Genomic DNA, 144,179 nt, shown 5'->3' on the forward strand with positions numbered 1-144,179 from the left:
CAACAGGTGCTATTTTAGGCTTGGTTGGTTAGAGTGGTGATTCTTCCAGAATCCAATTAGCGCTTCCGCACCATTACCAACTTGTTTAGCAGTTATTTACGGCAAGACTATATCCAGTCTGTGCGGTTTAAGAACCTTATTAGGCTGTTGACATCTAAGCCAGACATTATGTCTTTCCATAGGGCAGGGCATTCACAGAGGAAATGGAAGATTGTCTCCTCTTTCTCCGGTTATTTTGGAAGATTGTTCTCCGATAGACCAAAAGCCGGTTGACCGCCGTTAGTCTACAGGAGCCCGTCGTTTCATATTTATTAATGTCAACGATTGCTTGAGGTTGTAGGTGCGCCATAACGTTCTACTAATCTTGCATTTCGTCTGGTGTCTCCATCTACAATCCGCGATTCGGAGATATTTTAGGGAAATTTAATTCTTGACTGCATCTAATGGTGTGAATACCGATTCTGCAAGGCGTTATTCATGACAGGTCCACCCTTGCCAGTCCATCTGCTTTTTCGTTGCCTTCGATGTTCCGATGTCCCGGGGCCCAGATTAAGGTAACTTTAGTTGCCAGCTAAGTAAGTACTAGCATAACTAGAAGAGAAATAACAAAAATAATGAGACTACGGCTCGAACACAGAAGATTAACACACCAATATCGAATAAAAAAAGATGTGAATATCTGCAAGTACTGCAATACCTCAGTTCCAAACATCAAACACATCCTAGACGACTGTACACATTTTACAAATCACAGAAAATCACTAAACAACACAAAACCTACATATCTACTATTAAACGACTCTACAGACCACATTATCAAACTTATCAGCTATTTATAATATTATTGTACAATATTATATTATAGTATATTAGATTAAGGTCTCTGAAGCCATAGCTGCAGGCTTTTTGTAGGACTATGAATAAGTTCGTGCGGTTTTTTTTCGAAATTTGAAACTTTATTGACGTAAAATGGTTACAAATTTAATATTCAAAGTATTGTCCATCGCTTGCTACTACTTTTCCCCATCTTTCTGGCAATTCGCGGATTCCCTTTGTGAAAAATTCGGTCGGTTTTGCCGCAATCCACGAATCGATCCATTTTTTGACTTCATCGTAATTACGGAAGTGCTGGTCAGCCAGGCCATGTTGCATCGATCGGAAGAGATAGTAATCGGATGGCGCAAGGTCTGGACTATACGGCGGGTGGGGTAGGACATCCCATTTGAGCGTTTCTAAGTATGTTTTGACCACTTGTGCAACATGTGGCCGAGCATTGTCATGTTGCAAAATAACTTTGTCGTGTCTATCGGCGTATTGCGGCCGTTTTTCTCGCAGTGCTCGGCTCAAACGCATCAATTGTCGTCGGTAGACATCCCCCGTAATCGTTTCATTCGGTTTCAGTAGCTCATAATACACAACACCCAGCTGGTCCCACCAGATACACAGCATAACCTTCAGGCCATGAATATTCTGCGCCGACGTCGATGTTGAAGCATGGCCAGGGTATCCATACGTTGCCCGACGTTTTGGATTGTCGTAATGGACCCACTTTTCATCGCCAGTCACAATTCGATGCAAAAAACCCTTTCTTTTGTGCCGTTGAAGCAGTTGTTCGCATGCCATAAAACGGCGTTTAACGTCTCTTGGCTTCAATTCATACGGCACCCAATGGCCTACCTTTCGGATCATTCCCATGGCTTTTAAACGTTTGGAAATGGTTGATTGATCAACTCCCAAAGTTTTTGCAACCTCTTCTTGCGTTTGAGCCGGATCTTGATCGAGCAATTCCTCCAATTCGGTATCCATGAACTTTGGCGGCGCACCCTCGCGTTCTTCGTCTTCCAAGCCAAAATCACCACTTTTAAAGCGTGCAAACCACTTCTGGCACGTTCGCTCAGCTAGAGCATGCTCACCATAAACTTCCACCAAGATACGATGACTTTCGGCTGCTTTTTTCTTCATATTAAAAAATTCCCCGCAAAAATACATTATTTGGCACGAAATTCGACATTTTCAAGTGTGGTAAAAATATTGTTGTTTACGCTTCAAATAAAAAACTTATACTGACGTTTGTGCCTTACGACAGTAGCTCTCCAATGAATGTTTGGAAATGTGGATCGATGGAATAATAATGAAGTTACGCCATCTGTTGTAAAACCGCACGAACTTATTCATATTCCTATTATTAACTATTTACAATTTTCAATAAAAAAGTTAAAAAATACTTTAAACCACGAAAATGAAGCAACCTACAAGTATATTCAGGAAGCTGAGGTTGAAGTTGAGGACCTTGAATAAGAACAACTGAATTTTTAGGGGGGAAATCAAGACTCCCGTAGATGGACGTAGAGTAGGCCACCAAAGAAGAAAGATAAAACTATTGGTGGACATGGGAGCAACAAAAAATTACACCATACCAATAATTGAGCAAATAAACTTTATTCCGGTCTCTATGCCATTTGTAGTAAAGTCTTTGCATGGCAACAACCCTGTTAGAAAAAAATGTAGAGTTAGGATATTCTGCGTGAGTCCGAATTTTTTCATACTGCCAAATAGTACAACATTCGATGTCATAATGGGGCTTGATTTGCTTAATCAAATGAACGCTAAAATAGGCCCAAGTACAGGAACAATAGGGCATGATTTCGGAAATGAAAAACTATCAAAGATATCCCTTCTTCTGTTTTGTAAAATTAATAAAAATGGGGCGTTCGCTGACCCTAACCAGTCGCTACCCTTTAACACTAATATAACTGTTATAATTTGAACAAAAACGGATTAACCGGTTTACTCGAGACTCTACCCAAATATATTGAGCATAGCCCTCGTAAATCACGAGTAATGGGAGCATTACTGACATATTTAGTTTATAAGTTTTCCCAATAAAAAGGGTAGAGGTTCCCAAGAGATCGCTGCAGAACATTAAATTGAATCCAACAAGAAGAGACAACCAATGACTCCAGTAATAATATAATATTATGAGTAAAGTAAAGACACAGTATAAACCTACAACTTTCTAAGGACTTGTGACTTATAAGCATGAGACGACCAGAATATGATGGCATGGGATCAATAAAGTTCAGAGACCGAAGGACATATTTGAGAAAAAATGTTGCACACGCACTATTCCATTGGTAGTTGGTTGACTACATGATCTCCAACGGGCCTCTGACGAAGCCCAATATGGGGAAAAATTTAAAGTAGTATAATTTATATAGTTTTTAAAGGAAAATTTTTCATCACAGCCAACGACAAGGGCCTTAAACTTACTAATACACTGAAAGCCACAAGTCGAGATCCTGTTCTTAGTACACACAATATTACTGTTTCCGAGTAAGATATTTGACAGTGATTAATTGACTGTCTACCAGTTCACATCTTCTTACTGTGTCTCTATACTAGCAAAGCGATCAAATTTTGTGTTGTTGTATAGTGCTATTCTAATATTCACTCGTTTAATTGTACACCCAATACGTGAAACTTAACTATATAAGTAAACGCAGTGTGATTAAAAAAAAAAAGTATCCACCATGTCCTCAGAGCGAGGAGGGAGGGATCATAATTACTTTGCAATTCTCGGGGAAGAGCCCCCCCCTAAACGTAAAACCCTTAACCTTAACAATACACGTGACTTTCCTTACCTCAAGAAAAACAACAAACCATTAAACGTCAACCCAACAATTTGCCCAAAATTTATTATTGTGAAAAACAAAGACAACACGAAACCACTAAAAACATTTAATATATTTTTACTACAAAAGGCCCTAGAGTCAATCACTACAGAGCAGCCAAACTCAATTTCGTTTACCAGAGATGGAGATCTCCTCATATTAACAAAAAATAATCAACAAACCACAAAATTTCTTAAAGCTACTAAATATCAAATTTATGTGATATTTCAGTGAGCCTTCACCCCACACTCAATACTATAAAAGGTGTGATTTACTCTACTTTTCTATCCACCTTAACAGAAAATGAAATCGTTGAAGGTCTACAAAACCAAGGAGCCACAGAATGCAAAAAAATTACTAAATTTAAAGACGGAAAAGTCATAAACACTCCCTTGCATATTATTACTTTTAACGCATACGAACTTCCTGTCGAAGTCAATGTAGCTTGGCTGAAAGTAAAGGTGGAGCCCTACATCCCATCCCCAATGCAATGCAAAAATTGCTATACTTTAGGTCATACATTAAAATATTGTAAATCCGAAAATAAATGCAACGTGTGTTCCTCTACATTTCACGACCCCTCACCATGTATAAAAGTTGAGTGCATTAATTGTAAGCAACAGCATAGATCCAACAACATCAAATGTCCAACATTACAAAAGAGGAAAGATATACTTACCTACAAAACATTAAACAAGTGCTCTTTTCGCGATGCCACTGAAGCAGTTAATCATAATCAAAAAGAATATATTTCCCCACGGGAAAATCTAGAAGAAGCAATTCAAAAAAAGGTAACAAAACCAAAAGAACAGAAAACATATACTCAAAACAACAACAGCAATAATCTGCCGACTATACCTAACATACCAAATCTCTCCCATACTACTGAAAGCACAGAAACCACTCAAAGAGCCACTTTTAATCCATCCACTACTCAACTTGAAAACTCTATAATAGAAACACAGAATACAGTTAACCAAGATAACTCACCAAATCACTCTCCTTTACCCAACAATACTATTCCTCTCTCTAACAACTCAAACTACACAAATACTACAGAAAACCATTTAACTACTCAAAACCACATGCTTAGTTCATCCACAAGCCAACAAGCAATAAACTCAATAATAAATAGCAACTGAGTCGTCGACTATCACTCGCGCTGAACAGAGGTGTTGTTTTTCTTTTCTCTGGTGTTCTTTAGTGCTTTTCGCAATCACAAATTGACACGAGTTTACCTAGTCTATTTTTTCACTTAAATAAAACTAAGTTCGTGTTTTGATTCGGAGTGGTAAAATCCAAAAGTATACAGTGCTACACCTAAAACATTCGACATGGCCCCTGGGCCTCCCAATTTAGGCACTAATCGGTTTTCAATACTAGCCGATAGCACCACCATCAAAAAGAATAAAAAATCCAAAGACAAAAAGAATAAGTCTCTAACGACTAACTTGCAAGACCTTTTACCTGGCCTTCCTAGTGTTAAAAAATCTAACCCCAAGTTCGTAGTCCTCGAGGCAACTGACAAAAATAAGCCATTGAGTCACTATTCGTGCTTTGCAGTTGACAAATCCATACGTGCAGTAAGCAGAGAAATACAATCCATTTCTGAACTACGTGACGGCAACATCCTGTTATTAGTCAATAACAAGAGCGTGGCAGAAAGATTCCTTGGGTTAAAAGAGCTTCATGGCATATGCAACATAAAAGCAAAATACCATGAGAATCTTAACTTTAATAAGGGCACCGTGTTCGCGCCTTTTTTCCATTAATGTCAATGAAAGTGAAATCGTAAGTGAGCTAAGCGCACAAGGTGTAGTGGCGGCCTATAAGTTTCAAAAGAAGATTACCAATGATAAACTAGTTCCATCCGGGGTCGTTTTATTAACATTCGACCTATTTCACCTTCCTGACAAGATTGACATTGCTTGGAGAAACGTCCGCATAAGGCAATATATCCCCAACCCAATGCGCTGCAAGAACTGCCAGCTGCTGGGGCACACAGCAAAATTTTGCAAACGCTCACCAGCATGTGTTAATTGTAATTTTCCACCCCACCAGCCGGATAACTGCACTCGCATTCTTTGCGCTAACTGCTTAGCAGATCACCCATCTTCGTCGAACAAGTGTCCTAAATTTATTCAAGCAAAAGACGTACAAAAAATTAAAACCACCAATAAATGTACCATGAGGGAAGCTATTAAAATATACCAGAGCTCTACTCCCTCCCTCCCCGAAAACGCGCTTTCCTTTTCAACAGTTCTTTCTATGGAAAACTGTCAGCCAAATATTCCAGAAATAACACCTTCCAATCCACATCCACAATTAACTCAACATCAATTGTACAATAATGCAGAAAAAACTCTTCCCGCATCCGATTTAACTCTAAATAACTTAACCACTCCATTCATAGCCCCAGCATTCACTCATTCAACAGAAGATCTCCCAGTAAATATCTCTTCACTTTCGAATTTCGCTCAAACCCAAGAAACATCCATTATCAATTTTGCTAACACAGACTCTCATCCTATTAAATGAAACTCACCTTGCACACAACATCACTCCTCATTTCCCAAAAGCTTATGTTGGTCATTTTTATAATCATCCACACATTACGTCTATCAAACAGGGCATTGGCATCCTTGTCAAAAGAAACCTACCTCACCTATCCTCTCTCCCCCAATCCAATATTGCTTCTCTAGCCATTGAACTACAAACATCCAACAAAATCACAATAGTGTGCGGTTATTCCCCTCCGAATCAATCGATTTGCGCAACAGATTTTAACAATTTAATTCCTTCCTCTACCCACCCCTTTATTGTAGCGGGAGATTTTAATGCTTGAAGCCCTCTCTGGGGGTCCGTTTCCTCCAACTCAAAAGGTCGAGCAATTGAAGATTCCGTTCTAGTTTCTAACGTCGTTATCCTAAATGATGGATCTCCCACCCACTTTTCCACTCATTCATCCTTTACACATATTGACCTTACCCTTTGTTCTGCATCCCTCTCTTCCAAAGTATCATGGATTTGTATTGACGATCTTCATGGTAGTGATCATTTCCCTATCCTCTCCAAAATCCAATTATCCCGCCCCCAAACCCTTTTCAAACCCAGAATCTATTTCAAAACTAACCGAGCGGACTGGTCCAAATTTGAGTCTGCTTGCGAAACTCTCTCTTGTTCTTTCCCTATTTCATCTAACATCAACCAAGAAACTTCTAACATCCAAAAAATAATCCGTTCCTCAGCAAATGAATCCAACCCACTTTCTACAACAAAGCCGATCAAGACTGCTCCTTTGTGGTGGAACAGCGATCTTTCAACATTAAGAACTAAGAAGCAGAACGCCTGGCATGATTTCAAGCGCAGTCGGACCCAATCAAACCTTATCTTGTATAAAAAATGCAATGCCCTTTTTCGGCGCAGTGCCAAAAAGTCTAAGATCCACTGCTTCCAAAAATTTACCAGCAGTATTTCTTCTTCATCCGACTCAAAAAGGATATGGGCTGACACAAAAAAACTTACTGGTTTTTCCTCCCACTCTTCTATTACTTCCCTTAAATCATCCCAAGGCAATCTACTATATCCCCATGATATAGCCTTAGAGTTAGCCGTCCACTTCTCTAATGCCTCTTTTGATTCCAACTTTCCTCCCGAATTTTCCGCTTGCAAACTTTCCCAACTGCAATCTAATCGTCCCATTCCTTCAAGATTATCTTCTTCTTCTAAGCAGTTGGATGCTGATTTATCTCTACAGGAACTCCATTTCGCTCTCTTAGCTGTTAAAGGTAGAACCCCTGGATTTGATAAAATATCCTATCCCATTATAAAAAATCTCCCTTTGTCTCTCTTATTTCGCCTCCCCAATCATTACAACAACATCTTCTCAACCGGTAATTATCCCATCCTTTGGAAGACTAGTTCCGTCGTACCTATCCTAAAGCCTGGCAAACCACAATGCGAGGTAAACAGCTACCGTCCTATATCCCTTCTTCCCTGCTTAGGGAAATTAATGGAAAAAATCATTGCTACTAGACTATCATGGTATGTGCAGGCAAATAAGCTCATCCACCACAATCAAGTTGCCTTCAAGAAAGGACATGGTACGGTCGATGCTCTATTATATCTGGATCACTTCGTTTCCGAAGCTCTGTCAAGGAGAAATCATATTTCGCTCCTCTCATTGGATTTTGCCAAGGCTTTTGATCGCATAGGTATACAGGTCGTTTTAAGGCAGCTCGACAAGTGGAAAGTTGGGCCAAGAATCTACAATTTTATTAAATCTTTCCTATCCTCTCGTAAGCTTAGTGTTCTTATATCCAACGTCCGATCCCCTATCTTTCCCCTAGACAATGGCACCCCGCAAGGTTCACCCCTATCCGTTATCCTCTTCACTATAGCTTTTGATGAGCTTAGTACAATTTTTACCCATTTCCCTAACATTTCCCACCTAATGTATGCAGATGATGTGCTTATATTTTCTAAAATTCCTAACCTAAATATCGTTATGGCTTCCTTCACAGACATCCTATCCCGCATTTCCTCATGGTCCCTTTCTTCAGGCGTTTCAATCTCTCCAAATAAAACTAAACTACTACATATTTGTAAGAAACAAAACTGTAATATACCTACGTTTACATTTAACAATACAAATATTACTTGTACAGATAGTCATAAGTTTCTAGGTATAGTATTAGATTCTAAGTATTCCTTTAAACATCACTGTAAATACGTTAGAGATAAACTATTTCTTAAGTTAAACATTGTGAAATATTTATTCTGCAAACGCTCGCTTATCAACTCTGAATTGCTGGTCAACGTTACAAAGGCGCTCCTCTTATCCTCTATCAACTATGGCGTAGAAATATATGGCCAACATGCTAAAAATAACATCAAGCTCCTAGCGTCTCCTTACCATACTGCTGTCCGACGATCTTTACGTGCATTTCCTACTTCGCCAATAAAAAACATCTTGGCAGAATCAGGTCTACCATCACTAATTGACAATGTGGAGGACAATATAAGGAAACTTTATCCTAAGCTTGCTCTCACTTCTAATGCTTTGCTACAAAAATGCTTTCACTCGGCAGCCGTGCCTGCACGGACTCCTAAGATAGCTTCATCAATTTCCGAATGCGCCTCTTTTGCAAAAGACAATGGACTGCCCTTAAGACTATTATCGACGAGACATGGCCATCACCCGCCATGGGTGCTAAAAAAATCATCTTTTATAAACGACTTAAGCTACATGCAAAAATCTACTACGACATCGGCAGAGTATTGCGCACATTTTTTAGAAATTTCATCTCGCTTTAAAAGCACTAGTTGGCAGCTAATCTTCACCGATGGTTCCAAAGCGAATTACACTTCATTTGCTGTCGTGAAAGAGAATGGAGAGCCTATATCGTATGGACTACTACTTCCGTTTTGTTCAATTTTCACCGCTGAAGCAACAGCAGTTCTCTACGCCATGCAGTATTCGGCAAAATCGAAGGGGAAATATATTATATGCACAGACAGTATGCCCTGTTTTCAGGCCATAAAGAACTATAATAACTCCAACCACATTATTGGAACCATAAGAAATATCCTGATTTCTCACCCTCATAATACTAAAATCATGTGGGTACCAGGGCATTCATGCATCAACGGCAATACAATCGCTGATAATACTGCCAAGGATATGAGCATTACTCCTACGATCACATCAAATCTTTTATGTAAAAATGATGTTTATCGACTTATAAAGCAGCATAGGCAAACCAAACTAGTAGCTGACTGGTTTCACTATAGCCACCATTACTCCAGGATTATTATTATTATTAGAAGGCCATTACGCACTGCGACCAGAGTTGATCTATTGTGCAAGACCTATTTTGTAACCCTAGAGTTTAAGGCTTTTTATGAATTTTAGCACTATTGTGGGTTTGTTGTTCCAAAGATTACATGGAGATACTACGATACCACCAAGGTGGTGAAGTCTTTGTCTGCCCAGCGCAGGACATTCACAAAGCACATGTTCTGAGCTTTCTATATCCATTTCGCAAAAGCGGCAGACATTGGTCTCTGATAGACCAATGTTATTTAAATGATACCTCAGGCTGCAGTGACCTGTGAGGTATCCTGTTAGAAGACGCAGATCTACTCTGTTTAGTGAGAGTAGCTTGTCTGATATTCCTTTGTTGGGACTAAGAAATTGTCTGGCTTGACGCTGACCGGCACAATTTAGCCAGTGTGCAGCAAATTTCCTTTCTTCCTATTTCCTGAGGAGTTCATTAATGTGGCTTTTCGTGAGTCCACAGAAAGGCTCAGGACCAGTAAGTTGCATATTTGCTCCTTGTTTTGCGAGGTCATCAGCCATTTCATTCCCCTCATGCCCTTCATGTCCCGGAATCCAGACTAGATTTACTGTGTTGAGGTTTCCTAACATGTTGAGAAGGTTTAGGCAATCATTTACCAATTTAGAGGTGATAGTTGTTGATAGAAGGGCTTTTAGAGCCGCTTGACTATCAGAGAGTATGTAGATGTGAGTACCTCTCATTTTCCTGCGAAGGCATTCTCTCACACATATTTCAATGACATGTATTTCTGCCTGGAATATTGTTGGGTAGAGTCCCATCGGAATCGATTTTTTAAATTTAGGCCCATTGATTCCTGCCCCTGCTCTACCATCTTCCAGCTTGGACCCATCAGTGAACCATAATTGAGATCCAGGCTTGAAATTGATAGAATTAGTTCTCCAAGTTGTTCGTTCATTAATAATAATTCGGAAGTTTCTGTAGAGAATGGGTTTGGGAGATATTGTATCCACCCTGTGTAGTATAGGAGTGTGTCGAAAGTCTTCTAAGATCTTTAGATGTCCTCTCATATCTCCACTTTTAAGATCGGCGTTGCCTTTTAGTCTTAAGGCACTCAATCTTGCTTCTTTTTCAATTAAGATGGGAAGCGGTGGTATACCTAGGAGCACGCCCAAAGCGTCAGTTGGGCATGTTTTCATTGCTCCTGTTATACCGATGCAGATGAGGCGGTACAATTTGTTAAGATCGCTTGCCGCCTTTCGTTGCTTAACTTTGGGCCACCATGCTATGGAAGCATAAGTGACTATAGGCTTAACAACTGTAGTGAATGTCCAGTAGGTCATTCTGGGGCTGAGCCCCCATGTTTTACCAAAAAGCCTTGTGCAGGCATAGAATGCCCTTGTGGCTTTTACAGTAACTTTCTCAAGATGCGAGTTCCAGGTAAGCGCTTTGTCAAGGTTGATACCAAGGTAGTTCGCCTCTGTGGAGAGTTGTAGAGTCGATTCATTCAGGACAGGACATTTGATGTTGATATTCCTTTTCCTGGTGAACGGCACTAGCGCAGTTTTAGATGGGTTGATAGAGAGCCCTTTGTCAGTGCACCATTTGTTTATTATGTTGAGGGCTTGTTGCATGCGGTTAGAGATGGTCTCTTCATGCCAGCCCACTATATATACTACCAGGTCATTAGCATATCCCTGGGTGTGGAATCCTAGGTTGTTCAGTTTGTGGAGAAGTTCATCTATTACTAGTGTCCACTGAAGAGGAGAGAGTACTCCCCCTTGCGGGCAACCTCTTGTGGCCTTGATAGACTTTATTCTTCCTCCTAATTCTGTACTGATCGTTCTGGATTTCAGCATCGATATAGTCCATCGTCTGATGGGTTTAGGTACGTCCTTTTGAGATAGGGCATTGTTGATTGCCTCATAGGACGTATTATCGAAAGCTCCTGTTATGTCAATAAAAGCGCAAAGTGCGATTTGTTTTGACTCAATAGCTTTTTCAATAATGGTTACCAGACTGTGTATTGCAGTCTCAGTAGATTTACCTTGTTGGTAGGCAAATTGAAGTTGGTGCAGTGGGAAATTAACCAAGTTATTCTCCCGTATGTGCTGATCCAATATTTTTTCCATTGTTTTTAGGAAAAATGAGCTGAGGCTAATCGGTCTGTATGACTTAGGCAATTGTTCGGGTTTTTTCCCTACCTTTGGAATGAATACGACCTTTACCTCAGCCCATTTCGTAGGGATATAACCTAGCAATAGGCTTGCTTTATATAGTCTGGACAAAGTAGGGACAATGTATTGGCTTCCCTTTTGCAGAAGGCAAGGGAATATCCCATCAGGTCCAGGAGATTTGTATGGGCTAAATGTAGATATAGCCCATTGTACCCGATTTTCATGGAATAGCTTATTTGCCAGCTTTAGGTCCTCTCTGTCAGCATCAATGGTAGGTTCTACCAACATTGTGGACTCATGTAAAGCATGGCATCCCGGGAAATGGGTGTCCAGTAGAAGTTGGCTAGTTTCTTCTGGGTTTTTAGTGTAGCTACCATCTGGCTTTTTCAAGGTACATATGCCGTTTGAGTGATCCTTTGATAAGGCTTTCTGGAGGCGGATAGCATTAGGAAGATTTGAAATCTTATCACAGTGATCCCTCCAGGAAGCTCTCTTAGATTTCCTCAATTCTTTGTTAAAGTTGGTTAGAGCTCTTGAGTAGGAGACCCAGTCCCCTGTTTGTTTAGCTCTATTCCATAATACTCTGGTTTCATGGCGTAGTCTTGAAAGCGTACTATTCCACCAGGGGACATCCCTTCGTGGTTTTTTCACTTTTTCCTGACAGCTCTCATGAAATGCAGACGTAATGTTTGAGTGGAGTTCATTTGCCTCCATCTCAAGCTCTGATTTAAGCACCAGGTGATGCTTAGAGTAGTTAGCACTTTGTTCTAAGTTAAAGTGAAAGACATTCCAATTTATATTCTTTGGATTTCTGTAAATTGTTATGTGCGGTAAGGTAGCACCTAAGTCAAACCTGATAAGACTGTGGTCCGACATTGATGCTTCCCCGGACACATGCCAATTTGAGACTTCTGATAGTACATTTGGACTGCATAGGGTAAGATCAAGTACTTCCTCCCTTATTGCATTCCTAAATTTTGGTTCATTGCCTCGGTTTACTATTGATACATTATATCTAAGTAAGAATTCAAGAAGGCACTCACCTCTCGCATTGATGTTTGTGCTGCCCCATATCGTATGATGGGCATTCGCATCACATCCTATTATCCAGCGTAGGTGGTTCTCCTTGCAGTAGTTGACTAGGGCTACAAGTTCCCTTGTTGGAGCAGTTTCCTCATCTCCTGGAAGGTAGGCAGAGGCAATGATTACCTCGTGCTCGCCTTTGTCTGTTGGCACCTTGGTCCAGATCGCAACGAGATCGGTGGTAGTGAACTGCGAAATGGGAATGAAGGTTAAGTTATTGCTAATTAAGATTGCCGCTCTAGGGCGATCATTGTTGGCATAGATTAATTTACCATTAACATCTTGGAGTCCCTCAATGACTCTGTCACGTACCCACGGTTCTTGGATTAGAGCTATATCCAAGTTTTGTTTGTTAAACCTCCTTGCTAGTTCAGCCGAGGCAGCCTTTGCATGGTGGAGGTTTAATTGAAGGCATCCGAGTTGCCTTCTATTGTTGCTTGGGGTAGCGTGTGGCATTATCGCCTCTGTTTTTTGGCACTGGCTGCCTTTTTCTTGCCTCTGTTGCTACCCAGCAAGGCCGCTTCCTCAGCAGAGTGACGTTCGCCTTTTTTGGTCCTCTTTGGACCATCATTTTTCTTGTCGGCACGAAGCGGGGGTCGCATTCTTATGCCTTCCTCTACCCTTTGAGCACTTGACATTGGTGTAGGCTTGGTGGCGTGTGGCGCATCTTTAGAGCAACATGGCTGCTCATCAGTTTGCGTTACGCTCACTGCGGTTGCTGCGATCGCCGATGCCGAAGTGCAGGGTTGTTCCTCGGTCCGCTGCAATGCGGGAGGCTTGGGCGCTTCTGATTCAGCATCCTTCTCCGGGGTTTTGGCCTTAGTTCTAAGTTGAACTGTGCTAAACCCATAGTTCAACCAGGAGTTATTTTTTTTTATCACAATGGCGGAGATGGGGTCGATTGCGATGGTTAGCTCCGTCACCTTACCCTTTTGTACTCTACGTAGTACCCGCCATTCCTGAACGTTCAGGCCAGAGTTTTGCCCATCCAGGAGGCTGAGGATGTCCTCTGTGGATGTGCTGTCCAGTTCTGGAAAGAGGCATGTGAAGATCAAAGGCCTTGGTATGTCCTTTTCTAAAACGATCCTGATTTGCGCATCTTTCCATGGTTCAAGTTTAGGCATTGCTGCCTTTAACCAGTCGGTTGTTTCATCGTTGCCACATGAGACAACTATGTATCCTGCGCGGAAGGTGCAGCTGTTAAAGATTGGCTTGGCACCACCAGTCTGCTTTTTCCTTATGCTGTCCAGGATAACGTGTTGAATGGCCTTTAGTTTATCCGTAGGCCATATCGTTGCCGGATAATCAGGTGGTATGATACCCAGCTTGGTGCTACATGCAGCATCCTTGTAGGACATTTTAGCCGTCCCTTCTTTCACCTCCAGGTTAGGCACTGTTGCCTTTGCCCTTTCGGCTTCTGATGGGTCAGTTGTCCTTTCCACTAAGTTAGCTCTTTTGGGAGATCTTTGCTTAGGGGTGGTGCTGCTGGAGCGCTGACGCTTTAGGTTCATTGGCTGCTGTGCTAGTTGTCGCGCTTCTTCAATGGAGTGACCTTTACCCAGGTGGTACCTGAGTCGCTTTCTGGCGGCACCGCTGAGCCGCAGATTCACTCCCATTTCCGCTCCATTCTTAGCCGAACCTGTGGTTTTTGAGGGAGAAGTTAAGAGTTTCTCCTCTTCCTCTGGTGATAGAGCGGAAGTTTTCCCGATGGGCCCTAGGTCCATTTCGTCTACTTCCATCTCTAATTGCGCTATGGCAGAGGTCGGGCATTCGCTGCCTTTTGTTGCCTGCGGCAATTGTTGTTGTTCGACAGTGGCTGCCGAAAGGTCACTGCTGACCTGGTTTGTAGAAGGCATTGTTGCCTTTTCTTTGTTTTTGTTTTCATCGTTTGTTTCAGACATAAGTGAGTCCCACGAGTAAAGGGGAATGGAGGTCAAGCCGCAACAGTGCCCCGGTGTTGCGGTAAGGCTAATTACAACCAGAGGGCGCCCGGTATCTGGAGGGTTAATCCTAATCGTACTAAACCAACTTATCTATCATCACTCCCATCTAACTATACTACGCCATATACTCGCCTACGCATTGGTCACAGTGTAATCACCAATGCATATCTACTGCAAGGGAGGCAACCAAGCCTGTGTCCATTTTGTAATACTCCAGTCAGTATCCTGCACTTGTTAGCCTTTTGCGCTGGACTAGATAGACAAAGACAGCAGAATTTTGACGGTCATGATGCACTATCGCTATTAATTAACCCTTCCGATTCCAACATTTCGAAAATCTATAAATTTGTGAAGGGCTCTGATCTTCTACGACGTATATAAACCAGGAATTCTTCACCAGCCAGCTGAAAGCCTCCGTTGCTAGCGCTGCGTTATCTTTTTGTTTATTTAGCAATTCTATTGTTATTTAAACTTTTTAAAAAAAAAAAAAAAAAAAAAAAAAAAAATAGCAACTCTATGAACCTCTCTTTATCAGACAGCAACAATCTCACTATTCCCAATGTACAAACATTATTGTCTCAAATAATTAATAGCACGCCACAACTACACAATACTGATAACATAACGCTTCCCAACAATTACTCATATTCCTCTCTAACTCCCAATCTCTATGGCTCTAATTCACCTGCCGACATGGAACAATAAAAAGAACTCTTACTACCGAAAACCAGTTTTTCGCTAGTAGAGATTCTAAACTTCACTCAGTTTGCTTATCATGGTACTTAAGATTCTGCAATGGAATCTTCATGGTTATCTGAATAATTATAATGAGCTCACTTTACTCATAAAAGAAAATAAATACGATATAATCGCTCTGCAAGAAACCCACCTTCGCTCAAACCCACCATCAAACAGAATACCAAAAAATTTCTCTATCTACACAAACAACGATATAGAACCAAACTCTGTAGCAAAAAGAGGAGTTGCTCTGCTTATAAATAACACATTAGAACACACTGTAATAAACACGAACACCAATATTTTATCGATCTCAGTTAAAATTAAATCTAATATCCATTTCACAGTAATTAGTACTTACATATCGCCTACAGATAGCTTCACAGAAATTGATTTACAGCATCTCTTTCCAAGCTCAAATACCCCATTCTTGCCTTTGGGCGATTTAAACGCCTGGAGTCCGCTTTGGGGCTCCCCGAACTTTAACAAAAAAGGCAGAATAATCACTAACTTCATTCAAAACAGTAATTTGATTTTACTTAACGACAAATCCCCAACACATTTTTCAACAAGATCCCCTCAACATCGCTGCTGCATGGAAAATCTTTGATGAGCCTTACGGCAGCGACCACTACCCAATTTCACTGAGCTTATTTAATCACTAGCAAACCCGGCCCCCTTCGCTGGGCACACTAAAATAGAATAGATATGGTTTAGAACAGAAAATATATGATTTTCATATTATTTATTTCTTTATTCTTTATTCAAGCGCTTTGGCATAAACAATATTTTTTGTTTTTCTATTTGTTTTTGAGTAAATATAAAATATAAATTGAAAATCAGGAAAAAAGAAGATTGTTTTTAAATTTCAAATCAACGCATATGAATAAACAATCGTCTTTTTTCCTGATCATCCATGAATTTTTCGTTTCAATTTATATGTTTTATTAAGCATTGGAGCTTTTTTAACCATTATCCATTTATATTTAAAAAAAAAAAAAAACGAAAAAAATTGTTTTTTCCACGAACACATAATTTCATTCGGATTTCACATTAAATTCTCAAATTTCGTAAGAAATTATTCACTGTTCCAAAATCCACTCCAAAAAAATTCACAAACAATTTTTACATGTTGCACTTACGTTTTTTCCTTATGGCATCCAAATCAGAAAGAAATATTGACACATTGTAACTAACACTGTCAATTTGACAGTTCAGTTCCGCCCCAAGCGTTAAAAAAGTAAGCGACATTATGGCTGGCTCAAAAGAACGCTGTACCCGTTGCCAGTGCTCCGAATTACAACCAAACTTTACGAAACCCATTTTCAATACTTACTTAACAATGTGCATAAGTTTGGTTTAATTCGGTGCAAAGACACGGCGGGTCCACGTTTTGGCATATATTTCGAGACCCTAGTCATCAATAGGTATGAGAATTACCCCGTATTAAAGCACTTATCAACAGCTTTCATTTGATACCTATATTGTACATACACAACCAAAGGTTACCCGGGTCCACGTTTTGACCTATATCTCGAGACCCCAGTCACGTAGCGGCATGAAAAATACTCTGTACTAAGGCATTCACCAACAGCTTCAATTTGATATCCATATTGTACAAACACATTCTAGGCTCCACGTTTTGGTCTCTATCTCGAGATCCTAGTCACGGAGCGGCATGAAAAATACTTTGAACTAAAGCATTCACCAACAGCTTCCATTTGATACCCATATTGTACATACACGTCCGAAGGTTACCCGGGTCCACGTTTTGACCTATATCTCGAGACCCTAGCCATCAATAGGTATGAAAATTACCCCGTATTAAAGCACTTATCAACAGCATTCATTTGATACCCATATTGTACAAATACATTCTAGGGTCCACGATTTGGTCTCTATCTCGAGACCCTACTCACGGAGCGGATGGAAATACTCTGAACTAAAGCATTCACCAAGAGCTTCCATTTGATACCCATATTTTACATACACATCCTAGGGTTACCCGGGTCCACGTTTTGACCTATATCTGGAGACCCTATGTACCAATAGGTATCCAAACTATACCGAAACCATCTTCAATACCTCCTTAAAAATGTGTGTAAGTTTGGTTTAATTCGGTGCAAAGACACGGCGGGTCCACGTTTTGGCATATATTTCCAGACCCTAGTCATCAATAGGTGTGAAAATTACCCCGTATTGAAGCACTTATCAACAGCTTCCATTTGATACCCATATTGTACATACACGTCCGAAGGTTACCAGGGTCCACGTTTTGACCTATATCTCGAGACCCTAGTCATCAATAGGTTTGAAAATTACCCCGTATTGAAGCCCTTATCAACAGCTTCCATTTGATACCCATATTGTACATACACGTCCGAAGGTTACCCGGGTCCACGTTTTGACCTATATCTCGAGACCCTAGTCATCAATAGGTATGAAAATTACCCCGTATTAAAGCACTTATCAACAGCTTTCATTTGATATCCATATTGTACAAATACATTCTAGGGTCCACGTAGTGGTCTCTATCTCGAGACCCTAGTCACGGAGCGGATGCAAATACTCTGAACTAAAGCATTCACCAACAGCTTCCATTTGATACCCATATTGTACATACACATCCGAAGGTTACCCGGGTCCGCGTTTTGACCTATATCTCGAGACCCTATCTACCAATAGGTATCCAAACTATACGAAAACCATCTTCAATGCCTCCTTAACAATGTGTGTAAGTTTGGTTTAATTCGGTGCAAAGACACGGCGGGTCCACGTTTTGGCATATATTTCCAGACCCTAGTCATCAATAGGTATGAAAATTACACCGTATTGAAGCACTTATCAACAGCTTCCATTTGATACCCATATTGTACATACACGTCCGAAGGTTACCAGGGTCCACGTTTTGACCTATATCTCGAGACTCTAGTCATCAATAGGTATGAAAATTACCCCGTACTAAAGCACTTATCAATAGCTTTCATTCGATATCCGTATTGTACAAACACATTCTAGGGTCCACGTTTTGGTCTCTATCTCGAGACCCTGGTCACGGAGCGGATGGAAATACTCTGAACTAAAGCATTCACCAACAGCTTCCATTTGATACCCATATTGTACATACACGTCCGAAGGTTACCAGGGTCCACGTTTTGACCTATATCTCGAGACCCTAGTCATCAATAGGTATGAAAATTACCCCGTATTAAAGCACTTATCAACAGCTTTCATTTGATACCCATATTGTACATACACAACCAAAGGTTACCCAGGTCCACGTTCTGACTTATATCTCGAGACCCCAGTCACGGAGCGGCATGAAAAATACTCTGTACTAAAGCATTCACCGACAGCTTCAATGTGATATCCATATTGTACAAACACATTCTAGGGTCCACGTTTTGGTCTCTATCTCGAGACCCTAGTCACGGAGCGGCATCAAGAATACTCTGATCTAAAGCATTCACCAACAGCTTCCATTTGATACCCATATTGTGCATACACATCCGAAGGTTACCCGGGTCCACGTTTTGACCTATATCTCGAGACCCTAGTCATCAATAGGTATGAAAATTACCCCGTATTAAAGCACTTATCAACAGCTTTCATTTGATACCCATATTGTACATACACAACCAAAGGTTACCCAGGTCCACGTTCTGACTTATATCTCGAGACCCCAGTCACGGAGCGGCATGAAAAATACTCTGAACTAAAGCATTCACCAACAGCTTCCATTTGATACCCATATTGTACATACACATCCGAAGGTTACCCGGGTCCACGTTTCGACCTATATCTCGAGACCCCAGTCACGGAGCGGCATGAAAAATACTCTGTACTAAAGCATTCACCAACAGCTTCCATTTGATACCCATATTGTACATACACATTCTAGGGTCCACGTTTTGGTCTCTATCTCGAGACCCTAGTCACGGAGCGGCATGAAAAATACTCTGAACTAAAGCATTCACCAACAGCTTCCATTTGATACCCATATTGTACATACACATCCGAAGGTTACCCGGGTCCACGTTTTGACCTATATCTCGAGCCCTATCCACCAATAGATATCCAAACTATACGGAAACCATCTTCAATACCTTCTTAACTATGTGTGTAAGTTTGGTTTAATTCGGTGCAGACACGGCCGGTTAGCGAACACACACAAAAAGTTGACTTTATTTTATATATAAGATTTTTTTCAGTTTGTGTCCGAAAAATCCAAATATCTTACGGAACCCTAATTTTTTCCAAAATAAAATGTAATCCATGTTACTCCTGGATAATGTAGTTTTTGAATGGTGAAAGAATTTTTAAAATCGGTCCAGTAGTTTTTGAGCCTATTCGTTACAAACAAACAAACAAACAAACAAACAAAGTTTTCCTCTTTATAATATTAGTATAGACAACACTCTGCCACACACAGATAATACCAAACGCTACAACTTAGAGCTAGCAGATTGGACCTCCTACCAGACCCTCATAGATTATCACTTTGACAATCTTACACTAAACAGAAACAACAGCAACCAATCAACAGCAATCCTAACAAGGAAAATTAAACTTTGCGCGAACGCATCAATTCCCACTCGTACACCAAACCATCACAGTCGGGTTACTTACTGGTGGAATGAAAATTTATCCTCTCTCAGACGCGAAAAAGTTTATCTCTGGAAAACTGCAAAACGCAACCCCACAAAAGAAAATATTTTAGAATACAAAAAGGCAAATGCCAAATTCAAAAGAGAAGCCAAAATTTCGAAAAGGGAACGCTTCGTAGAATTTACCAGAGATATAAATAACCAAACCCCACCAAGTACTCTTTGGAAGAAGGTTAATATCCTACACGGTAGCTTCCCTTCGAACAGAATACATGTCATACAAACATCCGAAAACTCCTCCGCATCCTCTAATGAAGAAATCGGACGTTTCTTAGCAAAACGTGGTCAGAACTTTCTAAAAACCGAACTTTCTCCAACGAATTTGTCTACAAAAAAAATCTTTATACCAACCCCGTCAACACTGGCTATATAACTGATAAGATAGCAATGCAATTAGAAGCCCCTTTTTCTCCACTGGAACTCAATGCTTGCATTTCGACACTTAAAGGCAAAACCCCAGGCTTAGATAACATCTCTTACCCTCCCATCAAAAACTTACCGCTTATAGGAAAATCTAAACTATGCAGCCTTTACAATATAATTTTCACAACGAGCATAATCCCTCAACAATGGAAAACCAGTTTAATTATTCCAATCTCTAAGCCTAACAAGCCAAAAAATACCATTGAGGGATACCGCCCCATATCACTTATACCTTGTTTATCAAAAGTCATGGAGAAAATGATAGCACGAAGACTAATGTGGTTTGCAACAACAAAAAAACTATTTTCAAACCATCAAACCGCCTTCAAACCAGGATGTGGCACAATAGATGCTTTACTAGCACTCGACGAACAGATATCTAACTCCATCTCCTGCAAGAATCATTTTTCAATACTTTCGTTAGATTTGGAAAAGGTCTTCGATCGTGTTGGCTTACATACGATAATAGAACAGCTAATAAACTGGAAAGTCGGCCCAAAAATTATTAACTATATACGCCACTACTTACAAAATCGAAAAATTTGTGTCAAAGTCGGCAATAAGATATCTGAGCAGTGGCCAATCGAAAATGGCATCCCCCAGGGGTCACCCCTTTCTGTAGTCCTATTTCTCATAGCATTCGACCGACTAAGCTGTCTTATAAAAGAACACAAGTTTTTCAACCACGTCATTTACGCGGATGACCTTTACGTGTTTACTACTGTTCGGAATACCGATAATTTCTTATTCCAAACAAACTCTTTACTCCAAAAAATTTATAATTGGTGTAATGCCAGCGGAACAATTATATCTGCTAATAAATCTAAACATCTACACATTTGCTACAAACAAAATTGTCAAGACATAAACATATGTATAAATAATAACAATATTACTAATGTAAATAGTCTTAAAATACTAGGCTTAGTGTTTAATAATAAGTACACCTGGAATGATCACATCACATATCTTTATAACTCACTTCAAAGCAGATTGAATGTTATAAAATCTTTAAGCAATATAAAATTGGAGAGCAATTCCAACACACTTGTGCGAATTATAAAAGCGACAATATTAGCTAAAATAGATTACGGCCTTCCAACATTTCCCTAACTTCAAAAAGAAATTTATCATAATTATCATCAATCTACCATACAGCAGCAAGACTGGCCATTGGAGCATTTCGTACCACCCCCATCATAAATATATTAACAGAAGCTGGACTCCCAACACTAAAGGTCGAATAGTTTACATCAATACAGGGATGATTTTTAAATTGGCATATAACGAAGGATCCCCAGTTCAAGCTATTTTGAAAAAAAGATTAAAAAGAAAACGTAATACGAGGAGAACTTCTACCCTGCAGAAACTTATAGAATTGATAAAAGAGGAAGATATATCACTTACCCCATTACCAACACTCCCACTTCGTGCACCTCCTTGGACTCTGGAAAAAAACTCTATCCTGCTCGACCTAACGAAATACAAAAAAGAAACTATACCTATATCAGTATACTTACAATCCTTTTTAAATATACGCAACTCACATATAAACTGGACAGCCCTATATACAGACGGATCCAAAAACAGTAATATCATTGGGTGTAGCGTAGTGGACGATACCTCAACAATTCTATCTGCAGTACTACCATGGTACTCATCAGTCTTTTCAGCAGAAGCAACAGCAATCCTCTTTGCCTGCCGATATGCCGCAAAACATAAACACCGATACCTTATATGCAGCGACTCCTTAGGAGCAATCCAAGCAATCTTAAATGCTAATTTTGCCGACCCAACAATATCACAGATAAGAGACATTCTTATTGAATACACCGAAAAAATCAAACTATTATGGGTTCCAGGCCACATCGGAATACAAGGCAATACACTTGCCGACTCTGCTGCCAAATTAGCCACGAAATCCCCAGTTAAACTCATCAATACCATCAACAAAAAGGACATTAAAAAACTGGCTTACAAAAACTGTCTAAGAAATGAAATTACCCAATGGTCTGAATATACTCATTACTACAAAGAGATAAACCCAACTCGTCAGCCAACAACACTACCAACAAATATAACAAGAAGACAACAGATTATTTACACCCGCTTCCGTCTAGGACACACCAGGCTAACCCAACAACATCTCTTCCAAAACGTCCAACCACCACTCTGCTATTTTTGCTACGATGCGAACTTAACAATACCACATATAATCGAAGGATGCCTAGCGCTTGAAACAATACGCCAATCTATGGCCAACCCCAATATGAGGGAATTGCTCTCAAATGTAACACACACCAACATAAAAGAATTTATAAGATTTATAACTAAACTAAACATTTATTTTGAAGTGTGATATATACAGGGTTGGCCATATTAAACTGACCTATGTGATTATTAAAAAAATATGGAAAAAGAAACATTTTTTTGTGTTTCATTGTGAAAAACATTTAATTTAGTTCAAGGAGATTCGTTTACATCACTTTTTGAATATGATATCGCGCAAGTGGTCGCCCTTAGCACGTATTTGGATATGTACAGGGTTGGCCATATTAAACTGACCCATGTGATTATTAAAAAAATATGGAAAAAGAAACATTTTTTTGTGTTTCATTGTGAAAAACATTTAATTTAGTTCAAGGAAATTCGTTTACATCACTTTTTGAATATGATATCGCGAAAGTGGTCGCCCTTAGCTCGTATAGCGTAATGTGCCCGTTTTTCGGCGTTTTCCATAGTTTTGGCCAGCGTCTCGGCCGATATGGCGGCTATTTCCCGTCGGATATTGGCCTTAAGTGCGCCTAGTGTCTTTGGCTTGTTGACGTAAACCTTAGATTTCAAATTACAGTAAAAAGTTATAGGGTTACTCAATGGGTCAGTTTAATATGGCCAACCCTGTATATACATAAGTCTTATTTGTACACATAGTAGAAATAAATTAATTTTAAGAAGCTGATGGCCTTAGTTGCTAACGCTTTTTTTAGATTGTTAAGGCATAATTATATTATCCTTTTTCAATAATAATAAATAAATAAATAAGATATTTGAAAGCACATGGATAAGTTCAGTGGTAGACACGAATTCTGGCACCACAAGTAAAGCCTACCCATAACCGGCTTGACGATTAATGACGTCCCCTTGGGTCTTCATCGCCTTCAAGTCATCAGCACATAGCAAAAATTTAGCAAATGAGAAACAACTTTTAATGTCATTAATACAAAAGACAAATAAGAGCGGAACACCAGTGATGGCAGCAAAGGGAGTGCATGAAATACCATCAATTGTTACAACAAAACATGTATTGCACAAATAAGAGTTTAACCATAGCAGAAAAGCAGAATGAAATCAAAAACAAGCAAATTTTTTAATTAAGATTCTAACAGAAACTTTGTCGAAGGCTTTCGAAAAGTCAGTGTAAATGCAGTCGACCTGGAAACCAGTCGAGAAAGAATCAATGCAGTATTCACTAAAAACAGGTGGCAACAAATCCAGGCTAATTTAGGCAAATTGGGCAGATTTAACCACAAAGCTCAGTTTTGCATTGACCGCGTGCTCACAAATTTTGGAAATAGTCGATAGGTTTGAAATGGGCCCATAACTTCTAAAGTCATTTCTATTGCCAATCTTAAAGAAGGGCGTAATGGAAGAGAGGTTTCGGGGGTCAATGAAACTCCCCGACGATACAGATTTGTTGAACATAACTTTTAGGGAATATATCAAGACCGGAGAATTTTTTATCAAAACTGCTGAAAGTCCATCAACATCAGCTTGAGAGGAAGATTTCAGTTTGCGTACAGCATTACTAATGTCTTCAGGAGAAAGACAAAAAGCTCGAAAGTTCAAAGCATAATCTATGTCAGAAAAAAATTCGCAGGGAAGAACAAGTTCTTCCTCAACAAAATTAGATTTAAAATCCTCAGGAAATGAATTTGCAGTTTTACTTCAGATTCTTCTTCTTGATCGGTGCGAAAACCGCTTACGCGACTTTGCCCGTCTTTTCCAAAGTGCGAGAAACGTATTTTATAGTGCTAATCGGCGCCAGAAATACCAAGTTAAGCCAAGTCCTTCTCCACCTGATCTTTCCAACTCAGAGGAGGCCTTCCTCTTTTTCTGCTACCATCAACTGGTACCGCATGAAATACTTTCAAAGCCGGAGCATTTGTATCCATTCGGACGACATGACCCAGCCAAGAAGCCGCTGGATCTTTATTCGCTGGGCTATGTATATGTCATCGTAAAGCTCATACAGCTCATCGTTCCATCGCCTGCGATATTCGCCGTTGCCAACGTGCAAAAGTCCAAAAATCTTCTACAGCATCTTTCTCTCAAAAACTGCAAGAGACGCCTCATCGGATGTAATCGTCCAAGCTTCTGCGCTATGCGATAGGACGGGCATAATGAGAGCCTAGCAGAGTAGGGATTTTCTAATTCTCTGTGACATGCGCAGCTATAACTGCTTAACAAGTTCGAGAAGCATTCCCTCCATAATTTAAGCAAGCTCCGGGTGGCAGTCAGTCTGCATATCCCTCGCCGTCTTTGTTCTTACAGAAAATCGCCCGGTCTTGAAACCTTCTGTTAGCCGCCAAACTTTCTTATAGAATTTTCGGGTGTTTTTCCTACATAGCTCGTGTTGCGCCCGATCGCAACATCCTTTCTTTCTGCGGTAGCACGACATTTCTCGTCGTACCAATTTTTTCGGGCTAGCCGAAATCCGAGTTCTGCTTCGGAGGCGGTACTAAAGAACGAGGAATGTTGTTCAATTGCTCATGCATGCCGGATTGTTCGGTAGTGCTCTCCAAGAGCACGAGTTAGAGTCGAGTGCCGAATGGCTGTCTCTTCCGATTAGAGCTTTCCGATGAGGAACATTCTTTAGTTAGAGGTCCGTTTTTTGCTACACAAAGGCGTGTGCGTATTTTCGCTCCAACAAGGTAATGGTCCGAGTCGATGCTGGAACCTTGCAAGAATGATAGAAAGAAGATTGCGCCCATCAGAGCGTACGTGACGTCACGTATGCTGAGTTGTGCAGTATTGCCAACCATTTGCTCTTCGCAATAAATTTAGTGCTTTCTTGTGGTACTCAAATACCACAAAATACGACTGTGAAGTATCTTGGTGTACATCTTGACAGAAGGTTGACCTGGAGATCACATATAAACTCTAAAGTGAAGCAACTTAACCAAAAAACAAAAAAGATGTATTGGCTTTTTAGTAAAAAATCGCAGCTAAGCCTGGAAAATAAAGTAAGAATCTATAAAGCAATCTTAAAACCGATTTGGACTTACGCTTTACAACTCTGGGGAACAGCAAGTCACTCCAATGTGGAAATAGTCCAACGTTACCAGTCAAAAACTCTAAGACTAATAACAGGTGCTCCTTGGTTTGTGAAAAATTAGGAGATACATAAAGACCTCAATATTCCTTATGTTAAAGAAGAGATAAAAAAATATAGCAAAAAGTATATTAATCGACTCGACAATCATTGTAATACCCTAGCTATAAATCTGTTAGATAATAGTCAAAGTATACGACGACTAAAACGATTCCATATACTAGATTTATCAAATAAATAATATAAAATATCCTAACATAAAATGGCATATAATGGTTAGTCTCAGTGGAGACTAAACCATTTCTGTTACGTACCTAGGTTAAGATTACAAAAATTATAACATTTGCTTATTGTCGTCAAGATAGATTGCAAATAAAAGTATACATACAAAAAAAAAAAAACAAACGTCTTAGATCAGGAGACAGCCTAATAGCCCGATGATGCCGCCAAACCAAAAACCGCACCAAACAGTGACTCGTTGTGGATGCATTTGCTTCTCTACAGTAAAGTATGGATTTTCTGAGCCCCAAATCCGACAATTTTGCTTATTGACGTAGCCACCGATGTGAAAATCAGAGAAGAAGAAGAAGTCTCACCACTTTAGAAATAGGTTTTCAGTATTTCCCAATTTTGTTCAAGCGTATAGCGTCCCATTTCGTAAATGTCAAACCTTTAAGTAAATTATGAACACATTTGGCATGCCATTTGTGTTACCATTCTCAAAAAAATAGGTGGTTCAAAAAGCAAACGCTATATGGCCCACCCTGAACGTTTTTTAGCAAATTATGTTTTTTACACACATCTGCACCAAACAACGGTAATATATAGAGAAGTATCTATGACGAGAACGCATGTAATTTCGAGGAGTACTAGTTTTGTGCATGAAAAATATGTTTCACCAAATGTTAACAGAAATGTACTCAACTGGTCACATTAAACAGCAGTTAAGAGAATTCGTTTGTAAGTAGGAAGAAAGAATGTTAACGCTGTAGACTAGCTACAGGCACTTTGTCATAAAAAACAAATAAAAGTTGTCAAAAAAGTCTTGCGGTATTTTTATTGAATTTTCAATTGGTTATAATAATGCGACTTAAGTCAAATATGCGCCGTTTTGTTCGATGACGAGTTCCCAACGAGATGCCAACTTCATAATGCTCCTCTTATAGAAGCTCGCTTCCCTATTGTCAAAAAACTCGGAGAGCCAATTTTCATAGGACTCTCTTGTGGACAACTTCCGACAACCAAGCTCGTTCGCCATGGACAGAAATAGGTGGTAATCACTTGGTGCGAGATCCGGACTATGCGGTGGATGCAAAAGAACCTCCCATCCGAGCTCCCGGAGCTTCTGGCGCGTCACCAAAGATGTGTGTGGCCTGGCGTTGTCCTGATGGAAGACAATTCGGCCTCTGTTGATCAAAGATGGCCTCTTCTGCATGAGTGCTGCATTCAAGCGGTCCAGTTGTTGGCAGTACAGGTCCGAATTGAGCGTTTGGCCATAGTGGATGATTCCCTGCCAATCCCACCAAACACACAGGAGAACCTTCCTGGCCGTCAATCCAGGCTTGGCCACCGTCTGGGCAGCTTCACCGCTTTTCGACCACGACCGTTTGCGCTTCACGTTGTCGTAAGTGACCCACTTATCATCGCCAGTCACCATCCGCTTCAAAAACGGGTCGATTTTGTTGCGATTCAGAAGCGATTCGCATGCATCCATACGGGCAAAAATGTTTTTTTGCGTCAAGTCGTGTGGCACCCAATCGATCTTGGCCGATGCTACGGCTGCTACTATGCCGGTCTCTTTCGATCAATTCAGCGATTTTATCGCAATTTTAGACGACAGGCCTTCCGGACCGTGGCGCATCTTCGATCACCTCTGCACCAGAACGAAAACGTTGAAACCATCGTTGTGCGGTGAAAATGGAAACTGTATCGGGTCCATAAACTGCACAAATTTTATTGGCAGCATGAGATGCATTTTTGCCTTTATCGTAGTAGTACTGTAAAATATGCCGTATTTTCTCTTTATTTTGCTCCATGTTTGCGACGCTATAACTCACGAACGACTAAAAGCAAACAACAATTAATCAAACACGTGTTAGCACGTGAAAAGAGCTTTCCAAAAAGCTCTAGCGTGAACCGATGCGACGAATACAACTAGAACTACGCGCTTGCAAAGACAAGCTTGCGGAAATACCGCAAGACTTTTTTGACAACCTATATGCTAAGTTCAATAGTGGCTTAGAAAGTGTGAATAATCCAAAAATATATACATATATTATGTCTGTCTAAAGCACCTCTATTAAAACTTTATTGTTCCTTCAACCAAATCAAATTCTTCATAGAGAATTGCTTCATTACCAGGCACATAGGAAGATGGCATATGCAAATTCAAATATGAGAATTCATATACTCGTACATATATGTATGGGTTATTCAATAGGTGCGCTTCAACTTTTTTCCGATAGGGAGGGCGAACGACGCAATATTTTTTATTTTTTGCTTGTCATTTGTAAACTTCATTAGTATACATTTCATCATGGAACGCTACACACTTGAGCAACGATTGCAAATCGTGCTACTTTAAGAGCATTACGGCCATTTTACGGTCCATTTAACAAGCCGTCCCGTTTTGGGGTTATGTGAAGTCATTGGTCTACAGTAAAAAGCCGGCGACGATTTGTGAGCTCAGAGCCAATATTGAACGCGAAATTGCTGGAATTTCGGCCGATTTATGCAAAAGAGTGGTCGAAAATTGGGTTCAACGATTGGACTTCGTAAAACGTGCACGCGGTGGCCATGCAAAAGAAATCGAATTTCATACTTAAATGTATATGTTCAAACTCAATAACTCGTTTGTGTTTTATTCAAAAAAGTTCAAAAGTTGAAGCGCTCTTACTGAAAAACCCTATATATACAAAAAACGTCCAAGGAATCCAGCACACATTCATAGGCACAGCACTGAGCCAAGCATTATGAATTATGAAGCGTCAACAAAATTGCTTCATAATTTATTTAAATCACTTTTTAGGTCTTTACAATGAAGGAGTACATTATTATTCGTTGTGTGCTTCTTAATGTTCAAGAAGAAAAGTATGTAATAATCTTTAGAAATAAAAAGTGCATATCAACTGAAAAATATTAGTTCAACAATTTGCGGCGTTAGGCCCTGTTGTTCTAAACAGCGCTGCACATCTCACAAGAACTTCAATATTAAATATTTGACAATTCGGGCTTCATACGAAGGCTGAAAGTATGTACAGGTACAGTACCCTCCAAATATACCGCACTCTGATTTCAGTGTAAGTTTCTAACTTTGCAGATATATTCATATGTTTATGTGCACTTTTTATCAGAACCACATACGTAAAGTAACATACTAATTAATTATTTACCTACTATCAGAGAGCATAAAATAATTGTTTCGAAATTATCTCCTAGTATCGGAATGTCCGGGACGCGACTTCTTTATAATCTACTTGTTGCTGTCTTCTACATCTTACTGTACGCTCATGCGCGCAGTAGACGCACAGCAGCTGTGGCTGCCGGGAATTTAGAAGACACATTTACATATTCCTGTGGGCAAAAAGTAAGGTGAATTTGGCTGTAAAATGAAAAATCTTTATTTATTCTTGTAAATCAATTTCATACCCTTCAAAATTATCCCCTCTCGATGAAATACACTTATGCCAACGATTTTTCCAATCCCCGAAACATGCCAAATAGTCCATTTCCGGTATAGCCATCAGCACCTTCTTCGATTCAGCTTTTATCTCCTCAATCGACTCGAAACGCGTTCCCCGGAGTGGTCTCTTGAGTTTCGGGAATAGCAAGAAGTCACACAGAGCCAAATGAGGCGAATAAGGTGGTTGCGGAACTATATGCGTGGAATTTTTGGCGGAATGGTCACGAAGAACGAGTGCAGTGTGAGACGGTGCATTATTGTGATGCAAAAACCAAGAGTTGTTGGCCCATAATTCTGGTCTTTTTAGACGAATTGCTTCACGTAAACGACGCATAACGCTCAAATAATATTCCTTATTAACAGTTTGGCCAGGTGGAAGGAATTCATAGTGCAGCACACCACGAAAATCGAAAAAAACTATCATCATGACCTTTATTTTTGAACGACTTTGACGCGCTCTTTTCGGTCTGGCCTCGCCTTTAGCACGATATTCGCTTGATTGGTCGGTGGTTTCTGGGTCGTTAGCATAAATCCAAGTCTCATCTCCCGTAATGATGCATTTGAGCTTGTCCTGATAGTCTGAAAACGATTTTTTTCCAAGAAATTGAGAGTTTTCGGTACCAAACGAGATTTGACTTTTCGTAGGCTTTCAAAATAGTCTTTCAAAATGGTTTTCACAGATCCTTCTGATATTCCGATCATATCAGTAAGGTATTTAACAGTCAACCGAGGATTTTTAAGCACTAACTTTATTGACGTGTTGGTCATCTGTTGACGTCGAGGTCGTCCGGAGCGCTCCAAGTCATCAACACCTTCTCGACCCTCTTTGAAGTCTTTGTACCACTTATAAACATTTTTCTGCGACATGGTCGAATCACCAAATGCCTTTTGCAACATGCTAAATGTTTCCGCAGCCGAAATTTCATTCCGCATACAAAATTTGATGGCACTTCTCTGCTCAATCAAATCAGACATTGTAAAAATCGAAAAATGCACTCTTGGTCGTTTGGTAAACACAAGCGTAAATATATTACTGATAATGACATTCACATGAAAGTTGGCCCAGATGTTATTAACAGTGCTGCCAACTCATGAAAAAAATAGCTAGAGCGAAATTTTAATCCCGCGAAGTTTGACAAATAAATTCACCTTACCTTTTGCCCAGAGTTACTTACTGCTTATATAAGGAGCCCTGACCATTCGACATGACGAAAATTCACGATTCAACAAATATTGGCAAATACTTCTGTAGGAAATATTACAGTATTGACTATTTTGATTTGATTTCTTCTATCTTAGATTTAAATTTTTGTCATTGTTGAGAAATTGGGCGACTCGTTTTATGAATGAAAGTATTTTGCTCCTAGAAATATAAGCTCGAACTTATCCATGCATTTGTTTTTGTTGTGCAGTAAAATAGTTGAAACTGTTCATCGCCACCGCTGTATATTGTAATTTTTTAGCATACATACTATGTTAGGCAGGAATTCGATCATTCGGGTGTTTACTCCCCAATTATTGTATGTAGATATGATAAGGCGATGCGTTGTGGGTAGGTCATGGTTGTTTCAGTACATATGCACACATGTAACATTACAAGAGTTCAAGATGCAATTGAACTTTGTACAAACATAACTAACATAATATATATACACTTGTACGCTCTATACATTCTCGTCTAAAATTACAACACAAAAATATAGTAAAAATTTCCATCAAATTATATAAAGTTTTAAATTTAATAAAACGCACGCACCAAGTTGTAAGGTCATTTTACAACGTATTTTGTTTCTGTTGTATTCTTCTTTTTTTCATAAAAACAGAGAACATTGAAGTTAGTTTGATTTTAAATTTTGGTGCTTATAATTCAAATATACACATTAGATTGTATGTATCTTTCAATGTACCTTTAAGTTTGTTTGAAAAAATAAATTCAATAACATTTCGTTTATCAAGAGAACATATAACTGCACAACCAAATGCCTTGCAAAATGTCGCCGGCCATTCGCCAATTTGATTTCCTACAGAAACCAAAAACTGTGCAGAGCCAATACACTAAAGAGATAATTCACTGCTCTGTTACAAGTTTCATCACACCACGGCGGCGGTTAGACTTCATTTTTGACAATTCACACTATTCGTAGCCCGTGAGACTTTATACATTAACGTTCGCTGTATGTATTTACATATTTGCATTTGTAGAACTTTCAGCCAAGAAAGGACGCACATTTATACATATATGCTGGACAAAATTAAGAATAAATTTAATTGCCGTAAGTCATCATCTAAAACGCCAATACTAAAATTGTGTTGTGCTAAGGTTATTAGCTTATGGCAGTTACTAACAAATTGTGTGGAATGAATTTCAATTCACAGTTTCGATTACATAAAAAAAAAATACTACCAATTTTGAAATGTGAAATTTGCAGTGCCAGAAATGACCGAATAAGAGAAACAACAAGCAAGGAACAAATATTTCTCTAAATCAAGAATAAGAAATGTGATTGGCTGCGTTGATGGAGCGCATATGCTCCTACTGCCCCTGCAAGACAAACAGCTGATGCTTTGTTGTAGGATGAATTATTGAATAAATTCAAAATCATTTACAGAAAACTCATTTTCGACCCTCGCTCGGCATTTTGTGGCAAATTCGCTGGGGATTCGCATTTCACAATTCGAGACTACTAAATTCGCCTATATTTTCATTCGCTTCGCAAGTAACACTACTAGCCTATATTTAATGAAATACAAATGATTCTTAGTGCATCTTAACTTCTTGAAGTATTTATTTTTAAGATTTTTCAGCTTTTTTAAATTCTTAGAACAATCCAAGCCGAGTTTAGACAAAATTGACTTTAAGGCAGAAAAACTATGAGATGTGTCAAGTTCAGCAATAAATTAATATCAAGTAATAAGTCATTGAAGTTGGCGAAATCGCATAATGAATAATAAAATGATAACCAGGCATCGCAAGGAACTTTAGCAAAACGGTACAAATCTATTGTAGTTTGACAACGAAAGTTAAATGATGTTTATCTTTGGGAGTTATGGGATTCAAAAATGCATTCATTTTGTAGCTTAAGTTATCATTTACAAATATGAGGTCCAAGATTCTATTCAAAGAATTAACAAAATTATTAATTTCAAATAAAGTAAGACTAAGATTATTATCAATAAACTATACTTCCTGATTTTCAGAAATACTATTTGGTGTAAGAGTAGAGTTATAGACACTAGTTATCTTTTATCTAATTTATCTTACTTAAGCTGAAATTACCCAATACACACAAATGATTGTCATTTAATACTTGACAAACAATGTTGTCAACATGCGCTTTGTACAACTCGAATCAACTATTAGGTGGCAAATATGAACGCCACCCCTACGCAAGCACCCTGTTTTTGCAGCATCCCTATCTTTGCGAAAAACATTAAATAACCCAACAGAATACCACGTTTGCTTATATACATGTGCCTAATAACTGTCCGTTGCTAATGACTGGCGATTTAAAAGCGAGGAAAAATTCTGCTTGAGAGTCTGCCACCGCCCGGCCTCGAATTGCTGATCAAGCCGGGAGTGAAATGGCAAATCTATCCTTGACCTCAGTTTTGCAGGAAGGAAGATAGCACGGCGGGCAAAGTGGTCTCTAAGCGATGCCTATACGCATATCGACCATAAGGCCATCCATATAAACATCACTGGTCAAAATTTGCCCAAACAAAGGTTCGATGAAACAATTTTCAACATCGTAAGGAACGAGACGGTAATATCGCAAACGTCAGCCAAACAAATGGCTACCCAGGTAACGGCAGCGATAGCTAATGCGTGCAAACAACAAGGAAGCCTACTTACAGGTGGAACGACAACACCGAGACAGCCAGAAAAGAGTGTACTAAATCGCTCAGAAAAGTAAAGAGAGCCCACCATTCACCAACGGTGGCGTCACTGAGGGTAGAACTCAGAAAGTGCAAATCAGCTTTCAAAGTGGCGGTGAAAGCTAGTAAACGGGAATGCTTTAAGAAGCTGAGGTACGGAGCAGAAGAGGGCCCCTGGGACTGGATAGAGTACCCAATGTTGCCCTCAAAACGGCTGTAAAAGCGAGGTCTAGCGTGTTTGCAACCTTATTTTACAATTGCCTCCTGGAAGGCGTATTCCCCGACGATTGGAAAAGCAGCGGGTAATGCTTTTGCTAAAGCCGGGAAAGCTACAAGAGCAGAGAAAGCTCATATCGCCCACTTTGTATGTTAGATACAATCTACAACATTTTTGAGCAAATAGTGTGCAACAGAATACAGGACTTCTTTGAAAAACCTGATGGGATCTTTCCCAACCAGTTTGGCTTTCGAAAAGCGCGCTCAATAGTGGATGCCATGAACATGGTAATGAGCATTGCACTAGAAACCTCAAGATGCTGGAGCTGGCCACTACTGTGTGATGCTAACACTAGACATAAAAAATGCATTGAATGCATAAAGCCAGATAATAGGTGCGCTCGCAGCAATTAAAGTTCCGGCGTACTTACATCGCATTATTGGCGGCTATTTTAATTATAGACTGCTGCTCTACGTTACGGAGGATGGCGTTAGACAATATGAGGTGACCGATGGTGTGCCGCAAGGCTCGGTACTTGGTCCAACGTTATGGAATGCAATGAACGACGCCATTCTTAAATTGATACAATTGAGCGATGCAGATAACGTCATTATATCGGTGGAGTCCTGCGGAAGGACGATATGGCTTGCCTCTTCTTATATGTCACACGTCGCGGAGCAACCACCTCCATCACCACTTATAAGAGGGGCAGTTGAGGAAGCATCGAGACATGGTATCCCATTCATACTGGGAGCAGATGCTAATGCACATCATAATGTCTGGGGCAGTTCAGACACAAACGCACGGGGTGAGTACATTTTTGAATTTATAATGTTATTACAATAGTAATATATGGCATATTACATTATTAATATAGGTGATACCCCTACTTTTATAACAACTACGAAAAGGGAAGTTCTAGACATCACGTGTGAAAATGAACGATTGGCGCAAATTTTAAAAGACTGGAGAGTGTTTAAAGACAACTCCTTCTCAGATCATAGGTACCTAATTTACAATATTTCATTACCAACTAAGCACGGCAAGCCGGTTACAAACCTCAGACGCACAAACTGTGTGAAACCACATTAGCCAGGAATACCTCTAGCTCTGAGCTACAGCTCGACTCAACGGTTGATGGGCTGACTTCAGCATTTCAACAAGCTACGGAAGCAGCATGTCCTCAGAGAAAAAAGGGGAAAACCGAAATCTCCACTGACGTGGCAAACCTTAGAAGGGGATGCAGTACTGTGTATAACGAAGTGAGGAGAACTAACTCGTGGGATGTATACAAAAAATGCCAGTAGACTCCGAAAAGTTTTATCTATGAACCCTAGCAACCCTAGATTTCTCATAAAAGGGAACGCCAATTGGACAAGTAGCAGTGAAGAAACACTAGAATTACTAATGCAGACACACTTTCCTGGTTGTATCTGTAACGAAGACAGCAGAATGACACCTCCACAACAGGAAACCTTAACAGATTTCATAACGAAGGGTAACATAAAATTTGCCATTGGCAGTCTTAAACCTTACAAACAGCCGGGCCAGATGGAATCGCCTTACTTTTTGAGGCCGCGATACGACATAATTATATCCCCCAAAAAATGGGCCGAAGCAAAAATGGTATTCATTCCCAATGGAGCGAAAACCACACATACGAAACCGAAGGACTTCACACCGATTAGTCTATCATCCTTTCTGTTAAAAACCTTCTAACCGTTACTAGATATGCATACCAAAGGAAAAATTAGCATCTCTCCCCTTCTGTGGAGCTTGACTGTTAAAAATCTTCTTCAAGGACTTGAAAAAATTGGAGGTAAGATAATTTCATATGCCGATGATATTGTAATAGCAATATCGGGAAAATACATTCCAAAATTATGTGATCTTCAACAAAGATTTCTCAACAGACTATCACTTTGGTGTAAAAATCGAGGACTAGAAGTAAGTCCGGAAAAAACGGATCTGATACTGGAGGAAACAGGAAACATAAAACACTTGCTTTTAAACAAATATTCCAAGGGGGAATAAAGGGACAACGGGCAAAATATTTATGACTTCTACTGGATACGAAGGTAAATTGGGGCTCACAGTAGCAGATAGAGTATGCAAAGCTATGATAGTGTTATACTTAAGGGGAAGGCTAATTGGAAAGAAATGGGGATTGGAATCGAGAATGATATACTGGCTGTACGCGGCAGAGGTTAGACCTATTTTCTACTATGGTATTGTAATATGGTGGAATACCCTTGAGAAAGATTTGACAAGGTTCAAAGACTAGCATCTGTTCTTATGGTGCGATGTCAACCGCACCATCGATAGCATTATATGCGACATTTAATTTTCTGGCGGCAAAATATAAGTAAGTGGTCAACCACGGATTACAGTCACCGTAAAATCCTGGCTGGCACCTTGGGGCTTTCCATATTGGTTGACTACACACTCCCGTCTATACTTGCCATTACAACGTCCACGACCCTCTTACTGTCAAGTGAAGAGTGGGAACAGGGCGATGTAAAACAGGGCGAGTCCATTCATGTATACCCAGATGGCTGAAAACTCGAGGGCAGGGTGGGCGGAGGTGTATACTCCGAACATCTGGGGATCTCCTTTAGTTTTCGCCTTCCCGACTACAGTAGTGTCGTTCAGGCTGAACTGATGGCAATAATGAAAGCCGCGACACTGGTACAGTACCATATGATGCGATATCTGGAAATGATATCTACATTTTCACTGACAGTCAGGCGGTGATAAAATCACTCACGAAACCGTTGACAACCTCCAAGGTAGCCATGGAATGGCGCACATCTCTTAACGAGATGGCTGAGTCATTTCACTTAAGGGTAGCATGGGTTCCTGGTCATCGCGACATTGAGGGTAACTGTAGGGCCGATGAACTAGCGAGACTCGGCATCAAATTGCATCAAATTAACCGATGAGTACATAGGCAATGACATAGGCATACCCTTATAAACATGTAAGCTACTTATCATTGAAGTAAGAACTGCGAACGAAAGATGGCGTAATGAAACCACTTGCAAACTCGCCCGTCAACTGTTGCCGACTTTCAATGCTAATCGCACAGAATCTCTGCTAAGCCAGAATAAGCAAAGTCTTAACACACTGATTTCAGTCAAAACGGGGCACCGCTTTATAAGTAGGCACGCCCAAAGGATGGGTGTATAAGCACATGACCCCTGTAGAAGTTGTCTAGGTAGACAATTTTTAACGAATCGGAAGTTCTGCTGAAATCAGGATAATTTAAAATTTTTGAAAAGCACACACTGGTTTTAGAAGAGATAAGGAAACCTCCCCACGCGCTATCACATTGGGTTATGAGCCTAAGTGTGTCCCACAGGATAACCTCAAATAACCTACACCCAAGCGTACTCGCAGCTTCCGTGAAAAAGCCTCCAATAGTGTAAATAAAAGGCCAAAACAACATTCCACCAAACAGCAACAACTAATATGCTGGCTGATCCGACCGCCAACTGAGAATAGGTTTGAAATACTTGTTCAAGAGAACGAGTTGGAAGCAGCTACCAACGAAGAACAACAAAGGCCGTAACTAGACCCAGGAACGGTGGATGAAAAGAAAGTACCAAAACCGCCGCACAATGTGCAATACTTAAGTACAATAATTAATCCTTTGAATGATAGCATTAAAGATAATTACGAGTTAAAAATACAGACAAAAGAATCAAAACCTTGCTCATCAATTATAAAACTACTAAAAAAAGGACATACACAATATTACATATTTCGTCCAAAGAAAGAATAAGAATTTAAAGTAATACCACGAAAGATGTATTACTATACAGATAAAGATGGAATTACATTTGAGGTCGCTGAATATGAACATATAGTTACTAACATACACAACATCTTTAAAAACGGGACAAAACAACATCTTTCTATTTTCTATGTGAAGCTTAAACTTAATGAAAATAACAAAGAAATACATTCTGTCAAAAAAGTAATAGGAATTGTTCAATAAAACGCAAACTAATAGTTTAATCATGTTGCTTTCAAAATAGGCTCCATTCGAATCATATGCCAACGATTAGTACAGCCATCAAAGCACATTTTAAACGCGTTTGAAGAGATATTCTTCAGCTTCTTCAGCGAATTCTCCTTAATGGCCTCTATCGACTCAAAGCGGCGTCCGCAGAGTGGCAATTTGAGTTTTGAGGAAAGTAAGAAGTCACAGGGGGCTAAATCTGGTGAATACGGTGGTTTTTCGGTGATATTTGTCGAGTTTTAGGTCGAAAAAGTGTTCACAATATGAGCCTTGTGAGACGGTGTGTTATCTTGGTGCAAGATCCATGGGTTTTCTTTCGACAAATTTGGTCGTTTCTAGAGCACACCTGCGGTTGACCGATATAATTAAATGCCAAAAACCAGCTAGTTGACAGATCACACTATAGAGCAGTGGTCGCCAACCTTTTCAATGTGTTGAGCTACTTTCAAGATTTTGAAATAAACAGCGAGCTACTTGCACAAGCCAACATAAATTAAATAATACACACACAGTCACCGACTAACATTCGTTGCGTACGGTCACTATCTCTTCCGCTGTGTAGTAGTTGTACTCTCTTTGCATTCATATTCGTTTACCTACGTAAACACATTAATAAATTCACTTAAATTGCCCGTGTACAGTTGCTTTCGCGAGTGATATCCGAGGGTTTAGTGTTAATATATAGGTGTGAAACAATGCCCCTTGGGGCATCCCCACCTAGGGAAAATAGGTTCGCCCTACTTTCCCCTGGTGTTCATAGCAAGCGTAAAAAACCCAACAAAACGCGAGAATCATACCCCGAACTACCTCCAATTGTTTTTGCGAAAACAGACGACCCTAAATTTATTGTGATAAAATCAAGTGAAGAAAGTTATTCCTGCTTTGCAGTGCACAAAGCTATATTAGCTATCAGCAAGGACATAATTTCCATTTCTGAGTTGCGTGATGGAAGCCTCTTAGTGCTTACTAAGAATAAAAAAATCGCTGAGAAATTCATGTCTTCAAAACTTCTTCCCGGTATATGTTTAATTAATGTAACTTATCAAACAAATCTAAACTGTGTAAAAGGCACCATATTTGCCCCTTTCCTAAACAACCTAACCGATTCAGAAATCGTTGATGGCTTAAAAATGCATGGTGTGATCGCTGCATACAAATTTCAAAAGAAATCACAAGACACTCTAATTCCAACTGGCGCAATACTTCTAACATTCGACAGCTACTCTCTGCCAGAAAAAATCGACGTCGCCTGGAGGAAAGTTTCTGTTCGTCCATATTATCCAAACCCAATGCGATGTAAGTCATGCCAATTACTTGGTCATACTTTAAAATACTGCAAAAATCCTTCCACCTGCGCCATATGCAGCCTACCACCCTATGTAGGGTCCGAATGTTCCAGAACAATGTGCGCAAACTGCGCTGGCGACCACCCATCATTTGCAAGCAACTGCCCAAAATTCGTACAAGCTAAAGAAATACTAAAAATTAAAACAATAAATAAATGCAGTATGCGCGAAGCAGCAAAAAAATATAATGCCTCCACCACCTCTAAACCCTCCGCCTCAACATTCTCTCAAATCATCGCAAGCACTTCTTCTTCTGCAAAAAGCACAATCATGCAAAGCAAAGAATTGACAACTACCAACAATTCGACAACAACCCAGTCTTCTCTTGCCATCGCCTCCACTAATTCCTCCTATCCCACATATTCTCAAATAACCGCAAACACAGCTCCCTCAACAAAAAATTCAATTATACAAACACCTAAAGAATCGATAGCAACACAAAATTCAATATCATCCCATTCCTCTACTTCTATAGCTTCTACTACCTCTTTCATTCCCTTAACACACCCTCCTCTAAAAACCAGCTTCTCAGCTGACTCTATCGCAAAAACAAGTACAAAGAACGATAACCCCCCTTTGTATTCATTTCCTAATTCGAACAATATAAATTCAACAGTTTTCAACATTCTTAATACGAGTACTAAACCAATTTATACTAACAACTATGATTCCGTTTCTCAGACACAGCTCACCTCAGATTGTGATGACGAAATGTCTACTGTCTCAGTTCTCACTAAGACAAATGACATTTCACCACGCGTCAGCTCAGATTAACCTTCACAGACGACTCGCTCAGCTCTGCCTCGCAGAACTTTGATACGTAATCAAGTCGAGCTTAATCTTTCTCTCTACTTATATCACTTTCCTTTCTTTCTATCCTTATGTTCTCAATTATACAATGGAATATCAATGGCTATTTCAACAACTATATTCACCTTGAAATCCTCATCAATTCTTACTCACCTGCAATTATTCTCTTAAGCGAAACTCACCTTCCTCACAATTACGCACCACATACACCAAGAAAATATATTGGTTACTTTCACAATTTGCCCAGTATTAATACAAATAAACAAGGCACGGCGATACTAATTAGGCGCAATATTCCACACAAACAAATATCAATCGTATCAAATGTATCTTCCATAGCGCTAGAAGTTGACTTGCCTAAAAAAATTGGTATTGTCGGCCTATATATCCACCCTACACAACGTATTGTTTCGAGTGATATCTTAGGAATCATAAAACAACTTCCTTCTGATTTAATTATGGGCGGGGATTTCAATGCTTGGAGTACAATTTGGGGTTCCGCGTATACCAACTCAAGAGGCGAATGTATCGAAGATGTTTTAATGTCCTCAAACCTTATATGTCTAAATGACGGGTCTGCAACACACTTCTCCACCCGGAATTCCTTCACTACTGTGGATCTAACTTTCTGTTCTGCTTCGATTGCACCACTATGCTCATGGCAAGTCTCTAACTCTCTTCACGGTAGCGATCATTATCCGATCACCATCCAACTAAATGACCAAACCCAATCCACATTTAAGTCAAACGCTAAGTTTATCCTAGAATCAGCCGATTGGGCGAAATTTAGCACTAAATGTATTAATTTGTGTGAAACTGTACGTGCTTCCAGCAACGTCAACCAAGAAGCAGCCAATATTTCAAAAATTATTCGAACAGCAGCACATCACGCTATACCACAAACTTCACCAAAAAGTAGTAAGAAAAGGATTCCTTGGTGGAACTGTCATTTATCCCAACTTCGTGAAAACAAACAGAATAAATGGCACGAATACAAACGCTTTCGCACTATTTCAAACTTGGTAAGCTACAAAAAGGCAAATGCTCTTTTTAAGCGCGCCGCCAAAAATGCCAAGCGTAAGAAGTTCGAAGAGTTAACGGCTAGCATAAATCCTAACACTAAGCCCCGAAAAATATGGCATGATATTAAAATGCTCACTGGTTCAGGTAAGCAAACTACTTTCGCCCACATTAACTCCACAAATGGCGTTATCAGTTCTCCACTCGAAATAGCCAATTATTTTGCCTCCTTCTACGCTTCTAACTCAAACGACGCCAGCTTTTCAAGCAACTTTTGCTCAGCAAAATACAACTGTCTAAACGACCAAGCAAACATTATAAACAATTTATCACCTGCTGCCAGGACAATTGAATCGAAAATCACTATTAATGAATTGGAGTTCGCGCTCTCTACCGTGAAAGGTAAAACTCCTGGGCTTGATCGAATCTCTTATCCTATGATTCAAAATTTACCCAGTTGCATGAAATGCAGACTAACTAGTCTGTATAACCAAATCCTAAATTACGGCTTTTACCCTCAAGCGTGGAAAACTTCCTATATCGTACCAATTTTGAAACCCAATAAACCTCCTACTTCTGTTGAAAGCTATAGGCCCATCTCTCTGTTATCATGCCTGGGTAAACTAATGGAAAAACTGGTTGCAAATAGGTTGATGTGGTATATTAAGAACAACAAAGTTATTAGTTCTAACCAGGTAGCATATAAAAAAGGCAGTGGCACAATTGATGCTCTTTTGCACCTTGACTATGTCGTCACAAACGCACTCTCGTCAAGAAACCATGTTTCACTTCTAGCAATCGATTTGGAGAAGGCTTTCGACCGAATTGGAGTGCATATCATTTTGAAACAATTAACCAAGTTGAAGGTTGGTTCCAAAATTATAAACTTTGTTAAAAGCTTTCTCACTAACAGAAAATGCAGAGTGAGAATAAATGGTTTTGCCTCAATTATTGTAAATCTAGAGAACGGAACGCCACAAGGGTCTCCACTCTCCGCGCTTCTTTTTATAATAGCGTTCGATGAAATTGCCAAGCTTTCAGCGAACTATCCCAGTATAGAATGTCAGCTCTACGCCGACGATGTTTTCTTTTTCACGAAAAATACTAATCTTCTTTCAGTCTCGCGTATTTTCGAAAGCATTCTCCGAGACATAATGACATGGTCCTCAACCTCAGGCACATCAATTTCTTTCGAAAAATCTAAAACTTTGCACATTTGCAAAAAATCTAGTTGCTCTGGGTTGCCAACACAATTTTTTGGCCATTCCATAATGCCAGTAAATGAAATAAAAATTCTAGGTGTAATTATAGACTCTAAGTATAAGTTTAAAAAACATTGTAAATACATAAAAGATTGTATTATGACACGGTTAAATATAATTATATACCTATCTTCTAAGAAATCTTTTGTACATCCGTCTTCACTTGTTCATGCATGCAGAGCACTCATCCTATCAAAAATCGATTACGGCCTTCCTATATACGGAAACGCAGATAAACGTTCAATTAGCCAAATATCATCGCCTTATCACTCTGCGATACGCAGGAGCATTAGAGCGTTCCCAACTACACCACTTCGAAACTTGTTTGCGGAAACCGGTTTGCCAAAGATTCCAGATCGGATCGAAGACAGTACTCATAAACTTTTACCAAAACTACTTTTCACATACAATGTCAATCTCATTAAAGATTTCAGAAACGCATCTTTAAGAAAGAGGCATCCTAAAATTTTGTCGGTTGTAGCCAAATGTTTGAGCTTGCAAAGGAGACTTGAACTGCCGGGTACCCTTCGCTACCGCACAGCTGAAACGCAACCTCCATGGACGATACGCAATATTCCATTTGCTATTAACACGCTGCAGCGACCAAAAGAACATACAGCGAAGGAAATTTACAAAGCACTGTTTACATCCGAAAAAGAAAAGTACTCCAAACAGGGATGGAATTTTATATTTACAGATGGATCAAAAACTCAAACCTCAACATCTTTTGCCGTCACAAAGGAAAACGGGGACACGATCAAACATGGTTTTTTGCACCCAATATGCTCTGCTTTTACAGCAGAAACAGCGGCATTGTTAGAAGCCTCCATTTATGCCAAACAAATTAAAGGCAAAATAATTATATGCACAGACAGCCAATCATGCATCAATGCAATCGGTTGTTCAACACACGATCAAACTCATATAAATACAATTAGAAATATTCTCATAAGCTATCCAAACAAAATTAAGCTAATGTGGGTTCCAGGACATTCGGGGATTACCGGCAATGAAAACGCTGATGCCGCAGCTAGAAGCGTTTCTAATCTACCGTCAATGCTTCATAAATACTACTCTAAAAGTGACATCCTCCTAGAGATCACAAAACAACGGCGCATTTATCTGTTAGATAACTGGAAAAACTACCAACACCACTACGCTTTCTTAAATCCATCTAGATCAAAGATATCACTTCCTTCCGACCTGCCATTAAAAGTTCTCAAACCGTACTCGCGCCTACGCCTGGGCCACACTATTCTCACACATGCACACCTCCTACAACGTACGCTGCCAGCCGATTGCCCCTTCTGTGAAGAAACCGTAACCTTAGATCATATTCTACAATCTTGTCGAAATCTACACACCTCCAGACAACAATTCTTTGGATCCTCTCCTGCACTGAATTTTCTTAAAGAGCCATCTGCAAGTAATATACTGACTGTCTACAAATTTCTAAAAGCCAACGACTTGTTAAGACGGATCTAACATTTCCCTTTGTTTATTTTATTTAGTTATAAGCATTTAAATATTATATGATAATTACTTAACGTTAGACCTAATTTAAAGTACATTTACATTTTTTGTTATCTGACAGCCGATGGCCTATGCTGCTAGTGCTGCTGCTTTCTTATATTTGTATAACTTGTTATTATACAAATTTAATAATAATAATAATAATAATAATAAAATAATACACAGTTATATTCGACATACAATACATGTATTTATTTTACTAATATACGTTCTATATATAATAAACTTATGACTTATAGTGCTTATACCTATGCATAACTACATCCATGTTCACACCTATCAATCGTAACAAAATTTTTTGCAGTCATAATGGCAAATCACAAGCGACTTAAAAAAACAACAAAACAGTAATAGTACATTATTATATAAATAAAATATGGGCAGATAAAAAGAGCATATTAAATGAGAAGGTTGACATTCTGACTCATCGATAATTTTTTTAATATTTGCAGTATAATTTGATACAGTCATTCGAATACAGTTATCCAAATGTATATGTGTAAACCGATTGCGGTATTTATTTTTAATAAATTTCATATTGGAAAAAAAAGATTCATACAAATAAGTTGAACTGAGTAACGCTTTCACTTTCAACGCAACACCACATAAAACTGAATACTTATCTTTACTTACTAAAGTCCATATACATTTTGTATTTGAACCTAAAGATTTTAAAGTCAAGTCACTTTGAAAAGCAATCAGTTCCATTTCTGTCACAGCAATGTCTTCGCCAAAGTTGTTCATAACACAAGTTGCAAACTGTTGTATATCAATGTCCATGAAGGGTGAAACAACAAATTGCGTCACTAAAGCAATTTTGGTGAAATCCTTGAAACGATTTTTGAAGTTTTCCTTCAAGTTAGAAACTATTTCCATATGATATTTACTGTCATAGGGCTCTAATAGATTTTTGGATATCTTTTCGGAAAGAATAGGAAAATGCTTAGTATCGCGGTTTTTAGGTTTTGTTCCCCAAATGCATTTATATCAGAAATCATTTCCGCTAATTCTTTATCCCTGCCTTGAAGCTGCAAGTTGAGCCCATTTAATTTCTCTGTAATGTCCACAAGAAAACCAAAATCTCTGAGCCAAGTCGAATTTTCCAGTTCAGGAATCGGTTCATCGCGTTCTTTGAAAAATTGGAGTATAGCAGGCAGGACATCACTGAAACGTTTGAGCACTCGTCCTCTGCTTAACCATCGCACTTCAGAGTGAAGAAGTAGCTCTCCGTATTGACGGTCAATTTCATCAGCCAAGGTTTTAAATAATCTTCTGTGTAACGCTAGAGCTCTAATCTTGTTCACAATTTTCACCACCAGTTTCATAACGTTGTTCAAGTTTAGAAAATTTCCACATAATGCTTGCTGATGTATAATACAGTGGTAACTAAGAAATTGTGGAAATCTTTCATCCTTATGACATATCGCCACGAGCCCCTTATCACAACTCACCAATGCTGGAGCAACGTCAGTTGTCAGGCCTACCATTTTTGATATTGGAATTTTCTCAGAAGAGATGAGATTTTTTAAACTTCAAAAGATCTTCTTTAATTGTAAAATCACTAAAAGCCATCCTGACAAATATGGCCATCTGTGAGGTGTCAACTACATCTATTGATTCATCCAGTTGCAGTGAAAAATAAATACAGTTATCTAAGTCACTTCTTAACTGTAAAAAAATATCATTGCTCATTACTTCTACTCGCCTCATCACTGTATTAGCAGAAAGTTGCATAGATTTTATAGCAGACACTATTTCGTCTTTATTTCTAAAGTTGGCGAATAAAGAATCTGCAGCTTCCAAAAATGCTTGTTTTATGATTTCCCCGTCTTCATAATGTTTTTTCTTTTGTGCAATTATCTGGGAAACACGATAAGATGCTTCAGTTGCAGCCTTATTTTTGTCGATTGTTTTAAAAAACATTGACTGTTGTCCAATTAACTGGATTTTTAAATGTTTCAGTTTTTCTCTTCTGGTGGCAGAATTTAACGGGAATGCCTTCTCAAAATTCGAATGTACAGTTTTATGATGCCTCTCAATATTTCCTTTTTTAGGAAGTGACATAGATGTATTACATAACAAACAAACACTTTTGCCTTTAACTTCTGTGAAGAAGTATTATTCTTCCCATTCCAAATGGAAATGGTATGCCTTCGCCTTCTTACTACTGCTTGCCATAATGTTTCGAACTCTAACCCAACCGCTGCACGCAGAACGTTGATAATGCCATTCAGTATTAAACTGAGCACAATGTCGACGTGCATTGCGTATATATAATATAAAGCCAAAAAATTCTCGAACACGCTAATCGGTTCCAGCCGATCCTAGAACGGAGACGCGACTTCGCGTCGTGTTTGTCGGCGCGAAATCGCTTACCGCAGTGTTGCCGCTGTTTATCTATTTATTATGAAAATTTCTGAAATTTGCTAATACTGGTTTGATTTTCAGACTTTTGGATTTTTTGCAACGTGAGCAGCGCGAGCTACCAGAATTGTCTTTGCGAGCTACCGGTAGCTCGCGATCGACGGGTTGGCGACCACTGCTATAGAGGAAAGTTGTACCAACATTCTAGTAAAAAAAACTTTGTTACGCGCCACATGCGTGCCGTACGCTATACCGGAATGCACAAAACTTGCCAACTTTCTACTTTTGCCGTGCGGCAAATGCAGCGAAATGGCAACTGTTTAAAGAAGAACAATTTCGTATGCCGCAAATTTTGATTGATATTATATTAAACTAAATGCATAAAATAAAAGCAATTAAAAATTCAAACTTACTCTTATATTTTCGATAAAAGCTTGAAAGAGTAGACTAGATTAACGAAGATGTCCTGAAAATGTATGTGCGTCCCGATCTCGAAGTTATGGTCGCACCCACCGTCTACTACTGCCATAAATTCTACTAAAACTCTCTTTCGCTTTAATAAGCATTAATTTTACACTATATTTCACAACTTCACTCAGCGAAATATGATATTTGCTTTCACGACAATAATCTGCTGCTTTTTTTGTTAATATGCGGTAATACTTTCATTGTGGCACCACTGTAAGTTTTGTACGTCACGTCAGTCAAATGCGTTGAAAGGTCACAAAATACCCGTTGTGACCGCCCTATAAGCACTGAATAAGCATACGGTGAACATATACACAGATGTACATACATACAGTTTGTCAAGAATGAGTTTTGACATTGAAAATAAATTAATTTTTTCTATTTCAATAGACTGCGTGAATTCAGAATCCGGATATCGTAGGTTCGAATTTTCGTGAAAAACCAAAATGAAGAAAAGGTTTCATTCTAATAGCGGTCGCCCCTCGGCAAACGTCCGTGTGTATTTCTGCCATGAAAAAGCTACTCATAAAAATATATCTGTCGTATGTAATTTTTTGATTAATTTAATATAGGGTATAATAACCGTTTGCTTCAGTAACATTTTCCAGGCGCTTTTTCATGGAATGGATTTGTTTACGTCGATGCGTTCCGTATATTCTGCCATTCGGGATTCTGGGCTTGCGTATTTATAACTTATGCAACTTATGCTCCTTATGCTTTGAATAATTATCTTGGTAAAATATAAAATTAGGTTTATTCTCAGTGATAAACTGAAATATTTTAGCACTGCTATGTGTTTTTTTTTTTCAATATATTTAAATATTGTTTGGCGTCCATTGGCTCGTCAATAAACACCAAGTCACCTACTGCTTTACTTGAACAGTCGCTCGAGTGGTTAACACTGAACCCAATTTTTGGAAGCAAATTTTAATGACTGACGAGTGCGGCCGCCGTAGCCGAATGGGTTGGTGCGTGACTACCATTCGGAACTCACAGAGAGATCGTCGGTTCGAATCTCGGTGAAAGACCAAAATTAAGAAAAAGATTTTTCTAAACGCGGTCGCCCGTTGGCAGGCAATGGCAAACCTCCGAGTGTATTTCACCAAAAAAGGTGTACGCGCCAATTATATACATATATAAAGGGTGATTTTTTAGCTACTATCTTTTTAAACAGTTGGTTTAAACAGCTGACGCACGTTTCGTGTTTTGTTTCACTGTCAAACATCTTGAGTTTGGTCTATAATTTAACCATTAATCGTCCTACAAACGAACAACGCTTGCAAATCATTGAATTTTGTTATAAAAATGCGTGTTCTGTTAAGAATGTTTATCGCGCACTTTTTCCATTTTATTGTCATTAATCGACCCTCTGAAGCGGCTATTCGAACTATTGTGACTAAATTTAGAACCAAATTTCCATTATTGGACATTAAACCACCAACACGCTTACGTAGAGTGCGAACTGAGGAAAATATCGCAGCTGTATCGGCCAGTGTTAATGATGACCATCAATTATCGATTCGTCGCCGCTCGCAGCAATTGGGCCTCTGTTACTCAATAACGGGGAAAATTTTGCGAAAGGATTTAGGTGTGAAGCTTTTCAAAATACAGCTTGTGGAAGAATTGAAGCCAAACGACCTACCGCAACGCAGAATTTTTGGTGAATGAGCTATTGGAAAGTTGGCCGAAGATTCACTTTTTTATCGAAAAATTGTGTTTAGCGAAGAAATTCATTTTTGGATCAATGGGTACGTAGATAAGCAGATTTGTCGATTTTGGAGTGAAGATCAGCCAGAACAATTGCAAGAGCTACCAATGTATCCAGAAAAGGTCACAGTTTGGTGCGGTTTATGAGCTGGAGATATCATTGGACCGTACTTCTTCAAAGATGCGGCGAATCGCAACGTAACTGTGAATGGTGAGCGCTACCGCGAAATGATATCCAACTTTTTTTTACCCAAAATGCAAGAGCTTGACTTGACTTTATATATATATACGAGACACATTTTAACTTCTCTGGCAGCGTGAATAAACAAAATTACCGCATTTGTCGAACTGAGAATCCACACGAGGTCCATAAAACGCCATTACATGATCGGAAAGTAACTATTTAGGCGGAAAGGGAGCTAACAGAAGTGGTCAAGTATGCAGAATCCAATAATCTGGGGCTAATAGTGGGCTGTGACCCAAATTCACAAAACATTGTATGGGGAAGCAGCAAATGCAACCCCAGAGGTCTCAAGTTACTGGATTTTATCCTGTCATTCGATTAGGTTATTGAAAACACTGGTAACAAACCAACTTTTGTGACCAAATTTTGTGACCAAAAGGAGACAAGAGGAATGATTTACCACTTACCAATAGGTCAGTTGGAAATCAAATCAACCGATAGCGAGCTTTGGAAGAGGACTCTTTCTGATCATCGTCTTATCGAATTCCGACTGGGAATAGATACAATATCGATATCTTCTGGTAGGAATCCTCGAAATGTGGACTTTGACAGGTATGGTGAGGTTGTAACATAGTGATTACCAAACCCGAAAAAACTCAAATCAGTAGAAATGATTGAAGATGCTACTAAGAAATTAGAAGGTACTTTAATCAATTGCTTTGAGTAACTGTTCCCACTCAGGCAAAGCAGACAGGAGAAAGCGGTTTCTTGGTGGAACCCTGAACTGTGGAAGCTTCGTGTACGGTCCAGAAAACTTCTTATTAAGGCCTTAAAGACCCAAACAGAAGAGGACTCGGCTAATCATCGACTTATAAAGAGAGAATATAAGAAAAAAGTACGGAAAGCCAAACTTGAATCCTATAGAAATTTCTGCAGTAACGTCGAAGAAATGAGAGAAACAAAGAGACTTTGTAAGATCCTTCATCTAGAACGCTCAATAAGGCTGGATTCCATTCGAAAATCTGATGGTTCATACACCATTTCAAAACCGAAAACGTTTAATGCTCTACTCGAAACCAATTTTCCGGGTAGTAGAACTCTCTCTGAAGAAGATAGTGGCATGAACAATAACGGTAGCAACGGTGGAACCTTTAGGAACAGCTGGTATATTGCTAGTCGGATAGTGACAAAAGAATCGATAAGGTTTTCCTTATCTTCCTTTGAGAACTTTAAGTCCCCTGGACCTGACGGAATATATCCAGCAATGCTTAAAAAAGGAGGAGACAGGCCGATTGAGGCCCTGAAAAGGATCTTCACAGCCTGTCTTGCATTTGGTTATATACCATCCCAATGGCAACGCATTAGAGTAGTATTTATTCCGAAATCAGGAAAAGATGGCTATTCCCTAGCAAAAAGTTTTAGACCAATCAGTTTGACATCGTTCGTGTTGACAAGTCTGGAACGATGATGGAGAAACATATTCGAGTGAGAGTATTGCCGAGAAGTCCACTTAGTAGAAATCAACACGGTTGCCAGAGTGGAGAATCATGTGAATCAGCCTTACACGATCTTGTTAGCACGATTGCAGCCGGGCTGGAAGCTGACGAATACACAATGGGCGTGTTCGTGGACATTGAGGGGGCTTTTGATAAAGCCACTTTCGACTCGATATGTTCTTCTGCCGAACGACACGGACTTAATCAAACCATTGTAAAGTGGATATATTCCATGCTCTCTGAGCGGCTGTTAACTGCTGGTGGGAGCGGTGACGAACAAATCACAGTCAGGGCCAAGCAAGGATGTCCCCAAGTGGGTGTTCTTTCTCCACTGCTGTGGTGCTTCGTCGTAGACTCTCTACTAGAGGAGATGCAGGAACTCGGTTTTCATGTCCAAGCGTATGCGGACGATTTCTGTGCGCTAACATCGGATAAATTCTTAAGGAGGCTTTGCACGAAAGTGCAGAGGATTCTTGACAAAATCGATGACTGGTGCATGAGACAAGGTCTTTCCGTAAAACCGAACAAAACAACCATAGTCTTGTTTACGAGAAAACGGAAATTGGATGAACTCAGTCTTTCAACACTGTAAGGTATGACACTTGGTCTTTCCGATGAAGTTAAATATCTAGGAGTAATCTTGGATAAGAAGCTGACTTAGGAGACACACGTTTCACTGAAGGTGAATCGCGCATTGAGGATTTTTCAGCAATGCTGTAGATCCTTTGGTAAGTCCTGGGGTCTGAAACCTGCTGTGGTCCTATGGATATACACAGCACTTACCAGACCAATCATCACTTACGCTTCTGTGGTCTGGTGGCGACGGAGCAAGGTTAAGTCCACAATCCGGGAACTAGGAAGGGCTGCAAAGAAGTGTATCTTTATCCATCACGGGCGCCACGAGTACAACCTCTGGTGATGCCCTAAATGCTATGCTTGATTTGCTCCCGCTGGATCTTAAGATACAATAGACTCCATAAATATGGTTTCTGGCACAGAGACGGAACTTCGGGACACAGAGAAATCTTTAGGTTGCTATCTGAGCAGTATCCTCTGTTTTTGGCACCTAACGACCTGGTACCCACAGTTTCATTTGGAAGGAAATTTGATGTCAGATTTCCATTGCGTGAACATTGGAGCAATCCAGAATGCATGCAGGGAGGTTTGATGGATATTTTCCTTATCGATGGGTCCAAGGATGAAATAGGGTCTGGAGCCGGATGGTACTTAAGCGATAGTAATAAGTATCACTATGCTATAGGGAAAATGGCTACTGTTGTCCAAAAAAAGTTTCTGCCATCTTGAAAGTAGCCGAATGGATAATCGAGAGGCGATGGAGCGAGAAATATATTGGAGTTTTCAGTGACAGTCAGGCTGCACTGAGGGCCCTGGAGAACGCGAAGCACACCTCAAAGACTGTTCAAGAATGTAAGAAGAAGCTCAATTCTGTCGCAAGACGAAACAGGCTTGTACTTATATGGGTTCGGGGACACTCCGGTGTTCAAAGAAACGAAATCGCCGACGAATTGGCCAACCGTGGATCAGCGGTGCCCCCACAGGGACTAGACCCAATAATCGGAATCAGTTCCGCAGAAATCGTGAACTGGATCAGCGATTATGTAGTCAATCTGCATAAAGAGCGATGGTCCGGTCTAGAACGTTGCAGAACTGCAAAGGAAAGACATTCGGTTGATGGTCAGTATCATTACAGGGCACAACCCATGGGGTCAGCATAGGACCACCATTGGAATCATTGAGGACCCGGTGTGCCTGTCATGCTTAGAGGAGGCGGATAGCACTGAACACTTTCTCTGTGAGTGTCCTGCCTTTGCTAGAGCACGACTACGAGTTTTGGGTTCCGATGTCTGGAGAATGAGTAAACTTCGTTTTCTAAAACTGGAGGATATTTACAGATTTGCCAAAGAATCTGGAAAATTCTCACAGGACTAACTATCTGTATCTCTGTCTCTATTCTTTAATGTCTCGTTCTCTGATACTTTTCTCCTTCCCTCCTTGACTATCCACCCCTTTCCAGAGCTTTAAATACAATGGGCTTTTCAGCCTGGGTGTTTTAGGAGCCACCAAATCTCCTGGTGCTCCTTGGCTGGACCTTTTCAAATTTCATTTTCAAAATTTCAACTATTTCGGCCGGCATTTGCGCCAAAACTATCATTGAGCCATATTTTTATTTGGATGTTGCCTCATTATGTCTGCCCGCAAATGCATGAGAAAGGCTTAGACGGTTACTGGTTTCAACAAGACGGTGCGCCATGCTACACTGCGAATGCAACAATTGAATTTCTGGAACGAAAATTCTCGGAACATCTAGTGTCAAAAGAGGCGACATCGACTGGCCCCCGAGATCACCTGACTTAACCCCTCGGACTTCTTTTTATGGGGTTATTTGAAAAGTAAGGTTTACGCCAACAAGCTCCATTCTATTGACCAGCTTAAGGCAAGCATTAGTGCCGAGATCGACGTTATAAAACCCAAAATGATTGACAAGGTGATGACAAGGGGATGACAAACGCAGGAAAAAATTATCAGTTTGTGGTTGCTAAAAAAATTGGCCACTTGATTGATATTGTATTCAAAAAATTGTTTTAATAAAATGTAAATAATCAAACCAAATAAAAATACCTCACTTATACAAATCAGTTTTTTTTTTCAAAGTTATTCAATGTTTTCATACCGACATAAAAGATGGCGCACCCTGTATCGTTCTAATACGAGTACAGTATTATCTTTGTGTCGTCGCAAAATATAATATCGTTCCAATAATCTTCAGGTTTGGAAATGTAGTTCTAAGCAAAAGACAGACTAGATTTTGCGCAGACAGAAATTAATTTTTCCGTGCTCATCTCGATGAATATTTGAGATGCAGTATGGCTTGACGCATTGCTTCATGAGTAACAACAATACCACACTCCTCATTAAGCTCCTTTGCAAGTGTTCTCAAGGAAATTCTCGGGTTTTTACCCAATTTTCGGATCATCAAGGGTTCTGCACGTCCGGTAATTTTAGCTTAAGACTCACCTGCACGCTTTCGCTCTAATCTACCCTATTTTTCCGCTCGATTTATAACATTGGAAACTATGTGACGTGTTACCGAAAATTTTTCAGATAATTCCTGAACGCTTTTACCCAAGTGGAATTATAATAAAGGGTGGTTAAATTTCAAGGGCCGATATTGAATGTGAACCACACCTAAACGTCAACGACACCGTTGCACTTCTTTCTTTGGGGTTATTTGAAGGAAAAGGTGTACGTCGATAAGCCAGCAACAATTCAAGAGCTAAAGGATGAGATAATTCGGCACATTAACGCCATAGAACCTCAATTATGCCACAGCGTCATCGAAATTTTGGACCATCGGATGGGGGTGTGCCGCCGAGACCGCGGCGATTATTTGGCCAATATTTTGTTCTACACGTAATTGAAGCGTACCAATATTTTCACAATTAAAAGAAATGACAATAATTTTTAAAAAATATTGTATTTTATTCAAAATCAACACCGGCCCTTAAAACTTAACCACACCTTATAATAATTACGTACAATCAAAGGATAATCTTTTGCCAGCTATTTGAAAAACACAATATTTCAATTTGAAGTTCGAATAAAGCAAAATTTTTTCACTGAATTTTAAAACGAATAAACAATTAAACAATAAATAATAATGTAACATTCATTTTATGTCAGTATTTTGTCAGTCTTTGTGTAACGTCGTAGTTAGTTGTTAACAAGACTTAAGGAGCTTGAACAATAAGACAGTGACAGTAGTTGGGTCTGGTCCAGCAGCAAACGAGTACGCCAGAAATAATGTGAGAGCCGCACTGAACGTTTTTAAGGAAAATATGCCAGAACCGATGAAAACAATACTAATATGTAGAGATCCAGACACCATGGAGGAAGCGATGGAAATATTGTTTCGTATTGTTGTAGGCGTATCCTACTCAAAGACCCGAAGCGGACCTTTAGGAGTAAAAGGTCATTACAACAAAAAATTCTGCCATAACCAGATGCCTTTTCACGGACAAAACCAAAGCCAGGGAAGAAACCAAAAATTTTATAACCCGCGAAATAACTCTTTACCAGTGATGCAGCCTCCATACAATTATAGAAGCAACAAGCATGACAATTTCCAACAAATTGGGAGCAATCACAGATTACAAAATATGCCATACCGACCTTTCAACCCTTAATATCAACCACCTGTAGAACCTATGGACGTGAACATGATGCAAACAAATAGTAGTCGAAATCTCATTAGTAACCCTAACGTCCAACCACAGACAAATATAGTAAACAGAAATAGATATTTGGAAAATTTTCAGTCTCAGGCCTCACAGGGGAATTACCCTATATAACAATAAAACGAAAACTCAAATTTATCGGGGACACTGGCGCCACACACTCTATAGTTAATCCTGGCCTTTGTGATCCAAAATGGAATATGAAATCCACCACAATAAACATGAAAACTCTACAAAATACAGTTAAAACTGAAACAATATACAAAGTACCACTATTTGCAGAATTGGGAGATACTAACGATTGTATTCAATTAAGAGAACGCAAATTTCATGAAACTTATGACGGTCTATTAGGAAATGACATAATAAAAAATTACAATGCCATATTAGATTACGACAAAAATCAACTGATTATGAACAATAAAATTATTTCACTTAACTTCCTGGGTCTAAATACTATAAAATGCATTACCAGTACCGAAAACGGTTTGGTTCATGTAAAGGACTATTATAATATCAATGGGGAACTTATACTTAAAGAAGGAATATATGATTCACAAAATTTTGCCGTAACTGTTGACACCTGTCATCCCCGCTCTGCTGTGATAAAACTAAACCCTCAAGATTATTGGCCTGTAACCTACGAAAATGACTACATTTATGATGAAAAATCGGGAGCGTGTCATTATTCTGTATTACAAAATTCTAAAAACAAAATTCTGCTTTTTAAAATTCTGCTTTTTAAAATTCTGCTTTTTTAAAATTCTTCTTTTTAAAATTCTGCTTTCTAAAATTCTGCTTTTTCAAAATTCTGCATGTTTAATGCGAAAAATTCTGCTTTATTCAAGTTTTGTGATTTTCGTCGTACAAGAAGTAACAAAATAAACATTTATTCCATAAATATACATATGTATATGTTTAAGCGATAACAATATTTTAGTTTAGCCAATTACATTTAGTGTGACTTAATTCATTTCTTTTCTTAATAATCCTTCGCAGCGGTTCGTTTTTTAGAAGAGTTCTACGCAAATATACTGGGGATTGCGTAGCCGGAGTTGGACTGATGAGAGTTATTTTTTTGAAGCGCGGCCGAAGGCCGCCCACGCGAAAAGGAGTTCTACGTAAAAATATGGTGGATTGCGTAGCCGAAGTTGGACTGATGAGGGTTATTTTTTTTAAGTGCGGCCAAAGGCCGCCCACGCGAAAAGAAGTTCTACGCAAAAATACTGTGGATTCTATCGAAACTGAAGAAAAAATTATTATTATTATTATTATTATTTTTTATTTAATATCTCGAATAATAATAAAAAATAATAATAATAATAAATTAAATAATTACATTACCTCTTTAACATTGTTAACATTATATTTTAATACAGAATTTTGTAATACAGAATTTTGAAAGCAGAATTTAAGAAAGCAGAATTTTAAAAAAGCAGAATTTTAAAAAAGCAGAATTTTAAAAAGCAGAATTTTAAAAAGCAGAATTTTGTTCTTAGAATTTTGTACATACAGAATTTCGACACCAACCCTTAAAAATCATATTAAGATTTCCCAAGAGAACCACCCTCCAATTATCCAAAAAATACGTGCATTTATTCTATGATTCTAAATTAACATTTACAAACGTTATTAAACATCGAATAAACAGTCGATGATAAACCCATCTTTACAAAATCATATCGCTACCCCTATATCCGCAAACAAGAGGTAAAGAAACAAATCTAAGAGATGCTGAATAATAATATAATCCGACATTCTACTTCACCATACTTAGCCCCTATTTGGATCGTACCAAAAAAGGGCGATGCAAGTGGCGAGAAGAAATGGCGTATCGTAATCGACTACCGTAAACTAAATGACAAAACTATTGACGACAAATATCCCATCCCTAATATTGAAGAAATATTAGATAACCTTGTTAAAGGCTTCCACCAAGTTAAAATAGACGAGAGAGATATGCATAAAACACCATTCTCTATGGAAGGAGGCCACTATGAATTTTTAAGAACGCCTTTCGGCTTAAAAACAGCACCAGCCACATTCCAGCGCTTGATGAACGTAGTGGTGGGTGATTTGTTAGGAAAAGTATGTTTGGTGTACCCAGTTGACGTTATAATTTACTATACGTCACTTGAAGAACATCTGCATTCAATCAGATTGGTATTAAACCGTGTCAAGGGGGCCAACTTAAAAATCCAACCAGATAAGTGTGAGTTCTTGAAAAGGGAAACAGAATTCCTCGGGCATGTAGTAACCCGAGATGGGGTAAGACCAAATGACAAAAAGGTGGAATGCGTAGCTAACTACCCATTACCAAAAACGCCAAAAGAAATTAAACAATTTCTCGGTCCCAGCGGGTATTACCTCAAGTTTATAAAGGACTACGCAATGATAGCAAAACCGATACCTTAAAAAGGGCGTCAAATTGAATACAGAGGACCCTGAATACTTAAAAAGTTTTGATACACTAAAATCTATGCTCACTAGTAGTCCGATTTTCATTTATCTAGGTTTCAACAAAAAATTCGTAGTGATGATCGTACTGATGCTAGTAATTTCGCATTTGGAGGTGTCCTGTCACAAGATAACCACCCAATCTTCTATACGAGCAGAACGCTCAATGAGCATAAAATAAACTACGGTACTATCGAAAAACTCCTAGCTGTAATATGGGCAGTAGGGTACTTTCGCTCTTATTTGTTTGGTAAAAAATTCACTATTCAAACTGACCACCAACTCTTACAATGGTTGTTTTCAATCAAAGAACCAAATTCAAAACTTATAAGATGGAGGCTGAAGTTGGAAGAATACGATTACGACATCGTTTACAAATGGGGAATCAATAACGGGAATGCCGATGCATTATCCCGAATTACAGACAACAATCCTTAAATTAATACAATAAATACCATTAAAGAAATTAGAGAAGTTGCAACACCAATAAATTTCTATTAAAATCAAATTATCATATCCAAAATTACATATGGATCTACCAGAATACGCATTAAAAAGTATTCCGAAATACCAGAAGTGCATTTCACTTTAAAGAACTTGACAATGCAACAATAATAACTTTAATTAAAACACATTTTAATCCAACCCAATTAAATGCAATAATTATAGACGAATCCTATTTGGAGACATTCAGACACACACACAATGAGACAATAGGAATAAAAACGAGACAATGGAAGAGAAAATGCTAAGAATAATAGGTTTTTACAATAATACAATACACAGTGCAACGAAAATTAAACCAATAGACTTTGTTAATGGAAAAATCCATGAAAATAGCTACAAAACTATCCATGAGCCTATTTTAAAGAAAAAAGAGATATATATAGATAAATTAAACAGAGTCAGATCTGACGTAGAAATAGAAGAAGGAACAATTGTAATTTTATTAAAGAAGTTAGAGGAGGTAAAAATCATAGAAAATATAGGAAAATAAATACTAGAAAAATCGACGAAGACCACCTAAAGAATACACAAACTGAGCACAAATATTATAAGGATCATATAAGACAGACTAAAAAATACCAAGACAAAGATAACCCTAAAGTAAAAATTAACTAACATAACCCTTTCAGACGACTTTCTGGGTACTGATTATTGTATTCCTAACGTCCACCTATGCACAAACCATTGATATATTAGACCTTACGAACAACAACGGATACTTATCAATTACGACCGACGAAGTGAAAGTAATAGAACATTACAACAAAATAATACACGGATACTTTATCACTAATGCATGAAAACATACTTTCTATCTACCACGACAGAAAACCAAGCATTACTGGATACAGTAAATAAAAGTTTTATTTTAGTCAAAGAAAATATTACAAACTCTAATCCACTTTTTAGGCAAAAACGAGGACTGATTAACATTTTAGGAAAAAGACTCAAATTAGTAGCTGGATCGATGGAAAGCGACGATTAATTAGAAACTAAAAATTCATTGAACACTATGTACAAGAAAGAAGAGATTTTAACGAATAATTTGAACAATCTCACAAGCATAAACAATATAATTACCTCTTAAATACAAAATATCACCAATCATATAAATCAGAAGCAAATTCTAATTGGAAATTACATAAACAACTTCAAGAACATCTTACAAAATAAAATAGCTACAATAGAAGACGAAATAATCTTTTTTGAAAATATCTATCAAATAAATAACGATATATCCCTTTTACGTGACCACATTGACGACATTGGACAAATAATATTCTCCTGTAAACTAGGAATAATTCCTTCAGATATACTTACTAAAACAAAATTAGATTTAATACACGAAATCGGCAGTTACACTAAAATCAAAGTAGCCGTCGCATTACAAGACAAAGACATTATTTTAATTCTCCAAATACCTCAATATTCAGAAAGAATCCTATCAACAATCGTATTTGAAACAATGCCTAGTATCAATACAAAATCTATTAAATTAGGTATATATGAAACACTTTTAGATTGTAATAAAAACATTTTTCACACTTATGTTAAGGGAAACCTAGAAAGAAACTTAGTAAAATTAACTGACATATGTTTATTAAATATATCAATATGCAAGACTGCAAAGAATTCTTACTCTTAAGAATTTTGATTCAAAGATAACACATAATTGTAATAAAATGGAAATAAAACAGAAAGGAAACTTTATGATTAAATTTGAAATTTGTGAAACACAAACACTTAATATAACATTTTTTAATACAAAAATTAAAATTTTTGACAAATTCATTTTACCAAATTTCCTAACAAAAATAAAAGAAAAAAGAAATGAAACAATGAACGACCTAAAATTAGAATCGCTGTACTTAGAACAAGTAAAACATGCAAACTCAATTCAACAAGTTATCAAACAAAAGGTATATTCAAGTTAAATTAATATCAGCATTAGCGTAATAATCATAGTCAACATAAGAAAAAAAAATGTCTATATTGCATATTTCGTCGGAGCCTCAAACTAACGGTGGGGGTGTTATAGTTAAACCCCTTAATACATACCTACATAATTTAATTTTTATTCATTTCCGAGATGTGCTGTCTGGAATTAAGCAATTCCAAAGAATTGCTTTATTAAAAGTGGAATAAAGCAACTTATATTTTTATTGAACATAAATTCACCTTTTATCCTAATTTTCATTTCCAGAACTTGCCAAATAAACGATAACCAATTCCAATAATGCAACTTATATTTTTATTGAACGTAACTTCACCTTTTTGCCGAATTTGCATTTCCGGCACTTGCCAAATAAACGTTAAACAATTCGAAAGAATTATTCACCGTGCTAATATGCAACATAGACCAAATTTAAACAATAAATAATAATGTAACATTAATTTTATGTCAGTCTTTGTGTAGCGTCGTAGTTATATGTTTAGTTGTTTTAAATAAATATATATTTTTTTCATAAACTAAAATATATTGACTTTAATTGTTAATCGCGCAACACATTCTAAAGAAATTGAAAAAGCAAAATGTATAAAGAGTTTATTGACAGTCTCGAAATAGTGTAATTTATTTTTGTTAAAGCAAGTTATTGTTTTTCCAAAGAATTTGAAGTTTTTGTTATTAATTCCCTTTAAAAAACTTTAAAATTCCCATTTTTGATTTTAGTGGGATTGTTATACAAAATATTTTATAGTTATTTTATTTAAATACATATGTCGCATAAAAGTTCATAATTTTATACGTGCCATATACATATACATATGTTCATGTTAACACATATTTGTAATAATCTATAAAGGTTAATAAAACTATATCATTATTAATTCAATGAAATTTGCCTCCCCCAGTAAGTATTCCATATATTGTACTTACAAAAACAAAATGCCTTCATAACCGCAGAAGCAGAAGCATGTGCAGCGCGCTGGCCGCTTTGCCGCCAAGCAATCCAAAAGTTTCTTTAATACAAAAAAACACTATTTCTTTCATAGTGCCGATTTGCACACAGAGACCTCTGGAATGGAAACACAGGAAATTCTCTTTTGATGTTTCATTCGTTGTCACATGGGCTAGAGAACGTTTATATATAGAGAAGTCTCACGAGCTGTGAGTTGTCAAAAATGAAGTGAAACCGGGAAGACTTTTTCACCTCGCTCAACTCATCAGCGGGGAACTTCTTAACAGAGCTAATTACAGTGAGTTATGTCAGAGAATGTTAATGGAATGAGAAGGCGCAAATGTTACTGTTAACTTTTTTTTTAGTACAATTGAGATTTGAAAGATTTCTAGTAAGGGATTTTAGAACATCGACTTTATAAACACACACTGAGTTTTGCCCACACAAAAATTGAAAACACCACACATCTTTCAGCTCAACACACAACACATCTCTCACCTCGACATTAGACCAATTAAATTTTTACTATTTTCGTATTTTTGAATAATAATAAGCGAATACGTAAAATTTATTACACAATTTTTTCAATTACTTTAAAAAAAAACTAATTAAAACAAAATTAATAAGAAAAAAGTTTGCACCGGGAATTGATATCGAATCTAACATGTGGCGAGGAAAAATAGGCGGTGCGTTTATTTCTTCGACTGCTTATTTTTTTTACAATATAATTTTGTTACTTTTGGAATGATAAGCAGATACATAAAATTTATTACAAATTTTTTTACGATTACATTAAAAAAAAAAAACACATTTAAAAAAGAAAAAAAAAAATTGGCGCCGAGAATTGATGCCGAGTCACATGGGGAGGATTAATACGCAGTGCGTTTATTTCTGCGCCTGCGTTGTGAATGTTTTGTGCATGCGCGCGACGCGAATTAATTTTAATAAAGTTCTGAAAGTAATTCATGAAGTTTTTCATTACATATATACATAAATGAACGTATACTTTATATGTATGTGCATATGACAATATAAGTACATGGTATATGACAATATAAGTACATAATATGTATGTACATGTCAATAGGAGGTATTTGCATTCAGAAAAAAAAAACGGTTTAAGATAAATCAACACTTATTTTATATTGTATGTCAATTTATAGTTTATGTATTCGACAGCATTTACATACATATTTATGTATGTACATTTGTATATGAAAAACAATAATGCACACGCGTAAGAACATCATCTTCCTTTCATACATATGTACATATGCAAGTATGCACAAATAACCTTGACTTATGTACATATGTACATATGTCACAGCACATCACATTCTTACAAGAAATCAAATACACATACGCACTAGTGAACAAGTTTCTTTCTGCAAAAACAATTCTGCTCTAAAGCCATATGTATGTATGTATATACCATATGTGCATATATCTACTTTATGTCCTAGCATACATACATATACATATACCTACTTGCCTTCTAAACTTCCTACAAAATAATTGTATTCATATGTAAGATCCATGCCCGTTAGGGTTGCCAGATATATATTGACCTGAGCCTGGACATATGAACAATATATCTGGACAAAGTTAATTGAAATGGCTTGATTTATCTGTACAAAAATTTTAATTTATTCTGCTTTAAATATATTGCGTACAACAGTTAGTTTCTTTTTTGATAACGTTTTTTTCTGTAACATATAAAGCAAAAAATAATATACATGTATTTTATAACTGCTATGAGCATACATACATTTGGTAAGGTGCGACAAGTATAAAATAAATAAAAACATACAAACATTTCAAAGCTTTAGTAAACCATTTTTAAAAATATTTTTCCAGTTCTCGATTTTTTAAAATTAGTTGCTTTTATATTTATTTTAAATATACTGGATTTTCAAAAGTTCCTTTGTTTCTCTCACAAATTAAACATTAACAAAAGTTTAAATAATTTCAAATAAGCCCGTCTAAGAAACGGATAAAGTTTTTTTGACCTTCTAAAAGGATAAGACATTTGAAGAATTAGAACAGAGTACCAAGCTTACTTTAATTCCGCATATATTTGTTATTGTTACTGACAGCTTGAACCATATTTTTACCACTTGGGGTATTTAATAAATCAATAAACGTGCTACAATCATTATCAAAATTAAGCCTTATAACAAGTTCTGCTTTTATGAGATCTAAAGACATACGATTCCTTTCCTTCGTATAAAGGTTATTGAATAAGCTAAATACCTTCTCGCAATAAGCATTACTTATTGGTATCGAAAAGACAAAAGACACTACTTTTTTTAAATTTTTCATCTCGTCGTTTGATTTTTTGAAAAAAATTGACCATATTTTGTCATTTGATAGGGTTTTTGGTAATTGATCATACACTGAACGCAAGCAACAATTCTGAATAGATATCATCCATGTTGATATTTCATTCTAAATCGAATCGTTTTACAGCTACTCCTAGTTCGTCCCATGACAATAACTTGTATATAAGACAAAAAGATGACAATACCATTTTGATAGAGTTGTCATTATAATCATAGTGTGATTCCAAATATTTCACAGCACTCTTTAAATAATTTTTAACTTCGGCTTTAAAATCTTTGCCATTTTGTTCTGGAAGATTTTTTAAAATAGATCTAGCCCTGTTTCCATAAAAGTTATCTTTGATTCTGCTTTTCAAATTGTCTAATAATTTTCGCATTACACGGTCAACGTCAACTATAGTGCATTCATCACTTTCCAACATTAATACTAAGCCTCTGAAATGCTTTCTTCAAAACATTCTTCATTTTCTTGGCTTATGTCATCCACCACTTCTCCGCTGGTAATAAAATCCCAAAATTCCTTTCGAGTGTTTTGTTCTCCTTTTAGTCTAAGAGCTCATGACCAAAAAACCCAACATATTTTATACTTCTTGAAATTTTGTGTGAGATTAGTTTTTTAATACTAGAATCGATATCCCGCGGGCTGGCTGCTCAATAGCGGTCTTAACTATGCGTTTTTATTTTTTAAAATTGTTAATAAAAAACATGTACTCAACATATTTTATACCACTTGAAATTTTAACAGAATTTCATTTACGGTCTGTATAAAATGAAACGATGGTTGCCAGCCCATTCTCAGGGTCCCAAAGTACTGCCAACCCATGTTGAAAGTGCATTGATGGAAGCACAAGTCAACATATTTATACCGGCTGTCTTTTTTACACGACATTGGCAATACAATAAATTGATGAAATGTGTAGAGCCAGCCCATTCTGATGGTCCCATCACATGGAAAATTTGGAAAATTTCATTCCTGTGAGTGCGAGCGAGACCGACTTACGTGAATGTGGCCGCGCGAGAGAGATCGTATATCGTTTATATACTGTCTCTCTCGCACGCGCTGGCTCTACTTTTTCACTAGGAATTTTGAATGGTGATTCTTAAGTCGGCACCTGCCTGGAATACAACAGTGTCCGGACCCAAAGTACGATGTCATTCATAACTATACATTCTTTCCACAGTGTTGGCTAGTAAAGACGTAAATTTTAACTTTTCGTTCGATTTTCTTACTTGTTATTTAAAATGGAATCTTCCATCAAGTGCGTTTTTTGTAACAGTAAAAGTACAAATGATAAACTCGTTGCTTTTACCGTGCATACGTTAAAAAAGTGCCGGGAAGTGTTGGACATTCGGAAAAAATTTAATGTAAAATATAAAGATGTTATTTTACTAGCATCAGAATGTGATGACGGCTATCATATAAAATGCCATAAAATGTTCTCAGCAGTCATGAAATAGTATTATGAAAAAAGGCACTTACATCATCGGATATTTCAGTTCAAACAGGTATGAAAATATTTATTTTACTGTAATAAGGGAAGGAATATAATACTAGTTCTGATTATAATTTTTTTTGTATTCAAATATATTTTCACAGATGAACCGACACCAAGCACTTCATCTGCTCACGAAATAGAACAAACACATCAGGAAGGTCAATCTGCCATACAAGAACCTTCAGGTGAAAAATTAACGGAGGCAGCATTAAGTGTGGAGCAGGATATTTCTGCATTTTGTAATAAAAAATATAAAAAATCCAAAGGACGTCAGGCACCACTTGTCAGAGGAGAAAAAAAAAATCTCATTGAAGCCCTGGCAGAATATTTGGATGTTGTGAGAGATAATGAATTTTGTAAGTCACTTTCTAACGAGCCTCCGCATTTATTTTATCACAAAATCTGTCGGGTTGAATATTTTAATAAATTTAAAAGCAATCCAACTGCAGACACAAAATTTAATCTGAATCGTGACTACACAAGGAAGCTGATGATGAAATTGATCAGTTCATCCAAAAAAACATCATTGCTCGTGGCAGTTGTTTCTTTTTAATATCTCTGGGTGAAATATACGATGATGTATTGAAGAAATTGTACGAAGACCGTGGCTATAGTTATGATGGTTCATGCAGCCTTCAACATTTGCTGAATAAAATTCTTGATAAATACAGTGATGAAATTAAAGTCTCAGCTTTCAGAAATAAAAACGTAATTTTACCGAAAAATAAATTAATAGATGATGGCCTTTTTTCGCTGTTACAAGAAGATGAAATACTCCAAAAAGCAGCATTCATTTTACGAAGAAGAATTTTAAATATTGAAAAGAAGCCTTTATCATCGAATGTAAAGTTGAATGAATTGCCGGCTGGAGAATGTATGATCGACCGTGATTTGATAAATTTTTACGTGATGTTGTTGAGCGGTGTCCGAAATCGACGTAAGAACACCCCAGACTTATATAGAAAAGTCAATTCAATTGCGGCCGACACAATCTACGCGGTTACGAATGAAAATATGAAGCCTGGAAAGCATATTACCTTGGGAATGGCTATGAAAAGTTTAACCAGCAGCCGTAAAGTTATCGATATTCTCAACAAATACGGTCACTGCTGCAGCTATCATGTTCTCGAAGAACTGAAAACCGAAGCTACATTTTCTGCTATAGAAAGGACTCAGGAATGTCCTGAAGGTATTATGTTGGCATCAAATTTAAATACTGGGGTGGCTTTCGATAATTTCGGCAGATTTCTCGAAACAACCAGCGGGAAAGATACCCTACATGATACGGTTGGTATCATCTATCAAAATGTAATTAATAATGATAGCAATGTTGCTGATGATGAATGTCAACGTGATACAACTACTGCAGGTCCATCAAAAAGACGACGCACATTTGATGCAATCTCCACAGAACTTACACTGAAGCTGAAGAAATAGAAAATTACTATTTCAGTTCAGACTCGGAATCTATTTCTGACATAGAAAATTAAAAATTTAATTTTGTTTTTTTTTCTATTCATTTAATAAATTAAATAAATAAATAAAGGAATAATAAATTAGAAATAAAAACTTTTTTAAGAGAAAGAAAAAAAAATCCTATTCTCTAATTTTTTGATGAACAAACCTTTCATCCTTCCCATTTTTGCAAGACTGTACGGAGAGACAGAATATGAACAATATACGCTCTCTCTCGCGCGGCCACATTCACGTAAGTCGGTCTCGCTCGCACTCACAGGAATGAAATTTTCCAAATTTTCCATGTGATGGGACCATCAGAATGGGCTGGCTCTACACATTTCATCAATTTATTGTATTGCCAATGTCGTGTAAAAAAGACAGCCGGTATAAATATGTTGCCTTGTGCTTCCATCAACGCACTTTCAACATGGGCTGGCAGTACTTTGGGACCATGAGAATGGGCTGGCAACCATCGTTTCATTTTATACAGACCGTAAATGAAATTCAGTTAAAATTTCAAGTGGTATAAAATATGTTGAGTAAATGTTTTTTATTAACAATTTTAAATAAAAATAAAAACGCATAATTAAGACAGCTATTGAGCAGCCAGCCCGCGGGATATCGATTCTAGTATTAAAAAACTAATCTCACACAAAATTTCAAGAAGTATAAAATATGTTGGGTTTTTTGGTCATGAGCTCTCGGTCTATTTTAATAAAAAATACCTTTTTACAGCCGGCCAGTTATATAGTAAATTAACCGTTCTAAAGCCGGTGACGATGAAAGCCAACGAAAGGGCACATGGCGTAAGAGGCTTTTATATTCAAGGTTCTCAAACTCGAAACAAGCTTTTAGTTTATTGGAAGTAATAGCTGAGGAACTAAATTCATTGTAAATCTTTATTACTATGTTTTCAACATCGACAGATAGAATTAAGAGTGAGCTTTAAACAATTATTAATTACATGACATTTGCAGTTTGCTTTTAAAACATTATTATTGAGCTCTAACAGCTTTTTGAATTGTGCACACCGTTATTGACTGCCGCGTTATCTGCGCTAAACCACGAAACCTGTCTCAGATGCAGATTATTGGATGCTGTGATCCGTTTAATATTTCCAAAAATATCTTTAGATGAACCGTTAAAATCTTCATAGAAATCTAGTAGTCTTTTACGAATCCCAACGTTAGGATTAAAGTACTGAACTGTGTATGCATAAACCTTTTGGTTTCCAATGCTGGCTGCATCATTATCGATCGAAAAGTAATAACTGTTTTGGATATCGGCCACTATTTTTTCTTGAGCGTATGAGGCCAAAACGTGTCACGCAATTGCCGCAGCTTTTGTACGACCACATGAAATATTCGCTGCTATTTTACTATCAAAAAAAAAAAACAAATACTTCGGCAAAGCTTAATGTGAAAATCCATGCTATTATAACTTAAACCATGAATAACGTTGTGAAATACCGATATGAGTTCAGCTTGTGATGTTGATAGTGCGTCTGTACTTTCTCTGCCCTTCACAATAAATTTATCCAGGCAGCCAGCTTTCTTTAGAAACATCTGAATTAGCTGATAGAATTTAACGCCGGAAAATATCACTTGTTAATTCACTGGCAATTTTCATAAAGTTTTTGGCCTCAATGTACATACACGGAAAAAACAAAAATGTCGACTTTATATTTTCTAATTTTTTTCCTTAGAAAAAGGTGCAAAAATTTGTATGATTTTTCATGTCAAAAACAAATTCCAAAAATGTTAAATTTAAATTTTTTGACAAAAAAAGATGTGTTTCTAGCATTTTAAAATCCAAAATCCACATTTTTTCTGTACATTGATTTCGTCTGGACATGATTCTGGAATCTGGACATGAAGGGAAATATCTGGACAATCCAGCCAAGTCCAGATCATCTCTCATCACAGCGCTCCCTTCTTGCTTCCGCGTACTTTTGTCTTTCACCAGTCGATTTTCCTAATATTGCACTTACAAAATCACAATACTTTGATAGACGCAAAAGCAACAGCAAGCGCAACGCGATGGCCGCTTTGCCGCCACACATTCAAAAATATTCTAGAACACAACAAAACCACATACCTCACATGCGCATGTCGCCCAAAGCTAAAATCTAAGCCTAGCGACTACAAAAACAAAATACATTCGTAGACGCAGTCGCAGCGGCCATGATTCTATCAGCGACGGCGCTGAACAATTTAGAACAAAAACAAAAAGTTCATTCATAAGTTCGAGCTCATATTTCAATTTTATTCATAAACGAGCCGCCCATATGCCGATTTTCGCGACCATTCGAAAATAGTTAATATTGGAATATTCCGCGTGGAATTATTTGCCAATATTTGATAAATCTTGAATTTGTGTCATGTCGAATGGCCGCGGCTCCCTTATATTATATGTATGTAAATATATCTTCTAACTCTTCGACAGTCGCGAGTTAATGCGACTTAGACTCCTTGAACAATTCCAGCGAATCACACATTTCTGTCCACAAAGCCGCATATATGTACCCTATGATCAAAAAGTACCTGGAATGTTTAAATTAAACAAAACAGAGTTAAATTCAAGGCAAATTTATATTATGTCCTTCAAAATATGACCCGTCTGAAACATCACACATGTGCCAACGTTTAACCTAGTCCTCCAAACAACCCCGGGAGGCCGACATGGCCTTCAGCTCCTTCGTCGTATTCTCTTTGATCTCTTTGATCGGTGCGATGGCGCGTTATCATCATGCAAAATCCAAGAATTGTTTGCTCACATTTCCGGCCGTTTGCAACATACAGCATCTCTCAAAGGCTCCAAACGGATAAATAATATTCTTTATTGACTGCGTGGCCCGATGGAAGGTGGACTATGCCTTGGCAATCGAAGAAAACAGTCAACATCACCTTCCCGGTTCTTTTTGCTCATAGGGTATACATATCCCATTTTTCCACTGACGGACAAGAAGGCGGTCGCAGTTGTTGTTTTTTATATGCATACATTTTGCGTTCTTTGAAGGTTTGTATATATTCATATACATATGCGTGTATACGCGTTTGGCTTTCTGAATGCATACATGGATATTAGAATATTTTCTCATCAATATGTGTATGTAAGTAGTTCAGATTTGACTGAAGAGATTAAATATAGGAAAGCCTATTCATATGATTGCCTTTATGGCTGTTTTACATATAAATCAATTCAAAAGAAGTATGAATAATGTTATATAGAAAATAAATTTCTAAATAACAGGTATTAGAAAAACCTGAATACACTATTTTAACCCTTCATTAGGCACGTGGTCTACAATCGTAGACCACTTCTTTTCAAAGTCGTGCAACTCCTTAAATTTGTCTTTTAAATTACCTAAGCTTTTTAATAGCTGTTTATAATTAATCTTTTTATCCAATTAGTGCATTCAGTTCGGGTTTGACGTGCAGTTGTAAATTTTATCAAGGTCTGAACAGTGCTGGTCTACATATGTAGACTACGTGACTAACGACGTTACTTTTTCTTGCGGCAATATTACTTGATATATTAAATATTTGAATTAAGTTCAGGTAGGTTTTGCTTATATTTTTTTTACAAAAGTGTGCTAATTTAAATACTTTCAGATAATATTATAATATTATGTCTGATTGCAAAAAACGACGATTGGAAAGCAGCAAAAATCCTGAAGTATGCGAAAAATGGCTCTCCGAACTATCAAGTAGTGAAGAAAGTGCTATGGATGAAGAAAACGAGACGGGGGTTGACGAAGATACTCGGAACTAGAAGGATCAAGCGATGATGAAATTCTTTCAGACGATTCTGGTGCATCTCATCCCCAAAATTTCTATTTAGGAAAAGACAATGTCACTAAGTGGAAAAAAACCAGACCCAATTTGCAAGTTCGTATTCGTTCGCACAATATAATCAAACTTTTGCCGGGTGCAAAAGGTAATGCGCGCAATGTTGAAACAGAAATTGAGTGCCTAAATTTATTTGTGAATGATTCGGTTATAAGAATAATAACCGTTTCCACAAATTTGTATATTCAAAAAGTACGGGTCAACTTTGAAGAAGATAGAATGAATCAAGATGCAAGAGAAACCGATGACACCGAAATTCGCGCTTTCATTGGCATTTTGTTTTTGATTGGCGCTCGTAGAAGCTCGAGAAAAAATATTCATAAAATTTGGGACAATTCCCAAGGAAACGGGGTTGAATCGTGCTACGATGAGCTAGGGATGAGCGAGAAACGGTTTCGATTTCTGATAAGATGCCTGCGATTTGATGACATCAATACAAGACAGCAGAGAAGAGCAATTGATAAATTGGCGCCTATAAGAGAACTTTTTGAAGTATTCCTGGTCAACTTTCAAAGTAATTTTATTGGTAGCGAGTTTCTTACTGTGGATGAAAAACTATTAGCATTTAGAGGACGTTGCGCGTTTAAGCAATACATTCCTAGTAAGCCGGCCAAGTTTGGCATTAAACCTTTCGCGATGGTGGATGCAAAAACGCCTTACACTTTTAATTTGGAAACTTATGTGGGAACTCAGCCGGACGGACCATACAAATTTAGCAATAGTGCAAGAGATAACTCTTCGATTGGTAGAGCCAGTCGCAGGAACTAATCGCAATATTACTGGTGGCAATTGGTTCAGCAGCTTATCGTGGTTATTAATTTGGTAAAGAAAAAGCTTACATATTTGGGAACTGTGAGAAAAAGTAAACGGTTCCCAAAGAATTCCTTCCCAGCAAGAATCGTAAAGAAAAGTAAAGTATTTTTGGTTTCCAAGAAAATTGTACACTAGTGTCGTACTACCCGAAAAAAAACCGGTCAGTGATCCTGATATCATCAATGAACCATGATAACGCAATAGATGAGCAAAAAATTATAAAAAAAAAACCAATTATGATAATCGATTATGATCACACAAAAATTGGTGTAGATCTTGTGGACCAATTATGTCAGAAACATAATGTTGCAAGGAATACGTGTCATTGGCCAATGGTAATATTTTACAATTTACCAAATACATATCTCTGGTATAAGCGCTTTTTGTGTATACAGGGTGGCTGATGAATTTTGCTACATTAAGAAACTCAAATAACTTTTTTTTAGTTTTTATTTTTTTTTCAAGTTGAAGGTCTTTAAATTTTATTAAATGTAGCTTAACTAGTTTTAAAAATAATTGAATTTAAATGCCCCCCATGCTCGTTGACACAAGTGCGGCATCTTAGTAAAAAGTTGTTCATTGCTGCTTTGAGAGTTGCGACAGGAATAGCCGCAATTGTTGCCCGAATGGATTGTTTTAGTTCATCCAAATTTGTTGGCTTTGTTTTATAAACTTCTTGTTTACATAAACCCCACAAGAAAAAGTCAGGTGCAGTAAGGTCAGGCGACCTGGGGGGCCAACGAAATTCGGAGTTTCTTGAAATCAGTTTATTGGGAAATTTTCGTCGCAACTCTGTCATAACAGTCTGGGCTATGTGAGACGTTGCCCCATCTTGTTGAAACCACACAGAGTTGAAAGCAATTCTCTTTCGGCGTAGTTCTGGATAGAAAAATTCTTTCAGCATTTTCAAATAACGGTCTCCAGTAACCGTAACGGTGTGACCATTTTCTTCAAAAAAATAAGGCCCGACAATACAGCGTGAAGAAACCGCACACCACACTGTCACGCGAAGAGGATGCAATTCCGTCTCGTGGAGTATCTGTGGGTTAGAAGTACTCCATATTCGACAATTTTGTTTGTTCACATTGCCGTTTAAATCGAAATGGGCCTCATCAGACATGAAAAGGCAGTTTAACATGTTTTGGTCTTCTTCCACCATTTGCAGAATCTTCTGGCAAAATTCCAAGCGAATCGGCAAGTCTGCTGAATTCAGTTTGTTAACCATTTGAATTTTGTAGGGAAATAAGTCTAAATCTTTGTGCATTATTGTTTGCAAAGACTGTCGGCTGACACCAAGTTGAGCAGATAAGCTTCTTGTTGAAACCCTTGGATTGCTTTGTATAGCTGCAGCTACAGCAGCGATCGTTTCCTCCGTCCGAACTGGTGGGTTTCGATGATAAGGCCTTCTTGCGACTGTTCCTTGCTCAGCAAAATTATTCACCAGTCTCATTATGGTCCATCTGCTCGGGGGATCGCCGCCAAACATCCGCCTGTACTCTCTCTGTACCAAAACTACGGACTCCAGTGCGTGATAGCGGCGGACTATCCAAATTCTTGTTTGCGTGTCCCAGTTATCCATTTTAATAAATTTTAAAGATCAATCTGCAAATTAAAACAAAAATAGAACAGATAACTTAAAAAGAAAAAAAGTTATTAAATTTTTTTTTGGTAGCGGCTTTCATCAGCCACCCTGTATAAAGCAAATAGTCCCCAAAATAATATAAAACGCAGTGATTTTCTTGAAAAATGCGCTTGGGAGCTCATTCGACCACAAATTGAAGTTAGATCAAAGAATCCTCGACTACCCAGGGAAATGAGGCAGCGAGCCTTGGCATCCCAAGCATTGCACCACAACCCACTCAATCACCAAGTAACTATGTCGGACGTTGTCATATTTGCCCTCGCAATATTAACAAATAATCCCGAAAGTCGTGTACTAAATGCGGCAGATTTGCTTGCAAAAATCATATGAGGGAAAGCTGCACGGAATGTCTCAGAAACCACAACATATACGTTTTGTACTGAACTTTTATTTTTTTATTTAAAGAAGTGATTTTTACATATTTTTTTTTAAGTTTTACGAATAATAAAAACTCTTTTGTAAATCGTCCATTAGTTATAAGAAGAAACTTTTATGAATTGCAATAAATGTTAAAAAACACATATATTCATGTTTTTATAGAATTTACAGAAGATACACAAATATTTTAGTGAATAGAATTTACAGAAGATACACAAAAATATTAGTTTATACTCCTCACATTAAATCACAGAATATACTTTTGAAGTATTATTAAGAAACACAAATAAATAACACTTTTAGTCATAATATTAAAATGGTCTACGATTGTAGACCACGTGCCTAACCACGTTACAAAAATCCACGTGCCTAACGAAGGGTTAAATCAATTCTAATTAAACCAAATACAAAAAATTAAATAAAAATATCGAACAAAGAAAAGTGTGTACAGGACTTGAACCTGAGTCAAATACGGAACGATGTAGTACGCCTAGACAAGTCTTTCATGCTTGCGCTAATCTATAATGGTTAATTTACCTTTCTAAATCGGTCATTTATTCGATTTGCTGTTTTATATGCATACATTTTGCGTTCGTTGAAAGTTTGTATGCGTATTTATATATGTACATATATATGTGTGTATGCGCGTTTGGCTTTCTGGACGGATATTAGAATGATAGTTTGTCATCAATATACACCTAATTCTCTTTTTACACGAATTTGATTTAACACGAGTTAAAAAGAGAAAAACAATTTTTTTTACACGAATTGTTTTGTTTTAACACGATTTTCAATATTTTATGAATTTTTCTTGAATCTCATAGAGCAAATCGGATTCATTGTTTGGGATTTTTGTTTTAGCATATCGGTTTAGGTTATTTGTTTAGGATCTTAGAATATCAGCATGTATGTAATCGCATCTATACAGGATGAGCGGCTTTGGGCTGTTATCGTGTACAGCTGTTGCTATAAAAATATGTGTATATGAGTGGGATTCCCCGAATTATGCATAGAGTAAAGACGTAATGTACTTTTTACGCAATTTAGTTTGGTTTTGAGAGTTGAAAGGAAAAGACGCTTAGTTGTTGTGAGTATTTAAAACATTATAAGTAAAATAAAGTTAGTGCTCGTATAGATTTATTAACTCAATAACAGGTAAGCTTTAAATAATTTTCAAATCTTTGCATTATTAATCTGAAAAATATTTGGTAGCCTTAACACAATGTCACATAATTCACCTGTAATAAAAGCCAAGAGGAAGGCGATCAGTTTAGATAATAAAATTAAAATTAAAGATCAACTTACAACAGGACAAGGAGCAACGGCTGTAGGAAAGCATTTTGGTATTCATGAAGCTACCATAAGAACGATCAAGAAAAATGAAACTGCGATTAGAAAATCGGTATGTTCTGGAACGAAAATAAGTGCTAAATCATCGTCATACATAAGAGATGTTGTCAAAGAGAAGATGGAAAAAGCTTTGATAATGTGGATTGAAGATAAATCACAAAAAAGAATACCAGTAGATGGAATTGCTATCAAGCAAACTGCATTAAGAATTTATAAACGTATTAAAGAAGTTGAGCCAGGCACTTCATCTCAGTTAAAACAACCCGAATTTTCTGCAAGTACAGGTTGGATGACAGGTTTTCTTAAACGACATGCTCTCCATAATGTAAAAATTAAGGGAGAAACTGCGTCTGCAGATGAATTGGCTGCCAAAAAATTTCCTGAAAAACTTAGAAAAATTATTGAAGATGGAGGATACACCCCAGATCAAGTTTGGAATGTAGATGAAAGTGGCCTCTTTTGGAAAAAAATGCCGAGCAGTTTGTTAACCATTTGAATTTTGTAGGGAAATAAGTCTAAATCTTTGTGCATTATTGTTTGCAAAGACTGTCGGCTGACACCAAGTTGAGCAGATAAGCTTCTTGTTGAAACCCTTGGATTGCTTTGTATAGCTGCAGCTACAGCAGCGATCGTTTCCTCCGTCCGAACTGGTGGGTTTCGATGATAAGGCCTTCTTGCGACTGTTCCTTGCTCAGCAAAATTATTCACCAGTCTCATTATGGTCCATCTACTCGGGGGATCGCCGCCAAACATCCGCCTGTACTCTCTCTGTACAAAACTACGGATTCCAGTGCGTGATAGCGGCGGACTATCCAAATTCTTGTTTGCGTGTCCCAGTTATCCATTTTAATAAATTTTAAAGATCAATCTGCAAATTAAAACAAAAATAGAACAGATAACTTAAAAAGAAAAAAAGTTATTCAATTTTTTTTTGGTAGCGGCTTTCATCAGCCACCCTGTATAAAGCAAATAGTCCCCAAAATAATATAAAACGCAGTGATTTTCTTGAAAAATGCGCTTGGGAGCTCATTCGACCACAAATTGAAGTTAGATCAAAGAATCCTCGACTACCCAGGGAAATGAGGCAGCGAGCCTTGGCATCCCAAGCATTGCACCACAACCCACTCAATCACCAAGTAACTATGTCGGACGTTGTCATATTTGCCCTCGCAATATTAACAAATAATCCCGAAAGTCGTGTACTAAATGCGGCAGATTTGCTTGCAAAAATCATATGAGGGAAAGCTGCACGGAATGTCTCAGAAACCACAACATATACGTTTTGTACTGAACTTTTATTTTTTTATTTAAAGAAGTGATTTTTACATATTTTTTTTTAAGTTTTACGAATAATAAAAACTCTTTTGTAAATCGTCCATTAATTATAAGAAGAAACTTTTATGAATTGCAATAAATGTTAAAAAACACATATATTCATGTTTTTATAGAATTTACAGAAGATACACAAATATTTTAGTGAATAGAATTTACAGAAGATACACAAAAATATTAGTTTATACTCCTCACATTAAATCACAGAATATACTTTTGAAGTATTATTAAGAAACACAAATAAATAACACTTTTAGTCATAATATTAAAATGGTCTACGATTGTAGACCACGTGCCTAACCACGTTACAAAAATCCACGTGCCTAACGAAGGGTTAAATCAATTCTAATTAAACCAAATACAAAAAATTAAATAAAAATATCGAACAAAGAAAAGTGTGTACAGGACTTGAACCTGAGTCAAATACGGAACGATGTAGTACGCCTAGACAAGTCTTTCATGCTTGCGCTAATCTATAATGGTTAATTTACCTTTCTAAATCGGTCATTTATTCGATTTGCTGTTTTATATGCATACATTTTGCGTTCGTTGAAAGTTTGTATGCGTATTTATATATGTACATATATATGTGTGTATGCGCGTTTGGCTTTCTGGACGGATATTAGAATGATAGTTTGTCATCAATATACACCTAATTCTCTTTTTACACGAATTTGATTTAACACGAGTTAAAAAGAGAAAAACAATTTTTTTTACACGAATTGTTTTGTTTTAACACGATTTTCAATATTTTATGAATTTTTCTTGAATCTCATAGAGCAAATCGGATTCATTGTTTGGGATTTTTGTTTTAGCATATCGGTTTAGGTTATTTGTTTAGGATCTTAGAATATCAGCATGTATGTAATCGCATCTATACAGGATGAGCGGCTTTGGGCTGTTATCGTGTACAGCTGTTGCTATAAAAATATGTGTATATGAGTGGGATTCCCCGAATTATGCATAGAGTAAAGACGTAATGTACTTTTTACGCAATTTAGTTTGGTTTTGAGAGTTGAAAGGAAAAGACGCTTAGTTGTTGTGAGTATTTAAAACATTATAAGTAAAATAAAGTTAGTGCTCGTATAGATTTATTAACTCAATAACAGGTAAGCTTTAAATAATTTTCAAATCTTTGCATTATTAATCTGAAAAATATTTGGTAGCCTTAACACAATGTCACATAATTCACCTGTAATAAAAGCCAAGAGGAAGGCGATCAGTTTAGATAATAAAATTAAAATTAAAGATCAACTTACAACAGGACAAGGAGCAACGGCTGTAGGAAAGCATTTTGGTATTCATGAAGCTACCATAAGAACGATCAAGAAAAATGAAACTGCGATTAGAAAATCGGTATGTTCTGGAACGAAAATAAGTGCTAAATCATCGTCATACATAAGAGATGTTGTCAAAGAGAAGATGGAAAAAGCTTTGATAATGTGGATTGAAGATAAATCACAAAAAAGAATACCAGTAGATGGAATTGCTATCAAGCAAACTGCATTAAGAATTTATAAACGTATTAAAGAAGTTGAGCCAGGCACTTCATCTCAGTTAAAACAACCCGAATTTTCTGCAAGTACAGGTTGGATGACAGGTTTTCTTAAACGACATGCTCTCCATAATGTAAAAATTAAGGGAGAAACTGCGTCTGCAGATGAATTGGCTGCCAAAAAATTTCCTGAAAAACTTAGAAAAATTATTGAAGATGGAGGATACACCCCAGATCAAGTTTGGAATGTAGATGAAAGTGGCCTCTTTTGGAAAAAAATGCCGAGCAGAACTTATGTTGCAAAATCGCAGAAAACTGCCGGTGGTTTAAAAGTAGCAAAGGACCGTGTAACATTGTTGTTTTGTTCCAATGCTTCAGGAGAACGTATGTTAAAACCACTGCTAGTAAATCGTGCTTTAAGACCACGCTCGATGAAAAGTGTAGATTTCAATAAACTGCCAATTCACTGGACAGCAAACAAAAAGGCATGGATGACCAGTGCAATCTTTACAGAATGGTTCCAGAAATACTTCATTTCAGAAGTTAGACGCTACATGAATGCAAAATGTCTAGAATTTAAAGTTCTTTTAATTCTAGACAATGCACCTTGCCATCCGCTCTTGGAGCACCCAAATGTGCAATTTTGCTATCTTCCGCCTAACACTACATCCTTAATACAACCGCTAGACCAAGGGATCATTGCTACTTTTAAAAAGTACTACATAAAACGTTCATTCCAATACGTGGTAGACAAACTAGACCATAATGAGGATTTAACAGTCATTGATATGTGGAAAAAATTTTCTATTATGGACTGCATTAATCAAGTTGGGTTAGCGTTAGCTGACTTAAGGGGTAACACCACTGTACACGCGTAAAATAAACACGATTTTTAAAGAATTTTTTTGTATAGAAGGAAAGGGGAAACAATCACTCTGATTTGGGAAGTTATTACTTATATACTAAAATACAAAACTACAAAGTTTGATCGAAAAATTTTACAAAATGGCGGCATTGGACACATTTTTGTAATGTGGTTTCTCTTGAAGGAGCTCCGCGGCACGCAGCACAGAGGGTGCAAATTTTAATCTGGAACAAAGAAACATTTTTTTTCTTAATCTAGATAAGAATAGCTAGAGAAACACGTAGGGATTTAAAAAATATTTATTTTTGCGGAGTTAGCAAGCATTTGAAGAAAAAAACTCTATTTTGGACTAAAAAAACGGCACTTAAATAATTATAACAATCGTTTAAATTAATCTATCGAAAATCCCCTACGCTCTTCTCTTAAGAAGGTTATTATACAGACGTAGTGAAAAACCTGATTAAAAATATTTAAAATTGTTTGAGTTATACTGCGTGCCAATTTCAGAAAACGTGTTTTGAGAAAAACGCGTTTAAAGTTTGGAAATTTGGAGAAGTCGTTAGGTAGCAGTCACTAACGCTTGGTTAAAAGCTTAAAATATTTATGAAATAGACTTCGGTAACGTATAAAACTTTTTGTTTTGTATTTTAAAAGGTTCAAAGAATTTTTTAAGCTTATAAAAAAAAATCAATTTTTTGAAAATTCTACAGTGGTGTTACCCCTTAAAGCCATCAACCTTGAACTCATGTTGGAAAAATATTTGGCCAGAATGTGTCAAAAGCAAAGATCCTGATCCTGTCATCCATAATAACGCTGTTTTTACTGACATCACAACGCTGGCACATACAATTGGTGGAGATGGATTCGATGATCTATCATTTGCCGATATAGAGGAATTATTAGGTGATAAAAGCTTGAGCGAAAATGAAATTATAGACCTCACCCTTGAGACTCATCAAGACAGAGAACATAGCTATAATGACGAAGAAGATCCTCCCATTTTAAATGCAACTCTAATTAAAGAAGGTCTTGATCTTGCCAGAAAATTAGGTAATCATTTTCAACAACATGATCCTGATGAGGAACGAGCTGCAAAATTTCAACGTGAACTGAAATCATTAATGGCATCTTACAGGGAATTTTATAAAGGTTTATCACGAAATCAAACACAATCTTTAATGACTGATTTCCTTCTAAAAACTACTGAATTATCAACACAGGAGCCTAGAGATGATAATCCAGAAACAATTTCACAAGATGATGAACAAAATAATTCTAGTGATGGCAGTGATATTCTAGTCTTACGCAAACGTATGCGTTTATTGTCAGAAAGTGACAATGCATAAAAGTTTTTTATGTTTATATTATTTTTACTTGTTTTATATTAATAAATTTCAGATATTATTTTCTTTTTTTCAAAGTATAATTTATTTCTTATAATATATTTAAAGAATTAAAATGTGTAAACACGAAATAAATTCTTTAGTGAACTCTAAAAAGAATTTTTTAGTATTGTTTTCACCTAATTCTCTCTTTACACGAATTTTTTTTACACGAATTCTTTGGGAACGTATCTATCGTGTAAAAAGAGAATTAGGTGTAGCTTAGATTTGATTACAGAGTGTAAATAAATGCATGTTTATATCTATGAACTATTTTATACAGAAAAGAAATTTTCTAAATATCAAATTCAAAAAAACCTAAAACAGTATTTTAAAGCAATTATAATTATAATTATACCAAACTGAATTGTAAAAAAGAAATAGTGCAAGGAAAAACGCATGACTATTCAGGACTTGAACTTGGACTAAATACGCGTCTCAAACATCATACAAACAATACCGCCGACTTTGGTAACTGCGCCATTAATTGACTGCTTGCGCATTCTTCCCAATCGCAAATTCATTTGCTTCGGGCATGAAATATTATAATTATTATTAGAAGGCCATTACGCACTGCGACCAGAGCTGATCTATTGTGAAAGGCCTATTTTGTAACCCTAGAGTTTTAGGCTTTTTAAAAATTTTAGCACAATTTTGGGTTTGTTGTTCCAAAGATTGCATGGAGATACTACGATACCACCAAGGTGGTGAAGTCTCTGTCTGCCCAACGCAGGACATTCACAAAGCACATGTTCTGAGCTTTCTATGTCCATTTCGCAAAAGCGGCAGACATTGGTCTCAGATGATTATTTAGATGGTACCTCAGGCTGCAGTGACCTGTAAGGTATCCTGTTAAAAGACGCAGATCTACACTGTTTAGTGAGAAAAGTTTGTGAGATATTCCTTTGTTGGGACTTAGGAATAGTTTGGCTTGACGCTGACCGGTACAGTTTAGCCAGTGTGCGGCAAGTTTTCTTTCTTCCCATTTCCTAAGAAATTCATTAATGTGGCCTTTTGTCAATCCACAGAAAGGCTCAGGACCAGTAAGTTGCATATTTGCTCCTTGTTTTGCAAGGTCATCAGCCATTTAATTTCCCTCATGCCCTTCATGCCCCGGAATCCTGCATTGTGTTACTATGTTGAGGTTTTCTAACGTGTTGAGAAGGTTTAGGTAATCATTTACCAATTTAGAGGTGATAGGTGTTGATAGAAGGGCTCTTAGAGCCGCTTGCCTATCTGAAAGTATGTAGATGTGAGTACCTCTCATTTTCCTGCTAAGGCATTCTCTCACACATATTTGCCTGGCATGTATTTCTGCCTGGAATATTGTTGGGTAGGATCCGATCGGAATCGATTTTTTGAATTTGGGCCCATTGATTCCTGCCCCTCTTCTACCATTTTCCAATTTGGACCCATCAGTAAACCATAGCTGGGAGCCAGGTTTGAAAGTGATAGAGTTAGTTCTCCAGTCTGTTCGTTCATTAATTATAACTCGGAAGTTCCTGAAGAGTATTGGTTTGGGTGATAGTATATCATCCCTAAGAAGAATGGGACTATGTAGGAAGTCTTCCAAGATCTTTAAATGTCCTTTCATATCCCCACATTTAAGTTCAGATATACCTTTTAATCTTAAGGCACTCGAGCGAGCTTCCCTTTCAATGGAAGCGGTGGTATGTTCAGGAGCATACCCAATGCATCCGTGGAACATATTTTCATAGCCCCTGTAATACCCACACATATCAGGCGATGCAGTTTGCTTAATTCGTTTGCTGCCTTTCTTTGCTTGACCTTGGGCCACCATGCTAAGGATGCATAAGTGACTATGGGTTTCGCAACTGTGGTGAATATCCAGAAGGTCATTCTAGGGTTTAGTCCCCATGTCTTACCAAAAAGCCTTGTACAGGCAAAGAATGCCCTTGTGGCTTTTGAAGTAACTCTCTCAATATGGGAATTCCACGTAAGCGTTTTGTCAAGACTGACGCCAAGACAGTTCGCTTCTGTCGAGAGTTGAAGTGTTGTTCCATTATTGGTCGGAAATTTGAGATTTATGTTCCTTCTCCTAGTAAACGGTACAAGTGTTGTTTTGGATGAGTTGATGGAGAGCCCTTTTTCCGTGCACCATTTGTTTATTATTGTAAGGGCTTGCTGCATGCGATCCGAAATGGTTTCCTCATGCCCGCCTAATACATAAACTACTCATCAGCGTAACCCTGAGTGTGAAATCCTAGGTTATTCAGTTTGTGGAGAAGTTCATCTATGACTAGAGTCTACAAAAGAGGAGAAAGTACGCCACCTTGAGGGCAACCTCTTGTGGCTTTATTAGATTTGATTGTTCCTCCTAGTTCGGTGCTGATCGTCCTAGATTTCAGCATGAATATTATCCATCTAGTGATGGGTTCAGGTACCTTCTTTAGATATAGGGCATTATAGATTGCCTCATAGGAGGTGTTATCAAAAGCTCCTGATATGTCAATAAATGCACATAGAGCTATCTGTTTGGACTCAATAGCCTTTTCAATAACCGTTACCAGGCTGTGTATTGCAGTCTCAGTGGATTTTCCCTGTTGACAGGCAAATTGAAGTCGATGCAGTGGGTAGTTAGCTAGATTGTTTTCCCTAATATACTGATCTATCTTTTCCATTGTTTTAAGGAAAAATGAGCTGAGACTAATTGGTCTGTATGATTTGGGCAATTGTTCGGGTTTTTTTTCCTACCTTTGGAATATATACGACCTTAACCTCAGCCCATTTTGTAGGCAAATATCCTAGCAGTAAGCTTGCTTTGTATAGTCTGGTCAAATTAGGGATAATATGGTGTGCACCCTGCTGTAAAAGACATCGGAATATCCCATCAGGACCAGGAGATTTGTATGGGCTGAATGTTGATATTGCCCATTGTACCCGCTTTTCATGGAATGGCTTGTTTGCTAGTTTTAAGTTCTCAGCACTCGCAGATGTAGTAGTTTCTGCCGGTACAGAGATCTCGTCTAGGACAAGTGATCCAGGGAAGTGAGTGTCCAGCAGAAGTTGACTGGTTTCCTCTGGATTCCTTGTGTAGCTTCCATCTGGCTTTTTCGGGGTCCTAATGCCGTTTGAGTGATCTTTTAATAGGGCTTTTTTGATACGAATAGCATCCGAAGACTACAAATCTGTTCACAGTGATAGTTCGTTAGGGCTGTTGAGTAGGAGGACCAGTCCCCCATTGCTTTAGCTCTATTCCATAAGGTTCTTGTTTCTTTACGCAGGTTGGAAAGTATACTATTCCACCAAGGAACATTTCTTTGTGGCTTTTTCACTTTTACTGGACATTTTTCGTGAAACGCAGATATTATGTTTGAATGTAGTTCGTTCGATTCGAACTCAACCTCAGATATAAGCTGAATGTGACGCCTAGAGCAGTTAACACTTTGTTCCATACAAAAGTGAAAGTAGTCCCAATTAGTTGTTCTGGGGTTTCTGTAAATTGTCATTTGTGGTTTGGTTGCACCTATATCGAATCTAATATGTCTGTGATCCGACATAGATGTTTCCTCTGACACATGCCAATTTGAGACTTCGGACAAAACATTATGGCTAGAGAGAGTGATGCCAAGGTCTTCTCATCTGATTGCATTAATGAATGTAGGTTCGTTGCCTCGATTTAGGATAGATATATTATACCTAAGTAGAAATTCAAGAAGGTACTCACCTCTTGGATTTATGTTTGTGCTCCCCACGCTCTGTGGTGCGCATTTGCATCACAGCAGAGGATCCACCGGAGACGTTTTTGCTGACAGTATTCCACCAGGGCTATAACCTCCCCTGTTGGAGCAGTAACCTCATCTCCTGGAAGGTAAGCGGGGGCAAGTACTACCTCATGCTCACCTTTGCTCGTTGGCACTTTTACCCAAATCGCCACCAGGTCTTCTGTAATAAACTGTGATATTGGGATAAAGGTTAGTTGATTATTTATTATCAACGCCGCTCTGGGACGGTCTTTGTTAGCAGTATATATCAACTTACCGTTTACGCTCTGGAGTCCCAGAACGACTCCTTTACGTATCCATGGTTCTTGAATGAAAGCTACATCCAAGAGTTCTTGGTTAAATCTCCTCGTAAGCACGTCCGAGGCTGCTTTTGCGTGATGGAGATTTATTTGAAGGCATCCGAGTTGCCTTCTGATGTTGTGAGGTTTTCGCTTTGACCAGGTCATCTAGTGATCCTTCGTTTGGCAATGGCTGCCTTTTTCTTGCCTCAGTTGCTTTTCAGCAGGACTGCTTCCTCAGCGGACATCTGATCCCCTCTTCGATCCTTGTTGTGGCTGTGCGCTGCTTTATCAGCCTGCGGCGGGGGTCGCATGCGAATTCCCTCGGCCACGTTATGGCGCCATGTGCCGGATGTTGTTGGCTTTTCTGCCTCGTGTCTGGAGCAGCTGGCCTTATCGTCCTGGGCTATTGAAGCCGTTGGAGTCAAAGTTCCCGCTTCCTCAGAGCTTTGTTTCGCCGAGGGTTCAGAGTCCTTTTCGATAACCTTCGGCGGATCAATCGGGCCTTTAGATTTTGGCTGAAGTTGGGTTTTACCGAACCCGTAGTTCAGCCAATTGTTTGATGTTTTTATGACCTCTGCGGAGATTGGGTCGATAGCAATAGTAATTTCTATCACAGTACCCTTGCGCACTCTTTTGAGCACCCGCCAGTCATTCGTGTTGAGACCCTCGTTTTGGTCGTCAAGGAGGCTAATAATATCCTCAGTTGAGGTGCTGTCCAATTCTGGAAAGTGACCAACGAAGATTTGTGGGCGCGGTTTATCTGCCTCCTGCACAATCTTCAGCTGTGCATCTTTCCACGGCTTCAGCTTAGGAATTGTTTCCTTTAGCCAATTAGCCGTGTCATCGCAGCCGCATGATATAACTATATATCCTGGGCGAAAGGTGCAGCTATTAAATTTGGGCTTTGCAGCACCAGTCTGCTTTTTCCTTATAGCCTCCAGGATAGCATGTTGTATGGCCGTTAGTCTTTCCGTCAACCATATTCTAGTTGGATGGTCAGGAGGTATTATTCCCAACTTCGTGCTATACGCCGCGTCTTTGTAAGACATTTTTGTTGAGTCTACCTTGACTTCTGGATTAGGCACTGCTGCCTTTGGTCCTTCCGCTTCGGTAGTCTCGTCTGCCTTATTTTGGGCATGAAATAAGTCGAATTCCTTACTAGTGTGGTGAAAAATCTTATGAAATCCCTTTTAAGTGTGGTAAACGCAGAAAAAATCTGAATTCCTCTACCAACGTGGTAAGTAATTATAGAAATCCTCCACTAGCGTGGTAAATATCAGCAATCCCCCACTAAGTTGAACTTGAAAATCTCTTAGTATGAATCTACAAATTAGTACTCGAAAAAAGCTCATTTAACATTTGCTCCTTCTCATTCCATTAACATTCTCTGCCGACGGGGTGTGGTGAAACTTTTGACAAAGCTGATTACAGCGAATTCTTTCTTTAGTATATTTGGCTTTTGTAGGAAATCTAACTGACGAATAGCAGACGAAATTTTGCAAGGAATTTTTTGTGCATTTTCATGTTCCCTTGATAAACGTAATTTTATTCAATTTATATTTTCAAACAAACTTAAATGTACAAAAAAAATTACATATATTTGAATTATACGCGCTAACATTTAAAATCAAAGTAACTTTAATGTTTGCTGATTTAATTAAAAAAATACATTATAAAACGACCTCACAATTTGGTGAGTGCGTTTTTGGTAAATTTAAAACTATACAAATTATATACATACATATATTATCTTAGTTATGTTTGTGGAAAAGTTCAATTGGATCTTCAATTCTTATAGTATTACCAGAGAATGTTAATGGAATGGGAAGGAGCAAATGTTAAATGAGCTTTTTTCGAGTACTAATTTGTAGATTCATACTAAAGGATTTTCAAATTCGACTTACCACACTAGTGGGGGACTACTGATGTTTACCACGCTAGTGGAGGATTTCTATATTTACTTACCACGCTAGTAGAGGAATTCAGATTTTTTCTTATAAGATTTCATAAGATTTTCCACCACACTAGTAAGGGATTCGACTTATTTCATGCCCACAGCGAAGCGAATGAATTTGCGATTGGGAAAGATGCGCAAGCAGTCAATTCATGGCGCAGTTACCAAAGTCGGCGGTAATTTTTGTCTGATGTTTGAGACGCGTATTTAGTCCAGGTTCAAGTACTGAATAGTCATGCGTTTTTCCTTGCACTATTTCTTTTTTACAATTCAGTCTGGTAAAATTGTTGAGTTTAATTTAATTATAATTGCTTTAAAATACTGTTTTAGGTTTTTTTGAATTTGATATTTAGAACATTTCTTTTCTGTATAAAATAGTTCATACTGGATATGAAGTGATTTTATATAAATCAAAAAGGAAATATGTAGATATAAACATGCATATATTTAATCTCTTTAATCTGAATGCAAACAACAGTTGCCGAGAGTGGACGTTTCGAACTTCTGCTCTAAATAAATTATCTATTTAAACAATTTTAAAGTGTCAAATTAAACCAAAAGTTACCGTGACTAGGTACCAGCGATTGGATACCCGTCTTGAACATCAGCAAAATCACTTGAAACAAATTGATAAGTAAACAAATAGATAAGTAAGCAAAACAAAGAAAAAAAACAAAAAAAACTGAAACAATTGCGGCAGAGAGAGGAGAGCGGCCTTCAGCTGTACTTGTTTATCAAAATTAAATACTGTGCGGCGCGCCACCTATGCACTGACATAGAAATCTTAATACTACCTGCATTATCGACGCCAAATCGAATAAAAAAAAAGAAAAAAAAAAATGAATTTGCAAAGAACCCCTCCACTGGGCGGTGAAAATTCGTTCAAAAATCGAGCCACTATTAATACACCATCTATAGGAGGAAATCTATTAAAAAAACAAGAAAATGTAGAGAAAGAAGATATTAAAAACTTATCGAAACAACTACAAAATATGCAACAAATTTGTGCTGAATTAAAAAATAAGCTGCAACAGCTAAAAATAGAAAACGCTAAACTAAAAGCTCAAACTGCAGTCACTAGTAAAACCAACAGTGCACAGCAAAATAAAACACCACCTCAATACGAAACCGATAAAGAAGAGCTAGATCGAGAGACGGACTGGATCTTAAAAAAGCGTCCATCTAAAAAACGAAAAGCTGTCAATTCACCTGAACAAATAGGCTCAAATTCAAACTTGAATACAGTAATTGCCAACAATAAAACACCAAAAGATGATAAAAAAGCCCCACGTCCGCCACCAATTATGGTAACAGCTGAATGTGAGTACCAAAAACTGTTCAACATTGTAAAAACCGGGTCTAGCAATACGTTCTCTATTAAACTTCTGAACAATAAGATCTATAAAATAAATACATTTGATCCAGATGATTATAGAAAGACTACAAAGTCGCTATCAGCACAAAACATCTCTTGGTACACTTATGAAAACAAGCAAATAAGACCAATAAAAGTTATAGCAAAAAATCTTCATCATTCGTGCGATCCTACTGATATCATACAAGATCTTAAAAAACAAGGCCTAAAAATCACTAATGCAGTTAAAAAGCTAAAATGGAAAACAAAGGAGCCACTAGATATGTTTCTACTCACATTCGAATCAATTGAAGATATTAAAAAGATATTTGAAATAAAAACAATCTTACATGCGGTTGTCAAAATTGAAGCGATTAAACAAACAACATTAATTCCTCAATGTAAGTCATGTCAGTCCTACGGACACACTCAAAATTATTGCGGCAAGCAGCCACGCTGTGTCAAATGTGCGCAGAAGCACAAAACAATCGAATGCACAAAATCAAAGGAGCAGCTGCTAAAATGCTGCAACTGTGGAGAAGCACACCCTGCTAGCTACAGAGGCTGCATAGTAGCCAAAGAACTGCAAAAAATTCGCGACAAAAAAGTCGGACAGCGGAAAAATAACACTGAGGCTGAAAGCCAAACTAAAGGAAGAGAGAAAAATAAAGATGAAGCTAGTACAAAATCAATATCGCATAAACCAATACCAATTCCAGCACCAAGGAATCTACCAACGTATTCACAAGTGGCAAAAACTAACGAAAATGTCACTACACATGAAGAAAATATACTTTCAAAAATATTGCAAAAACTAACAGAACAGCAAGAATTTAACAAATCACTGGAGCAAAGGTTGCAAAATCTTGAATTTAAAATTTATCAGTCAATTATGTCAATGCCTAATTTTTTAAAAATAATGTTATGGAACGCGAACGGTCTCCCAAAGCACCAGCAAGAATTGTCCATCTTATTGAGCGTCATAAAACAAAATTCATTATGGGCGGTGATTTTAATGCTAAACATATCCATTGGGGATCTAGGCTAACAACCACTAAAGGAAGGGAGCTCTTCAAAGCGCTTCAACAAACAAACTGTAACACCGCATCTTCATGGATGCCAACGTATTGGCCATCTGATCCACAAAAAAATCCGGACCTTATCGATTTCTTCATCACCAGAAAAGTCTCCAGTGCTTATCTTAATATTGAAAATGGGCTAGACATGAATTCAGATCACTCGCCAATCTATCTAACTCTCAGCGAAACGGTAGTGTTACGTGATCCAGTTCTCAAATTAACTAGTCAATTTACCGACTGGGATTATTTAAGCAAAATGTTAGAAGAATCTGAAGACAATACGTTTCCAATGGAATCAACAACAAAGATAGATGACGAAGTTTTAAAACTGACGAGAGAAATACAACACTCTGCTTGGTCGAGCACACCTCCTTTAATGAAAATTTCCGCTGGCCACAAATACACAAAAGATATAAAAGAAATGGTGCTAAAGTAGCGAAAAACGCGGCGTAGGTGGCATCAAACAAGATCACCTGTTGATAAAGCAGCTTTGAACAAAGCAGCGAAAGATCTCAGCCATAAAATTAAAGAATACAAAAATCAATCATTTACAAACTACGCACAGCAATTAAATAATAAAAGAGACACAAACTACTCACTATGGAAATGCACCAAAAAGCTTAAACAGCCAGCTAACCATAATCCACCAATCAAAGTAGGCAATAATGGATGGGCGAAAACCGACATAGAAAAAGCAAACATATTTTCAGATTATCTAGCAAAAATCTTTACACCCAATAGCGACACATCACCAATACTAAATAATGATGGCATAGCCAATGATAATTATGGCGATATAGTACCCATAACTGAAGATGAGATGTGCGCCGAGAAACAAAAGTTGAAGTCGAAGAAATCTCCAGGGTTTGATTTAATAACTACCGAAGTCCTCAAACAAGTTCCACGAAACATCATTACTAAGCTAACAACATAATGAATGCTTGCTTTAAGCGGCAATACTTTCCAATCAATTGGAAAATAGCTGATGTCATCATGATTCGAAAACCAGGAAAGCCTCCAAACGATGTAGCATCATATCGACCAATTTCACTGTTGCTCATCTTGTCAAAACTGTTGGAACAATTTTTGATAAAGCGCCTGAGCAATATCATAGAAAATAAACAAATAATACCAACACACCAATTTGGATTTCGCGCGCGCCACTCAACTATTGACCAAATTCACAGATTAACTCGTATCATCGAGAACACATTTGAAGAAAAAAATGTCTGTTCGGCTGTATTTCTCGATGTCTCTAAAGCTTTCGATAAAGTATGTCATGCTGGCCTGCTGTGGAAAATAAAGAATGTACTGCCAACAAAATGTTTTAATATCTCAAAAACCTACCTGTCTGAGCGCTATTTTCGCGTCAGGTACGAAGATGAGTTCTCTGAACTGAAAGAGTTAAAAGCTGGTGTGCCGCAAGGAAGTGTGCTTGGACCTCTTCTCTATCTACTTTTCACTCACGACCTGCCAAACAGCAGAAATTGCTTTATAGCAACATTTGCTGATGATACTGCAATATTAACCGTCGGAAAGACAGAAATAGAGTCTACTACACAACTGCAGCTTGATATCAATAAAATATACAATTGGACAGATAAATGGCACATTAAACTGAACGAAACAAAGTCTGTACACATCAACTTTACAAACAAAAATACCAACTACTTGCCATTAAAGTACCATACTCTAATACAGCAAAGTATCTAGGTATGACGCTCGACACGAAACTTAGGTGGAGTGCGCACGTGGAAAAGAAAAGAGAAGAACTGGACCTAAACTTCCAAAATATGCATTGGCTAATGGGTAAGCAATCAGCGTTATCCGCACCCAACAAGATACTGCTTTACAAACATATTCTCAAACCTATCTGGACCTATGGGATTCAGCTATGGGGTTGCACCAGCTATAGTAACACAGCGCATATACAACGATTTCAGACTAAGGCACTCAAGCATGCAGTTTGTGCTCCATGGTATATTAGGACGCAAGATCTAGAACGTGACCTCAATATTGATTCGGTTACGGCAACCATAAAGAAATTTGCAAAGTCGCACGCAGAGCGACTAAGCAAGCATGTGAACAATGAAGCCTTGAATCTGAACTACTTACATACACATATTGATGAGAAAATGTTCTAATATTCATGGATGCATCCAGAAAGCCAAACGCGCATACACGCATATGTATATAAATATATATAAATATATACAAGCCTTCAAAGAACGCAAAATGTATGCATATAAAAAACAACAACTGCGACCGTCTTCTTGTCCGTCAGTGAAAAGATGGGATATGTATACCCTATGAGCAAAAAGAACCGGGAAGGTGATGTTGAGTGTTTTCTTCGATTGCCAAGGCATAGTCCACCATGAGTACCTTCCATCGGGCCACGCAGTCAATAAAGAATATTATTTATCCGTTTTGAAGCCTTTGAGAGATGCTGTATGTTGCAAACGGCCGGAAATGTGAGCAAACAATTCTTGGATTTTGCGTGATGATAACGCGCCATCGCACCGATCAAAGAGATCAAAGAGAATACGACGAAGGAGCTGAAGGCCTTGTCGGCCTACCGGGGTTGTTTGGAGGACTAGGTTAAACGTTGGCACATGTGTGTTGTTTCAGACGGGTCATATTTTGAAGGACATAATATAAATTTGCCTTAAATTTAACTCTGTTTTGTTTAATTTAAACATTCCCGGTACTTTTTGATCATAGGGTACATATATGCGGCTTTGCGGACAGAAATGTGTGATTCGCTGGAATTGTTCAAGGAATCTAAGTCGCATTAACTCGCGACTGTCGAAGAGTTAGAAGATATATTTACATACATATAATATAAGGGAGCCGCGGCCATTCGACATGACACAAATTCAAGATTTATCAAATATTGGCAAATAATTCCACGCGAAATATTCCAATATTAACTATTTTCGAATGGTCGCGAAAATTGGCATATGGTCGGCTCGTTTATGAATGAAATTGAAATATGAGCTCGAACTTATGAATGAACTTTTTGTTTTTGTTCTAAATTGTTCAGCGCCGTCGCTGATAGAATCATGGCCGCTGCGACTGCGTCTACGAATGTATTTTGTTTTTGTAGTCGCTAGGCTTAGATTTTAGCTTTGGGCGACATGCGCATGTGAGGTATGTGTTTTTGTTGTGTTCTAGAACATTTTAGAATGTGTGGTGGCAAAGCGGCCATCGCGTTGCGCTTGCTGTTGCTTTTGCGTCTATCAAAGTATTGTGTTTTTGTAAGTACAATATTATGAATATCGACTGGTGAGAGACAAAAGTACACGGAAGCAAGAAGTGAACGCTGTGCTCGCGCATATATGCACGAATGTATAATATGAACGTGCACGGATGTAGTAACATATGTATGTTTGAATACAATTATTTTGTAGGAAGTTTAGAAAGCAAGTAGGTATACATATATGTATGTATATATGCTAGGACATAAAGTGGGTATGTATATATACAAACATAGAGCAGAATTGTTTTTGCACTTGTTAGGAAGAAACTCGTTCACTAGTGCGTATGTGTATTTCACATTCTTGTAAGAATGTGATGTTCTGTGACATGTGTGCATACATAAGTCAAGGTTATTTGGGCATACATGCATATGTACATATGTATGAAAGGAAGATGATGTTCTTGCGCTTGTGCATAATTGTGTTTCATATACAAATGTTCATACATTACATTAAATTCGAAAACGGCAGAGGCCACCGCGAAAGGATGCCATTGAAGTAAAAAGTGTTGGCAGCATATCATATGCGGAAATCTTGAAGCGAGTTAAGTCAGAGCCAAACCTAAAGGAGCTGAATAATGACATTCAAGTTGTCAAAAAAACTGCCAAAGGGGAGTTACTTTTGGTGCTGGCAAAACCATCTGACCCAAACACCCTGAAAATCCATAAAGCTGTTAAGGCGGTAGAAGTCAGGGCTCTAACGGAGCTGCGGCAAGTGGAAATCCGAGACTTTGATGAAATCACCACAAAAGAAGAAGTACATGAGGTGATAACAAAACAGTTCAAGGAACTTGACGTACCTGCCTCAGCGATTCTGGGCCTACGAAAAGCATATGGAGGCACACAAACAGCGACACTAAGAGTAACGTCGGAGACCGCTACCAAGCTGCTTGAAGCAAACAAAATTCGAACAGGCCTTGTAATTTGTCGCATACGAGAGAAAATAGAACCAAAAAGATGCTTCAAATGTATGGAATATGGGCATGTGGCAGAAAGTTGCAAAATCCCAGCTGACTACACTAGCGTCTGCTTTAAATGCGACAACAAAGATCATCAGGCCAAAAATTGCACACAAGCAGCAAACTGCATAATATGCAAGAAGAAAAATGTAAGTGACACAGGACATGCGATGACCAGCAGTAAGTGCCCAGAATACCAGAGAGCTCTGAAAGAAATTCGACAGAAATGAAGATCTTACAACTAAACCTTAACCACTGCGAAAGCGCGCAAGACCTACTCACGCAGTCTATACGGAAACACAAAATAGACGTTGCTGTACTCAGTGAACCCTATTAACACCTAGAAGGCAATGGCTGGGCCTCTGATATTACTGGCAAGTCGTCAATCTGGAACTGTGAGACAAATAGCTCCCGACTTATGAGCGTGAAGGCAGCTCGCGGATTTTTACGAGCGCGTATTGGGGAAACATATGTCTATAGCTGCTACCTACCACCCAGCTTAACTCTGACTGAAGCTACCAGCATCCTAGAGAATCTCGCCCAAGATATTAAAGACCATAGACCTGTGGTCGTAGCTGGTGATTTTAACGCTTGGGCTGTGAACTGGGGATGCCCGCGAACAAGTCCAAGAGGTCAAGCCCTCTTGGAAACTTTCGCCATGTTAGACATAGTCCTTATGAACACAGGGAATCAGCAGACATTACAAAAGGCAGGAACGGGATCGATAATAGACCTTACCTTCATGAGTCCCAACCTTGCTCGCTCGACGAAATGGTTTGTTAGCCAGCATTATACCCGGAGTGACCATCTGGCGATAATCTGCGAAATAAAGGAACATGACGAATCAAAGGTGCCATATACATACGACGCGAGATACAGGGTCGACTCAATGGAGGCTAAAGTAATCGAAGTCATGCTGGCAGATGTAACACTCACTGGTGATGCAACTGAGAAGGCTACACAAACTATGAAGCACCTAACAAAAGCATGCGACGCAGCCATGTCTAAAACAAGGCCTAACAGGCATAATAGTGAACCCGTTTACTGGTGGACAGCGGAGATTGCGGAATTGCGTAGCGAGTGCAACAGAGCAAGGCGAGTTTATCAACGTTCTAGGGGCACGCACCAGCTTCAGTATAAGCAAAGAAGGAAGGCCCTGAAAAAGGCAATTAAAGGGAGTAAACGACAATGTTTCCTCCAACTATGTGACGAAGTCGATAGTAACCCTTGGGGACTCGGGTATAGGCTAGTCATGAAAAAACTTAAAGTTTTCAAGCCACTCCCAACAACGTGCCCGGCCACACTGCGTAATGTAGTTGAAACATTGTTCCCAGCACAAGATGCTCTCCGAGCCTATGATTTGGAAAAATCTTGTGAGGGGGACCAAAATATGCAGTTGACAGACAAAGATGAGCTCCTGATGATCACTAAACGGATCAAAAACAATAAAGCTCCTGGCCCAGACGGAGTCCCCAACGAGGCACTAAAAGTGGCAATTCGAAGCCATACCCACATTTTTGTAGATCTCTACAATACATGTCTAAAAGAAGGCACATTTCCAACTCAGTGAAAGTTACAGAAACTGGTGCTGATTCCAAAAGGATCTAAACCAGCGGAAGATCCTACAGGCTATCGCCCCCTTTGCATGCTCGACACCGCAGGTAAAATTCTAGAACGGTTGATCGCTAATCGTCTGGAAGCTGCCATTGATGACGCATTCGGTCTATCATCCTCGCAATTCGGATTCCGCAAGGCTCGCTCAACCACAGATGCTGTAGCTGCGGTTAAAAGCATTGCGCAGGAGGCAATCGAAGCAGCTCGGTGGTTATACGGTAGCAAGGAATACTGCCTAATGGCAACGCTAGACGTAAATAATGCCTTCAATACCGCGAACTGGAACCAGATTCTGATGGCGCTTGATTGCTTCCAGGTTCCAACGTATATACGAAAGATTATACTCAGTTATTTCACTGACAGAACCCTTCGCTATAATACCGATGCGGGTATTAGGGAATATAAAATAACTGGCGGAGTTCCACAAGGCTCAGTCCTAGGCCATTTGCTGTGGAATATTATGTATGGCGGAGTCTTACGTCTCAGTTTACCCCCAGCGTCCAAAATTATAGGGTTTGCTGACGATATCGCTGTTGTGGTCGTAACTAAAGTACTACAGCAAGCAGAAGCAACCTGCAACCAGGCTGTCGGCGTGGCAAAAGAATGGCTGCGCAAGAATGGTCTAACTCTTGCGGATCATAAGACGGAAGCAGTGCTCATTAGCAGCAGGAAGAAGGTGGAGTCGGCAAATATAATGGTGGGCGAAAATACCATAGGATCGAAACCGTTCATTAAATACCTGGGCGTATTAATCGACCATAGGCTGAACTTCAGAGATCACCTATCATACGCAAGCAGCAAAGCGGCAGAGGCAGTAACAGCACTGACGCGCATAATGATGAACACTAGAGGCCCTAGGCAAAACTGTAGGAGACTACTTAATACCGTGGTCTCATCGATTTTGCTGTATGCAGCTCCAGCATGGGCGGAAGCAACTAATTGCAGCTCATATGTGAGTTGTATGAAATCAGTGTATCGACTGATTGCCCTCAGAGTGTGCTGCGCGTTTCGAACGGTATCAGAAGAAGCCATTATGGCAAAAGAGTCCGCTGAAGTTTACCAAAACAAAGCTACTTCAGAACGACAGACAATACGCAAGGAAGCAAGAGAGCGTAGCTTGCGTTCATGGCAGGGAAGTTGGAGTTCGTCCCTGAACGGACGCTGGACGTACCGTCTGATTCCCTTAATAGCCAAATGGGTTAGCCGTAAGCATGGACAGTTAGACTATAATCTGACCCAAATACTGACGGGACATGGGTGTTTTAAATCCTATCTATATAGGTTTAAGCACGAAGACGACCCGTACTGTTCTCATTGTGCACCAGCTGTAGAAGACGCAGAACATGTTTTCTTTGTCTGTCCGCGATTTGTGTTCGAAAGGGAGTAATTAAGCACTAGGGTGGGGAAGCCAATTTCGGCTGATAACCTAGTCGATATTATGTTAGAGGCAGAAGAACATTGGTCCGCTGTATGTAATATGGCAAAAATAGTAATCTCCAAACTGCGTCACGCTGAACAACAGCGCAGAACTTCATGAAGAGGCAATAGGCCGTTCCCCTTCCCGTCAAGTGATACTTGACGGTTGACGTCGCTGAACAACACAGCGCAAATTTTCAATAATTGGCAATAGGCCGCTCCCCCTCCCGCGAAGTCATGCCTAACGGTTGTCCCGCGGTGGGAGGGAAACGGAACTGGGGTGGGTTTTTAGTGGGTGAGTCGAAAGGCAAGTCCCATACTTTTCGGCTTTCAATGCTTTGTGCCACCTCCATAAAAAAAAAAAAACATATGTATGTAAATGCTGTCGAATACATAAACTATAAATTGACTTACAATATAAAATAAGTGTTGATTTATCTTAAACCGTTTTTTTTTTCTGAATGCAAATACCTCCTATTGACATGTACATATATTACATATTATGTACTTATATTGTCATATACCATCATTTATGTACATATAAAGTATACGTTCATTTATGTATATATGTAATGAAAAACTTCATGAATTACACAAGTCAACAACGTTTTGTTCTAGGAAAGTGAAGGGTCATTTTCGAAGTAATTTTTTATGTAGAATCCGAATCCGGGGTTTAAATTGCTCTATCACGTCAGGATTTTGAGATATCCTAACCTAAAAGTGCAAAAACGCTGTTTTTGCCCATTTTTCAAGTTATGTAGCTACGCAGATTTTGCTCTTCATAAAAAAGTAAACATAGTATTTTAAATTATAAGTCTTCCTCTTTTAAATGCCGTTGAGTTTGCTTAAATGTCTTTATTTTTCACTGAGATATCGCATTTTGAAGTTTCCATGTTTGTGAATTTTTCGATATTCGAAAATCCATTGAGATAACATGAGACGTGATACGGTCGATTACATAGTCGCAAACATGGAGACTTCAAAATGCGATATCTCAGTGAAAAATTAAGATATTTGAGCAAACTCAACGGCATTTAAAAGAGGAAGACTTATAATTTAAAATACCATGTCTACTTTTTTATGAAGGGCAAAATCTTCGTAGCTACATCACCTCAAAAATGGGCAAAAACAGCGTTTTTTGCACTTTTAGGTTACGATATCTCAAAGTCTTGACGTGATATAGCAATTTAAACCCCGGATTCGGATTCTACGCAAAAAATTACGTCGGAAATGACACTACACTTTTATAGAACACTCCGAACCCATTTTTTTGCAGACCTGTGTTACTTTCAGAACTTTATTAAAATTAATTCGCGTCGCGCGCATGCACAAAACCTTGGTTCACAACGCAGGCGCAGAAATAAACGCACTGCGTACTGTAATCGTAAAAAAATTTGTAATAAATTTTATGTATCCGCTTATCATTTCAAAAGTAACAAAATGATAAAAAAATAAGCAGTCGAAGAAATAAACGCACTGCCTATTTTTCCTCGCCACATGTTAGATTCGATATCAATTCCCGGCGCAAACTTTTTTTTTTATTAATTTATTTTTAATTAGTTTTTTTTAATGTAATTGAAAAAAAAAATTGTGTAATAAATTTTTCGTATTCGCTTATTATTATTCAAATATACGAAAATAAATTGTAAAAATTTAACTGGTCTAATGTCGAGGTGAGAGATGTGTTGTGTGTTGAGGTGAACGATGTGTGGTGTTTTCAATTTTTGTGTGGGCAAAACTCAGTGTGGTGTTTATAAAGTCGATGTTCTAAAATCCCTTACTACAAATCTTTCAAATCTCAATTGTACTAAAAAAAGTTAACAGTAACATTTGCACCTTCTCATTCTTCTCAACATTCTCTGGTATTACATATGTACATATGCGCATACGCACTGCAGGAACCATGACCTATATCACGACGCATCGCCTTATTATATTTACAGTTGAATATGCATTTATTTGTTTCTTTGGCAAACGAAATTTGTTTCAATTTACATTTTATTCCAGGGAATAATATACATACATATGTATGTACGCATGCATTTTCTAGATAGTATAAAACTTTGAAATAAATAAAGAAATAAACGTATTTGCATATATGGGACAACTAAGTACAATTGCATCGTTATTAAATATAGTGTTGCACGCATATGTATGCACTGAAGCAACATGACCTACCTCACGAGCTTCACGTTATCATATTTCATGCAATAATTAGGGAGTAAATATCCTAATGATCAAATTCCTGCCTAACAAATGCTAAAACAATTTCTTTTGCATACGCATGTACATATTTGTATGTGCGTATGCACACTTCATGCTCTAGCCTATGTACGTATATATTTGTGTAATGAACTTCCAGCAAAACAATGCCTATTAACATACACATATACATGCACATACATCCAACCACAGTCACAGGGTACTTTATTCATCTAAAGCGTATGTCGTTCAAAGCTAAAATTCTATGCCTGGTCACTACAAAAAAAAAATGCGCAGCCGTAGCGGCCATCATTCTAGTTGCCATGGTGCTGAACAATCTAAAAATAGTCCCGGCAACGCCGAACAGTTTCAACTATTGTACAGTACAAGAAAAACTCATCATCAAAAAATTCATTGATAAATTCGAGCTCAAAGTTCTAAGAGCAAAGTACTTTCATTCATAAAACGAGCCGCCCATATGCCAATTTTCTCGCCCATTCGAAAATAGCCAATATTGGAATATTTCCCGTTGAATTATTTGCCAATATTTGGTAAATCTTGAATTTTTGTCATGTCGAATGGTCGCAGCTCGTATATATGTTTGCACCCATATATGAATGTAAATACATATGTACATATGTCTTCTAAATGCTCGACAACCGCAGCTTCTGTGCGACAGGTGCGCGTATGAGCATACAGTAGGTTGCAGAAAACAGCACAAATAGCTTAGAAAAAAGTTCTGTGACGGATATTTCAATACTAGGAGAAAATTTCGAAACAATTATTTTATATTCTCTGATTATTTTATATTCTCTAAAGGGTGATTTTTAAGAGCTATAAGAAAGTTTTTCAAACAAACACACGTAAAATTCAGAAAAATGCATGAACATTTTTATTTAATATAAATCGATATAATCCATATAATTTAATGTTTGAAGATTATTTCATGCAAATGTTGACCGCAACTGTGCTTCAAATGGGCCATCCGCTTAGCACAATTTTGGCATACTCTTCCCAATGCTTCGGCCGGTATCTCACATATCAATGCTCTAATGTTGTCTTCCAATGCGTTAATTGAAGCAGGCTTGTCTGAATAGACATGAGCTTTAACATAGCCCCACAAAAAATAATCTAAAGTCGTTATATCGCACGATCTGGGTGGCCAATTGACAGGTCCTGAACGTGAAATAAAATGATCACCGAACTCGCTTCTCAACAAGTCCATTGTTATGCGTGCTGTGTAGCATGTGGCACCGTCTTGCTGAAACCACATGTCATGGAAGTCAAGCTCTTGCATTTTGGGCAAAAAAAGTTGGATATCATTTCACAGTAACGTTCACTATTCACAGCTACGTTACGACTCGCAGCATCTTTGAACAAGTATGGTCCAATGATACCTCTAGCCCATAAACCGCTCCAAACTGTGACCTTTTCTGGATACATTGGTAGCTCTTGCAATTCTTCTGGCTGATCTTCACTCCAAAATCGACAATTCTGCTTATTTGATGCCATTGATCCATTCGATAAAAAAGTGGATCTTCGGCCAACTTTCCAAGAGGCCATTCACCAAAACTCTGCGTTTCGGTAGGTCGTTCGGCTTCAATTCTTGCACCAGCTGTATTTTGAAAGGCTTCACACCTAAATCCTTTCGCAAAATTTTCAACTGTGTTGAGTAACTGAGGCCCAATTGTTGCGAACTGCGACGAATCGATAATTGATGGTCATCATTAACATTGGCCGATACAGCCGCGATATTTTCTTCAGTTCGCACTCTACGTAAGCGTGTTGGTGGTTTGATGTCCAATAATGTAAATTTGGTTCAAAGTTTAATCACAATAGCTCGAATAGTCGCTTCAGTGGGTCGATTAAACTGACTATAAAATGGAGGAAGCGTGCAATAAACTTTCTTAACAGAACACGCATTTTTATAATAAAATTCAATGATTTGCAAACGTTGTTCGTTTGTAAGACGATTCATGGTTAAATTATAGACCAAACTGAAGATGTTTGACAGTGAAACAAAACACGAAACGTGCGTCAGCTGTTTAAACCAACTGTTCAAAAGGATAATAGCTAAAAAATCAAATCTATTTTGTACGCAACCAAATGCAAGCTAATGTAATCTACATGTTGGTCTCCTTGCCGCGGATATGAGGCTTATATGGCCTGACCCCCATATCCCAACACGAACTCAGAGGGAAGCTCCATATGGGGATGGGCTAGTCATCCTTTACGGCGTATTTGGTGGCCATCCAATCACCATGCGAAGATCACCGTACCGACGAAGATCCCTCTGTTATTCCCAAATACCTGTCATCCCAATATTCTTTCTCCTTGCCCTCCCCCTAATCCAGGGTGTTATGCGACTCCGTGCCTATTGGATGGTTTGCAGCCAGGGAGTTCACCAGCCCGGCTGTATTTAAACGGCGCCTTCCTAATACCGGGCCGCCTTAGGAGGTAACTGTGCCTTGCCACGGCATGGGGCGCCGTCTGAATTCCCCTTTACTTAAATAGACCACAGCGCTCGCCTCGTCGAGCAGGTTGTCGTACGAAAAAGATGAATACAAATAAAAATATTAACTTAAGCGACAAAACTTCCACTGTAACGGAAGCAGGTTACAGTGGTCGCAATGATACTGCCAAACACACTCATAACGCTCTTCATTGTGGAGGTGCCGTTGTCCACGAAGACTCGGACTACGAAAGCGTCGGGAGCACAAATACGGCTGAGGAAGAAGCACTTCTGCGTTCTCCGGCTGGATCCAATGGTGCTGCTTCGGATAGCAAGAACAGGCGAAGGATTAAGCCCGATAAGGAGAAGCTGAAGGCCAAAGCCTGGTATAAGGCAAAGCCTGTGACCGATTTGGTGGCAAGTCCAACCTGACGAAGCAAGAGGAGGAACGGTTGGCTTGGGCCAGGGAGGAGATAGAAAATGGCCGGGCCTTCTACGCAGCAAAACCAAAGTTCGCAGCCTCCAATCCGAAATATGCGAACAAAATCGAAGAAAAACTAGCCATCAAGAGGCAGCGTTCTGCGGATAGCGAGATGGCTTAACCGAAAAACGGATACGAGGAAAGACCTGCGACAAGCCGGAGAGAATGTCGCAGGAACGGTGGAAAGTAATGGAAATGAAGCTGCTGGAAACCCTGTTTACGAAAATGGACGCAGAGCCGAACGCACCCATGCCAGCATTTGACGGAGCAGGGTGGTTCAGCGGCGTCAAAATTATAAAATGCAAGGATGACCCCAGGCTCACATGGCTAAAAGAAGCATTAAAAACGCTTCAAGGCCTATGGTAGGGGGCACCTTTTGAAATTCTAGATCGCCGCTGCATTCCCTCAATACCGAAGGCAAAGGTTTTCATTCCTCGAGTGGTAAAACCGGAAAATGCACTGCGGCTGCTACAAAGACGAAACACAGACGTGCCGACAGACGACTGGAAAGTGCTGAGCGTGGCAAAACCAGCAACTGCTGATGGAGGCCAAGACTACATCATTCAGATCAATTAACCGGCAGAGGACCTACTTTACTCGGTATAGAAGAGATCTTGGAATCCTCCCTCAATATACAGGAAGTGGAGAAGGGTGAGCTGGAGGAAGTATCCAACATCGAGAAGGTATTGAGGCCAGATGCTGAAGGTCCTTCAGATAAACGTCCACAAGAGTAAGAACGTCTCAGCCGAGCTCCTGCTCAACATAGAAGTAGTCGGCTACGATATGGCTCTAGTCCAGGAACCATGGATAGCATCGGGCAACATAGTCTCCGGTCCAAAGTCACATAACTACAACACCTACATCCCGATTTGAAAGAATAAGGTAAGAACAGCGATAATATAATAGTTAAAAAAAGTATATGTTCTTATATTGATCATAATCTCTCTTCAGACGATCTGACAGTGGTGGCGCTGGAGGGCTGCAAGAATGAAACGTTACTCTTTGGGTCTTGCTACAAGCCACATGATGAAGAAACAGATAGAACTTCGAAAGCTGGTAGAAACAGCTGCCGGAAAGAAGAACGCTCCGGTGGTAGGAACTGACGCTAACGCACATCACACGGTCTGGGGTAGTACAGACATAAACGACCGAGGTGAGCCACTATTTAACTATATTCTTCAGAGTAGCCTAGAAATAGCTAATAAAGGGGAAGAACCAACATATGCTGGACCAACCTCGAAGAATGTACTTGATTTAACACTTTACACAAGCAAGCATGGTATGCTACAGGTATGGGAAGTGTTGAGTAGGCCCTCATTCTCTGATCACAGATACATAAGCTTTCAGATTATATTCCACTCAAAAAATAAACTTATATCCTTCAGAAACAATAAGAATACGAACTGGGACTTTTATAGGGATATACTATCAGAAACACCAATGATACCCCGGAAATTCAGGTAACACGTCGCACTTGAGAAAGGGGTGGAATTGTTTGCAACTACTCTCCTCAAAGCCTTCAAAAGATCCTGCCCCCCAACATTTAATAGACGCACGGTGAAGCCTCCTTGGTGGAACAAGGAATTGGGAACACAAAGGCGAAGGGTACATGAATTCTATAGGTTAGCCAAAGTTGCTGACAATGAGGTCTGTTGGAAGGAATACAAGGATCTACTAAAAGTATCAAGCCAAGAGAGAATCTTGGAAAAACTTCTGTAGCTGTTATCCAAGAATTCGTCTATGCCAAGAACAATACGAAAAATTAACGGGGAGTGGGCTGACAGCTGTGAGGACTATTTAGAAGATCTAGTCAGCACACATTTTCCAGGGTGTGCGGACACTGTAGATCTCGAACCTAGATATTGTGAGATATTGTGCTCGACATCCCGACGGACGTAATTACGACCAACAAGATAGAATGGGCTATACAAAGTTTCGACCCATATAAATCGACATGACTGGATTGAATCTTCCCAGCCATGCTCCAAAAGGTAAGCCATCTTGTGGTACCATGGTTAAGAACGATATTCAGGGGATGCTTGAGGTCCAGCTACTTTCCTGTATTGTGGAGAGAGGCGAGAGTTGTGTTTATTCCAAAAGCGGAAAAAAGCCACCCTCTCTACTCAAAGGAATACAGGCCCATTAGTCTGACCTCATTTCTCCTGAAAACGTTAGAGAAGATTCTAAACACATACATTAGAGATACAATTGCGCCGGACGAATTATCCAAGGCGCAGCATGCTCACACTACAGGCAGGTCTACTTAAACTGCTCTTCACTCACTTGTACTAAATATAGAAAAGGCGTTAGAATATAGAGAGTATGCTCTAGAAGTATTTCTAGATATATCAGGGGCCTTTCACAACGTGGCAAAAGACGCTATTTTAAATAGCATAGAGTTACTTAATGTGCAACCCGCGGTTTATCTATGGATAAGGCAGCTATTAGCTAGCAGAAAGATAAGAGCGGAGTGGAACGATGCGAGCGTCACCAAATATGCATGCAGAGGTACTCCGCAAGGTGGGGTGCTATCGCTGCTATTATGGTTACTTGTACCAAATGAAATGCTCAAGAAACTTGACGGAGGGGCACCAAAACTATTGGCATATGCCGATGACATAGATATAGTAGTAGCGGATCAGTAATGTGATGAACAACACTCTCAAAACGGTACACCGTCCCATCGCGCAGGGCTAGGGAGAAACGCGGGAAAAACGGACATGGTACTTTTTACCAGGAAGTACAACGTCCCGGCGTGGAACCTCCCGAAGCTAGGCAACAGCGAACTACTTCTTAAAGATCATGCGAGGTAGCTCGGAGTAATATTGGACAGCAAATTGCTGTGGAAGCACAACGTTGAGGAGAGAGTGAAAAAGCCCAGTAATGCGTTGCACACATGTAAAAGAATGCTGGGCGTTACTTGGGGTCTATCACCCTCTCTGATGCATTGGTGCTACACGGCAGTAGTTAGACCGATATTGCTGTATGGGGCCTTGGTATGGTGGACTGCGACAAGAAAACTGGCATACTTAACCTTCATGTGCCCGGGATATAAAACTTACGTACCCGGTCGGCTTACTACATTTGTAGTAACTACGTAATTGCATGCAAAACCAATGTAATGTTAAGAAAAAAAGACTTGTATGGTGTTTTTTTTTACTTGTACGTGTGTAATAATCTTTTTATTTAAAAATATTGAATTCAGGTGATAATTTTAATACAAAAAATGTTTTAATTTTCAGGAGTTGAACAGCATTTTCCCAAAATATATGTTTCGGCATGTGCATTACACACTGCTTTTTTGCCCCAACTACAGATTTTTCGTGTGTTGTTACGACTTCCTATTTCACAGTATTGACAAGGTACAGTATATTTTGGTTGTTTATCGTTGGAAATATCAGGTAAAATAGATGAATCAACATTAGATTTAGCAGAAAGGGATCGATCAAGTGCCATTTCGATAACTTTACGTGTTAGATGGAATCCCAGCACCCGGGGAACTTGAGAGCGCTGTTCAATCGCTGGCATAAAAAGCTGCTTAGACAAGCTCCGCAAGAACTTTCGTCGCGCGTCTGTGCGACGGTTATATGGATTGTTTTCCGAGTAAATGATGAATGAAGTGCACTTATGTCCAGCATGTTATAAAACATGGCCAAGGGCCAACGCAATGTTTTGCGTTTCGTTGAATATGCAAAAAGCATTTTATCCATTGCGTCGACGCCTCCTTTGTTTGCATTGTAATTAAGGATGTATTGCGGCTTGTTTTTCTTTTCAGCTACAATTGAATTTGTCAAAGGTGTGCTGGCAAGTATTATAACTGATCAAAGAAAACTTTCCATCGAGAAACCCGAAAAAGGAAGATTCTTCAGCACGATTGCGGTCAGCCTTCATTTCATATGGTACAAACGTTTTATTTTGACGAACAGTACCAAGAATAGGAAGACCCTTGGACATTAAATACTTGCCTAAGTTTAGCGATGTAAAAAAATTCTCACAAATAATAGTCCTTCCGGTGTTCTCCCAATGGCATACTAACCTTTGCACAACACCTTCACCTACGTTATTTGCTCGACCAGCATTTGAGTTTTTTCCAGTATATATTTCACTTTTGAGTGGATAGAACGACTTAGCATCGCATGCAAACCAAACCTTTATCCCATACTTGGCAGGCTTAGAAGGTATGTACTGAGTAAACCTAGTTCGACCGCGATAAGCAAATAATTGTTCATCCACAGTAATTTCTCCAGATGGTTGGTAATATTTGGCAGATTTGCGTTCATTTGTGTCCACAATTCAGATATTGGAGCAGCCTTATCGGCATCTAGTCTAACTGCTCTTGTACGCTCGGTGTCAAATCTAATGAATCGAACAATTTCTTTGAAGCGTGACTTAGGCATTACTGCTCGATAAAAGCAAATGCATTCTTGGCTCCATAGCACATCCACATCTTCGTCGTTTGATTTATTTACACCTGCTAGTAACACATGACCTATAAATGCTCTTAGTTCAATTAAGGTTAATTTCTCCCAGATTCTTTTATCTCCAGTGCAGTTTTTCTCGTTCCAAGTCTCATAGGCTTTTCGTGCTTTTTCATTCGTATCTACTAGAATTTGTTGAAGCATTGATGGAGTGAATATCAACCCAAAGACGTCAGACTCAATTAGACCCTGGGTAGCCCGAGTTGGACCCACAACAGTGCTCCGAAATACATTATGGCTACTTACGCGAACAGCTTGGCTAGGAAAGTTCTTAAGCCATGTAGTTTGATCTTTAGCGATCAACGCATCATGTCGTTGGGTAATGGGCGGTTCGCCTGAATCAAAATCATCCTCGAAATCTGCTTCAAATATTGCACCCTCTTCTTGCTCATCATTGCGAATGTCGTCCTCTTCAATAATTAATTCACTTTCAGCGTCGGATTCTTCTGTATTGATACCAATCAAACCACCAGCGCCAATATCGTTCGGATTGGAACTCTCATCATTGCCGGCATTGCTATCATCCTCCAAGTCGAAATGCTCTTCCTCCTCATCAAGCTCGTGCAATATGTTTTGCACATGATCCTGAAGTTCTTCGTACCTTAGACTGATAGTTAACTGTTCCTTTTAGCATTTTTGGCAAAGGAAATATATATGTATCTAAACGTGTACACATACACATACACACACACAAACGTACTTCGGTAACTAAGTGAAGCGACAGTTATAAAAAATCGTGTTGCGACAAGCTGAAGTCAACTATAAAATACTATTTTGCATACATTTTATATGGTTACTACAAATGTAGTAAGCCGGCCGCAAGATGATGTTTTTTTCAAGTAGGGTCTAGAGGTCAGGCAAATAATAGTTCGAGTGTTGTTATACTCTTAATTGACTTTGATTTGATAATCAGGAAGCTACTAAAAAATTCGGGCATTGTTGTTTCGGAAAATTTTTTTTTATCTCACTTTTTTCACAATTTACTACAAATGTAGTAAGCCGGGCACATGAAGGTTAATGCCACTGGAAAGGATTCAACGACTCGCTGCTCTGTGCGTAACAGGGGCGGTGAAAACCATTCCAAACCTGGCAGCGAAATCGGCGAAGAGACTAGTGGCTGCGGGGGTCTTCACCTGCAAAATCTTCGATCACAGCTCAATAGGAAAGTGGAGCTCAGGTGGCACAGACTACATGACTCCGTACTTTAATTGGGAGAGAAGGTTTCGCACTACAATTGAAGAGGAGGGATGGCACAAAGGCATAAAGCCTGGCCATAGAATACAGACAGTTCTAGAACTTTAGACGGAGTGGGAGCGGGTATTTACCGCTAAAAACTAGGAATAAGGCAGCTTATCAAGTTGCCAGACCACAGCAGTATTTTCCATGCGGAAATTTTTGCTGTGGGGAAAGCCGCGGAGCTAGCCTACACTAGAACAAGAAAGAATTAAACAATTAATATATACGTGGATAGTCAACCAGCAATAAAAGCAATAAGCTCATGTTGTATTAAGTCCAAAAATATTCGACTGAGCAGGGAGGCCATAGAAAGGCCAGCCGAAAACAATAGGCTGCATATCTATTTGGTACCTGGTCACATAATCATTATGGGGAACGAAATAGTAGATGAGATAGCAAAAAGTGCTGTTAGACTACCTTTTGAGCAAGAGAACGACATACCAAAACCGCTAAACACAATATACAATGAAATGGACGACCACATGAAAAGGCGAGTGGAAGCTAGGTGGACTAATCTGACCACATGCAAAACAGCAAAAGTTATGTGTAGAACTAACGGCAAAAAACTGACTCAATTCGTACTTACGCTCTCGCAAAAGAACTGCAGAACTATCATAGGTATGCTAACAGGTCATAATTTATTGGCGGACGGACAAATGCAGGAAATGCGGAGAGGATATTGAAGAAACTTTAGAACACATTCTGTCCGTTTTCCGGCATTATTGAAAACGCGACTAAGATGCCTGGGAGCCCCACTGTTTGAGGGTCTGGAGGACGTCTCAAAAGCGGAGCTCCCAGCTCTACTTAGATTCGCCAAAAGCGCTGACATCCTACATGATGTCTACTTTAAGGTATTCATAGGGGTCGATCTCCATCTGGTATCGCTAAGGACCAAAATGTCTATGCTTGGCTTATTGCCAACCAGGCTAACCTAAGCTAACCTAATCTACATTTTTTCACATTTGCGTATCATTCTTTCCCTCTCATTTCTCTGGCAGCCATCTTAATTAATTTCCTACTGTTAACTTTAGGTGAAGTAATTTCTGAGTTCAGTCATCGACTGCCTTCCGAACCATACGGTCGTTTCCACAGCGAAGTTGTGTTTTCTCGTCAGTGCGATTATTCTTTTCTCTACTTTCCTATTTCTCATTTACTTACTAATTCGTGTGATTTTGCCTCTGTTGATTAATTGTTTTTGGAGTGTAAGCCGAAATGTCCCTAGAGGGACCTCCACTAGGGAATAACAGGTTTTCCTTGTTATCCCCTAGTCCCCAACCAAAGAGGGAAAAAGCAAAATCAGTAACTACAGAGTTTTTTCCATCTTTACCAACAGTAAAAAAAGACAACCCAAAATATCTCGTGGTAAGTGCTGTTGATAATAATAAGCCCCTGAAAAAATATTCGTGTTTTGCAGTGCATAAAGCCCTGCAAAATATAAGCTCAGAACCTATGCAAATCACGGACTTAAAAGATGAAATCTTTTATTAATGGTGAAAAATTCCAATATTGCTAAGAAATTTCTGACAACTAAACATTTAAATGGAATTTGTAAAATTAACATTGACCTTCACAATACCCTTAATTATTTCAAGGGCACCATTTCGCTCCGTGCTTAAATGAAATACCAGAGAGCGAAATAGTGGAAAACCTTAAAGATCATGGAGTAGTTAGTGTTTATAAATTTCAGAAATACAATGAGGGCAAATCATTTCCCAGCGGAGTTGTACTCCTTACATTTGATTCTTACTATCTTCCAGAAAAAATCGATGTCTCTTGGTATACAACTAAGGTAAGAGCATATTATTCCAATCCAATGAGATGCAAGAGCTGCCAACTGCTTGGGCACACAGCTAAACGCTGTCAGAAAACACCAGCATGCGATATGTGCGCTCTTCCTCCCCATCTTCCAGTACCTTGCACTCGAATGTTCTGCGTAAACTGCGCTGGAAACCACACCGCTTCCAGCAAGCTTTGCCCAAAGTATAAGCAAATGAACGAGATTATTGTAATAAAAACTGACAATAAATGCTCAATGAGAGAAGCAATAAGAATACATAAATTGCAAATTCCACCTCAACTCAACGAGTACTCCACTTCCTTTTCTACTGTAACTAAAGATTCTCTTATTTCTTCTCCTCTCCCTACTGCAGCTACAAACAACATATTAAATATTCAACAGCAAAATAACTCCAAAACTTCACGACTTCTTCCTTCACTCTCTAACAATATTTCAAATAATCAACAACAAAGTGACAAACAAACCTCTTCACCACCTCTTTCCATAGCCGAAAATTGCATTTCAAGTAACCAGCAACAAAGTAACAAACCTGTTTTCTACATCTCTATCCATAGTTACAAACAACAACAAAAACAATCAACATAGCTTTAACACTAACAACATTGCAAACCTTAATGCAGAAAGCAACAGTCACACTAATAAAAGCCCTAACCTCTCAAATCAAACTATAGCACCAATAAATTCAGTCGATGACTTAAATAATTCGAAATCTTCTTCATACAATATTTCTACATTAAATAAAATATCCCAATCCGATTATTTATCTGATAATATCTCAAATTAAACAATGAAAATTTTGCAATGGAATCTAAATGGTCTACTAAACAATTATCCAGACCTTAACATTCTCATAAATGAATTTTCTCCCGATATTATTGCTCTGCAAGAGACACACCTCCCACACAACAAAACAGCTTTTTCCCCAATCAAGTACAATAGCTATTTCCACAACCTCCCTCAAAATTCTTCATGCAAACAAGGCATTGCCCTTTTTGTAAAAAAATCTTTCGCACATAAAGCTATCCCCATTTCATCCAACATCTCCGCGATAACAGATGAAATAGACTTTGGCTTTAAATTGTCAATTATAACGTGCTATATTCCGCCCAATCAGACTTTTAATAGCAGGGAACTTCAAAATATCCTAGTCTTATTTCCCCCTCCCTACATCTTTCTCGGTGATGTCAATGCCTGGAGCCCACTTTGGGGCTCTCCATCAACAAACCGTAGAGGCGAAATAATTGAAGATATTGTCCTATCCAACAACCTCATCGTCCTTAACGACGGTTCATCCACTCACTTTTCCACTCATGGCTCCTTCACCCATCCTGATATTATCCTCGCTTCCGCCTCCCTAGGACCCAAATTGTCATCCCGAACACTTGACGAGCTACATAACAGTGATCACTTCCCCCTAGTTACTACCCTCAACCTACCGATCCAATACCAAGTTAAGCTTAGAGCAAAATTTTTAACTGACAAAGCGGACTGGCCTAAATTCCTCTCTCTTTTGGCAGATACATGTAGCAGTAAGCCATCTTTACATAATATAAACGTTGAGGCATCATCCATAAAATCATTAATCAGATACGCTGCTCACATTGCCATCCCTCAATCCAGATCAAAACAGTTTGCTAAAAGGCTTCCTTACTGGTCTACTGTTCTCTCATCCCTAAGAAACCACAAACAATCATTGTGGTCAGTTATAAACAAAGTAGAACATTAGACAACCTTGTAAGATTTAAAAAAGCGAACGCTGTATTTAGGAGAGAGTTAAAATTAGCAAAACGGAAAGCATTAGAAACACTTACGGCCAAAATCACTCCGGCATCTAGTCCCAAGCATATTTGGACAGACATAAAATCGTTCACAGGATCAGGCCAACACAACCATATAAAACTCGTCCACTCCCAAAGAGGTCCGATCTACAGTGCACTTGGAGCGATTATTCACATTCTTCTAATTTCCATACAAATTTCAATACCGTAAAGAACAAAATCCTATCTGAACCCTACGACAACACCTTTCCCTGCCCTAAAGCCATGCTTTCTGATTTACCAATTACGATAGAAGAATTTGAGACTACAATAGGCTCAATGACCGGCAAAACCCCAGGAGCGGACAAAATCCCATATCCCCTTCTCAAAAATCTCCCATACAATATTAGAAACAGACTCGTAAATCTCTATAACAACATTTTCAACCATGGTATTTATCCGCAGGCCTGGAAAACTGCAAAGATTATTCCTATCCTTAAACCTAATAAGCCCAATACCATTATTTCGAACTACAGACCTATATCCTTACTCCCCTGCATGTCTAAAGTTTTCGAAAAAATAATTTCAACTCGGTTACTGTGGTACGCTAAACAAAAAGGTTTCATATCGGACAATCAATTTGCGTTTCAAAGGGGTCTTGGTGTGATTGATCCACTTCTATATTTTGAACACTTTGCCTCAACCGCTTTATCCTCTCGAAAACACGTTTCAGTTCTTAACCTAGACTTCGAAAAAGCTTTCGATAGGATAGGTCCTCATATTGTTCTTCGGCAATTAAAACGCTGGAAAGTTGGCAACAAAATGAACCATACAATTAAGTCTTTTTTACTGAACCGCAAATTCTTTGTTAGTATCAACAATTACAATTCTAATATTTTAAAATTACACAATGGCATACCTCAAGGTTCCCCTCTTTCAGTAATTTTGTTCATCATAGCTTTTAAAGAAATTACTTCCTTAATTTCCCCACTCCCATCTATTAGTCATTTTGTTTACGCTGATGACTTGGTAATTTTCTCTGACCTAAACGACCTTTCGCAGATAAAAACTCATTTTCTAAATATTTCAAGTCAGATCTCTGAATGGTTTAAATTATCAGGAGCCAGCATTGCTTTGAACAAGTGTGGAACATTCCACATCTGCCGTAAACATAAGTGTATCTTCCCTTCCCTTTCCATTTCTAACACTATAATCTCCCACACTAACACTCTTAAGATACTCGGCGTTGTTTTTGACAAAAAACTTACATTTAAAGACCATTGTAAATATATTAGAATAAGCTTGTTATCTCGATTAAATATTATAAAATATCTTTCGTCTAAACATTTTTTTGTACATACTTTAACCCTAATAAATATAACGAAAGCGTTAATATTATCAAAAATTGATTTCGCCCTGTCTATATACGGGCACTGTGCCAAAAATCATCTAAAACTACTGCAAGCACCATATCACACCGCCGCTAGACGATGTATCCGGGCTTTCCCTACATCCCCAACCAAAGCTGTCTTAACGGAAGCAGGACTACCAGATATCGCATCCAGAGTATTGAGCAAGACGCTGATGTTAATACCAAAAATTATGCACTGCAAGAGCAAACTTCTATTCAACATAGTCGAAAGGTCGTCACAGTTTACAATGCAAAGCAAAAAGCCGTCGGTCCTGTCGCGATGCATCACACTCGCCAAAGAATTGAACATCATATCGACTCCGATCCTTATGCGAACACCAACATACCCTCAGTGGGTTTCCCTCAAATCCTGTTTCTATAACAAATTATTCTGCCTTAAAAAAATTGAAACAGCATCGGTCGAATACATACAGCACTACAGCGAAGCTACTGAACCTTTTCGTGCAGAATGGGATTTCATATTCACTGACGGATACAAATCGGACACCAGCACAACATTTGCTGTGACAAATAGCGACGGTGCCACAATTTCTGTCGGTGCACTGCCTACATACTGCTCAGCTTTCACAGCAGAAGCAGCTGCACTGCATGAAGCAGTAATGTGTGCCTCCCAAACGAGCAAAAAACATCTAATATGCAGTGACAGCAAACCCGCCATCGAAGCCTTGCAGAACCCAAAAAACGATATGTTACTCATCAATATGATTAGAAATATTATATATGAAAAGAAAGACGCAATAAAAATTATGTGGGTTCTTGGTCATGCTGGAATCAAAGGCAACGAAGTTGCTGATGAACGTGCAAATAAAGCACGGATGCAGCCATTACATTTCTTTAACCACTTCACTCCTAAAGACCTACGGAGGTATGCGTCAAATTATTTAGCCGGAAAACTCACGCATGATTAGGCCACCTATCATCACTACTACAAATTAAATAATCCCCGTGGAACTAAACCGATTTTCTCTGACTCTCCTTGCAGAGGTATCAGAACTTTTGTGCGTCTACGAATCGGACATTCAATTCCAACTCATAGTCATTTACTAAATGGAGCCTTGAAGCCGCCATGCTCATACTGCAATATACAAGATTTATCAGTACAACATCTCCTGGACGAATGCCCTGGCCTAAGTCAGATCCGAACAACAGTTTTTGGCAGCAGCAAACCCTCTGACCATCTGAAATTAGCAAATCCAGATAATATTAACGCTTTCCTTAAATTTCAAATCTTAGCTAAACTAAATATTTAAAATTATTGTTACTTTCATCCGGAATAACACAAAGTTTTTGTTTGTTTTTGAATACTTAATGTAAATTATTTCTAAATTATCTAAAATAGTCTTATAAGTATGAATCTCGAGCCGAAGGCCTTAGTAGCCAGAGTTCTTGTTAAATTTTAGTGTATTGGTTATTTATAACTATTACTCTTACATATAAATAAATAAAAATAAATAAAATTTCTGAGTTGAATTTCTTACCCTTGTTTTGTTAGAGCCTAAAATGAGGATCGGGCAGGGACTGCGCCTTCTGTATGAATTTACGTTCTCTGCTTACTGTACCCAGAAAACGTTAAAGTATAGAGAAGTCTCAATGAAATGAACGCATGGAGTTTTGAGGGGTACTCGTTTTGCTCACGAAGTTCACCGCGTCCATGTTTTCCACCAAACGTTAACAGAAATACCATATATTACCTAAACTGGTGAAATTAAACAGCAGCTGCGTAAAATTCGTTTGTATGAAGAAAGAAAGAATGTTAACGCTGTAGGCTAGCTAAAAGGCACTCTATCATAGAAAACAAATATTATATATATGCTAAGTTCAATAGTGACTTAGAAAGAGCAAAGCATTCAAAAATATATACATATATTATATCTGCCTAAGGCCTCTTCTGTAAAACTTTGTTGAATTCCTAATCGTAATTCCTAATTCGTAATCTCGTACAGTGTCTTGCACGGGGAACAGTGTTTCTACAGCATGTTGTAGATCGTTGGTAGGCTCGCCTTGCTCTTATACATTCGCTGCGCAATTCTGCAATGTCTGCGGTCCACCAGTAGACCGGTTCGCTGTTGTGCTTGTTGGGCCTCGTTTTGGACATGGCTGCATCACATGCTTCCGCTAAGTGTTTCATAGTTTGCTTAGTCTTTTCAGATGCATCCCCCGTAAGAGTTACATCTGCCAGCATGATTTCAACAACCTCAGCCTCCATTGTTTTGACTTCGTACCTCGTCTCGTAGTTATTTGGGAACCTTTCTTCTACATGCTTCTGTATTTCACAGATAATTGCGAGGTGATCACTCCGAGTGTAATGCTGGTTGACGAACCATTTCGTGTCGTGAACAAGACTAGAACTCTCGAAGGTAATGTCGATTATAGATCCTGTTCCCGCCTTTTGATAGGTCTGTTGATTTCCTGTATTCATCAAGGCTACATCTAGCATAGAGAACGCTTCTAGAAAGGCTAGTTCTCTAGGGTTTCTCCGTGAGCATCCCCAATTAACAGCCCAAGCGTTGAAATCACCGGCTACGATGACAGGTATATGCTCCTTTATATCCTGGGCGAGGTTCGATAGGATGCCTGTTGCTTCCAGCAGGGTTAAGCTGAGTGGTAGATAGCAGCTGTAAATGCATGTGCCTTCAACGCGCGCACGTAGAAATCCGCGGGCTGCACTCACGCTCAGCAGTTGGGATCTATTTGTTCCACAGTTATAGATCGCTGCTTAGCCTGTTGTGCCCAGCCGTTGCCTTTGTATATAGGGCTCACTGAGTATAGAAACATCTATTTTCTGTTCCCATATAGTCTGCTCGAGTAGGTCCTGAGTGCTTTCGCAATGGTTAAGATTTAATTGCAAGATCTTCATTTCTGCCGGATTTCTTTAAGAGCTCTCTGATATTGAGGGCACTTGCTGCTGGTCACCTGCCTTTTTCTTTTTGCACATTATGCAGCTTGCTATTTGTGTGCTGTTTTTGGCCTGGTGATCCTGATTGCCACATTTGAAGCAGGTGTTACTAACGTCAGATGAGCTTTTACAGCTTACTGCCACATGCTCATATTCCATGCATTTAAAGCATCTTTTTGGCTCGATCTTCTTCCGTAAGCGACAAATTACGAAGCCTATACGGACTTTATTAGCTTCCCCCAGTTTGGTAGCGATTTCCGGTGTTACTTTTAGCTTCGCCGTTTGTGTTCCTCCGTATGCTTTTCACAGACCCAAAATGGCTGAGATAGGTACCTCAAGCTCTTGGAATGGTCTTGCTACCACCTCGTGGACTTCTTCCTTGACGTGATTTCATGAAGGTCATGAATTTCTACCTGCCTCAGCTCCGTAAGTGCCCTGACATCTACAGTTTCCCCTACTGCCGCCTTAACAACTTCTTGAACCTTCGCGGTATTTAGGTCGGATCATTTTTCCAGCAGCAGCAGTAACTCTCCTTTGGCAGTTTTTTTGACCCCTTTATATTATTACTAAGTTTTGCTTCTTTTGGCTGAGCTTGCGGCGGCGTTAACAATTGCCCTCTTTGGCGTGCAATCCAAGGTACGCTTAATCAAAGGTGATATTTGGGTACCTTTTTCTTGAATAACAGGTTTCGCTTCATTCGTCCCTCTTGGGGCCTGGTTCCTCGGGGTAAGGACAGATCTTCCTTGTGTTTTACGGAGGTCCATTATATTCGCGCTCAAATCCCACAGTGGTTGATTAATGTTTCGCTTCGGAAGCTCCATCATTTCCGCTAACTTCTTAACTTTATCACCGATTGCTTGGTAAATTTCTTCAACCGAAGTGCTGCATACACGGTGACGCCGATCTGGTCCTTCCCGTGGTGAGTGCGTCAGCCTTGAGCTCCTTTGGAAAAGGTTTTTAAGGAGTTCACTGCAGCCATTATTGCCATCTGTAATAGCTGTTGGAAGTATTAGTTCGTGAAATAGTGTTGCCATTTTCGCTGTTACTTCAGCCTCTTCTGTAGTTTGTAGTTTTGTGTTGTTTGTATTATTCGTATTCATGTTGTATGGGCCCCAACTTCTGAGTCGTTATCCATATTACAATGCGTAGTCACCAATGACGATTCTATGGTTATCTTTGCATGCAGGGAGGCCATGATAGGGTTGACAAAGGCTCCTTATGAGAGCTTAAGTTCAGAGCCGAATCAGTGTTTACTAGGAATATTACATCTAGACCTACGTTGACACTTAATGGCGACGGTATATTTAGCGTTACTAGAGATTTGCCATAATTTAACGGGGCGGGGGCAACTGCACCATTAGCCTGAGTGCCGTTTCTGCTGGATATCGCTCCGCATACTAAGAAAACAGAATAGTGCAGTCGTCAACTCGAGGTAGTATGTCCAAACATTTTCCAGTATACCATGTTTAAGACCTAACTGAGTTGATGGTTTGACAGCCGCACCTAACATGGGGAACAGACGCTGACCAGGAAGCCGTCCATTATGGAGCCGTCGCGCCTGGTTTTTTGTATTACTCATCATGCCTTCACATGATGAGGGGGACACGGTGCCTTCTCGCCACTGTCACAAGAAATTCCTTTGCTCGTAGAAATATAAGCTCGAACTTATCAATGAATTTGTTTTTGTTGTGCTTTTTAATATTTGAAACTGCTTACCACCGTCGCGGGTAAATAATCATGGCCGCTACATCTGCGCCTATGAATGCATTTTGTTCTTGTAGTCGCTAGACTTAGAATTTTAGTTTTGGAAACATACGCCTGTAGAGGCTTAAAGTGAGTGTGTGCGGTTATAGAAACATCAACGTATATACATTGTCCATACATATGCATTTACCTTTGCATACATACATATGTATATGAGTTTTCTTCCAACAAGTTGGAAGAATTAAAAATAAGAAAACGACAAGGCGTTTTTTTAGCGGAGTGTGAGCTCCGTGGTTTATTAAACAATACCAAAAACTGACTAAAGATAAATTACAATTATCGGTTTTTATATTAATAAACTTAAGCTAAATTTGGCCGCCGTAGCCGAATGGGTTGGTGCGTGATCACCATTCGGAATTCACTGAGAGGTCGTTGGTTCGAATCTCGGTGAAAGCAAAATTAATAAAAACATTTTTCTAATAGCGGTCGCCCCTCGGCAGGCAATGGCAAACCTCCGAGTGTATTTCTGCCATGAAAAAGCGCCTCATAAAAATATCTGCCGTTCGGAGTCGGCTTGAAACTGTAGGTCCCTCCATTTGTGGAACAACACCAAGACGCACACCACAAATATGAGAAGGAGCTCGGCCAAACACCTAACAGAAGTGTACGCGCCAATTATTTATTTTTTTTTATTTAAGCTAAATTTGTTATTGTCACCTGCGCTGCCTCGTAACTAGCGTGAACGGAAATTGACCAATATTGAATTGCAGCAAAGGTGATGAGTTTTAAGTTGCGAGTCAGCGATAAGCTAGCGCTTGTATTGCTAATTCGATATAGATAACACGTGCAAGCTTTTGGGCAGGAAGTTAATGCGGTTAATGTTGGCGCGTCTAGCGTTAACTCCTCCCCTCTTAAGGTCGGTCGTCCTCGATCGTTTCAGAAATAAGGTAGGTCATTAAATCTGATATTTTTCTTATGTGAATTTTTTGTTTCAGCCACGTCTGATAAATATTTTATTCTTGATGCTTCTGTTGTTCGAGGTAATTCTTGAACAATTTTTTGTGTAGTTTTGTAATTAACAAAATCGCATAAAAATGATAAGTGTTGTATCTGTCTTCAAATAAGCGATATTTTTCGTATTGTTGATGTGTAACTCGTTTAAGGCTTGCAGCGACAATATATTTATGCGTTCACTCTCTGATGGTGGTGGTTGCATAATTGTTGGAGCTGCGATTAACGTATTTCGAAAATATTGCTTGTTTATATTAAGTGTTCTGTTGTGGATTCTTAACAGGTAAGTACCGACAATTTTGTGGTCTTCCGGAGGCGTTATTACCGTTCCATTGAAGTTGTTCAAAAGAATTATTCCTGGTTGTAGTTCCTCTACTGTTGGTTGGTCATTACCTATATCTATTAATTGATTTCTTTTGCATATTTTAATAAGACTGTATATATTACATTTTTCTTTGAAGCCAAAAGTTTTTGTACCATTGGTCAGAGTTGTATCAAAATTTAGATTAACTGTTTTATTTTTTTTTACTGGCTTTATAATAATAGTGTCATAACTTTCTTTTTGAGTGACCGGAATTTTAAAATGTACAATAGTGTGGTTAAATTAATATACCATACATAAAGTATCAACATTATCATATTCTAGTGCCTCTTCCATGGTGACGAATGGCATTCTTCCTTCTTGCAATTTTTCAATTGCTATTTTTATTTCGTTTTTATTTAATAACATTGAATTCAAAATTTTGTTTTTAGCCCATTGAATGGCATATTTAATATTTATTAATTTTTCCTTAACTATTCTTATTCTACTACCTATACTTAATGCTATTTCGCTTTCTGTGCAACTATCTTTCTTGATAAAGTTAGATAATACAATACAATTACTAAATTGTTATTTTTTTTATTAAATGCTTCATTTATAAAAAGTTGTTTATTATTGTTGTTATTTAGTTCGTTAATATTTTGGCTTACAATTTCGAAATCTTCGTGGTCCGGATTACCGGCAATGTACTTCCATGCCGTCCCAATAGTATTAATATATGTACCTTTTGGTTCTGAAATTTTACAGTGGTTTAACATCTTCAAGGACTTCCACAGCTTTGTGTATTCCGTGATTTAAAATTGGATAAAAAATTTTATTTTTCGGTATGTTTCTGCCTACGTACATTTGTATATTCTGTATGAAATTTTCGTATTGGTTCAGGTCTATCAAATGAATTATCTTAAACGTGCCATCCTGTATCTTTGATTGTATATCATTTACAGTAATAACGTGCGATGAGGTATAGTCCTCAAATTGTATTTCCGAGAAGCATGGTATTGCCAAAAGGAGAGTCCTAAAAAATTGTCCGTTTAATGTCATTGTCGGATATGTTTTTTGTATACTATGCGTCCTGATTTAGTTTTTACCCTTGTGTTGAAGTCTACTGCTACGACTTCTTTTTTATACCGTGGAGATAACTTATTGCCAATTCTCCGATTAATCTTAACATATATTACATCTCCTTCATAATAATGTTTTAGTTGTGTTTTATTTCTATTATGGTAGGCTAGGTCTATATTCTGTTTGTGTAATATCTTTGGAGATATTTCCTTTCTTACATTTCGGATTAACTTGGGATCGCTACTCACACGTCTGCCAAAAAAAACTTCTACTGGTTTCCTACCTGTTGTAGTGTGAATAGAAAAATTATACTCTTTAACAGAATTTTCCAGAGTTCCTGAAAGGAGCGATGAGTTTTTTACTTTGCAGGCACCTCATTATTTCCTGTAAGGTCTAATGGAACTGCTCAACTTGTCCGTTGGAGCAGCTCACATGACGGGGAGTTTGATAAATATCAAATGACGGGGAGTTCGATAAATATCAAAACCGATTTCGTTCTCTATCATGAAGTTGATAGACTCAGAATTAAAAGACTTTTCGTTGTCTATGATTATCCTTTCGCGAACAAAAGAAAAAAGAATGTCACGTAAAGGCTGTCTAAGATCTTCTGCTGCTCTAGAATTTATAGATTTTGCAATTGCATACTTAGAAAACTTATCCAAAGCATATACGTCTACGCGCAATTTGGGAATTGGTGTGGGTTGCAGTGGCGGCTCTGCTGGATGCCGTTCATATTATATTTATTCGTTTTACAGATTTCGCATTTGTCTATAATTTTCTTCATTTTTTTGGCCATACCGGGAAAATAATACCTTTCTAGTATTTTATTTTCGATACAAGTTCTATGCCCTCTCGTATGCGTTTGAATAATAATATTTTCTTGTTCTTCCTCGCTAGTGATATCATCTACATGAAATTGCGAAAACCTTATTTTATACCTATTAAAATGAAGTTTATACAGTTCTTATATCGCACCTTACATGTTTTCATTTGCTTTTATACAGTTCACAACTGATGGGTTTAGATAACGCTTGAGGAGCTGAAGTAAGTTATCCTCACCTGTTTCTGTAACCAAGTGTCGGTGGTAGGTGGGAAACACGATTTTGAATTGGGAACTGGATATTTCTCCTATAGTCAGGAAAACTTGATTTTTAAAAGCATTGATTGGAGTTTCAACGCTGTATATACATATATGTCCTGAGCTTTCGTCGCTATGCTGAGATAGCTATGCTAAGGGCTAAGGGTTAGAGGATTCTTAGGGCTTACTGGATACTATAGAAAATTCGTAAAAAACTATGCAGCTCTAGTTAAGCCCTTAAGGATATAATTCTCATATCGGAAAAAGTAAAAGTAAGAACACAAAAATTATCTTAGACCAAACGGCCATAGAAGCCATAAATAAACTGAAAAACTGCTTAAAGGAGCAGGTGGAATTATACCAGCCAAATTATGAGAAAGCTTTTGAACTCACTACAGACGCTTCCAACGTAGCCATTCGAGCTGTATTGAGTCAAAATAAAAATCCAATTTATTTTTTTTCACGCACACTCAGTACCACAGAACAAAATTATAGTACCACTAGAAATATTACAGGATAGGCCATATAGTGATTGCTTTTTAAATCACCTATTTTTTTGAGAATGGTAACACAAATGACATGTCAAATGCGTTCATAATTTACTTAAAGGTTTGACATTTACGAAATGGGACGCTATACGCTTGAACAAAATTGGGAAATACTGAAAACCTATTTCCAAAGTGGTGAGTCTTCTTCTTCTTTTCTGATTTTCACATCGGTGGCTACGTCAATAAGCAAAATTGTCAGATTTGGGGCTCAGAAAATCCATACTTTACTGTAGAGAAGCAAATGCATCCACAACGAGTCACTGTTTGGTGCGGTTTTTCGTCTGGCGGCATCATCGGACCATTTTTTTCGAAAATGAGCGAGGAGCCGCGGTTACAGTAAATGGCGAGCGTTACCGTGACATGCTCAACGAGTTGTTTGAAGGAGGATGAAGAGGATGACATGGACGACATTTGGTTTCAACAGGACGGTGCAGCCTGTCACACTGCCAAAGTTGCACTCGACCTTTTGGCTACCGTTTTTGAAAACCGAATAATCAGCCGAAATTCTGATATCAGTTGGCCGCCTCGAAGGTGTGATTTAAGCCCGTTGGACTATTTTTTGTGGGGAGCCGTTAAAGACAAATGCTATACGAACCATCCAGAGACGATTGATGCTTTAAAACACGAAATCGAAGTTCCCATTCATGAAATTGGAGCCCAAACAATCCGAAATGTGCTTAAAAATTGAGTTGATCGAATGGCCTTCATTCATAGATGACAATGTTCAATCTTCAAAGTAAAAGAAAAAGTTTGAAAAAGTATTGATTGGTTTTTTTTTATAGCCGATTCAAAAAGCAAATTTTACATGGCTTTCACACAGGGGATACAAAAATAATGTAAAAGAACTATTAGAACAATACTATTGGCCGAACATAAAACAACAATGTAAGGCATACAACAAAAAGTGCACAGCTTGTCTTTACGGCAAAAACGAACGGAATCCCAAAAGAGAACCATTAAAAGAATCAGACGTACGAACACAACCAGGGGAATACATACATTTAGATATTTATTTTAGTGAACACAAAAAATATTTAGTAGCAATGGATAAATTCTCAAAATACAAATTAATTATCTTCACATTGATAACTTTAAAAAAATAATTTTTCCCGGGGGCAACTCCGTCTTTATTTCACAATTGTAAATTATAAACTGATCTTTACAAAATTTCTTAAAGCTAATTTAACCTATGCATTCCCTCATTCACCTGTTCGCGGAATTTCACTTGTTGCGGTTCACACGGTTTATTACAGACATAGCGTCAGCGACAAGATCGAGCAACTGAGGTGGATCAATTTTCAGCGGAAACGCGTGTAGTGGATGAACTTTTAACAGAAGTAGCGTTAACTACTCCCTTCTTAAAGACGATTGTCCTCGATCGTCTTATTAGAAATAGGGTAGGTCATGTAGTCGAAGATTTGAATAACTAACGACGTTTCCTAGTTGGTTATTATATGTGTTAATTGATGCATCTGGGAGATTCGGTAAGGTGCTGGTCCTTAGGTCGACTAATTTGAATGGTTCCGTTGGTACTTCTTGGATGATTATTTTTGATGTGGGTTTTATCCAAAATTTGAAGGTTATTATTATTGCTGTGAAGATTATTCCTAGTCCTACCATTGCGCTTTTATTTATTGTCGAATCTGTTCTTAGCATATTAATCTTTTTCGTGTTGTTAATATGTAGTTCGTTGAGGGCTTCTAATGATAAAATGTTGATACGTTCCCTTTCTAGCGGTGTTGGCTGTATGATCGCTGGTTCTGCTGTCAACGTAGACATTTCGATATTGGTGAAAGTTTCGTTATTGATGCTGAATGATGTGTTGTGAAACTTGATTAGATAAGTACCAGTAATTGTTCACTGCTCTTTTTCCGTTTTTAGAGTTCCATTGAAGTCGTTTAGTAAGATTATCCCAGGCTGTATTTCCTCGATTGTTGGTACGTGTTGATTATTACTTATTGTGCAAAATGATTTTCTATTTACTACTTAGTATTTGAGGGATGCAGGTGCTGTTACTAATATTAATTATGTTATTTCTCTCACAAATTTTTATTTCATTGTATTTCATACATTTATTCTTAATTCCATATATTTCATTTTTGTTTTTTAGTATTTCTTCGAAATCAAGTTTAGTAATTTCTTTATTTCTCTTAACTGGTCTTATTATAATATTCTTATAAGTAATATTGTTTGTTAGTGGTATTTTTACCAAATATAAAATTCTTGACTCTTTAGTTATTACGTTAACTTTTGCATATTCTAATGCTTCTTCAACTGATGCGAATGGCATTCTTTCTTCTTTTAATTTCATGATTGCTATCTAAATTTCTTTTTTATTCAACAATATTGTATTCATAATTCCAATTTTAGCCCATTGCATGGCGTACTTAATGTTTACTAATTCTTCTTTAATAATTCTTATTTCACTTTCCAGATTCAGAGTTATTTCACTTATTACATAATTGTCTTTTCTTATCGAATTTAGTAGTTGATTTCCTAATGTTGTTAAGTTGTTAATTCTTTCGTTGACAACTTCATTAATTATTACTTGATCATTATTATTTTCCTTTAGTTTGTTTAGATCATTATTCAAAATATCAAAATCTTCGCGGTCAGGAGTACCAGCAATGTACTTCCATGCCGTACCTAATGCATTAATAGCTCTCTTATTTCTAAATTCCATTTTTGGTTTTATGTTCGAAAGTATTACTAAGGATATGTCTATCTGAGACTTAAGGATGGGGTAGAAAAGGTTGTTAGCGGGAATATTCTTGTTAAGGTAGATTAGTACGTCTCTTAAAAAATTGTCGTATTGGTCCAGGTCAATATGGTGTACTATCTTGAATGTCCCTTCTTGTATTTTAGCTTGTCCGTCATTGATCGTTATTAAATATTTTTAGAGTAGTCTAGTATTTCCATTTCTGTTAAGCTAGTGGTCGTCATGATTAGTATGGTTAGTATTAGTAGGATGTCCTTGTTGTCTGTCATATTGTTTCTATAGAATTCAGAAAATTGTTAGTTTTTATCAGGATTATAATTATAACTATTTTGTTTTATGTAAATTTTTATTATTGCCTAATTAATCCTTTATGAATTATTCTGCCTGATTGAGTGATAACTGTACTATTTTTGTTTTCTTTTACCGTTTCTTCTTTGTATCTATATGAAAGTTTATTTCCTATTCTTTTGTTGGTTTTTACAAATATAATATCTCCTGGGTTATAGTCTTTAAAAACTTGTCTATTTTTATTGTGATAGTTAAGACCCTTTACTTGTTTTGCTTTCAATCTATTAATATTTTCATTTCTATCTTTTTGTAATTCCAAAGGATTTGTTGATACTCTTCTTCCGAAGAATAACTCGATTGGTTTTTGGTTGGTAGTGGAATGAATTGTGTACTTGTATTTGTACATGGATTTTTCTAATAAGTCTTGAAATGAGGTATGGATTTTCTCGGCTTTTATGCATTTCATTATTTCTCCTATAGTTGAATGGAATCTTTCTATTTGTCCATTGACAGTACTGGTGTAAGGGGGTGCTCTGAAAACTGCTATATTAAATTGATCTTCTATCAAATGAGTTATTGGGTGTGATCCCAAAGATTTTTTGTTATCAATGACTATTTTTTCGGGGATTCCGTAGTTTAAAAGGATTTCTCTCAAGGGTTGTATTATATCTTGGGTTGCTCTAGAATTGACTATTTTTGCTTGGGCATACTTCGAGAATTTATCTATGGCTGTTAGTATTACTTTTTTGTGAGTATGATAAATGTTGAGGTGAACTATTTGTCCTGGATATTGAGGAATAGGCGTTGATTGTAATAGTGGTTTCGTAGGATGTCGTTCGTATTTCTGTTCCTTGCATATTTTACACTGTTTAACGATTCTATCAATTTTCGCTTGCATTTGTGGGAAGTACAAGTTTCTTAGAATTTCTGCTTTATTTTCGCGACCATTTCTGTGAGCGCGTTTGTGTTCTTTAATTATTTCATTATTCTGTTCTGTTTCGTTAGGTAAGTCTTTCACTATGTTTCTTGCGAATCTTACTCTGCAGTTGCTAAAATAAATTGGGTAAATTTCTTGGATTTTTCCTAAGGTGTTCTCGTCAGTATGAAGGCCATTAATAACTGATGGGTTTAGATATCTTTTCAGAAGATTTATTAAGTTTTGTTGGTTGAATTCGGTTTCAGTAATGATATGCCTATGATAAGTTGGAAATATAATTTGAAATTGATAAGATGACTTTTCTTCTATTTTAAGAAAAATTTGATTCTTGAACACATTTATTGGTTCTTGGGCTATTGGTATCAAATGATGCGAAGAACTAATGTCGCTGTGGATAGTTTCGCTTAGTGAATTATTGTCATTTTCAGAATTTGTTAGATCGTTGATTTGGGGTAGTCTGGATAGGGCGTCTACTACGACGTTTGCCTTTCCTGGTTTGTAGTATAATTCGTAATTATACTCTTCAAGGATGGTCTTCCATCGCTTCATTTTATTGTTATTATTCTTATTGCTGAGGGTGTAAGTTAAAGGCTGATGGTCCGTAAAGATTTGAACTTTTCGTGACCCATAGAGATAATTACGTAAATTGTTTAGTGACCAGATGATGGCTAACATCTCTTTCTCGTTGGTAGCGTAGTGCTCTTCTGTTTTGCTTAATGTACGAGATATGAAAACGATAGGCCTGTCATTTTGAGATAGGGCTGCTCCTATTGCATAGTTAGATGCATCTGTGGTTAGTTGGAAGGGTTTTGTAAAATCGGGATAGTTTAGTATTATATCTTCTGTAGTCAAAGAAAGTTTGATTTTGTCGAATGCACTTAAGGCTTCTTCATTTAATGTGATTTGAATATTTTTTGATCGATTTTTGGACACACGTCCATCCTCCCCTCTTAAAAGGGCTGTCAGGGGTTTCGCAAGCTTTGCATAATCCCTGATGAAGCGGCGATAATAGCCAGAAAATTATAAAAATGATCTTAAGTCTTTCAAGGTTTTGGGGGCTGGAAAATTTATTATTGACTCCACTTTTTTGGGGTCTGTTTTGAGACCGTTTTGCGAAATAATAAAACCTAAAAATTCTACTTCTGTCTTTAAGAATTCACATTTGTCAAGCTGAATTTTTAAATTTGCTTGTTTCAAGGTATCAAAAATTGTTTTAATATCATTAAAATGGGTTTCTTGGTCTTTACTGAATATCACAACGTCATCGATGTAAACATAACATCGTTTCCCTATGTGATCCCTTAAAATGTCGTCAAGAGCTCTTTGGAAAATAGAAGGAGCATTCTTGAGACCGAAAGGTAATCGGGTGAATTCATATTTCCCATTTTTCATCGAAAAGCTGTCTTCTCTATATCTGATTCTTTTAAAGGAATCTGATGGAAACTGCTCTTTAGATCGAGTACTGAAAAGAATTTATTCTTTCCAAGCTCTGAAAGTGTTTCATTTATTTCGGGTATTGGATATTTATCTGCTATTCTTACTGAGTTTATTTTCCTATAGTCTATCACCGTTCGGTATTTTTTCTCTCCTGACGCATCTAATTTTTTTGGTACTACCCATACAGGCGAGTTATATGGAGACCTAGATGGTCGAATAATACCGTCGCGGAGATATTCTTCAATTTGTTTTTCGACATGGTCTTTGAGACACATCGGATTGGGATAGTTTTTTGTATATACTGGGGTTCCTGATGTTGTTTTGATTTCACCTTTTACATTGGTTGTAAACGTCAGTTTTTCGTCTGGATCGCTAAATAAAGATTTGTAGTTTTCTGTTAATTTTCTCAACATTGAGTTTTGGATTGGGGTCAAATGCTCTGACCGTATATTGATTGAATTCACATCTTGTGAAATCTGTTTCTTTAGTTTTATTCTTAAACAATTTTTAATAGTCATATAATTGTCTTTGGTGTGTATTATTGCACCTAATTCTTTTAAAGAGTCGTTTCCTATGATGGCGTGAAATGATTTTAAACTGGGTAGGATAAAAAATTTTATATTGGATTTTTTTAAGTTAAAAAGGTTTGCAAATGTGTGGTGGGTAACATCGATACACCCTCCTACTGAATTGACTTTAAAAGGGGTTTCATTTCTAATTTTCTTTTTTACTAAACGAGGTTGAACGTAGTTCTTGTTAGAACCAGTATCTATCAAGATTTTTATTATCTCTCCATCGCTCGTTTTGCTCTCAATGCATGGCAACGACCAACCCGATTTCAAGAACCAATTTCAGGACGTTGATTTTACAGACATTAATTCTAAAAAATTGGTTCTTGAAATCGGGTTGGTCGTTGCCATGCATTGAGAGCAAAACGAGCGATGGAGAGATAATAAAAATCTTGATAGATACTGGTTCTAACAAGAACTACGTTCAACCTCGGGTTTGTCGTCTTCTTCTATGTTATAATGTCCTGATAGGGTCGACGTATTCGGGTAATGTTAGAGTGTCTTCGTAGTATGGCGTGTTGGTTACATCTTCGTAATGTGTTTCTATATTAAAATTGCGTTGACGTTTATCCTGTATTGGTGGTTGCATTGTTGTTGGTCTTTTTCCCTGAAAATTTCGATTCGATGGTGGCCGATTCATATAGTTTACTCTTCTTGTTTGTAGACTCTATTGTACTTCCATAGGCTCTGGTTTTTGCTGGGGTTTTGGTGCAAAATTTCGAGGTGGTACGAATTGTGGACGATTATTATTGTTTTGGTTAAAGAAGGGTCTTTGGAAATTATTATTAAGGATAGCATTATTTTGGGGTTGCGGGATGTACGCTAACTGAGGGTAAAATGTTTGTTGTCTTTGTGGGGTTGGCTGGTTGAATCTTCTTGGTGGCACTGGTGGTGCTTGGTTCTGAAAACTTTTTCTATTGTGGTTATTACAAGCGTAGTTCGTACGGTAATTTTGGTTTTCGAGTTTTAAAAACAGGTGGAATGCTTGTGGTAAGTCAACAGGTTCTCGCATTCCGAGAAGGCGTGGAAGGTCTCCTCTTAGTCCACGTATGAACGTGTCGAGGGCTTTATCCCTATAAGTTTGTGTAAGGAGGCAGGTTGCTTCATGAGATATGTCCATAAATCCTATTTTATTTAGTATTAGAGATAGATGTTTGTAAACTGTTTGGTAGTATTCTTGTATAGATTGATTGCCTTGTACTAGGGTGGTCATTTGATATTCTAAGGTTGATATGTCGCGTTTATCCGCGTAATGAAGTGTTAGACATTTAAGTATGGATTTCCAATTTAATGGAGTATTGTATGACTCCAAAATAGCATCAGCTTCACCGATAATTTTATTTCGAATGACACTTAAAATGCCATAGAATTTTGGTGTTCCTACAGATGGTTCGTAGAATTTAAGGATTCTACCGATTTCTTCCATGAATTAAATTCATCTTCTTTTCCTGAAAATTCCCTTATAGACCTGACAATGTCCGGTATTTTGTCTAGTTCGTTTAAATTATTAAGATGTTCGGGATTAATTATTTGGTCCGGCCCTATGTCTTCTCTGTTCGTGTTTCTAAGAACGTTCCTTACAATATTAGTAATAAATTCACTGAGTCCGGGTATAGTATTGGGATTTGGAGGGATTGGTATGTTTGGTGCGTTAAGGACTGGGGGCCTAATGAGGTTATTTGGGTTACTCATTTTATATGTAATTATATTTTGTTTTTACAATATTTTCACTTTTATTTCGTATCCTTTTTTCTTCTTCGCTTTCTTAATTTATTTATTTAGAATCCGCAATAATTTTTATTCTTTGTTAATTTTTCTTTCTCTAGAAATTAATTTTATTTTCCTCTAATTTATTTTACTTTGAAATATTCCTTTAATTTTTTTTATTATATTTATTTTTTCACAATATTTTTATTTCTTTTTCACTTTTCTTATTCGCTATATAAATATATACATACCGCAATACTCCAGCACAGGCTTCCGCAGGGGGTCCTTTTAGCAATTTTGGCAGCTACTGGGGGTCTACGAAGTCCAACTCGTGTGGGCGTCTGCGAACGGATGCTACAGAACAGCAGTACGGGTGTCCTTATACAGGAAGTTGTTGTGGTTTATTGGAGTTTTCGGCACATTTGTGGTGCGGCGAGCTGCTTGAGGTCGTCTTGGCACTTAAAAATTGAATCTATTTGAGGTGCGGCAAGCTGCTTAAGGTCGTCTTAGGCACGCAAAAATCAAAGTCCTTGTAATTATTTGAAGTGCGGCGAGCTACTGGGGGTCGTCTTAGGCACGCAAAAATTTTGACTTGCTTGTCCTTTTTACAAATACTCGCGCCGAATTCCTTCTACCACGTTGGGCGCCAATTAATTATCTTCACATTGATAACTTTAAAAAAATAATTTTTTCCTGGAGCAACTCCGTCTTTATTTCACAATTGTAAATTATAAACTGAACTTTACAAAATTTCTTTCTTGTTGCCGTTCACACGGTTTATTACAGACATAGCGTCACGAAAAGATCGAGCAACTGAGGTGGATCAGTTTTCAGCGGAAACGCGTGTAGTGGATGAACTTTTAACAGAAGTAGCGTTAACTTACATAACTATCAGACAAATAGACTAAAAACCAGAAATGGACAAAAGAGTAGAATAAATTCGTATCAACAATTTTCTGAACTGTTAACGACTCATGACAGATAACGAAAGTTGTCTGAATACACCAATGTTAAAACAAATGTGTATAAAATACAATATTAACAAAATAGAGACACCTATATCTATATAGATCAAAGGAAAACGGTCAGGTAGAACAAACGCACAATTCCATATCGGAATTGGCAAGAATATTAAAAATAAAGAATTCAACATCCGAGGAGCTAGATATTTGTAGCTATAAAGGAATTGAACAACACAACCCTTACCGTCACAGAAAAAAGACCAAAGGATATACATTTTAACCTAATAGCATACAGCAAGGAAGACATAGTAAAAAAATTAAAAGCCGGCTCGGAGAAAACATTTCAACGTCTAAACCAGGGAACTAGACACCGAACTTTCAAACAAGGAGACCAGATATTGGTGTTAAGGATTAACATCAGAAATAAAAGCGACAGTCGTTACAAAAAGTACGTAGTGCAGGAAGATCGTGAGGACACGATTTTGACTAAGGAGGGAAAAGTTATTCACAAAGACAACATAAAAAATTACACAGTTACAGATATTGTATTGTATTACTAGCCATGGTCATCATAATCGCAATTCAAGCAGAAGGAGAGACCAAAATAACAACCATAACTAACAGGAAATATAGTCTAACTAGAACCGGCGATGCATATTTATTTGACGAATTCACATTTTTATTCTACGTAACTAATTGACAAAAAATTACCACATCATACGAACAAATATTTAATAATTATACGTTATTGCTAAATAGTTTCCACGACAGTCGCTTCTACGTTACCGAAACGACCCGGATTTATATCCGGCCAAGGACTGTCACTCCAGCAGCATTCACCGTATATATGTATGGGGAATGTTTATGCTGCTACAACAACAACAAATATTTAATAGGAACTAAAAATCCTATCATTGCTATTTACAAATATCCTATTATAAATAATCATTGTAAACTCTTTATATTTACACCACTTAGAATTAAAACCGATAAGGAAATTGCCCTTTGCAACAATATTTACACTAGAGTGAATAACTGTAAAAATTATTTAGGTAAGATCAAGGAACTAACATTAATTCGGTATAAATCGGGACGATTTAATTTAGGAAGGGGAGAGTTAAGGAATGATTTCATTCACAAATAATAAATAAAAATAGTTAAGTAAATTCTAAGTATAATCATGCAGGGCTGGACAAATCAAAACATATTTTAAGAATACAAAAAGATAAACATATGTATCTTAAGAATAACAAAAGATAAACATATTTTAAGAAAAACAAGAGATAAACATATGTATTTTAAGAATAACAAAAGTTAAACATTTTTTAAGAATAACAAAAGATAAATATATTTTAAGAAAAACAAAAGATAAACATATGTTCACCCAACCGACCGCATCAATGTGCCTGTTTGCCAAATTGAGTGATTGTGACTCTATTTTATTACTTACTCAATGCTTAAAACTAGATTTACAAAGTTATATAGAAAGAAAAACGGTAATAATTCAAAATCAAAAAAAGTACTTACTTTTTTACTTTTCATAAATGGTTTGACGCAGTTTTTTTAGCGTAACTCTTTAAGAAAATCGTTGCCAAATTATCGTAGGTTACTTTTATATGTCTCTTTTTCTACAATCATTACTGCAGTGTCAAGGTCCCTTTTAACAAGCTTTTCAATAAATATTTTGTCAAATTTGCTACCCTTGTTACCGTTTGTTTTTCCTCAGATACACTTTTTCGTCAACATTATATGTTTTAATTTTTTACCGTTGTAGCCTTTTCCTGATAGTATCTAATTTATCTATTAGGTGATTGTGAAAAGCGTCAATGGTCTTGGCGTTTATGACAGAATGAATACTGTGATTGTAAAGTATTCATGGGTCGAAAGTAAAATCAGATTGAAATTTAGAGAATTTGTCAACGTATGCCAAAAAATATTGCTTGCTGGTGATAAAAATTTCTAGGTGGAGTATTTCGCCTGGGAGGTTTGGTATAAGTGTTTTGCCAATTCCAGGATTTGGAGGTTTGCGCTGATATTTATTTTTCAGACAAATTTTACAACTTAAAATTATATTTTTGGGCATTTTCTTCAAATTTGAAAAATATTATTATCTAGATATGTGATTAAAATTTTCAGATTAACATCGGTGTGCATTGTTATGCTCTGTAGTGATGGTTTCAAGTTGGTCTTTGCTAATCAAATCTATTACCAATCGTTGAGTGTGAACAAACTTTACAGCTGGGAAGGGGCACCACTAAAGTAGAATGGTCACAGATAATCCCATTTGTGACGTTATAATTTGATTAGATTTTAGATTGCAAATCAAATTTTCAACGATGTCAACAAAAAAAAAAGAAACATGTCTAGTAAATTTCTGAAACAAAATGTTTGTGCTTTTACTCAAATTACTTGGTTTGCATAGAAAGAGTTGATTTTTAAATTGATTGATGAGACGTCTTATAGGTTTTGTTGAAATACATTTAAATGCACCCTTGTATACAACGTACATATTCATGCAACACTGTTCTTACGTTTCTTTTTATTCATTGTACTCAAAAACAACATGTTTGAATTAATACGTTATACACTTACTTTGTTACCTGCGTTGTGAAATGAGCTAAATAAATATATGTATTCCAAAGAAAAGTTTATCCAATAGTTTTTACAGTCTTCGACAACGACTCCCCGCTGTGATCAGTTTCATCAGCCATTCCAAATTGTTAACAAATTGCCTAGAAAGTGCATCGGCTACCTTATTTTTTTCCAGGCTTACAATGAGAGTTTGGTGACAATTCCTCAATAAAAGCGCGCCATCTCTTCATTTTACTGTTAGGATTTTTTTCTGATATGAAAAAAATGAGCGGTTGTTGTCTATAAAAATATTTATATTTTTCATACAATAAAGAGAATGTCGCAGCGTTTTCAAAGTCCATTTGTTTGCGTACGAGTCCTTGCTTTAACATCGGTGCTTTATTTATATCATCAAATGGGTTTATGTTTTTGCTAACTATATCTCGTAATAGGGATTTGATATGACGGCGTTTTCTATTATTGCTATTAACTTTCTTTGATTACACGGGATATGATTAAGTTTCTCTTTTTATACATATATATATATATATAAATATGTGTATAATTGGCGCTTACACACGTTTTGGGTGTTTGGCCAGGCTTCCTTATTGTGGCGTGCGTCTTGATGGGGACCTACAGTTTGAAGCCGACTCCGAATGGAATTTTTTATGAGGAGCTTTTTCATTGCAGAAATACACTCGGAGGTTTGCCATTGCGTGCCGAGGAGTGACCGCTAATAGAAAAACTTTTTTCATGGATATCAGAACTCTGAATAGTAGTCACACATCAATCCATTTGGCTATCCATTCTCTTGACCATTATGATAAAATAAGTATCCTTTTTCGGTATAAATTTTTGCCCCAAGTTCTTTAAGGAAGTCGTATCCGATTATACCATCGAACGTACTTAAATTAGGAAGTATTGTAAGGAGAACGGTTGATGGAATACATTCATTAAGCGTTTTTACTTATAAGATTCGTGCCATTGATGGATTTTAACTTAAAGAGCATACCAATAGTTTTGTTGCCATGGAGAAACGGAAAAGGTCTAATATAGGTACAGAAGTGCCGGTGTCGATCAGAATGCACTTGTAGAGGTTTTAATTATAAACAGTAAAAGTGATTCTAGTTTAAAAAATTAATTTCTTCGAATTGTTCGGTATCGATTTTATTTTGTCGGTAGTTTAAGTATCCCTATCAGTCTTTTGCCGTAATTTCCATAACTATCGCAATAATCATCATTATGCTCTCCGCATTCACTGAAAACTTCTTTTCGGACATAAATGTAATTTTTTGCATTTTATTAAAACGTGTCTGATTTCAGGAAGATTGCTCGCGTGATCGCTTAAATACCATAGGCTGAGTAGGAAGAGAGACCTGAGCCGATAAATTACTTACTAGTAGATGTGTTTGAAATCTAAGCTTATTTTACTGGTCGTGCGGTTGTATTGCATTTGTGATTTCTATTGGTGTTGGCCTACTGTTGACATTTTGAAAATTGTGTGTGTTATGCTGGTTTTGCCGAGGGATCGGGCTAAGCTGGGTTATTGCCTTTATCGTGTTATCTACAGCAAAAGCTCGAGTGTTGAGTGACGATCAATTGGTTTCGCCGACAATAAGATGTCGCACATTGGACGGCTTAGTCCAGATATAAAAACCCGCAATGCATTTCCTCTAACTCGTTCGTTAAGAGCATCAATAGTCTCTCCGCTACCATTGTTTGACATTATTTGTTTGTTAATTATGAGGGCTAGTTGTTTGTTAACTTTGTCTCAAAATGTTTAGTTCATTTTCTAAGACGTATGGTGTGGCCTTTTATCGGAATAATAATGGTTTAACATTGCAATAATTGCCTCAAAGTCAAGAACCATATTAAACGATGAAAGGGTAAAATTAGGAGACTATAATTTTATTGCGAAAAAGCGTATGGCAATATAGTACTTTTCGGCCCAGACTTTTAATATTTCATTACGAATTTCGCAGCGGTACGCCTGATTGAGAGGCGTCATTAAATTCTAGGAGAGACATGATTAAGTCCAAGCTGGCATGGTTATCTGTTACGAAATGATTAACAAATAATGGCTTATAAACCTCAGCAGTTGGAGGAACTAATCTGTTATATCCCTAAGCTGCTCGGGTTTCTAATAGGGTTTTTTGATCACGCGTGACAACTGTCAAACTAAATACTTACTTTTTTCTAGTATTCATTCACATTTCACCATGGTTTCTGTGAGGAATTTATCTCTCGTCTTAAGGGGTAACACCACTGTACACGCGTAAAATAAACACGATTTTTAAAGAATTTTTTTGTATAGAAGGAAAGGGGAAACAATCACTCTGATTTGGGAAGTTATTACTTATATACTAAAATACAAAACTACAAAGTTTGATCGAAAAATGTTACAAAATGGCGGCATTGGAGACATTTTTGTAATGTGGTTTCTCTTGAAGGAGCTCCGCGGCACGCAGCACAGAGGGTGCAAATTTTAATCTGGAACAAAGAAACATTTTTTTTCTTAATCTAGATAAGAATAGCTAGAGAAACACGTAGGGGATTTAAAAAATATTTATTTTTGTGGAATTAGCAAGCATTTGGAGGAAAAAACTCTATTTTGGACTAAAAAACGGCACTTAAATAATTATAACAATCGTTTAAATTAATCTATCGAAAATCCCCTACGCTTTTCTCTTAAGAAGGTTATTATACAGACGTAGTGAAAAACCTGATTAAAAATATTTAAAATTGTTTGAGTTATGCTGCGTGCCAATTTCAGAAAACGTGTTTTGAGAAAAACGCGTTTAAAGTTTGGAAATTTGGAGAAGTCGTTAGGTAGCAGTCACTAACGTTTGGTTAAAAGCTTAAAATATTTATGAAATAGACTTCGGTAACGTATAAAACTTTTTGTTCTGTATTTTAAAAGGTTCAAAGAATTTTTTAAGCTTATAAAAAAAAATCAATTTTTTGAAATTTCTACAGTGGTGTTACCCCTTAAACCAGTGGGTTGGCCACCAAGATCGTTTGATATCACACCATTGGACTTTTATTTGTGAGGGTATGTAAAGTCTAAATGCTTTGTAGATAAACCAGTTTCGATTGAGACATTGGGTGCCAACGTTACTAAAGTTATTCACGAGATACCGAGTCCTCCAGCAAGTCGTTCAAAATTGGTGGCTCTACACAAAAATAATAAAGATAGCCCAATCAATTTGAATGTTCGTTGTTATATTTCTATTTAAAATCCAATATCTCTAAAAAGTTTACCCTTCACGTTCGGTAGATGTGTTCACTATTTCAAGAAGATTTAGATTTTGAATAAGAATTTTAAACCGAGTTTTAGGTATCGAATTTAAATTTACGCACCTACTTTATTTCTTCACCAAAAGCACTAAGCGAAAGCAAGATTTAAATATGTAACCACTTTTATGAAAAATATCGGTCAAACTAGTTTCAGCTATGTATAATAAATTAAACTGCTTTCAACTATATTCAATTAATATAGTTTTGTTCGAATAGATGCAACTGATTTTATTTTAATAAAAAAAGTGTTTTGAATGTTCGAATACATATAATTTTTCACATACTTTATCATTATTCACAATATTATTTTTTAATATTCACTTTTAAATATTCTCTTATAATAATTTTAAATCAATACTTACAGAAAAACTTTTACTTACACCATTTGGGATTAAGGGTTCTTCACTAAGTCCTGGGATATTATGATCCGATTGATTCCTATAGAGGTCAAACGTTGGGCGCCAATTAATAAAAATGCTTGAAGTTTTTATTTTCGCTTTATTAATATTTTCTTAATGCCCTACTATCACTCGAATCCCGTTCAGCTGTCAGCTCTTACACGAACCAGGATTCTTGTTGATTTTGGTAGCTGCAGGTTTTGGCTGGAATTTAATGTACCGTGATGGGCGTGTGGTTTTCTTAGAATTGCATTAACATCTGCAATTCTACGCATTAAAATGCAGCTGTTGCTAAATAAATATGGTGTTGGTAAAAAGTATTCGCAAGCTCATCGTAAAGGAATGAGTTTGAGTGCAATATTGAAAGCAAAATCTGAATGCTTGCTTTTGTTCAGTTAATCTATTACATAGGTATATATGTATATGTACATATATATATAATTGGCGCGTACACCCTTTGGGTGTTTCGCCGAGCTTCTCCTCCTATTTGTGGTGTGCGTCTTGATGTTGTTCTACAAATGGAGGGACCTACAGTTTCAAGCCGACTCCGAACGGCAGATATTTTCATGAGGAGCTTTTTCATGGCAGAAATACACTCGGAGGTTTTTATTAATTTTGGTTTCACCGGGATTCGAACCAACGTCCTCTCTGTGAATTTCGAATGGTAATCACGCACCAACCCCTTCGGCTACGGCGCTGCCTAATCTATTAGTTCAGTTTAAAACCACGGCTTTTCATCAGTTACCTTAACTTATATTAACCATGTTTGCATTATTTGTGACCTGTGCTCAGGGTCGTTATCTTGATAAAAGCGAAAGTTATCGTTAATGTGGAATTTTTTAGCGCTTTGAATAAAATTTTCTTGAAGAAAACATGTTTGTTCATTGTTTCTTTGATCGGTCAAATATCCTACTCCATTGTATGACATGCATGCCCAAGCCATAACGTTATCACCACCGTGTTTTGTAGTAGCTCGCAAATTTCGGGGTTTGAGCGACGTATTGGCATCGGGTAATGTCATCTAGTCCAAATAAGTTAATTTTTACAATGCTTCACAATGCTGCGGTTACGCACAAGCTCCAAGTTTTAGTTTTATTTATTGCACTTACGAAAGCATTTTTACGAGCTATTCTAACATTGGCAGTGTTTTTCGAACAGCGTGTGGATGGCAAGTCTTACCTAAATCCTTTTTGGCTATTTCCAAGTCCTTTTGGGGCACTAACCACTGAGACTCCTTATCTACGAAAGTTTATTTGGAGCCTGTCGTCCCTTATTTATCACACAATTTTCATGCAGAAAGCGTTCTGTAATGTGCTGAACTGTTGGCGAACTTAAATACATACTTTTAGCTATTTTACCATACGGAATACATTTTTTGAAATACTTCGAAGTATGCGGTTCCATGTTTAAAAAATGAAGCGTACATAAAATTTAATATTACTTTTGTCAAACTCACTCTATAATCTCGCGCATAATAAGAATACAAGGTCAGTTGTTGAAACTTGCGCCGGGAATAGCAATACCTTTAGCTGTTTTATTTAAGCTGCGGCGTAAATTTTCTGTATGTTTTTTTTTTTGGATTACAAGTGAGTTTTTGTATTTTATATTGAGAAATTAATTAAAACAACATGAATAAGATGTCTGCATACTCTGTTTTTCCATTTTTGCAAAATATTCCGATATGTAGAACATAGATAGATATAGAACACTTAACAAAAAATCGTATCTGTATCAAATAAGGTGTGAGTGACTGTAAATATGAATGTTGGTACTGTTAATTTTGATTTCAATAATCCATTCATTGCTTAAATATGTGTCATTCGTAAATGTCTCGATAAATAATGTATTTACAGATCAATAATGTTGTTATAATTTTTTCATTGCAGATTTTTCCGAAGTACATATATATAAAAATACAGTTGTTGTACTTAAGCATAGCTGACGCAGTTCTTTATATCAGAAGCCAGTACAACTGGTCAAAAACATTTATAAGACAACCAACAATATTATTAATAAATTATCAATAAATATGATAATATAATATGGTATATATTCTCTAGTCATAACATCAAATCAAATAATAAAAAGACAGCTAATATAATGAACTAACTGATATTGAGCTCTGGAATACGTAATTTCTCAAAACTTAAATGCAAAAACTAAAAATTATGTTAGCTCGAAAGACGTACACAACAAGCTACGTACGCATACATATATGGTGACTACACTGTAGTTGGAATAAGGAATGATGAATAAATAATTGGTTATAAGATTGATATTAATGAAATAAGTTTTACAAATGTCAAAAATATACACAACATCAAGCCAGTCAAAAATTTGTTGACTGTTTGGAGTGAAGACATTTTTATACTTTGCCATCAAATATTAGATATGCATAGTACATAACACCTATAATTCAAGAAAACTTTTGTTGAAATAATTAACCATTTGAATATTAGTTTCGTTGTTAAGCGAAATTTTTAATGAAAATATGTTCATATAACAAGTATGTATGTGTGCATACATTTATACATGAATGAAATTAAATTACATTTAAATTTTAGTTTAGTTATTACATCCAACTTTTAATACAATAAAAATATGTACATATTACAACAACATAATATAATATTGTTTGTTCTTTTTAACAATTATAGTTTAGAGAAAATGATAAGTCAGACAATACTTTTTTCAAAACACGGTTTTATGCAGAAATTTTATATTGACTTAAATTACGTTATTTGTAACTTTTGGACACATCTTTCTTTTGAGTACAGACCATTTTTTATGCAAAAATTTATTTCGATGCAGTATGAAGTGTGAAGTAAAAATACAAACTATACTATTTCTCGATCTCAGTTTGTTATTCAGAGCCTCGTGCGTACAAATATAAGAAGAACGACTGAGTGTCACCAGATCATATAAGATCTCTTAAAATACAACTCAATCCATTGATTTGGATCGACTATAATTCATTTTTCTCTAAATATCATTGTTTATTGTTTTTATCAACGGTATATCTAATTTTTTTATGCTGCCAGGTATCCGATTAATTAATTATTTGCTTAGTGAATATTATTAGTTTGCTCAGCACCAAACAATAATTGACTGGAAGTATGTTTAGTAACACAATGCACAGTAGGTATCTCATTGGAATCAATGGGGCGCTTCGAAGCACTCCTACTTTAGCGCTTATCGCAATGCTACCTGTGGACGTGGCATACAAAACTGCCGCTACGCGTGGTGCAATCAGACTGAGAAGCTAGGGCTACAGGCTAGGTCTCATTTACCGACATTCAAGTACTCTCAGAAACTTTGAAATCATCTCCTGGCGAATAATCATTGTACATCCTCGTTTAGTCGAAGCGGAACATTCTCCACTCACATTGCATCAAGGGAACAGTGGATGGTATTTAGAGGCGGGACCTAGTAAACCTTTTCATGGACGGCTTGAAGTTGGGTGGAAGGGACCTTTCGAACTCAAGTTCAGACTACCGTACCAATGCAGTGTGTTCTAAGCAGAATTAGCTGTAATCAAAGAAGCAGCTACTTAGCTGCTCACTTGTGTAATAACTGTCACGGAAGTAAATAAATATATACTTCGACAGCCAAGCGGCAATTAGAGCTTTGGGTTCGCTAATGCTAATGCTGCACTCGAAACTGGTCGGAGAATTCTTAATTCCGATCGCACTCGCATTCGAATTCTTTGATACGTATAAGGCCTATCTGGGTACCTGGCCACAGTGACATTGCAGGAAACTGCGATGATTGCCTGCAAGGTATGCATACAGCGAGATTTAGCATTACTTCGATTTATTTTTGCGTCAGCTATATGGATATTAGCCACACGATGAAATTCATCAGCAGCAAGAAGCTATTAATATAGCGTAACTCATTATCAGATAGCCCTCATCCACAAACGCTTTATTTAAAAAATTAAAAGGCAAACATTTTATTTTGGGTATTTTACTTTTTTAAATAAAATCTTGCCTTGTAAAAACTGGATGATTTTTATAATTTTGCTCCATGGTATCTCAGTAAAACCTACAGTTGAAGAACTCTTATATTACGTTACCACCAAAACAAGCCCAGGATTTGTAGAATTCCGGCTTGGGAGAATTGTTTCTACTGCGTGTTTGATGGAAACTGTAATTAGTTTGTTTTACGTTGACAAAAATGCAAAAGTTGAAAGTCTTGGAAATTGGAATTTTTGATATCCTTTGAAAGCTAAAACTCCAATTGCGAAAAGTTTCTAACATATTTTGTGATAAAATAGATCTTAGGCATTATACATCTGCTCAAATCACAAGTATGTAATTTGTACTATTTCACTTCTACGCTTGGTACATAAAAGTATATTAGTTTTGGAAAAAATGTGTTAAAAATACATTTTTATCCTTAACAAGACGTACAGCTCTACATTTATTATATAAAGATAATTATGATGGTCCGAAAAAGGTGTTTCATGAAAAAAATTAAAAACAAATATTTTTCTTTATATATATAAAAAAATACGTGTTTGAAGATGCTAAAACCCTAAAATGAGAATAAACTAAACCTAAAACTTGTTGATGGCTTATGGCAACTTCAACTCTCTTTTACTAGAGTAAACTTATATTTTCTGCAAATTTTTCTGCCTTGCGTAAATATTTCATTTTGAAAAAGTGCTGACATGTCCTTTTTTCGCATTTGTTTGAGATCATATTTCATCAGACCTGCATGTCTGTTCGATTATCAAAAATTCGGTGTCGAATCAAAGAGCTTGACCAAAAATGTGTAATAACATTTTTCTTTCATGCTTATTTGCCGTCGGCATTTTGCATGCGCAAATGGATTATTTCTTGTGAGATGAACAAATTAATTCTAAGTATATGCATGCATGAATGTGAAATTTTAAGTATCTAATTAACTAGATTCTATTGATATTAAGTGTTGATAATACATTATTTAAAAATATCCACATAAAAAGTTAACTTTGTAAACCATTCATTTACATCAAGGGTTAGTATTCAACAATATGTTGTACTCTTTAAATTATTATGTATATTCATATACTACAAAGTGTTAAATGCATACATAACATCTACCATCCATATTTATGGGTGCGGAAAAAAATCTTTATCTGCCTCATAACGCAGCCCATATGTATATCTATGGTACATATAAAAAATTCAAGAGCAAATAGACAAACATATGCAAACATATTCCTTACATATGCAAAAAAACTAATCTAAAACGCATGCGTTTACATATATGTACATATATATGTATGCATATATGAATACATATGTTGGGACAATGTATGTACGTAGATGTTTCTATTCTGAGCAAAATAATGCATATGCGTGTATACATACCCTACAAGACAGCTGACTATCATATAAGCACTCATATTATCATCATCACTATCCTCATCCAACTTCACATTTTTGTTCTAGCCATGGGAAAGTTCTGATAGTTTCCGCTTGTCGGTGTGATATTCTATCTCTCTTTTACCAATAGCAATTTATTATAACTGAAAAATATATCTATTATGCTCTAAAGGCAAGGCAACTTCTCATTTTTGTTCGCAACAAGTAATCAGCACTAATGGGCCAAACTACTCATTTTCGTCATCAAAAAGTAATCAGCTCAACCTCCTCAATAACTCCTCATTTTCATTAAAAAGTAATCAGACTGAGGAGCTTCGTCAAAATGTTTTATTTAGAAATTATAAAATTTATATTTTACGGAGATTCGAACTCACGAATTTTCAACTTTTATCAAAGCATCTACTCATTCGGCTATGACGACCTTACAACAGCAATAGCCAAATTTCACACTACAACTTTTTTCAGAGCAGCCACATTATAAGCATACAAATGAGTTGCCTTGCCGTTTAAATTACAGTAGATATATTTTTCACTTATATGAAATTGCTATTGGTAAAAGAGAGGTAGAATTCACACCGAACAGGGGAAAAGAATATCAAATGAAATATTTGATTTCCCCATTAAAAAATGTTGTATATGCTATTCTGATAATGCGCATGTATTAGAGACTAATAAAATACTTGTAAATGTGTTCGAATTTTTGTCGAATGTCCTCAGCGCTGTCTTGTAGGGTATGTATGTACATCTAAATACACACACTCACTATATGCCTCTACATGCCTATGTTTCCAAAAGTAAAACTCTAAGTCTAGCGACTACAAAAACAAAATGCATTCATAGGCGCAGCTGTAGTGGCCATAATTATTTACACGCAATGGCGCTGAACAGTTTCAAATATTGTAAAGCACAACAAAAGCAAATTCATTGTGAAGTTCGAGCTCATATTTCTATGAGCAAAGTACTTTCATTCAGTAAACGACCCGCCCATATGCCATTTTTCTCGACCATTCGAAGATAGTCCATATTGGAATATTTCGCGTTTAATTATTTGCCAATGTTTGGTTAATCCTGAATTTGTGTCAACTCGAGTGGCCGCGGCTCCGCACATATGTATGCATCAATATATGTACGTAAATATGACTTTCTAAATGCTCGACAGCCGCAGCTGTTGTGCGTCAAGTGCGCGCATGAGTTAGAAACTTACACTAAAAGAGGAGTGCGACTTATTTGGATGTTACTGTACATACATTCAGACTTCGGATGAAGCCTAAAGTGCCAAATATATTGAATATTGAAGCTTCTGTGAGCTGTGAAGCGCCTGTGAATACTGTGCTTATGAATGTGCGCTGGATTTCTTGAGAAGTTTTATCTAAATATTTTTTGCTGTGGCAAGTGCACATACTTATACACAGCATATATGTACCCTACAAGACAGCTGACTATCATTAGGACTCATATTATCATCATCACTATCATCATCCAACTACACATTTTTGTTCTAGCCATGGGAAAGTTCTGATAGTTTCCCCTTGTCGGTGTGATATTCTATCTCTCTTTTACCAATAGAAATTTCTTATAACTGAAAAATATATCTGCTATACTCTTAACTACTAATTTTCGTCATCAAAAAGTAATCAGCATAAACTCCTCAATAACTCCTCATTAAAAAGTAATCAGGCTGATGAGTTTCGTTAAATTGTTTTATTTAGAAATTATAAAATTTATATTTGTCATTGAGATTCGAACTCACGAATTTTCAATATTTTTTTGTTTACATTAAAAAACTTGTACACACCAATTCGGTGTTTCATCCACTGAGATTCCAACTCTCGAATTTTCAAGCTTTAGCCAAGCACGTACTCGGTCGGCTATAACAACTGTACAATAAACACAGCTAAATTTCACACTAGAACCTTTTTCAGAGCACCACATTATTTCCTTAAAATTAATCAACACTGATGACAAAAGCTCCTCATTTTCGTTAAAAAGTAATTAGACTGCGGAGTTTACTTAAAATGTTTTATTTAGAAATTATAAAATTTATATTATTGTGTTTTCATTGAGATTCGAACTCACGAATTTTCAATATTTTTTTGTTTTCGTTAAAAAAAAAAATTCTTCACACCAATTCGGTGTTTCGTCCACAGAGATTCGAACTAACAAATTCTCAAGTCTAAGCAAAGCATCTACCCGCTCGGCTATAACAAGTATGAAACAAAGATAGCTAAATCTTACAGTAGAACTGTTTTCAGAGCAGCGACATTATTTCGTTAAAATTTATCAACACTGATGCCTTGGCGTTTAAAGTACGGTAGATATATTTTTCACTTATATAAAATTGCTATTGCTAAAAGAGAGATAGAAGTCACACCGAACAGGGGAAAAGAATATCAAATGAAATATTTGATTTCCCCATTAAAAAATGTTGTATATGCTATTCTGATAATGCGCATGTATTAGAGACTAATAAAATACTTGTAAATGTGTTGGAATTTTTGTCAAAAGTGCTCAGCACTGTCTTGTAGGGTATATATGCTCATATGTATTATATATAAATTCACATATTTGTATTTGCATATGCCATCTTCCTGTGTGCATAGTAATGAATCATTTCTCTTTGAGGATTATTAATTTGATATTCTTGAAGAATTTAAAATGAAACCTATGTGTGTATCATCATCATCCTTACCGAATTTATAATTAGTGTCGGCAAGTTGTTAATAATGTCAGTTGTTTTAAGGTTTTTATTATTAATTTACTATTATAATATATATGAAGGAAAAAATTTATGGTAATATTTACCATATGCCTAATATACCTACATATGTATCATATGTTGTATACTAACATATATGTATATATAAACATGCATACATTTCCTTTGGAGCAATTTTCATAATCTAATATATCATACATTTGTCCATGCATACGTATATTATATGGGCATTCTCTGCATTTTGGGAATATATTTTAAGTTTTAAAAGATTGTGGTCATTTGTTAGAAAAGTGAAATTTAACTTAATTCATCAGTTAATTGAGGATCAAACGGAAGAGGCTTAAGAAGATTTTCGTTGAAATATAATATATTTCTGGAGAAAGTTGCCACCTATTTTGACAGTCTCTGCAACTTCTGTTTTAAATGCTGCTACTGAATCTGTGCCCCCAATGCGACAGACATCCCAGGGGGAAATGACAACAAAAAGTAGCAGAAAAAAATTTAATAAGCCTATTGAGATTGGTTCCAATAAAAATAATGAGCTGTAAGTTGCCCCAATATTTAAATGGCTACACTTATCATCATTCTCGCCCAATGTTAAGGAAACTAATATCTTGACTTATGTGTCGTAGCATGCTGAAATTAAAACAAAGTCTTTGGTATGCTACAGGCTTTAAAAAAAAAAAAACAGAACTAAATACACTCAAAAAAATTAATTTGAAATTGGGTGTATCAGAATGCTCAATGCGGACATATGGCTAAAGTGTGTAAAAATCCGACCTTTTCATATTTTTTTCAAACAAAAGAAACGATTCACCAATGCATTAGCAATAAAAAATTGTTCAAAATAAATTTAAAAATGTATTTTCAAAATGTTTTTGGGTTGAGAACTAAATCTAATCAACTTTTAGCGCTTAGTTCACACATAAGTAGATTATGATATTTTTGTTCTCATCGAGACATGGTTAAATGAGAACTTCTTCGACAATGAGCTTTTTGATCCAAATTCATACCATGAATATCGTAAAACCGTGATGTCGAGAAAACTGGTCTCTGCAGAGGAGGAGGGAATGTAATAGCTGTTCAAGGGAAGTAACGCTTCTCACTAGTGTCTCTGAGGAACAATGATACATTTCTGGATCAGCTGTGCGTCTCTGTGAATGGTGCTTCAAATATTTTGATTTGTCATATATTCCTTCGTCAAGTATTGACACACTGTACAAAGCACATTTGGATAACATTTTAGCTCTAACCTCAAATAATGGTACATTTTGTGTTCTTGGTGACTTGAAGCAATATTGAATGGCCTAGTTTAGATGATAATACTGCATTATGTCCAAACAATGTTAGTGGTATACCATATCTGAAACTTATTTGATTGATAATTTCTTAAGTTTTTGATTGGTTCAGATAAATAATTTAAAATAGTCTTTCTCGAATTCTTGATCTCACTTTCATTAATGATAATATGCATTTTTTTATTAGAATGCGTATACCCTCTGTCTTTTCCTGGTCTGCATTATGTACCACTTATCCTTCATATATAATTCTATGAGTTTAATGATTTGTATCCTGATAATGTGACTACTAATTTTTGTTTTAGAAACTTTGATTTTAATATAATTAATTTAGCAGTTGATATTCTAGATTGGATTCTTTATTTACTGCGGTTCAAGTTGCCAATTGGTATGATATTTTCAAATAATAAATGATATCTGTAAAAATAATATATCTGTTATAAAGAACTAAAGTACCGTTGCATACCAAGGAACTGAGAAAACTTAAAAATTTTGCGAAAAAAAAATTTTTTAAAGTTTAAGTTTTCTCACTCTATCACAGATAAAGATAAATACCTACATTTCTCTAGAGAACTTAAATTTTTGGATAGAAATTTAAAACGAAATTATATTCTTAAGTTCGAATCGGACAATAATCGAGGAAATCAAGCTCAAGTACTCCTTCTGTTGTCTTCTATAACGAAACTCAAGCAGATACTTCTAAAGATGCAGCCAACCTTATTGCAGATTTTTTTTGTTAAAATTTTAAAGTAGACTCTGATTTAATTCATGAGTGCCACTAGAATTCCTCAATCAATTTTGGTTCGTTAACCTTAATGCTTCCTGATGTTGAAGATGGATTTCGGCAACTCAAAACATCAACAAAATCTGATATACATATGTATATTACATTGATGGGTTATTTTCTTATCTGCTTAAAAACTGCTCTGCAATCACCTCTCCACTTTTATTACTGTTTAACAAACGCCTTGAACGAGGAGAATTCTTATTTTCTGAATGGTAGTCACGCACCAACCCATTCGGCTACAGCGGCCGCTGGATGTTGGAATACGCCGCCTTTATTCGGAGACCATATTATGCTTGTCATATCAGTAGGCTTGAACGCGTCCATAAGCTTTCGTGCGTATTGCTTTGCGTTCTTTATATTTCATTGATCCAATTCCATACTATAAAAGTCGGTGCTTGCTCATAAATCTAAAATCACTAGATATTACAATAGAAGGACAATTCCCTCCATTACTTTCCTTTTCGATTTAATAAATGGGGTTATTGACTCCCCATTGCTACTCGAGAAAGTTAATCTCAATATTTCTTAGCGAAGTTTACGGAATCATGATTTTTTCTGGTTAGGGATGGTAAGATCTAATTATGCTTCCAATGCTCCGATTTCTAGAACTCTGGGAGAATTTAATTCGCTTTCAAATCATACTGCCCTGGATTTTTCTTC

The 144,179-nt window shown here is 37.5% G+C and overlaps 1 pseudogene; it reads left to right on the forward strand.

Annotated features, from left to right (window-relative positions):
* Window positions 1-34,267: 34,267 nt before the first annotated feature.
* LOC129250579 (uncharacterized) lies at window positions 34,268-100,603 on the forward strand (annotated as a pseudogene).
* Window positions 100,604-144,179: the final 43,576 nt, after the last annotated feature.

Source organism: Anastrepha obliqua, chromosome 6 (genome assembly GCF_027943255.1).
Source record: "Anastrepha obliqua isolate idAnaObli1 chromosome 6, idAnaObli1_1.0, whole genome shotgun sequence".
NCBI lineage: Eukaryota > Metazoa > Arthropoda > Insecta > Diptera > Tephritidae > Anastrepha > Anastrepha obliqua.